Below are 140,490 nucleotides of genomic sequence, written 5' to 3'. Positions count from 1 at the left end.
TAGGTTGGAGTCATTAAAACTAGTTTACATTCACTTAGGTTGGAGTCATTAAAACTAGTTTACATTCACTTAGGTTGGAGTCATTAAAACTAGTTGACATACTCTTAGGTTGGAGTCATTAAAACTAGTTGACATACACTTAGGTTGTAGTCATTAAAACTAGTTTACATACACTTAGGTTGGAGTCATTAAAACTAGTTTACATTCACTGAGGTTGGAGTCATTAAACTAGTTTTTCAACCACTCCACACATTTCTTGTTAACAAACTATGTTTTTGGCAAGTCGGTTAGGACATCTACTTTGTGCATGACGCAAGTCATTTTACCAACAACTGTTTAGACAGACTATTTCACTTCTAATTCACTGTATCACAATTCCAGTTGGTCAGACGTTTACATACACTAAGTTGACTGTGGCTTTTAACAGCTTGGAAAATTCCAGAAAATGATGTCATGGCTTTAGAAGCTTCTGATGGGCTATTTGACATCATTTGAGTCAATTGGAGGTGTACCTGTGGATATATTTCAAGGCCTACCTTCAAACTCAGTGCCTCTTTGCTTGACATAGTGGGAAAATCAAAAGAAATCAGCCCAGAACTCAGAAAATAAATTGTAGACCTCTACAAGTCTGCTTCATCCTTGGCAGCAATTTCCAAATGCCTGAAGGTACCACGTTCATCTGTACAAACAATAGTACGTAAGTATAAACACCATGGGACCACGCAGCAGTCATACTGCTCAGAAAGGAGATTGCGTTCTGTCTCCTAGAGATGAATGTACATTGGTGCAAAAATGCAAATCAATCCCAGAACAGCAGCAAAGGACCTTGTGAAAATGCTGGAGGAAACGGGTACAAGAGTATCTATATCCACAGTAAAACTAGTCCTATATCGACATAACATGAGACTGCTCCGCAAGGAGCAAGCCACTGCTCCAAAACCTCCATAAAAAAGCCAGACTACGGTTTGCAACTGCACATGGGGACAAAGATCATACTTTTTGTCCTCTGATCTGATGAAACAAAAATAGAACTGTTTGGCCATAATGATCATTGTTATGTTTGGAGGAAAAAGGGGGAGGCTTGCAAGCCGAAGAACACCATCCCAAACGTGAAGCACGTGGGTGGCAGCATCATGTTGTGGGTGTGCTTTGCTGCAGGAGGAATTGGTGCACTTCACAGAATAGAAGGCATCATGAGGATGGAAAATTATGTGGATATATTGAAGCAACATCTCAAGACATCAGTCAGGAAGTTAAAGCTTGGTCACAAATTGGTCTTCCAAATGGACAATGACCCCAAGCATACTTCCAAAGTTGTGTCAACATGGCTTAAGGACAACAAAGTCAAGGTATTGGAGTGGCCATCACAAAGCCCTGACCCCAATCCTATAGAAAATTTGTGGGCATAACTGAAGAAGCGCATGTGAGCAAGGAGGCCTACAAACCTGACTCAGTTACACCAGCTCTGTCAGGAGGAATGGGCCAACATTCACCCAGCTTATTGTGGGAAGCTTGTGGAAGGCTACCCAAAACGTTTGACGCAAGTTGAGCAATTTAAGGCAATGCTACCAAATACTAATTGAGTGTATGTAAACTTCTGACCCACTGGGTATGTGATGAAGGAAATAAAAGGTGAAATAAATAATTCTGTCTGCTATTGTTCTGACATTTCACAGTGGTGATCCTAACTGACCTAAGACAGGGAATTTTTACTAGGATTAAATGTCAGTAATTGTCCATCCGGGTTTTCTATTTGCCATATCTTTCAAACTGTGCTCTTTCACAAATATACGTTTTACAGCTCTGGTTCTTACCAGTTGGTGTGGTAACCAGGTGCTGCTGGTTCTTACCAGTTTGTGTGGTACCCCAGCCCTGAGCCCATGTGCTCTTTCTAAACAGATTTGTAACAGATCAACAGGTCCCATTGCTCAGTGCTACACTGCTGCCTTTGACAATAGAACCAGAATTTTCTGGTACTGACATTTACAGTGTAGGGAACCCTTGGCCTCAAAATGCGGTTTGTTGGAGGTGTCTGGACTGACACTGCTGTGTGTTTATTGACAGACAGGCATTTATGATGTGTCCAACAGTGCCTGTTGTTGATTAACATACGGTTTATCAACAGGCCACTGATACTCCAGAGGACCGTAACAACCCAGTCCTCCTCTACAACAACATGGAGCTGAGTGTTCTCAATGCTAACTTCAGCCTGGAGGTCGACACACAAGTAAGTGACTGTGTGTGGATGTGCGCGTGCTCTGCGTGAGTTTTCTGCTCTGTTAACTATGTCTGATGATGAACCCCTCCTCTCAGGTGTTTGACTGGAGTTACTTCACCAGGAAGATCATGGGGACGGTCGGCATCACTGTGCCTGACACGGAGCTTGTCATCAACTACGCACCTAACTACTTCAGACGACTCAACCCTGTCCTGGCCAAGTACACCAAGAGGTGAGCACATTCACTCAGCCTTGTCCTGGCCAAGTACACCAAGAGGTGAGCACATTGACTCAGCCTTGTCCTGGCCAAGTACACCAAGAGGTGAGCACATTGACTCAGCCTTGTCCTGGCCAAGTACACCAAGAGGTGAGCACATTCACTCAGCCTTGTCCTGGCCAAGTACACCAAGAGGTGAGCACATTGACTCAGCCTTGTCCTGGCCAAGTACACCAAGAGGTGAGCACATTGACTCAGCCTTGTCCTGGCCAAGTACACCAAGAGGTGAGCACATTGACTCAGCCTTGTCCTGGCCAAGTACACCAAAAGGTGAGCACATTGACTCAGCCTTGTCCTGGCCAAGTACACCAAGAGGTGAGCACATTGACTCAGCCTTGTCCTAGCCAAGTACACCAAGAGGTGAGCACATTGACTCAGCCTTGTCCTGGCCAAGTACACTGAGGTGAGCACATTGACTCAGCCTTGTCCTGGCCAAGTACACCAAGAGGTGAACACATTGACTCAGCCTTGTCCTGGCCAAGTACACCAAGAGGTGAGCACATTGACTCAGCCTTGTCCTGGCCAAGTACACCAAGAGGTGAACACATTGACTCAGCCTTGTCCTGGCCAATTACACTGAGGTGAGCACATTGACTCAGCCTTGTCCTGGCCAAGTACACCAAGAGGTGAACACATTGACTCAGCCTTGTCCTGGCCAAGTACACCAAGAGGTGAGCACATTGACTCAGCCTTGTCCTGGCCAAGTACACCAAGAGGTGAGCACATTGACTCAGCCTTGTCCTGGCCAATTACACTGAGGTGAGCACATTGACTCAGCCTTGTCCTGGCCAAGTACACCAAGAGGTGAGCACATTGACTCAGCCTTGTCCTGGCCAAGTACCCCAAGAGGTGAACACATTGACTCAGCCTTGTCCTGGCCAAGTACACCAAGAGGTGAACACATTGACTCAGCCTTGTCCTGGCAAAGTACACCAAGAGGTGAGCACATTGACTCAGCCTTGTCCTGGCCAAGTACACCAAGAGGTGAACACATTGACTCAGCCTTGTCCTGGCCAAGTACACTGAGGTGAGCACATTGACTCAGCCTTGTCCTGGCCAAGTACACCAAGAGGTGAACACATTGACTCAGCCTTGTCCTGGCCAAGTACACCAAGAGGTGAGCACATTGACTCAGCCTTGTCCTGGCCAAGTACACCAAGAGGTGAACACATTGACTCAGCCTTGTCCTGGCCAATTACACTGAGGTGAGCACATTGACTCAGCCTTGTCCTGGCCAAGTACACCAAGAGGTGAACACATTGACTCAGCCTTGTCCTGGCCAAGTACCCCAAGAGGTGAACACATTGACTCAGCCTTGTCCTGGCCAAGTACACCAAGAGGTGAACACATTGACTCAGCCTTGTCCTGGCCAAGTACACCAAGAGGTGAACACATTGACTCAGCCTTGTCCTGGCCAAGTACACCAAGAGGTGAGCACATTGACTCAGCCTTGTCCTGGCCAAGTACACCAAGAGGTGAGCACATTGACTCAGCCTTGTCCTGGCCAAGTACACCAAGAGGTGAACACATTGACTCAGCCTTGTCCTGGCCAAGTACACCAAGAGGTGAGCACATTGACTCAGCCTTGTCCTGGCCAAGTACACCAAGAGGTGAACACATTGACTCAGCCTTGTCCTGGCCAAGTACACTGAGGTGAACACATTGACTCAGCCTTGTCCTGGCCAATTACACTGAGGTGAGCACATTGACTCAGCCTTGTCCTAGCCAAGTACACCAAGAGGTGAGCACATTGACTCAGCCTTGTCCTGGCCAAGTACACCAAGAGGTGAACACATTGACTCAGCCTTGTCCTGGCCAAGTACACCAAGAGGTGAGCACATTGACTCAGCCTTGTCCTGGCCAAGTACACCAAGAGGTGAACACATTGACTCAGCCTTGTCCTGGCCAAGTACACCAAGAGGTGAACACATTGACTCAGCCTTGTCCTGGCCAAGTACACTGAGGTGAACACATTGACTCAGCCTTGTCCTGGCCAAGTACACTGAGGTGAACACATTGACTCAGCCTTGTCCTGGCCAAGTACACCAAGAGGTGAACACATTGACTCAGCCTTGTCCTGGCCAAGTACACTGAGGTGAACACATTGACTCAGCCTTGTCCTGGCCAAGTACACTGAGGTGAACACATTGACTCAGCCTTGTCCTGGCCAAGTACACCAAGAGGTGAGCACATTGACTCAGCCTTGTCCTGGCCAAGTACACCAAGAGGTGAGCACATTGACTCAGCCTTGTCCTGGCCAAGTACACTGAGGTGAACACATTGACTCAGCCTTGTCCTGGCCAAGTACACTGAGGTGAACACATTGACTCAGCCTTGTCCTGGCCAAGTACACCAAGAGGTGAACACATTGACTCAGCCTTGTCCTGGCCAATTACACTGAGGTGAGCACATTGACTCAGCCTTGTCCTGGCCAAGTACACCAAGAGGTGAACACATTGACTCAGCCTTGTCCTGGCCAATTACACCAAGAGGTGAACACATTGACTCAGCCTTGTCCTGGCCAAGTACACCAAGAGGTGAACACATTGACTCAGCCTTGTCCTGGCCAAGTACACTGAGGTGAACACATTGACTCAGCCTTGTCCTGGCCAAGTACACTGAGGTGAACACATTGACTCAGCCTTGTCCTGGCCAAGTACACTGAGGTGAACACATTGACTCAGCCTTGTCCTGGCCAAGTACACTGAGGTGAACACATTGACTCAGCCTTGTCCTGGCCAAGTACACTGAGGTGAACACATTGACTCAGCCTTGTCCTGGCCAAGTACACTGAGGTGAACACATTGACTCAGCCTTGTCCTGGCCAAGTACACTGAGGTGAACACATTGACTCAGCCTTGTCCTGGCCAAGTACACTGAGGTGAACACATTGACTCAGCTTTGTCCTAGCCAATTACACTGAGGTGAGCACGTTGAAAAAGACACAGAATTGTGAAGTGATGATAAGCATCAGTTATTCAAACATCTAGTCTTGTGCATTGTAGCTAGTTGCTGGTGTAGTACATCCATGTTGTTGTTTCCAGAGACCTGCAGAACTACATGGTGTGGCGTTTTGTCATGAACATGGTGGTGGGTTTGAGCAGGCAGTACAGAGACACCAGGAAGCCTTCCGCAAGGTACAGACGCACCATCTCCTCCATTTACTCTCCCCTCCTGCCTTTCTCTCTACTCCGTCTTGTCTTCCTACATCTCACTATCTCTCTGTGTGTGTGATGTCATCAGTGTGAGCCATGCTGCGTTGTCCCCCTGCAGGCGTTGTACGGTACCACGTCGGAGGCGGCGGTGTGGCGGCAGTGTGCCATCTACGTCAACAACAATATGGACAACGCTGTTGGAAGGCTGTACGTAGAGGAGGCCTTCTCTGGGGAGAGCAAAGAACTGGTGAGGTTAACGAGGGGGTGGGGGGAGTGTGTGTGTGTACCCCAGCCCTGTATGTTTTACGATACAGCAGCAGTGGGGTAGTGAATCTTTGTGTGTGTGTGCTGAGCAGTGGATATTACTCATCTGTTCTGGTGCTGAGCTCCTCACACACTGCCCACTAATACCTGGATCCCCTGTAACACCTGTAGCCACTGTCCACTGTAACACCTGGAGCCACTGTAACACCTGGAGCCACTGTAACACCTGGAGCCACTGTAACACCTGGAGCCACTGTAACACCTGGAGCCACTGTAACACCTGGAGCCACTGTAACACCTGGAGCCACTGTAACACCTGGAGCCACTGTAACACCTGGAGCCACTGTAACACCTGGAGCCACTGTAACACCTGGAGCCACTGTAACACCTGGAGCCACTGTAACACCTGGAGCCACTGTAACACCTGGAGCCACTGTAACACCTGGAGCCACTGTAACACCTGGAGCCACTGTAACACCGTAACACCTGGAGCCACTAACACCTGGAGCCACTGGCCACTGGAACACCTGGAGTCACTGGCCACTGGAACACCTGGAGCCACTGTAACACCTGGAGCCACTGTAACACCTGGAGCCCCTGGCCACTGTAACACCTGGAGCCCCTGGCCACTGTAACACCTGGAGCCACTGGCCACTGTAACACCTGGAGCCACTGTAACACCTGGAGCCCCTGGCCACTGTAACACCTGGAGCCACTGTAACACCTGGAGCCCCTGGCCACTGTAACACCTGGAGCCCCTGGCCACTAACACCTGGAGCCCCTGGCCACTGTAACACTTGGAGCCCCTGGCCACTGTAACACCTGGAGCCCCTGGCCACTGTAACACTTGGAGCCCCTGGCCACTGTAACACCTGGAGCCACTGTAACACCTGGAGCCCCTGGCCACTGTAACACCTGGAGCCCCTGGCCACTGTAACACCTGGAGCCCCTGGCCACTGTAACACTTGGAGCCCCTGGCCACTGTAACACCTGGAGCCACTGGCCACTGTAACACCTGGAGCCACTGTAACACCTGGAGCCCCTGGCCACTGTAACACCTGGAGCCACTGTAACACCTGGAGCCCCTGGCCACTGTAACACCTGGAGCCCCTGGCCACTGTAACACTTGGAGCCCCTGGCCACTGTAACACCTGGAGCCACTGGCCACTGTAACACCTGGATCAACTGTAACACCTGGAGCCACTGTAACACCTGGAGCCACTGTAACACCTGTAACACCTGGAGCCACTGGCCACTAACACCTGGAGCCACTAACACCTGGAGCCACTGGCCACTGTAACACCTGGAGCCACTGGCCACTGTAACACCTGGAGCCACTGGCCACTGTAACACCTGGAGCCACTAACACCTGGAGTCACTGTAACACCTGGAGCCACTGTAACACCTGGAGCCACTGTAACACCTGGAGCCACTGTAACACCTGGAGCCACTGTAACACCTGGAGCCCCTGGCCACTGTAACACCTGGAGCCCCTGGCCACTGTAACACTTGGAGCGCCTGGCCACTGTAACACTTGGAGCCCCTGGCCACTGTAACACCTGTAGCCACTGGCCACTAACACCTGGAGCCACTGTAACACCTGGAGCCACTAACACCTGGAGCCCCTGGCCACTGTAACACCTGGAGCCACTAACACCTGGAGCCACTGGCCACTGTAACACCTGGAGCCACTGGCCACATGTGGCATGTCACATGAGTGTGTGTGTTTTCAATACCACCTGTGTGTAGAGGTATCTGATTGCATGGCTGCCCTTTTTAAATGTGTGCCACACTGCCTATTTCCCCTCTTCTGTGTCTTAACTGTCCTGTATGTCCGAATGATTCCCTGTGTGTGTGTTTACATGCATAATCCTGTTCTGATCACTTGTTTTGCTGACACAATAAGGTCTCATACCATTGAGTTTACTCTTACACAAATCATAATCCAAACACGCATATTAGCAATCAAAGGTTCAGTCAGCCTCCTCAGACATACCCAGCTATTTTAAACTCACGATGACAACCATAACATTTCAATGCTCACTCTAAAGCATCTCTTTCTTTAACATTCTGTAAGGAGACATCTATCACGTTCTGTTTCAGAGGAACCTGGTCTGAGATCCACTGGTGAAATGGTCAGTACATGCTGATCTGTGTGTGTGTGTGTGTGTGTGTGTGTGTGTGTTAGATGGAAGAGATGATCTCTGTGATCCGCGAGGTGTTCATCAGTAACTTAGACCACCTAAGATGGATGGATGTCGAGACCAAGAAGGCTGCTGAGGAGAAGGTGAGACTCACCTGCCGATGATTACCAACTGTTGACCTCGAGCGGATCTTTTCACCTGTCTCTGTATTACCTGTCTCTCTCTTCTACCTGTCTCTGTATTACCTGTCGGTCTCTCTTCTACCTGTCTCTGTATTACCTGTCTCTCTCTTCTACCTGTCTCTGTATTACCTATTGGTCTCTCTTCTACCTGTCTCTGTATTACCTGTTGGTCTCTCTTCTACCTGTCTCTGTATTACCTGTTGGTCTCTCTTCTACCTGTCTCTGTATTACCTGTTGGTCTCTCTCTTCTACCTGTCTCTGTATTACCTGTTGGTCTCTCTTCTACCTGTCTCTGTATTACCTGTCGGTCTCTCTTCTACCTGTCTGCCTCTTCTACTCTGTGTCATTATCACCCTCAAACTCTCCAATCCTCTATAGGCACAAGCTATCCGAGAGCGGATTGGCTACTCCAACAACATCAAGAATGACACCTACCTGAATAACGAGTATAGAAATGTGAGTGTTGAAAGATCATAATGCATTACATCAGTGGATGTGATACAGTGGACACAGGGTTCAAACTATCATATTTGCCATTGACAGCAATGTGTTTGTGTTGGTGTTAGTTGAGCTACAGTGCAGAGGAGTACTTTGAGAATATCCTTCAGAACCTGAACTACGTACAGAAGAAACGTCTGAGGAAGCTACGGGTCAAAGTCAACAAAGAAGAGTAAGATCCTCCCTTCCCAAAACCCATTGTCAGCACTGGCTAAAATAGCAGCCACGGCGCTAAGATTAGAGTAGTTATTAACTTCTGTTTGAAAATTCATGGAAGAGTTCATAATTAATGTGAAACATCTTCCCGTCTCATCACCAGATGGGTAACGGGAGCAGCCATTGTCAATGCTTTCTACTCTTCAAGCAAAAACCAAATAGGTAACAGAGTCCTCTCTACCGTCCTCTCTACCGTCACCTCTACTGTCACCTCCCGCAACCTCTACTGTCACCTCCCGTCACCTCTACTGTCGCCTCTACTGTCACCTCCCGTCGCCTCTACTGTCACCTCTCGCCGCCTCTACTGTCTCCTCCCGTCTCCTCCCGCCGCCTCTACTGTCTCCTCCCGCCGCCTCTACTGTCTCCTCCCGCCGCCTCTACTGTCACCTCTACTGTGTCCTCCCGTCTCCTCCCGTCTCCTCTACTGTCTCCTCTACTGTCTCCTCCCGTCTCCTCTACTGTCTCCTCCCGCCACCTCTACTGTCTCCTCCCGCCACCTCTACTGTCTCCTCCCGCCGCCTCTACTGTCTCCTCCCGCCGCCTCTACTGTCTCCTCCCGCCGCCTCTGTCTCCTCCCGCCGCCTCTGTCTCCTCCCGCCGCCTCTACTGTCTCCTCCCGCCGCCTCTACTGTCTCCTCCCGCCGCCTCTACTGTCTCCTCCCGCAGCCTCTACTGTCTCCTCCCGTCGCCTCTACTGTCTCCTCCCGTCGCCTCTACTCTCTCCTCCCGTCGCCTCTACTCTCTCCTCCCGTCGCCTCTACTCTCTCCTCCCATCATCTCTACTGTCATGTCACCTCCACTGTCTCTTCCTGTCACCTACTGTCTCTTCCCGTCACCTCTACTGTCTCCTCACATCATTTCTGAAATGTGAGCTCCTTCCTGTCTCTCTCTCCTCCTATGCTCTCAGTGTTTCCAGCAGGCATCCTCCAGCCTCCATTCTTCGGTAAAGGCCAGACCAAGTCTCTGAATTTTGGAGGTATCGGCATGGTGATCGGACACGAGATCACTCACGGGTTCGATGACAACGGTAAGAGACTGTGCACATACAGTTAGCTTCATAAGAATTGAATCCAATTTGAAAGTGTTGTTTTATGACATGTGGACTAGCTGGTCAGCTGTCCGTAACAGTTTGTTTGTCCGGTTGCCAGGTCGTAACTATGATAAAGATGGTGACCTGAAGGAATGGTGGACGCCAAGCTCCACCCAGAACTTTGTGAATCTGTCCAAGTGCATTGTGGACCAGTATGGAAGCTTCTCCTGGGACCTGGCCAACGGACTGAATGTATGTTGTCCTCTCCTGTCCCTTTTCTCTGCATCTGTTTTCTCTTTTCTCCTCTCTTTCCCAGGAAATGTGCACTGGGTTCACATCAAATTGTATTTGTCACATGCGCCGAATACAACCTTACCATGAAATGCTTACTTACAAGCCCTTAACCAACAATGCAGTTCATGAAGTAGTTAAGACAATTTTTACTAAATAATCTAAAGTTAAAAAGTAACACACAATAAAATAACAATAACGAGGCTATATACAGTGTGGAGGCTATATACAGGGGGTACCGGTACTGAGTCAATGTGGAGGCTATATACAGGGGGTACCGGTACCGAGTCAATGTGGAGGCTATATACAGAGGGTACCGGTACCGAGTCAATGTGCGGTGGCGCATGTGTGTCAATGTACATAGTCTGGGTGGTCATAGTCAATTTTGCTGCTACTCGCTGTTCATTATCTATGCATAGTCACTTCACCCCTACCTACATGCACAAATGACCTCAACTAGCCTGTACCCCTGCACACTGACTCTGTACCGGTACCCCTGTATATAGCCTCCACATTGACTCTGTACCGGTACCCCCTGTATATAGCCTCCACATTGACTCTGTACCGGTACCCCCTGTATATAGCCTCCACATTGACTCTGTACCGGTACGCCCTGTATATAGCCTCCACATTGACTCTGTACCGGTACGCCCTGTATATAGCCTCCACATTGACTCAGTACCGGTACCCCCTGTATATAGCCTCCACATTGACTCAGTACCGGTACCCCCTGTATATAGCCTCCACATTGACTCTGTACTGGTACCCCTGTATATAGCCTCCACATTGACTCAGTACCGGTACCCCCTGTATATAGCCTCCACATTGACTCTGTACTGGTACCCCCTGTATATAGCCTCCACATTGACTCTGTACTGGTACCCCCTGTATATAGCCTCCACATTGACTCTGTACCGGTACCCCCCTGTATATAGCCTCCACATTGACTCAGTACCGGTACCCCCTGTATATAGCCTCCACATTGACTCTGTACTGGTACCCCCTGTATATAGCCTCCACATTGACTCAGTACCGGTACCCCCTGTATATAGCCTCCACATTGACTCAGTACCGGTACCCCCTGTATATAGCCTCCACATTGACTCTGTACTGGTACCCCCTGTATATAGCCTCCACATTGACTCTGTACCGGTACCCCCTGTATATAGCCTCCACATTGACTCAGTACCGGTACCCCCTGTATATAGCCTCCACATTGACTCAGTACCGGTACCCCCTGTATATAGCCTCCACATTGACTCAGTACCGGTACCCCCTGTATATAGCCTCCACATTGACTCAGTACCGGTACCCCCTGTATATAGCCTCCACATTGACTCAGTACCGGTACCCCTGTATATAGCCTCCACATTGACTCAGTACCGGTACCCCCTGTATATAGCCTCCACATTGACTCAGTACCGGTACCCCCTGTATATAGCCTCCACATTGACTCAGTACCGGTACCCCTGTATATAGCCTCCACACTGACTCAGTACCGGTACCCCCTGTATATAGCCTCCACATTGACTCTGTACTGGTACCCCCTGTATATAGCCTCCACATTGACTCTGTACTGGTACCCCCTGTATATAGCCTCCACATTGACTCAGTACCGGTACCCCCTGTATATAGCCTCCACATTGACTCAGTACCGGTACCCCCTGTATATAGCCTCCACATTGACTCAGTACCGGTACCCCCTGTATATAGCCTCATGTTATTGTATTATTATTTTTCTGTAGTTTATTTGGTAAATATTTTCTTAACTCTTGAACTGCACTGTTGGTTAAGGGCTTGTAAGTAAAGCATTTCACTTGTTGTATTCAGCACATGTGACAAAGTTTGATTTGATACCCTCTAAAAAAAAATGCATGTCTTTGGGGTATGAGTTTTGGGGTATGAGTTTTGGGTGTCTACTTTTGCCCTGCTCCCCTAAAATGGCAGAACTATGTAAAAAATTATAGCACGTTCTGTAACGGTTTACCCCGATAATGGATGAAAATAGCCTCAAATTAAAGCTGACAGTCTGCATTTAGTCATTATATCGTTTACAATCCAAAGTGCTGGAGTACAGAGCCAAAACAACAAATGTTTAAGACTGTATTGATCTTGATGTTTTTGTTTTCTGTAAGCAGCTCAATGGAAATAACACTCTGGGAGAGAACATTGCGGACAACGGCGGGATTCGCCAGTCGTACCAGGTAGGAATGCAGAAAGACAAAGATTTTACACAAGGGGGAAAAAAACACAATCTGTGGAAAACAAATCAAGGAGTTTGAATACTGTCTGAAGGCACCGTAGACAGGTACTTCAATAGCCTTTAGTACATTACATAGACAGGTACTTCAATAGCCTTTAGTACATTACATTAGATAGACAGGTACTTCAATAGCCTTTAGTACATTACATTAGATAGACAGGTACTTCAATAGCCTTTAGTACATTACATTAGATAGACAGGTACTTCAATAGCCTTTAGTACATTACATTAGATAGACAGGTACTTCAATAGCCTTTAGTACATTACATTAGATAGACAGGTACTTCAATAGCCTTTAGTACATTACATTAGATAGACAGGTACTTCAATAGCCTTTAGTACATTACATTAGATAGACAGGTACTTCAATAGCCTTTAGTACATTACATTTGATAGACAGGTACTTCAATAGCCTTTAGTACATTACATTTGATAGACAGGTACTTCAATAGCCTTTAGTACATTACATTAGATAGACAGGTACTTCAATAGCCTTTAGTACATTACATTAGATAGACAGGTACTTCAATAGCCTTTAGTACATTACATTAGATAGACAGGTACTTCAATAGCCTTTAGTACATTACATTTGATAGACAGGTACTTCAATAGCCTTTAGTACATTACATTAGATAGACAGGTACTTCAATAGCCTTTAGTACATTACATTTGATAGACAGGTACTTCAATAGCCTTTAGTACATTACATTAGATAGACAGGTACTTCAATAGCCTTTAGTACATTACATTAGATAGACAGGTACTTCAATAGCCTTTAGTACATTAGTACCGGTACCGAGTCAATGTCGTTTTTTTGGAATTGTTAGTTAGATTACTTGTTCGTTATTACTGCATTGTCGGAACTAGAAGCACAAGCATTTCGCTACACTCGCATTAACATCTGCTAACCATGTGTATGTGACAAATAAAATTTGATTTGATTTGAAAAAGATAGACAGGTACTTCAATAGCCTTTAGTACTTTACATTAGATAGACAGGTACTTCAATAGCCTTTAGTACATTACATTAGATAGACAGGTACTTCAATAGCCTTTAGTACATTACATTAGATAGACAGGTACTTTATTGGGCTTTAATACTTAGTTTTATTAGATTTTACTTTACGATAGATGCGCACTGTCAACAGTTTTTATTCAACACTATTATAAAACATCAAATGTGCTTCTCTCTACTTCCACTGCAGCTGCAATGAATGAGTAACCAAGTGTATCGATGCCCTGCGTTTATATTATTATTATTAGCAACTCGTTGTCTATTTTTATATCAAGGAATATTTCACTTTCGCTGGTAATAGGAACAACATGAATTTGTGCATGAAGCTGATGCGGTTTGACTTGAGTTTCACCATCAGGTGTAAGACGGTGCCCCCTCTCTCTCTGGTCAGTCTCACCGTAGGAAAGGAAGGATAGAACAGGGACCATGAAAGGCTGACCCTCTGCTGCTCTCTCCCTCCGCTGAGACTAATGTCGTGTTCAGAACAAACAAAAAAAGAAAATGAGATCCGAGTGCGGAATTTTTTTTCTTCTCCAATGGTCATTCAACTCGGAAATGTGGGTGTCTTTCTAGAGCTACGACTTTCCGATCAGAAGATCACTGACGTCATGATCTGACCTCGAAAGCATTATGACCTTGACACTCAAGAATGATCAGGGATGTGCAACTATAGTTTTCCTTCACAGAAAATACATGATGACAACAGAAGCGCTATTTGTCTGGGGGGAACACAAATAAATGAGCTTACAGTGAAAAGGCGAGTGTCGCAGTGGTCTAAGGCACTGCATCTCAGTGAAAGATGCATCACTACAGTCCCTGGTTCGATTCCAGGCTGCATCACATCCAGCCGTGATTGGGAATCCCACAGGGCGGCGCACAATTGGCCCAGCTTTGTCCGGGTTTGGCCGAGGTAGGCCATCATTGTAAAGAATTTGTTCTTAACTGATTTGCCTAGTTAAATAAAACAATTTTAAATTCAGCGATGCATGGCCAACCTATTTCTAATGGTTATTATAGAAAGAATAGTGGTGTTGTCGATTTCAGGCCTATTGTACCCAGTAATACTGTATGTGCGGAAGCTCAGAGAGGATGAGTGTAAAATAAGTCTCTGTTATATACACAGATGGAAGTGGGGTTGGAATGATTTCAGGCCAGAGCAAGGATGGAATGATTTCAGTCCAGAAAGAGGACGGAATTATTTCAGGCCAGAGAGAGGATGGAGTGATTTAGGCCAGAGAGAGGATGGAATGATTTCAGGCCAGAGAGAGGATGTAAGTGGTGGTGTTATGATTACAGGCCTACCTGAACTATGTGGAGAAGAATGGGAATGAGCCTCTCCTGCCTGGAATAAACCTCAACCATCAACAACTCTTCTTTCTCAACTTCGCTCAGGTCAGACTGGATGGATGGATAAGTGGATGGATGGATAAGTGGATGGATGGATAAGTGGATGGATGGATAAGTGGATGGATGGATGGATAAGTGCATGGATGGATGGATGGATAAGTGCATGGATGGATGGATGGATAAGTGCATGGATGGATGGATGGATAAGTGCATGGATGGATGGATGGATAAGTGCATGGATGGATGGATGGATAAGTGCATGGATGGATGGATGGATAAGTGCATGGATGGATGGATGGATGGATAAGTGCATGGATGGATGGATGGATGGATAAGTGCATGGATGGATGGATGGATGGATAAGTGCATGGATGGATGGATGGATAAGTGCATGGATGGATGGATGGATAAGTGCATGGATGGATGGATGGATAAGTGCATGGATGGATGGATGGATAAGTGCATGGATGGATGGATAAGTGCATGGATGGATGGATGGATAAGTGCATGATGGATGGATGGATAAGTGCATGGATGGATGGATAAGTGCATGGATGGATGGATGGATAAGTGCATGGATGGATGGTTAAGTGGATGGATGGATGGATAAGTGCATGGATGGATGGATGGATGGATGGATGGATGGATAAGTGCATGGATGGATGGATAAGTGCATGGATGGATGGATGGATAAGTGCATGGATGGATGGATAAATGGATGGATGGATAAGTGCATGGATGGATGGATAAGTGCATGGATGGATGGATAAATGGATGGATGGATAAGTGCATGGATGGATGGATAAGTGCATGGATGGATGGATGAGTGCATGGATGGATGGATGAGTGCATGGATGGATGATACGTGCATGGATGGATGGTTAAGTGCATGGATGGATGGTTAAGTGCATGGATGGATGGATGGATAAGTGCATGGATGGATGGATGGATAAGTGCATGGATGGATAAGTGCATGGATGGATGGATGGATAAGTGCATGGATGGATGGATGGATAAGTGCATGGATGGATGGATAAGTGCATGGATGGATGGATGGATGGATAAGTGCATGGATGGATGGTTAAGTGGATGGATAAGTGCATGGATGGATGGATAAGTGCATGGATGGATGGATGGATTGGATGGATAAGTGCATGGATGGATGGATAAGTGCATGGATGGATGGATAAGTGCATGGATGGATGGATAAGTGCATGGATGGATGGATAAGTGCATGGATGGTTAAGTGCATGGATGGATAAGTGCATGGATGGATGGTTAAGTGCATGGATGGATAAGTGCATGGATGGATAAGTGCATGGATGGATGGATAAGTGCATGGATGGATGGATAAGTGCATGGATGGATGGATAAGTGCATGGATGGTTAAGTGCATGGATGGATAAGTGCATGGATGGATGGATAAGTGCATGGATGGATGGTTTAAGTGCATGGATGGATGGTTAAGTGCATGGATGGATGGTTAAGTGCATGGATGGATGGTTAAGTGCATGGATGGATGGTTAAGTGCATGGATGGATAAGTGCATGGATGGATGGATAAGTGCATGGATGGATGGATAAGTGCATGGATGGATGGTTAAGTGCATGGATGGATGGTTAAGTGCATGGATGGATGGTTAAGTGCATGGATGGATGGTTAAGTGCATGGATGGATGGTTAAGTGCATGGATGGATGGATGGATAAGTGCATGGATGGATGGATGGATGGATAAGTGCATGGATGGATGGTTAAGTGCATGGATGGATGGTTAAGTGCATGGATGGATGGTTAAGTGCATGGATGGATGGTTAAGTGCATGGATGGATGGATGGATAAGTGCATGGATGGATGGATGGATGGATAAGTGCATGGATGGATAAGTGCATGGATGGATGGATGGATGGATAAGTGCATGGATGGATGGATGGTTAAGTGCATGGATGGATGGATAAGTGCATGGATGGATGGATGGATAAGTGCATGGATGGATGGATGGTTAATGGATGGTTAAGTACATGGATGGATGGATGGATGGATAAGTGCATGGATGGATGGATAAGTGCATGGATGGATGGATGGATAAGTGCATGGATGGATGGTTAAGTGCATGGATGGATGGTTAAGTGCATGGATGGTTGGATAAGTGCATGGATGGATGGATAAGTGCATGGATGGATGGACAAGTGCATGGATGGATGGATGGTTAAGTGCATGGATGGATGGATAAGTGCATGGATGGATGGTTAAGTGCATGGATGGATGGTTAAGTGCATGGATGGTTGGATAAGTGCATGGATGGATGGATAAGTGCATGGATGGATGGACAAGTGCATGGATGGATGGATGGTTAAGTGCATGGATGGATGGTTAAGTGCATGGATGGATGGTTAAGTGCATGGATGGATGGTTAAGTGCATGGATGGATGGTTAAGTGCATGGATGGATGGTTAAGTGCATGGATGGATGGTTAAGTGCATGGATGGATGGTTAAGTGCATGGATGGATGGTTAAGTGCATGGATGGATGGATAAGTGCATGGATGGATGGATAAGTGCATGGATGGATAAGTGCATGGATGGATGGTTAAGTGCATGGATGGATAGTTAAGGGGAATAATGGATGTCACTCCCTATCACAATCCTGTCTCTTCCTCCAGGTGTGGTGTGGAACACATCGGCCACAACAAGCTGTCAACTCCATCAAAGTAGATGTACACAGTCCAGGGAAGTTCAGGTACGATCTCTCATTCCTCTCCTGTATCACTTCCTCTTCCACTAACCCCATCTCTCATCATATTAACTCTTTGTGGCCCTCCGTGTCTCTGGTTGACCTTATTTCTCTGGTTTACCTTAGTGTGATTTAGACCTGGGACACCAGGTGTGGGGGTTGCCTTGTCATTCTGGCCACTGATGACAATTTCCTGTTTCCTGTTCAGGGTCCTGGGGTCCCTCCAGAACTTCCCTGAGTTTGCCAAGGCCTTCAACTGTCCCAAGAACAGCTACATGGTGCCTGACAGTATCTGCCGAGTCTGGTGATACGGTAGTTTGACACTAGCCTACCCTGAGGCTGGTAGGGGGTGAGAGGTGGGCTTGTGTCCTCTTTCCCTTCCTAACCACCTCACCTTTCCCCCTGACTGTTAGAGCACTAGTCTGGAACAGGGGTATGTTCTATGTTCCCTGCAGGGTGGACCAGGACTGCTACACTGACTGTACAGAACAAACATATTCAATGGACTACAGAGTGCTGTTCATAGCCAGCTCCCAGACTCTTCACCAGATCAGCAGGGTCACTGCTTTCCACAGGATACAGTCACGTCAATTCAATCTTTTTTTTGTGTTTGAAAATGTACTTTTCAATTCTACTTTTTTCCCCCGCTGCATTTCAATCATGACAAAATCGTTTTTTTTTGTATACAAAATGTGAGACTAATTTGAGCATCTTGAACAACAGACAAATATCCACTTATTCTAAACTGCAGCTCTGTTTGTCCAAAATGCTATTTGTTTTACACTGAGGTGGGCCCCAATATAAACCAAACATATACTGTATAATCAATACATTATAGATGAATATAAATTGACAGTAATCAGTAGTCACACTTGGGGGGGGATTCTATTTGATTGTATATTTAAGAAAACCACATTTTATTTTACTGAATATACACCAATGAGTATAACAATAATTTCATGTTTTTTCTGTATATGTTAATGTCTCTAAATGGATGCCAACTATGTCTATAAGCACCAAACTCTTACGTTGTTGCCTTGGAAACAGTTGGGCGACTTAGCTGGTCAGGAAATGACATACATCAAACATATTGCTATTTTTATTTTACAGCAAGAATGTGACCTTGATTCAAACTGCTCTGTCCAGCAGAGGAGGCTGGTGGGAGGAGCTATAGCAGGACGGGCTCATTACAGTGGCTGGAATGGAACCAATGGAATGGTACCAAACAAATGGAACCAATGGAATGGTACCAAACAAATGGAACCAATGGAATGGTACCAAACAAATGGAACCAATGGAATGGTACCAAACAAATGGAACCAATGGAATGGTACCAAACAAATGGAACCAATGGAATGGTACCAAACAAATGGAACCAACGCGTTTCACTCAGTTTCTTTGAATTCCATTCCAACCGTTACAATGAGCCCGTCCTCTTAGAGGTACTTCCACCAGCCTCCTCTGGTGTTCAGTGTGTGTTTGTCTTTTTGATGTGTGTTTTTAAATTTATCCGAGTGTAACCACTACATTTTTCAACAAACTGATGAAGCCTTGCATGAACCATGGTGCTACTGCTGTTTTGTGTGTGTGTGTGTGTGTGTGGGGGGGGGGGCCTGAGGAAGTCAGGTTTGTAGCTGGACCCCCCCCCCCCCCACACACACTGTTTACGCCAAAGATTTTTAAGTCTGAAATATTTTCCTGACTTAAAAATGTGCCACAAATAACCTCTTCTTTCTCCTGCTCTTTATAATTGTTTTCACACACACACGGGAAACACAATATGTTGTCCTTGTTGATGTTCAGCATTATCACGGTGTGTTTAAGGTACAGAAGTAACTAAGTGTTACGTTTTGGTCTCTTTTATTCCTTTCTGGGAGAAGCAGATTTAATATTTGCACCTGTTAAGGTGTTTGGTAAGTCCTGGTTTGAAACACACTATCCTTTTAGATCCTCCTATGTAAGGGGGAAAGGAGGATCAGTCCACAATGTGTCATGGGACTCAAAACATACCATTTCTCAAAAATGCCACCTGTTTATGTTGCCAGGTTTTCTGTGTGTATGTTTTCCCTCCTACACATATACACACAACCATCTCACCTGTAGAAGGATAGACGGATATACCTCAGTTGCCTGTATTTACATACTTTGTAATAAAAGAAATCCTTAAAGAGAACGTGGTATGTGTCAGACGTATTCTTTGTGTAGGTAGAGTACATGCTAGAGATATGGAGGGAGGGGGTGTGTCATTGTGACTCCAGGGTCTATCTGAGATGACAACCAGTGGATGGATGTGTGCAGCCAGGCAACAGAGTTTTCCTTGGCTTTTTCCTAATTGCTGAGACAACCCAGCTCTGTGAGATCCAACAATGCTCTTTTCTATATGTCAATGTGCTACTACCTCATGTGTTTGTTTGAGGAGGTCCTATATGATTTAAAGCAGAGCTACTTCTTCCTTCCCTGGGGCGGGCTGGCTCTCATCCACCTCTTCTGGTTGGTTTTGAGCTGGCAAACCAGGTGTGTACAGAGCCCTTAGCCAATCAGTGACATTAGTTCAGAAACCAAACATGTCAGGAAGGGACAAACAGAATCCAGCAGGACTGTGACTTCAAGAAGTCATTCCTCAACTGAACACACAAACTGTTATACCATCCCATTTTGCCAACAGTCACAATAAGAGCGACGTGTTATACCATCCCATTTTGCCAACAGTCACAATAAGAGCGACGTGTTATACCATCCCATTTTGCCAACAGTCACAATAAGAGTGATGTGTTATACCATTGACCTAAGTCATTGGTTTTGGCTTGAATGTGACTTAAGTTGATCATTTAAGTCCCAGGGAGAGTAATGACTCTAGGACGGTGTCTCTCCACAACTCAAGTTGTTCCCCATTGACACTAGGTGAGTGTTTTCAGGGTGTTTTGGCTACGTTGATGGACCTGGGTCATGTCCCCTGCTCAGACGTGGCACACATCAACCAATGGTTGCATGACATGTCATCGACTGACAGATTGCTGTAACTTTCTGATGTGGTTAGCTGCAGTTACAATACCTATCCAGGCGTGGTAAGATCTGGCATGCGTCAGCAGCACCTGGGCAGAGGAACGCGCCCTCCCTCCCCTGAGCCTGGTTGGTGGAGAGAGTATCTGCGGTATCTTAATGGCCGCCCCGGGGACATGTTAAATATACCCCACACTGTCCTGCACCTGATTAGAAGCACATTTGTTGGCACTCAGGAGACAGCCTGCAGAGAGAGATACTGACACATGAGAGGGAGAGAGAGGCTTACTGAGAGGGAGAGAGAGAGGCTTACTGAGAGGGAGAGAGAGAGGCTTACTGAGAGGGAGAGAGGCTTACTGAGAGGGAGAGAGAGAGGCTTACTGAGAGAGAGGCTTACTGAGAGGGAGAGAGAGAGGCTTACTGAGAGGGAGAGAGAGAGGCTTACTGAGAGAGAGGCTTACTGAGAGAGAGGCTTACTGAGAGAGAGGCTTACTGAGAGGGAGAGAGAGAGGCTTACTGAGAGGGAGAGAGAGAGGCTTACTGAGAGGGAGAGAGAGAGGCTTACTGAGAGGGAGAGAGAGAGGCTTACTGAGAGGGAGAGAGAGAGGCTTACTGAGAGGGAGAGAGAGAGGCTTACTGAGAGGGAGAGAGGCTTACTGAGAAGGAGAGAGAGAGAGAGGCTTACTGAGAGGGAGAGAGAGGGGCTTACTGAGAGGGAGAGAGAGGCTTACTGAGAGGGAGAGAGAGAGGCTTACTGAGAGGGAGAGAGAGAGGCTTACTGAGAGGGAGAGAGAGGCTTACTGAGAGGGAGAGAGAGAGGCTTACTGAGAGGGAGAGAGAGAGGCTTACTGAGAGGGAGAGAGAGGCTTGCTGAGAGGAAGAGCGAGGCTTACTGAGAGGGAGAGCGAGGCTTACTGAGAGGAGGGAGAGTGGCTTACTGAGAGGAGGGAGAGCGGCTTACTGAGAGGAGGGAGAGCGGCTTACTGAGAGGAGGGAGAGCGGCTTACTGAGAGGAGGGAGAGAGGCTTACTGAGAGGAGGGAGAGAGGCTTACTGAGAGGAGGGAGAGAGGCTTGCTGAGAGGAGGGAGAGAGGCTTGCTGAGAGGAGGGAGAGAGGCTTGCTGAGAGGAGGGAGAGAGGCTTGCTGAGAGGAGGGAGAGAGGCTTGCTGAGAGGAGGGAGAGAGGCTTACTGAGAGGAGGGAGAGAGGCTTACTGAGAGGAGGGAGAGAGGCTTACTGAGAGGAGGGAGAGAGGCTTACTGAGAGGAGGGAGAGAGGCTTACTGAGAGGAGGGAGAGAGGCTTACTGAGAGGAGGGAGAGAGGCTTACTGAGAGGAGGGAGAGAGGCTTACTGAGAGGAGGGAGAGAGGCTTACTGAGAGGAGGGAGAGAGGCTTACTGAGAGGAGGGAGAGAGGCTTACTGAGAGGAGGGAGAGAGGCTTACTGAGAGGAGAGAGAGAGGCTTACTGAGAGGAGGGAGAGAGGCTTATTGAGAGGAGGGAGAGAGAAGAGGCTTACTGAGAGGAGGGAGAGAGAAGAGGCTTACTGAGAGGAGGGAGAGAGAAGAGGCTTACTGAGAGGAGGGAGAGAGAATAGGCTTACTGATAGGAGAGGGGAGAGTGAGGCTTACTGAGAGGAGAGGGGGAGCGAGGCTTACTGAGAGGAGTGGGGGAGAGCGAGGCTTACTGAGAGGAGAGGGGGAGAGCGAGGCTTACTGAGCGGAGAGGGGGAGAGCGAGGCTTACTGAGAGGAGAGGGGGAGAGCGAGGCTTACTGGGAGGAGAGGGGGAGAGCGAGGCTTACTGGGAGGAGAGGGGGAGAGCGAGGCTTACTGAGAGGAGAGGGGGAGAGCGAGGCTTACTGAGAGGAGAGAGGGAGAGCGAGGCTTACTGAGAGGAGAGGGAGAGAGAGAGGCTAACTGAGAGGAGAGGGGGAGAGAGGCTTACTGAGAGGAGAAGAAGAGAGAGAGGCTTACTGAGAGGAGAAGAAGAGAGAGAGGCTTACTGAAAGGAGAAGAAGAGAGAGAGGCTTACTGAGAGGAGAGCGGGGAGTGAGGCTTACTGAGAGGAGAGCGGGAGAGAGAGGCTTACTGAGAGGAGAGCGGGAGAGAGAGGCTTACTGAGAGGAGAGCGGGAGAGAGAGGCTTACTGAGAGGAGGGAGGGAGAGAGGCTTACTGAGAGGAGGGAGGGAGAGAGAGAGGCTTACTGAGAGGAGAAGAAGAGAGAGAGGCTTACTGAGAGGAGAGCGGGAGAGAGAGGCTTACTGAGAGGAGAGCGGGAGAGAGAGGCTTACTGAGAGGAGAGCGGAAGAGTGAGGCTTACTGAGAGGAGGGAGGGAGAGAGAGAGGCTTACTGAGAGGAGAGCGGGAGAGAGGCTTACTGAGAGGAGAAGAAGAGAGAGGCTTACTGAGAGGAGAGGGGGAGAGAGAGGCTTACTGAGAGGAGAGCGGGAGAGTGAGGCTTACTGAGAGGAGGGAGGGAGAGAGAGAGGCTAACTGAGAGGAGAGGGGGAGAGAGAGGCTTACTGAGAGGAGAAGAAGAGAGAGAGAGGCTTACTGAAAGGAGAAGAAGAGAGAGAGGCTTACTGAGAGGAGAGCGGGAGAGTGAGGCTTACTGAGAGGAGGGAGGGAGAGAGAGAGGCTTACTGAGAGGAGAGCGGTAGAGAGGCTTACTGAGAGGAGAGCGGGAGAGAGAGGCTTACTGAGAGGAGAGCGGGAGAGAGAGGCTTACTGAGAGGAGAGCGGGAGAGAGAGGCTTACTGAGAGGAGAAGAAGAGAGAGAGGCTTACTGAGAGGAGAGCGGGAGAGAGAGGCTTACTGAGAGGAGAGCGGGAGAGAGAGGCTTACTGAGAGGAGAAGAAGAGAGAGGCTTACTGAGAGGAGAGCGGGAGAGAGAGGCTTACTGAGAGGAGAGCGGGAGAGAGAGGCTTACTGAGAGGAGGGAGGGAGAGAGATGCATGAAAAGAGGTAGATAAAGGGAGAAATGCAAAGAGAAAAATATAGTAGCGTAAAGAGAGGGAGGGAGTGATGGAGGGACTGAGGTCGAGACATGTAGAGATATGCTGAAGTTCACTGATTGCTGACCTGGGTGTGAAGGAAGGCTGGAGGTTCATATTTCATTCTCTTTCTGCTGGCTGTCAAAACTGTGCCAATAAATGCCTTGTTATGCCTGCCATCTCCACGTCCCTTTCTGTATCTCTCACTCTTTATTTCTGTCTCTCTCTCTTTTTTTGTGTGTGTATATATGTATATGTGTGTGTGTAGCTCTCTCTGTCTCTCTCTCTCTCTCTCTCTCTCTCTCTCTCTCTCTCTCTCTCTCTCTCTCTCTCACTGCTTGACAGCTTGCTGTAGGTTAACACCACCCACTACCCTATGGTAGCAGCAGCAGTGTTTCCACACCATTCCCACTCACACCTTCAGTGCTATTAGTGGCTACGCTACCTAGCGTCACAGCTAGCATTACAACACCTCAGCATGTTCCCGGTAACCTGCCTGCCATTTGGCTTGCTGGGTCACTGTGACCAAGTCAGAGTAGTTTGGTGGGGGCTGGTAGACATAGTCACAGTCCCTTTTCATGTTTGCAACTCAGAGTGTTGAGTTTGACAATTTCAAGTCACCAAGACCTGTACAACTTGATAATAATAGGCCCATTCAGTGGTAGTATTCAGGGGTAGTATTCAGGGGTAGTATTCAGGGGTAGTATTCAGTGGTAGTATTCAGAGGTAGTATTCAAGGGACTTTACACTGGACTGAACAGAGGGAGTGAGAGAGGTATAGATAATTTGTCCAAATCTGACTATCACAGTGTCTGACATGTACTGCACTGTATTCAGCCCTGTGATCAGCCATGTAGTCAGCCCTGTGGTCAGCACTGTGGTCAGCCATGTGGTCAGCACTGTAGTCAGCCATGTGGTCAGCCCTGTGGTCAGCCCTGTGGTCAGCCCTGTGGTCAGCACTGTGGTCAGCACTGTAGTCAGCCCTGTGTGGTCAGCCATTTGGTCAGCCCTGTGGTCAGCCATGTAGTCAGCCCTGTGGTCAGCCCTGTGGTCAGCCCTGTGGTCAGCCCTGTGGTCAGCACTGTGGTCAGCACTGTAGTCAGCCCTGTGTGGTCAGCCATTTGGTCAGCCCTGTGGTCAGCCATGTAGTCAGCCCTGTGGTCAGCCATGTGGTCAGCCATGTGGGCAGCCCTGTGGTCAGCACTGTAGTCAGCCATGTGGTCAGCCCTGTGGTCAGCCCTGTGGTCAGCCATGTAGTCAGCCCTGTAGTCAGACCTGTGGTCAGCACTGTGGTCAGCCCTGTGGTCAGCACTGTAGTCAATGAAATAGATGACCAGTGTAATGTCCAGTTTAGGGGACGAGAGGAAGACAGGTGGTCAAGCAGCAGGTTCAACCATGACGGTTGGTAACTTTCCAGTCACTGATACAATGTCCATATCTCCCCTGCCTCCACCTTCTTCCAAATTCTTCCAAAGGGCAGAGTTGGGAGGTGACCTACCTCATGTTTCTATGCCCCCTTGCCCATACCCTCCCTCTTCTCTTCATCATTCCAGCCGATGTGTGTTCCTCACCAGTGGTGGTTGTTTTGATGTCTTTCCCCGTTAGCCTCTAGGTGGCCCTCAGTGGGTGCTGTGGTCTGTGTGTTGGTCCTATAGCCTCTAGGTGGCCCTCAGTGGGTGCTGTGGTCTGTGTGTTGGTCCTGGAGCCTCTAGGTGGCCCTCAGTGGGTGCTGTGGTCTGTGTGTTTCCCCTGTAGCCTCTAGATGGCCCTCAGAGTGGGTGCTGTGGTCTGTGTGTTTCCCCTGTAGCCTCTAGATGGCCCTCAGTGGGTGCTGTGGTCTGTGTGTTGGTCCTGTAGTCTCTAGGTGGCCCTCAGAGGGTGCTGTGGTCTGTGTGTTGGTCCTGTAGCCTCTAGGTGGCCCTCAGTGTGGGTGTCGTGGTCTGTGTGTTTGTCCTGTAGCCTCTAGGTGGCCCTCAGTGGGTGCTGTGGTCTGTTTGTTGGTCCTGTAGCCTCTAGATGGCCCTCAGTGTGGGTGTCGTGGTCTGTGTGTTGGTCCTGTAGCCTCTAGGGGGCCTTCAGTGGGTGCTGTGGTCTGTGTGTTTCCCCTGTAGCCTCTAGATGGCCCTCAGAGTGAGTGCTGTGGTCTGTGTGTTGACGCTGTAGCCTCTGATAGCCCTAAGAGTGGGTGCTGTGGTCTGTGTGTTGAAGCTGTAGCCTCTAGATAGCCCTCCGAGTGGGTGCTGTGGTCTGTGTGTTGGTCCTGTAGCCTCTAGATGGCCCTCAGAGTGGGTGCTGTGGTCTGTGTGTTGGTCCTGTAGCCTCTAGATGGCCCTCAGAGTGGGTACTGTGGTCTGTGTGTTGGTCCTGTAGCCTCTAGATAGCCCTCAGAGTGGGGGGGGGGGGGGGTCTGTGTGTTGATGCTGTAGCCTCTAGATGGCCCTCAGAGTGGGTGCTGTGGTCTGTGTGTTGATGCTGTAGCCTCTAGATGGCCCTCAGAGTGGGTACTGCGGTCTGTGTGTTGGTCCTGTAGCCTCTAGATAGCCCTCAGAGTGGGGGGGGGGGGGTCTGTGTGTTGATGCTGTAGCCTCTAGATAGCCCTCAGAGTGGGGGGGGGGGTCTGTGTGTTGATGCTGTAGCCTCTAGATGGCCCTCAGAGTGGTGCTGTGGTCTGTGTGTTGAAGCTGTAGCCTCTAGATAGCCCTCTGAGTGGGTGCTGTGGTCTGTGTGTTGGTCCTGTAGCCTCTAGATGGCCCTCAGAGTGGGTGCTGTGGTCTGTGTGTTGGTCCTGTAGCCTCTAGATGGCCCTCAGAGTGGGTACTGTGGTCTGTGTGTTGGTCCTGTAGCCTCTAGATAGCCCTCAGAGTGGGGGGGGGGGGGGTCTGTGTGTTGATGCTGTAGCCTCTAGATGGCCCTCAGAGTGGGTGCTGTGGTCTGTGTGTTGATGCTGTAGCCTCTAGATGGCCCTCAGAGTGGGTACTGCGGTCTGTGTGTTGGTCCTGTAGCCTCTAGATAGCCCTCAGAGTGGGGGGGGGGGTCTGTGTGTTGATGCTGTAGCCTCTAGATAGCCCTCAGAGTGGGGGGGGGGGGGGTCTGTGTGTTGATGCTGTAGCCTCTAGATGGCCCTCAGAGTGGTGCTGTGGTCTGTGTGTTGATGCTGTAGCCTCTAGATGGCCCTCAGAGTGGTGCTGTGGTCTGTGTGTTGATGCTGTAGCCTCTAGATGGCCCTCAGAGTGGTGCTGTGGTCTGTATGTTGGTCCTGTAGCCTCTAGATGGCCCTCAGATGGTGCTGTGGTCTGTGTGTTGGTCCTGTAGCCTCTAGATGGCCCTCAGAGTGGTGCTGTGGTCTGTGTGTTGGTCCTGTAGCCTCTAGATGGCCCTCAGAGTGGTGATGTGGTCTGTGTGTTGATGCTGTAGCCTCTAGATGGCCCTCAGAGTGGTGCTGTGGTCTGTGTGTTGGTCCTGTAGCCTCTAGATGGCCCTCAGAGTGGTGCTGTGGTCTGTGTGTTGGTCCTGTAGCCTCTAGATGGCCCTCAGAGTGGTGATGTGGTCTGTGTGTTGGTCCTGTAGCCTCTAGATGGGCCTCAGAGTGGTGATGTGGTCTGTGTGTTGGTCCTGTAGCCTCTAGATGGCCCTCAGAGTGGTGCTGTGGTCTGTGTGTTGGTCCTGTAGCCTCTAGATGGCCCTCAGAGTGGTGCTGTGGTCTGTGTGTTGGTCCTGTAGCCTCTAGATGGCCCTCAGAGTGGTGCTGTGGTCTGTGTGTTGGTCCTGTAGCCTCTAGATGGCCCTCAGAGTGGTGCTGTGGTCTGTGTGTTGGTCCTGTAGCCTCTAGATGGCCCTCAGAGTGGTGCTGTGGTCTGTGTGTTGGTCCTGTAGCCTCTAGATGGCCCTCAGAGTGGGTACTGCGGTCTGTGTGTTGGTCCTGTAGCCTCTAGATAGCCCTCAGAGTGGGGGGGGGGGGTCTGTGTGTTGATGCTGTAGCCTCTAGATAGCCCTCAGAGTGGGGGGGGGGTCTGTGTGTTGATGCTGTAGCCTCTAGATGGCCCTCAGAGTGGTGCTGTGGTCTGTGTGTTGATGCTGTAGCCTCTAGATGGCCCTCAGAGTGGTGCTGTGGTCTGTATGTTGGTCCTGTAGCCTCTAGATGGCCCTCAGATGGTGCTGTGGTCTGTGTGTTGGTCCTGTAGCCTCTAGATGGCCCTCAGAGTGGTGCTGTGGTCTGTGTGTTGGTCCTGTAGCCTCTAGATGGCCCTCAGAGTGGTGATGTGGTCTGTGTGTTGATGCTGTAGCCTCTAGATGGCCCTCAGAGTGGTGCTGTGGTCTGTGTGTTGGTCCTGTAGCCTCTAGATGGCCCTCAGAGTGGTGCTGTGGTCTGTGTGTTGGTCCTGTAGCCTCTAGATGGCCCTCAGAGTGGTGATGTGGTCTGTGTGTTGGTCCTGTAGCCTCTAGATGGGCCTCAGAGTGGTGATGTGGTCTGTGTGTTGGTCCTGTAGCCTCTAGATGGCCCTCAGAGTGGTGCTGTGGTCTGTGTGTTGGTCCTGTAGCCTCTAGATGGCCCTCAGAGTGGTGCTGTGGTCTGTGTGTTGGTCCTGTAGCCTCTGGATGGCCCTCAGAGTGGTGCTGTGGTCTGTGTGTTGGTCCTGTAGCCTCTAGATGGCCCTCAGAGTGGTGCTGTGGTCTGTGTGTTGGTCCTGTAGCCTCTAGATGGCCCTCAGAGTGGTGCTGTGGTCTGTGTGTTGGTGCTGTAGCCTCTAGATGGCCCTCAGAGTGGTGCTGTGGTCTGTGTGTTGGTGCTGTAGCCTCTAGATGGCCCTGAGAGTGGTGCTGTGGTCTGTGTGTTGGTCCTGTAGCCTCTAGGTGGCCCTCAGAGTGGGGGGGGGGGGGGGTCTGTGTGTTGGTCCTGTAGCCTCTAGATGGCCCTCAGAGTGGGGGGGGGGGGGGGTCTGTGTGTTGGTCCTGTAGCCTCTAGATGGCCCTCAGAGTGGTGCTGTGGTCTGTGTGTTGGTCCTGTAGCCTCTAGATGGCCCTCAGAGTGGGGGGGGGGTCTGTGTGTTGGTCCTGTAGCCTCTAGATGGCCCTCAGAGTGGGGGGGGGGTCTGTGTGTTGGTCCTGTAGCCTCTAGATGGCCCTCAGAGTGGGGGGGGGGGGTCTGTATGTTGGTCTTGTAGCCTCTAGATGGCCCTCAGAGTGGGGGGGGGGTCTGTGTGTTGGTCCTGTAGCCTCTAGATGGCCCTCAGAGTGGGGGGGGGGGTCTGTGTGTTGGTCCTGTAGCCTCTAGATGGCCCTCAGAGTGGGGGGGGGGGTCTGTGTGTTTCCCCTGTAGCCTCTAGATGGCCCTCAGAGTGGGGGTAGGGTCTGTGTGTTGGTCCTGTAGCCTCTAGATAGCCCTCAGAGTGGGGGGGGGGTCTGTGTGTTGGTCCTGTAGCCTCTAGATGGCCCTCAGAGTGGGGGGGGGGGTCTGTGTGTTGGTCCTGTAGCCTCTAGATGGCCCTCGAGTGGGGGGGGGGGGGGGTCTGTGTGTTGGTCCTGTAGCCTCTAGATGGCCCTCAGAGTGGTGCTGTGGTCTGTGTGTTGGTCCTGTAGCCTCTAGATGGCCCTCAGAGTTGTGCTGTGGTCTGTGTGTTGGTGCTGTAGCCTCTAGATGGCCCTGAGAGTGGTGCTGTGGTCTGTGTGTTGGTGCTGTAGCCTCTAGATGGCCCTGAGAGTGGTGCTGTGGTCTGTGTGTTGGTCCTGTAGCCTCTAGGTGGCCCTCAGAGTGGTGCTGTGGTCTGTGTGTTGGTCCTGTAGCCTCTAGATGGCCCTCAGAGTGGGGGGGGGGGTCTGTGTGTTGGTCCTGTAGCCTCTAGATGGCCCTCAGAGTGGTGCTGTGGTCTGTGTGTTGGTCCTGTAGCCTCTAGATGGCCCTCAGAGTGGGGGGGGGTCTGTGTGTTGGTCCTGTAGCCTCTAGATGGCCCTCAGAGTGGTGGGGGGGGGGGTCTGTGTGTTGGTCCTGTAGCCTCTAGATGGCCCTCAGAGTGGGGGGGGGGGTCTGTGTGTTGGTCCTGTAGCCTCTAGATGGCCCTCAGAGTGGTGGGGGGGGGGGTCTGTGTGTTGGTCATGTAGCCTCTAGATGGCCCTCAGAGTGGGGGGGGGTCTGTGTGTTGGTCCTGTAGCCTCTAGATGGCCCTCAGAGTGGGGGTGGGGGGGTCTGTGTGTTGGTCCTGTAGCCTCTAGATGGCCCTCAGAGTGGGGGGGGGTGTCTGTGTGTTGGTCCTGTAGCCTCTAGATGGCCCTCAGAGTGGTGGGGGGGGGGTCTGTGTGTTGGTCCTGTAGCCTCTAGATGGCCCTCAGAGTGGTGGGGGGGGGGGTCTGTGTGTTAGTCCTGTAGCCTCTAGATGGCCCTCAGAGTGGGGGGGGGGTCTGTGTGTTGGTCCTGTAGCCTCTAGATGGCCCTCAGAGTGGGGGGGGGGGGGTCTGTGTGTTGGTCCTGTAGCCTCTAGATGGCCCTCAGAGTGGGGGGGGGGGGTCTGTGTGTTGGTCCTGTAGCCTCTAGATGGCCCTCAGAGTGGGGGGGGGGGGTCTGTGTGTTGATGCTCACAGAGTGTTTGGAATGCCCTGGCAGACGTCATGTGACTCCTGGTGTTTTAGACATCACACTGGGATGGGAGAGGGAACTGACGCAGGCACACACATACTGGTACACACACACACACACACACATACACATACTGGCCCAGGCACACACACACCCATACACATACTGGCCCAGGCACACACACATACTGGTACACACACACACACATACACATACTGGCCCAGGCACACACACACATACACATACTGGCCCAGGCACACACACACACACACACATACTGGCCCAGGCACACACACACATACACATACTGGCCCAGGCACACACACACACACACACATACTGGCCCAGACACACACCCATACACATACTGGTACACACACACACATACACATACTGGCCCAGGCACACACACACACACACATACTGGCCCAGACACACACACCCACACACACTGACATGTTTTCACTGCGTGGGAGGTGGTGAACATTTACTGTTGGGTGTGAAGTTTGTGTTAACTTCAGCAGGAATATTTACTCTTTGGAGTAGAGCCCACAGTGAAGTGTACACTTATTTTGGAGTACCAATTTGCTTGGAAAGAGACACTTTACTCTACACTTGTTGTGGAGAACCTACTTACGTTGAAGTGTGCATACCTACTTTGAAGTGCACTAAGTATTATGTAAGGCCAAGCATAATCACCTAGCGTAACCTTGGTCTAAATTAAGGTCTCGCAGTAGGACACTGGGCCTCTCACTGGGCAGTCTGTCTTTCAGCTGGGGATGCTGTCTTCACAGGAAGTGGGGGGAAACGTCCTCTCATTTATAGTGGACCAGTAGGGTTCAAATGACTAATGAGAGAAAGGTGCCGTTTGCAGCACAGACAGACAGGCTGTAGGAACAGATGTCAGAAGAGAGAGAGAGAGAGACTGTGGAGAGGGCCATGATCTCAACCATTACTGTGAGGTAAACACTGTGATCACACTGACAGACACACAGCACTTTGGAATCAGACGAGGAGGGATTGTAGCCAGGAGGAGCCATCAGTACGACTGTTATGATGATTTCCAGCATTGATCAAAGTAAGAAATTAAATGGGGGACAATCTCTCTGCACATTTGTGTCATTTGTCACGTAACGATGTCATGTTTCTTACTGTAGACACAGATCATTGACAATGTATGTGACTGAAAACGGACATCTGTGGCTGGGTGCTGTGTCGTTGATGCTACGGTAACCATGACAACAGACAGCAGAATACTGCAGGTCACAGACACTCCACAATGGTGACATATCTCCCCGGGAATTATTACAAACCTCATGTTAAATGACTGACATGGATTCAGTCCAAGACACATTGTAGAGCAGTGCACTAGACAGCCTACAATACGCCTTTTAAAGACATTTTCTCTGATGTTTGCAGAGATCGCATCCACGGTAAACACTACCGTCAGCTAAAGTATAAATTCATTTTAAAAGCCTGATATAGTAGCCTGCTCTATAACGAGCCTTTGATTGAATCCTGGCCTGTTGCCTGACACAGAACAAAAAGCTTTCCTCTTGGTCTAACTAGGCAAAACAGTGACACCATGTGGCTAGTTTATAATACTGCACGCAGAGTTAAGTTTAAATGAACAGTATGTGAGAGAATTGAGTTTTAGTGCAACTAGTAAGCCTATCCAGGATCCACAATGCCTTCTAACCATTGGATCAGGAATGAACTTGTTAAAGCTTTTTTCTTGTTTTATCACTGATTTTGCCTCTGCAGATTGTGTTTGCAGAATATCACTGTAAGCAACACTGCGTTTCATTGTCCCGCGTATTCTAACACATCTGAAGACTGTTGCCACTTCCTAAATTCCCCCGAGGGGTTCAAATCTATGCAGTGTTATCTCACGACTGTTTGAGAAGTGAGTTGGTAATACCTATTAATGGGGGACTAAAGATCCAGCCAAGATTCTTTATGGAAACAGACCATAGAACACCCGACAGACCTGACATCAGTTTATGTTCTTGAGTCAGTGTAGTTTACATTACTTTAAGTGATGATCTCATCTGATTCTTGATCAGCACGCCGGGGTACTTTCCACCCTGGTTACAGGGAGGAACAGTACACTTAACCTCGATCGAGGTGCCTAACACCAACATGGTGTTTATGACCACATACTGTACATTGTGTTTGGAAGGAACAGCTTTGGCCTGAGGCTACAGGGGAAACACACCTATTTTCCCAACGACGTGCGCATTCCTGTGTGTAAAAAAAAATTAAAATCCAAGGTAAAAAAAAACACATGAATAAACACATTAAATTCAATGTGGGTGTTGAGTTAATGCCCTGCACCTGGAAGTCATTTCATTACACAATAACATTTGGTGTACTCAGGGCCGACCCCAAGGCATCAGTGACATAAGTGGTTACATAGAACCACGGCCAAATGTATTCAAATTTATGAACTCAGTCAGGATTTCAACTTACTGTTGAGAGTTTGAATAACATAATTCACAAGGTTTAGTTTCAAATGTGGTTGTCAATTTGGTTGTCCATCAGTAGTTTTCCTCTTATGTCAGTCACTCACAGACACTCAATTAGCCCATGTCAGCAAACGTTTTTTTGTTTGTTGGTAAAATAGTCTAATGGCCAGCTATCTAAACTTGTAGTAATCATGGCCAAATTACCGACCAGGCATGAAGGGCACGTGCCCAGGGGCCCTGACCTGACCCATTGGTTATGATTAATTAATGGGATAACAGAAAGGTGTCACATTAGTTTTTTCTCACAAACATCCTTTCTGAATTTAAAAGTAATCCAAGAGGTAATCATCTAGTTTTTTTCCAAAGTATCTGTAATCTGATTACAATATTTTTTGCTGGTGCTTTTAAAGGCCAGACATCAACGTTCATTCTTCTCTTCCCTCTTCCTCCTCAACCTCCTTCACGAGAAGTGTTCGCACTCTCACTTAGGGGGGGGGGGGGGGTAACCATGGCAACCACATCATCACATCTGATGTTTTTGATAGGTATTACCCAAAGTGTGACACACACACACACACAGACACACAGGTAACAAGAGGAACTGATAATGGATAGCTGAAGGTTCATCTCCACTCAAGGACATTACATCACCACAGCTGAACCAGGGTGAGTTCATCAACACTCAAGGACATTACATCACCGCAGCTGAACCAGGGTGAGTTCATCAACACTCAAGGACATTACATCACCGCAGCTGAACCAGGGTGAGTTCATCAACACTCAAGGACATTACATCACCACAGCTGAACCAGGGTGAGTTCATCAACACTCAAGGACATTACATCACCGCAGCTGAACCAGGGTGAGTTCATCAACACTCAAGGACATTACATCACCGCAGCTGAACCAGGGTGAGTTCATCAACACTCAAGGACATTACATCACCACAGCTGAACCAGGGTGAGTTCATCAACACTCAAGGACATTACATCACCACAGCTGAACCAGGGTGAGTTCATCAACACTCAAGGACATTACATCACCACAGCTGAACCAGGGTGAGTTCATCAACACTCAAGGACATTACATCACCACAGCTGAACCAGGGTGAGTTCAACACTCAAGGACATTACATCACCACAGCTGAACCAGGGTGAGTTCATCAACACTCAAGGACATTACATCACCACAGCTGAACCAGGGTGAGTTCATCAACACTCAAGGACATTACATCACCGCAGCTGAACCAGGGTGAGTTCATCAACACTCAAGGACATTACATCACCACAGCTGCTCACACTGAGAATTTCACAAGACAGTGGGTCATTTAGGGTCACAGGCATCTGGTCCAGAAGGGTTGTTTTACTGTATGGCATCACAGCCTTACATGCAGACTAGACCGGGTGTGTTCATGCGTCCGCGTGCGTCATGGCTCGCATGTTGATTTTGTCCTCCCACACCAGACGCAATTGAAATATCAAAACGAACTCGGAACCAACTATATTAAATTGGGGACAGGTCAAAAAGCATAAAACATTTATGTCAATTAAGCTAGTTAGCTTGCTGTTGCTAGCTAATTTGTCCTGGGATATAAATATTGGGTTGTTATTTTACCTTAAATGCACAAGGTCCTCTACTCCGACAATCCTCTACTCCGACAATTAATCCACAGATAAATGGGTAAACCGAGTAAGTAATTAATTTGCATTTTATTGCATGACACAAGTATTTGATACATCAGAAAAGCAGAACTTTATATTTGGCACAGAAATAATTACAGAGATCATACGTTTCCTGTAGTTCTTGACCAGGTTTGCACACACTGCGGCAGGGATTTTGGCCCACTCCTCCATACAGACCTTCTCCTGATCCTTCAAGTTTCGGGGCTGTCGCTGGGCAATACAGACTTTCAGCTCCCTCCAAAGACTTTCTATTGGGTTCAGGTCTGGAGACTGGCTAGGCCACTCCAGGACCTTGAGATGCTTCTTACGGAGCCACTCCTTAGTTGCCCTGGCTGTATGTTTCGGGTCGTTGTTATGCTGGAAGACCCAGCCACGACCCATCTTCAATGCTCTTACTGAGGGAAGGAGGTTGTTGGCCAAGATCTCGTGGTACATGGCCCCATCCTTCCACCCCTCAATACGGTGCACTCGTCCTGTCCCCCTTTGCATAAAAGCATCCCCAAAGAATGATGTTTCCACCTCCATGCTTCACGGTTGGGATGGTGTTCTTGGGGTTGTACTCATCCTTCTTCTTCCTCCAAACACGGCGAGTGGAGTTTAGACTAAAAAGCTCTATTTTTGTCTCATCAGACCACATGACCTTCTCCCATTCCTCCTCTGGATCATCCAGATGGCCATTGGCAAACTTCAGACGGGCCTGGCCATGTGCTGGCTTGAGCAGGGGGACCTTGTGTGCGCTGCAGGATTTTAATCCATGACAGCGTAGTGTGTTACTAATGGTTTTCTTTGATACTGTGGTATCAAACCAGCTCTCTTCAGGTCATTGACCAGGTCCTGCCGTGTAGTTCTGGGCTGATCCCTCACCTTCCGTATGATCATTGATGCCCCACGAGGTGAGATCTTGCATGGAGCCCCAGACAGAGGGTGATTGACCGTCATCTTGAACTTCTTCCATTTTCTAATAATTTCGGCAACAGTTGTTGCCTTCTCACCAAGCTGCTTGCCTATTGTCCTGTAGCCCATCCCAGCCTTGTGCAGGTCTACAATTTAGCCCTGATGTCCTTACACAGCTCTCTGGTCTTGGCCATTGTGGAGAGGTTGGAGTCTGTTTGATTGAATGTGTGGACAGGTGTCTTTTACACAGGTAACGAGTTCAAACAGGTGCAGTTAATACAGGTAATGAGTGGAGAACAGGAGGGCTTCTTAAAGGAAAACTAACAGGTCTGTGAGAGCCGGAATTTTGTTGTCCTTAAGCCATTTTGACATAACTTTGGAAGTATGCTTGGGGTCATTGTCCTTTTTCCTCCAACCATAATGATGGTCATTATGGCCAAACAGTTATATGATTGTTTCATCAGACCAGAGGACATTTCCCCAAAAAGTTTGATCTTTGTCCCCATGTGCAGTTGCAAACCGTAGTCTGGCTTTTTTATGGCAGTTTTGGAGTAGTGGCTTCTTCCTTGCTGAGCAGTCTCATGTTATGTCGATATAGGACTCATTTTACTGTGGATATAGATACTTTGTACCTGTTTCCTCCAGCATCTTCACAAGGTCCTTTGCTGTTTTTCTGGGATTGTTCATGGTATCTTCAGATGTTTGGAAATTGCTCCCAAGGATGAAACAGATTTGTGGTGGTCCACAATTTTTTTCTGAGGTCTTGGCTGATTTCTTTTGATTCATGATGTTACGCCCCTGAAAACAGGGGAGAAATAATCACGAGAGTGATACGGTGTTGTATTCTCAATTTAACGTTTAGTTGAATCAATTTCACAAAAGTAACACATTACAAAACAACAGAAAAACCATTATACAAATAAACACAGCAAAATATCTTATTAACAACGTACATGTTCATTCACAATCGACATAAAATGGCAGCTACTCTCAGTACGATTTCATGATGTCAAGCGAAGCAGCACTGAGTTTGAAGGTGGGCCTTAAAAATACATCCACAGGTACACCTCCAATTGACTCAAATTATGTCAAATAGCCTATCAGAAGCTTCTAAAGCCATGACATCGTCTGGAATGTTCCAAGCTGTTTCCAAGCCACAGTCAACTTAGTGTATGTAAACTTCTGACCCACTGGAATTGTGATACAGTGAATTAATCTGATTGTTGAACAAATGACTTGTGTCATGCACAAAGTAGATGTCCTAACCGACTAGCCAAAACTATAGTTTGTTAACAATAATTTTGTGGAGTGGTTGAAAAACGAGGTTTAATGACTCCAACCTCAGTGTATGTAAACTTCTGACTTCAACTGTATATGCTCCTAAAAACCAATGAGGAGATGGGAGAGGCGGGATTTGCAGCACGTCAAGCATCACAAATAGAACCAAGTTCCATTTCAGTGCCTGGCTACGCAGACGCTCGTTGACGTGCGAGAGCAGTGTGGATGCAATGATTGAATAACATGTATGTGCACATTTATTTATTGAATTTTTTGTGTTTTGGTTTGTTAAACTAGATAAACATCCATCTCTATGTACAGATTGAGTACAGACAAATCCTTTATGAAACGTCATGTATGAGTCACAGATAGAAAGGCAGTATAAGATCACACATTGACACTGACATAAGGACTAGATTATATCAGATCCATGCTAGCCGGCGGTGTCTGATGTGGAACTGTGCTAGAGCTGTCAAATCCGCAAGCGACTCCCATCTTTGTACCAAAAGAGGGACAATGCCATTGGCTGCAAGGAGATGCGTTGATAAGCCAAATTAACAAGTTGGAACACTGGAATGTGTGATGTCATCTACACCTCCATTATGCTGATAGAAATCATGGTTTTCTATTTGAGCTTCATTAGTTCTATATAACCTACACAGTCTTGTTCTGAACTGCTACCGTGAGTGGGTGTGGCTTCATGACAATGATCACAAGAGCTGCTGCTCACTGATTTAACAACTCCAATGTACAAAACATGATCAAACATGATCAAACGCGTGATCTGATTGAATGTAGGCCTAAGAGTAATTTGGGCGTGCCGGTAGATTCTGCACAACGTACATAAAGACAGAAAAACACATTCTTCTTGGTGCTTTGCTTTGTCTTCTATTCAGCTTCCTGTCGTCAGGAGGTGAGTTCCAACATGAAGCACAAGGACTAGACGTCTCTTCTGTTGGGAGAGAGGGCAGGTGTTCATACTCAACTTCATTATATCCATACTGTAAAATGTGTTTTCTCACACACACACACACACACACACACACACACACACACACACACACACACACACACACACACACCGTACCTAGGCGAAGACAAAATAGACTACCACCATGCAGCCAACGATCCATGCCGCCATCAGTAGAGCAGGAAACAGCCTGCAGGACGACGCCACCTGACCTGAGGCTGCATGATATAACACATCAGAACACCTCAACACACACACACATGGTCCTCCCTAAACACAATTCATTGTTAAAAGTCTTAGCCGTTGTAAGCTAACATATTGAATCATTTTAAGACGGTCATAGTGTGGATCATTTAGCTGTTTGATTTGGAATTTGAGGACCCCTATATGTGTAAAAAAAAAGTATATAAAAAATTATTTAAAATATCTATTTTGGCCATCACCACTATAGTCCTGAGAAACACATTGGATAACACATCCATAAATGGCAAAAAATAATTACAAACAAGGTTTTGAAGTGGTTGTTCTATATCTAGGAGATATAAGTATCATGACACAAGGTGAGACCCAGATGCAGACACAGGATGCAGATGGTTGGAGTCTTACAATGTTTATTAATCCAAAGGGGTGGGCAAGAGAATGGTTGTGGACAGGCAAAAAGTTCAAAACCAGATCAGAGTCCAGGAGATACAAAGTGGCAGACAGGCTAGTGGTCAAGGCAGAGATAAATACACTGGCAGAGAGCGACAGGAAACACAGGGATAAATACACTGGTACAGAGAGACAGGAAACACAGGGATAAATACACTGGTACAGAGAGACAGGAAACACAGGGATAAATACACTGGTACAGAGAGACAGGAAACACAGGGATAAATATACTGGTACAGAGAGACAGGAAACACAGGGATAAATACATTGGGGAAAACAAGCGACTCCTGGAGGGGGTGGAGACAACAACGAGGACAGGTGAAACAGATCAGGGCGTGACAATAAGAAAGCTCAGGAAATATATATATTTTTTTTTACACATATTCAACCTTTTTTTTGGGTAGGCACAAAACTACTTTCATAATTCCATTAATTTTTTAAAACCAGTACCGGTTACCTTTAGACAAGTCATGTGACAATTGTGGGGGTCATAGAGCAAAATGAGAGTCGCCCCTTTCCATACAGTGGTCATAATAGTTTGTAGGTCAAACTGTTTGGACGCTACAGACATTTTCGTGAGAAGACCGATATTCTGGATGTCTCCCGGTCTGACAAACATCGTTCTGGCTCTGCCACCGTTCACCGTAGATGTCTCACTGCTCTAGCTCTGCAAACTTTCAACGTAGATGTCTCATGTCTCACTGCTCTAGCTCTGCCACCTTTTACTGCAGATGTCTCATGTCTCACAGCTCTAGCTCTGCCACCTTTTACTGCAGATGTCTCATGTCTTACTGCTCTAGCTCTGCCACCTTTTACTGCAGATGTCTCATGTCTTACTGCTCTAGCTCTGCCACCTTTTACTGCAGATGTCTCATGTCTCACTGCTCTGGCTCTGCAACCTTTTACTGCAGATGTCTCATGTCTCACTGCTCTGGCTCTGCCACCTTTCACTGCAGATGTCTCATGTCTTACTGCTCTGGCTCTGCCACCTTTTACTGCAGATGTCTCATGTCTTACTGCTCTGGCTCTGCCACCTTTTACTGCAGATGTCTCATGTCTCACTGCTCTAGCTCTGCCACCTTTTACTGCAGATGTCTCATGTCTTACTGCTCTGGCTCTGCCACCTTTTACTGCAGATGTCTCATGTCTTACTGCTCTGGCTCTGCAACCTTTCACTGCAGATGTCTGATGTCTTACTGCTCTGGCTCTGCCACCTTTTACTGCAGATGTCTCATGTCTTACTGCTCTGGCTCTGCAACCTTTCACTGCAGATGAGGAAGTTCAACATCGCCAGATGCGGTGGATTAAGATTCATCCGATGCAAAAATGGATCTCTCTATCTTAAACTGACAGATAAAAAAAAAATATGTTACTTAGATCGACCCTAGAGGGTTAAACCATGCTAAAACACATCCCACAAATCCTCAAAGTTGCTAAATGCCTGTGGAATATGCAGCCAAGTCACCCGTGATACAAGTCAGTGTTCGACGTCCATCCATCTCTGAGGACGTTGGGAGATGAGGTGGAAACCGGCCACTAGGGGCAACAGTGAGCGCTGTTACTTTCAAATCGTTTTCAGATTAGCTAAAGTGTTGTGGATGGGGATGGTGGATGGGTGTAAGCATTTGTTTTGTTTTGAATAGTTTTAAGCCTATCCCCAACCTTGAACCTTTTACCTTTAACCATTCAGAGTTCATTCTAGATGTTGGAGTGAATGCCTAAACTTAAACTTAAACTGAAACTCTTAAAAATGTGACGTTTTAAAATAGCTTTGGAAATTTGACGTTCGGTAAACATAGATGAATGTCTTATTCTGATTAGTGAAAGTGTTTGGAATGACCAAACTATAATCATATTTCTCATAAAGATAACCCTTTAGTAATGTATTTCTATTATGCTTTTTAACTAAGAACAAATTCTTATTTACAATGATGACCTACCCTGGCCAAACCCTAACCCAGGCAAAGCTGGGCCAATTGTCTGCTGCCCTATGGGACTCCCAATCACAGCTGATTATAATACAGCCTGGAAACGAACCAGGGTCTGTAGTGACGCCTCTAGCACTGAGATGCAGCTTCTTAGACTGCTGTGCCATTCGGGAGCCCCTTGCATACAGATGCTTGGTAAGCATACAAGTATTTATCAGAGCCAAAGAAATCACTAATTTACTCGCTCACTCACTCACTACACAGTTTTGAAGAGACAGTATTGAAGAGGTTTCTTACCTCTTGGCTCCATGGTTCCTCTTCACTAACCTTCTGGTCACCTTGGATCCGACTGTGTAAGAGCAGTGGTGACTTGATGTTTACCTCTGCCTAGGCAGCTATGGACTGAACAGGGGGGTGAACACACACTCAGTCCCCCCCGGAAACAGCTTCTAAAATGATTCACACACTCAGACAGAAAAACACACACACACACACGCACACACACACACACACACACACACACACACACACACACACACACACACACACACACACACAGATTGACACATGGAGAGTACACACACGTCCCCATTGGCCTCATTTTCTAAACTCAAAAGGTCCTTACGCCTCTAGAGAATACTATCTCCAGAAAAACACACAAACGATTACATCACACACCAACACACATGAAGGCCTACAGTGGGAGACCATGTGAAAAGACAAGAAAATGTATGGCAGAAAGCCAGAACTTAGAGTGTTTGTCTGAGTGTATCAGGGGTCACATCAAAACATAGAGACCCCACGTTTTGGGAAATCTAAAGGGAGGATAGCTGTTTCCATAACAACCATTTCTCTGTGGGCCTGGTCCCAGCTGTGAAAGACCCAGGTCTCCTCTTCAGATCTCCCCCAGGAGCAGCACCTCCAGCTGGGGTGCACTCCCCCTCTCTGTCCCCAGAGAGGCGTGGAGCTCCAACCCTAGCCCCAGTGAGGCCACAGACAAGCAGTAAGGCAGGTGAAGAGGAACATGGAGATCATTAACTATCATGGAAATGAACTTCACAAGATGAGCAATACAAGCTCCTCGAGTGACTTTACAACTTTGTGACTATTGACAGGTTATATTAGGTTGAATACCATCACACTTTATTTCTCTATCCATCCCTCCAGTCTACCACTCGTCAGACTGGGGGAGCACAGAGGCAGTAAAGCCAGTCACACACAGTCTGTAGAATATGAGGGTATAGGGGAGAGGGGGATGAGAAGAGGAGAAGAGGAGGACATAGGGGAGAGGGGGTGTGCAGAGGAGAAGAGGAGGACATACCGGAGAGGGGGTGTGAAGAGGAGGACATAGGGGAGAGGGGGTGAGAAGAGGAGAAGAGGAGGACATAGGGGAGAGGGGGTGTGAAGAGGAGAAGAGGAGTACATAGGGGAGAGGGGGTGAGAAGAGGAGGACATAGGGGAGAGGGGGATGAGAAGAGGAGAAGAGGAGTACATAGGGGAGAGGGGGTGAGAAGAGGAGGACATAGGGGAGAGGGGGATGAGAAGAGGAGAAGAGGAGGACATAGGGGAGAGGGGGTGTGAAGAGGAGGGCATAGGGGAGAGGGGGTGAGAAGAGGAGGACATAGGGGAGAGGGGGATGAGAAGAGGAGAAGAGGAGGTCATAGGGGAGAGGGTGTGTGAAGAGGAGAAGAGGAGTACATAGGGGAGAGGGGGTGAGAAGAGGAGGACATAGGGGAGAGGGGGTGTGAAAGGGATGGCATAGGGGAGAGTGGGTGTGAAGAGGAGAAGAGGAGGAGATAGGGGGGGTGAGAAGAGGAGAAGAGGAGGACATAGGGGAGAGGGGGTGTGCAGAGGAGAAGAGGAGGACATGGGGAGAGGGGGTGTGAAGAGGAGGACATAGGGGAGAGGGGGTGAGAAGAGGAGAAGATGAGGACATAGGGGAGAGGGGGTGAGAAGAGGAGAAGATGAGGACATAGGGGAGAGGGGGTGTGAAGAGGAGGACATAGGGGAGAGGGGGTGTGAAGAGGAGAAGAGGAGGACATAGGGGAGAGGGGGTGTGCAGAGGAGAAGAGGAGAAGAGGAGGACATAGGGGAGAGGGGGTGTGAAGAGGAGAAGAGGAGGACATAGGGGAGAGGGGGTGTGAAGAGGAGGGCATAGGGGAGAGGGGGTGAGAAGAGGAGGACATAGGGGAGAGGGGGTGAGAAGAGGAGGACATAGGGGAGAGGGTGATGAGAAGAGGAGAAGAGGAGGACATAGGGGAGAGGGTGTGTGAAGAGGAGAAGAGGAGTACATAGGGGAGAGGGGGTGAGAAGAGGAGGACATAGGGGAGAGGGGGTGTGAAGGGGAGGGCATAGGGGAGAGGGGGTGTGAAGAGGAGAAGAGGAGGACATAGGGGAGAGGGGGTGTGAAGAGGAGAAGAGGAGGACATAGGGGAGAGGGGGTGTGAAGAGGAGGGCATAGGGGAGAGGGGGTGAGAAGAGGAGGACATAGGGGAGAGGGGGTGTTCAGAGGAGAAGAGGAGGACAGCGGAGAGGGGGTGTGCAGAGGAGAAGAGGAGGACATAGGGGAGAGGGGGTGAGAAGAGGAGGGCATAGGGGAGAGGGGGTGAGAAGAGGAGAAGAGGAGGACATAGGGGAGAGGGGGTGTGAAGAGGAGGGCATAGGGGAGAGGGGGTGAGAAGAGGAGGACATAGGGGAGAGGGGGTGTGCAGAGGAGAAGAGGAGGACATAGGGGAGAGGGGGTGTGCAGAGGAGAAGAGGAGGACATAGGGGAGAGGGGGTGTGAAGAGGAGGACATATGGGAGAGGGGGTAGGAAGAGGAGAAGAGGAGGGCATAGGGGAGAGGAGGTGAGAAGAGGAGAAGAGGAGGACATAGGGGAGAGGGGGTGTGCAGAGGAGAAGATGAGGACATAGGGAAGAGGGGGTGGGTGTGCAGAGGAGAAGAGGAGGACATTGGGGAGAGGGGGTGAGAAGAGGAGAAGAGGAGGACATAGGGGAGAGGGGGTGTGCAGAGGAGAAGAGGAGGACATACGGGAGAGGGGGTGTGCAGAGGATAAGAGGAGGACATATGGGAGAGGGGGTGGGTGTGAAGAGGAGAAGAGGAGGACATAGGGGAGAGGGGGTGTGAAGAGGAGAAGAGGAGGACATAGGGGAGTTGGGGTGTGGAGAGGAGAAGAGGAGGACATAGAGGAGAGGGGGTGTGAAGAGGAGATGAGTAGGGCATACGGGAGAGGGGGATGAGAAGAGGAGGATGAGAGGAGAAGGGCATGGGGGAATGACCCCTGCCTTTCACAATTCACCTTTCCAACACCCCAATCCTTTTGGTGCAGTACAAGACTTCTACACACACACGCACGCACGCACGCACACACACACACACACACACACACACACACACACACACACACACACACACACACACACACACACACACACACACACACAAGCGAAATATTTAACTAAATATACAGTATACAGTCACAGTAAAACGTTTGGACACCTGCTCATTCAAGAGTTTTTCTTATTTCTTTTGACTATTTTCTACATTGTAGAATAATAGTGAAGAAATGAAACCATGAAATAACACATATGGAGTCATAACACATATGGAGTCATGTAGTAACCACAAAAGTGTTAAACACATCAAAACATTTTAGATTTTAGATTCTTCAAAGTAGCCACCCTTTGCCTTTGCACACTCTTGGCATTCTCTCAACCAGCTTCACCTGAAATGCTTTCCAACAGTCTTGAAGGAGTTCCCACATATGCTGAGCACTTGTTGGCTGCTTTTCCTTCACTTTGCAGTCCAACTCATCCCAAAGCAGCTCAATTGGGTTGAGGTTAGGTGATTGTGCAGTTCAGGTCATCTGATGCAGCATTCCATTACCCTCCTTCTTGGTTAAATAGCCCTTACACAGCCTGAAGGTGTGTTGAGTCATTGTTCTGTTGAAAAACCAATGATAGTCCCACTAAGAGTAAACCAGATAGGATGTCATTTGGTTGCAAAATACAAGCATTTCGTTACACTGGCATTAACATTGGCTAACCATGTGTATGTGACAAATAAAATTGGATTTGATTTGCTCTGGTAGCCATGCTGGTTAAGTGTGCCTTGAATTGTAAATAAATTACAGACAGTGTCACCAGCAAAGCACCCCACACCATCCACCTCCTCCATACTTCACCGTGGGAACCACACATGCGGAGGTCATCCGTTCACCTACGCTGCGTCTCACAAAGACACCGCGGTTGGAACCAAAAATCTCAAATTTGGTCTCATCAGACAAAAGGACAGATTTCCACTGGTCTAATGTCCATTGCTTGTGTTCCTTTGCCTAAGCAAGTCTCTTCTTATTATTGGTGTCAATTAGTAGTGGTTTCTTCGTAATTCGACAGTGAATTGCCTGATTCACACAGTCTCCTCTAAACACTTGATGTTGAGATTCGTCTGTAACAAACTCTGTGAAGCATTTATTTGGCTGCAATTTCTGAGGCTGGTAACTCTAATGAACTTACCCTCTGCAGCAGAGGTAACTCTGAGTCTTCCTGTCCTGTGGCAGTTCTCATGCGATCCAGTTTCATCATAGTGCTTGATGGTTTTTGCAACTGCACTTGAAGACCTTCATGTTTTAAATGATTTGTGATAGGAGGCGGTATTTTGACGTCCGGATGAAAAGCATGCCCAAAGTAAACTGCCTGCTACTCAGGCCCAGAAGCTAGGATATGCATATAATTGATAGATTTGGATAGAAAACCCTCTAATGTTTCCAAAACTGTTAAGATAATGTCTGTGAGTATAACAGAACTGAAATGGCAGGCGAAACTCTGAGGACAAACCACCCACCCCCAAAAAATCATCTGACCACTGATTTCAATGGCTGGCACTTTTATAATATGGCGAAATCATGCCCCATTGCAGTTCCTAGGGCTTCCACTAGATGTCAACAGTCTTTAGAAAGAGTTTTAGGCTGGTTTTTGGAAAAAGGTGGCTCCCATTTTGGCTGTAGTGTTTCCAAGCGTGTGAATGAGAGCGTGTTCTTTGGTATTTTTCTCCGTTAAAGACAATAACGATTCTCCGTCTTAAATTTTAGCGTTTATTTGCGTATTAGGGTACCTATTGTTTGATTATAAACGTTGATTGACTTGTTTGGATAAGTTTATTGGTAACATTTGGGATTCATTTTGTATGCATTTTGAAGGAGGGAAACTGTGATGATTATTGACTGAAGCGCGCTAGCTAAACTGAGTTTTTATGGATATAAAGAAGGACATTATCGAACAAGGACCATTTGTAATGTAACTGGGGATTTTAACAAGGCTAATCTGAAAACAAGACTCCCTAAATTTTATCAGCATATCGATTGCGCAACCAGGGGTGGAAAGACCTTGGATCATTGTTACTCTAACTTCCGCGACGCATATAAGGCCCTGCCCCGCCCCCCTTTCGGAAAAGCTGACCACGACTCCATTTTGTTGATCCCTGCCTACAGACAGAAACTAAAACAAGAGGCTCCCACGCTGAGGTCTGTCCAACGCTGGTCCGACCAAGCTGACTCCACACTCCAAGACTGCTTCCATCACGTGGACTGGGACATGTTTCGTATTGCGTCAGATAACAACATTGACGAATACGCTGATTCGGTGTGCGAGTTCATTAGAACGTGCGTTGAAGATGTCGTTCCCATAGCAACGATTAAAACATTCCCTAACCAGAAACCGTGGATTGATGGCAGCATTCGTGTGAAACTGAAAGCACGAACCACTGCTTTTAATCAGTGCAAGGTGTCTGGTAACATGACCGAATACAAACAGTGCAGCTATTCCCTCCGCAAGGCTATCAAACAAGCTAAGCGCCAGTACAGAGACAAAGTAGAATCTCAATTCAACGGCTCAGACACAAGAGGCATGTGGCAGGGTCTACAGTCAATCTCGGACTACAGGAAGAAATCCAGCCCAGTCACGGACCAGGATGTCTTGCTCCCAGGCAGACTAATAACTTTTTTGCCCGCCATGAGGACAATACTGTGCCACTGACACGGCCTGCAACGAAAACATGCGGTCTCTCCTTCACTGCAGCCGAGGTGAGTAAGACATTTAAACGTGTTAACCCTCGCAAGGCTGCAGGCCCAGATGGCATCCCCAGCCGCGCCCTCAGAGCATGCGCAGACCAGCTGGCCGGTGTGTTTACGGACATATTCAATCAATCCCTATACCAGTCTGCTGTTCCCACATGCTTCAAGAGGGCCACCATTGTTCCTGTTCCCAAGAAAGCTAAGGTAACTGAGCTAAACGACTACCGCCCCGTAGCACTCACATCCGTCATCATGAAGTGCTTTGAGAGACTAGTCAAGGACCATATCACCTCCACCCTACCTGACACCCTAGACCCACTCCAATTTGCTTACCGCCCAAATAGATCCACAGACGATGCAATCTCAACCACACTGCACACTGCCCTAACCCATCTGGACAAGAGGAATACCTATGTGAGAATGCTGTTCATCGACTACAGCTCGGCATTCAACACCATAATACCCTCCAAGCTCGTCATCAAGCTCGAGACCCTGGGTCTCGACCCCGCCCTGTGCAACTGGGTACTGGACTTCCTGACGGGCCGCCCCCAGGTGGTGAGGGTAGGCAACAACATCTCCTCCCCGCTGATCCTCAACACTGGGGCCCCACAAGGGTGCGTTCTGAGCCCTCTCCTGTACTCCCTGTTCACCCACGACTGCGTGGCCACGCACGCCTCCAACTCAATCATCAAGTTTGCGGACGACACAACAGTGGTAGGCTTGATTACCAACAACGACGAGACGGCCTACAGGGAGGAGGTGAGGGCCCTCGGAGTGTGGTGTCAGGAAAATAACCTCACACTCAACGTCAACAAAACTAAGGAGATGATTGTGGACTTCAGGAAACAGCAGAGGGAACACCCCCCTATCCACATCGATGGAACAGTAGTGGAGAGGGTAGCAAGTTTTAAGTTCCTCGGCATACACATCACAGACAAACTGAATTGGTCCACTCACACAGACAGCATCGTGAAGCAGGTGCAGCAGCGCCTCTTCAACCTCAGGAGGCTTAAGAAATTCGGCTTGTCACCAAAAGCACTCACAAACTTCTACAGATGCACAATCGAGAGCATCCTGGCGGGCTGTATCACCGCCTGGTATGGCAACTGCACCGCCCTCAACCGTAAGGCTCTCCAGAGGGTAGTGAGGTCTGCACAACGCATCACCGGGGGCAAACTACCTGCCCTCCAGGACACCTACACCACCGATGCTACAGGAAGGCCATAAAGATCATCAAGGACAACAACCACCCGAGCCACTGCCTGTTCACCCCGCTGTCATCCAGAAGGCGAGGTCAGTACAGGTGCATCAAAGCTGGGACCGAGAGACTGAAAAACAGCTTCTATCTCAAGGCCATCAGACTGTTAAACAGCCACCACTAACATTGAGTGGCTGCTGCCAACACACTGTCAATGACACTGACTCAACTCCAGCCACTTTAATAATGGGAATTGATGGGAAATTATGTAAATATATCACTAGCCACTTTAAACAATGCTACCTTATATAATGTTACTTACCCTACATTATTCATCTCATATGCATATGTATATACTGTACTCTATATCATCGACTGCATCCTTATGTAATACATGTATCACTAGCCACTTTAACTATGCCACTTTGTTTACATACTCATCTCATATGTTATACTATACTCGATACCATCTACTGTATCTTGCCTATGCTGCTCTGTACCATCACTCATTCATATATCCTTATGTACATGTTCTTTATCCCCTTACACTGTGTATAAGACAGTAGTTTTGGGGAATTGTTAGTTTGATTACTTGTTGGTTATTACTGCATTGTCGGAACTAGAAGCACAAGCATTTCGCTACACTCGCATTAACATCTGCTAACCATGTGTATGTGACAAATACAATTTGATTTGATTTGATTTTGGAGTGCCAACTTCTGACTTTCGTGTCGCAACTCCCTGGTTGAAAATGATTTGTTATGCATTTGTGTGCAGGGCGTTGTCCTCAGATAATCGCATGGTTTGCTTCCACCGTAAAGCCTTTTTGAAATCTGACACGGCGGCTGGATTAACAAGAAGTTAAGCTTTATTTTGATGTATTGCACTTGTGATGTCATGAAATGACATGAGTAATTTAATTTTAATTTGGTGCTCTGCAATTTCACTCGAAATTGTCGAAATGAGATAGTAGCGTGATGGACTGTCGTTTCTCTTTGCTTATTTGAGCTGTTCTTGCCATTATATGGACTTATTCTTTTACCAAATAGGGCTATCTTCTGTATACCACCCCTCCCTTGTCACAACACAACTGATTGGCTCAAGCGCTTTAAGAAGAAAAGACATTTAAAAAGGCACACCTTTTAATTGAAATGCATTCCAGGTGACTACCTCATGAAGCTGGTTGAGAGAATGCCAAGAGTGTGCAAAGCTGTCATCAAGGCTTGTTGCCTAGCTAGCTCTCCCAATCAACACCTGTGATTGCTTTATACCTCACTTTATGTCTCTCTCAAATGTTAATATGCCTTGTATACTGTTGTTTAGGGTAATTATCATTGTTTTAGTTTACCGCGGAGCCCCTAGTCCCACTGTACATGCCGTAGATACATCCTTTGGACCACCTCCCACACATGCGGTGACCTCACCCAGTATAATCAGTGTGTCCAGAGATGCAACCTCTCTTATCATCACTCAGTGCCCGGGCTTACCTCCACTGTACCCACACCCCACCATTCCCCTGTACATTATGCCCTGAATCTATTCTACCACACCAGAAATCTGCTCCTTTTTTTCTCTGTTCTCAATGCACTAGACGACCAGTTTTGCTAGCCTTTAGCTATACCCTCATCCTACTCCTCCTCTGTTCCTCGGGTGATGTGGAGGCTAACCCAGGCCCTGTGTGTCCCCAGGCACTTTCATTTGTTGACTTCTGTAATCAAAAAAGCCTTGTTTCATGCATGTTAACATCAGAAGCCTCCTCCCTAAGTTTGTTTTACTCACTGCTTTAGCACACTCCGCCAACCCTGATGTCCTAGCCGTGTCTGAATCCTGGCTTAGGAAGGCCACCAAAAATTCAGAGATTTCCATAACCAACTACAACATTTTCCATCAAGATAGAACTGCAAAAGGGGGAGGAGTTGCAATCTACTGCAGAGATAGCTTGCAAAGTTCTGTCATACTTTCCAGGTCTATGCCCAAACAGTTCGAGCGTCTAATTAAAAAAACGAATCTCTCCAGAAATAAGTCTCTCACTGTTGCTGCCTGTTATAGACCCCCACTCAGCTCTCAGCTGTGCCCTGGACACCATATGTGAATTGATTGCTCCCCATCTATCTTCAGAGTTCGTTCTATTAGGTGACCTCAACAGGGATATGCTTAACACCCCAGCAGTCCTACAATCTAAGCTAGATGCCCTCAATCTCACACAAATTATCAAGGAAACCACCAGGTACAACCTTAAATCTGTAAACATGGGCACCCTCATAGATATTATTCTGACCAACTTGCCCTCCAAATACACCTCTGCTGTTTTCAATCAGGATCTCAGTGATCACTGCCTCATTGCCTGCATCCGTGGTCAAATGACCACCCCTCATCACTGTCAAACGCTCCCTAAAACACTTCTGCGAGCAGGCCTTTCTAATTGACCTGGCCCAGGTATCCTGGAAGGATATTGACCTCATCTGTTACTGTAATTTAATTATGCCAATGTGTTTTCATTAATTAACAACCCTGAATCTATTTCATGAGATTTTGTAAGATTCTTGTTTGCATAAAATAGAAGGAGACCAGCCATTTCAATAATAGGTAACAGAATTTATTCTCGGAGCGCGCTACCACGTTACCATGAGCAACAGTTTATATACAATAACATGACGTGATTCATTGCTTAACAGAATCCCCTCCTCTCGACCGGGATAAAGTGAGGTTAATAGTTAATTCTAACTTACTAACACACTCCCAGCTCACACAACATAATTGAATTAACTTTTGACCCCTCAACATTATCGATCACCACTTAGCTGACAGTTCTAATTAACAGAAAACCTAGGAATGCACTCACTTCCTTATCTAAAACACCCCAGAGCTCAGTTTCGTCGGTTCAACCATAGGTTAACTACCTTATCTGTTTACTTAATCCACAACCCATTTGTTTCTTCCTAGTTGTAATGGTGTTCATTAACTTTAATTACTCCTTGTCCGTGTCACACAATCCCTTCTTATGACCTCATATTGTTAATCAGATATAATATAACAGTTACAGTCAGTTACAGTTCTATTTGAAATGGGGATATTGTTTATTCATTTATTCATAATAATTCTAACAATCCACCCTAAAAATGACTAAACAATTCATACCATCATTAAACACTAAAAGGAAACTAAGAATAAGACAACCCAATACATGTATGTACACACAATCAACTTCAGTGACTGTTCTAACCTACATCAGAATCTTAACTCTTCTTATCAGGATTTTCCGTTACAATCTTCATGAAAAAACAGTCTATACATTGAAACAAGAAAACATCTAAATTCCCAAAACATCAAATATGGTCTCCTCGCAAGTGAAAGGATCCGGAATCTTCTATTACGTCCAGAGCCATGTATTTTGTATTCCACTGGTCAGAGCTTAGGATTGGTCCATATATCACCATTTGAAGTGTCATTGATTTCTCCAAAGTCCTGGAAATGATAACTTTCATACACGCAATCAACCACGTCCGCACAAAACTAACACAGTCACACAGGTGAAGGTAGCCCATAACACAGTAACCATAACATTTTTCCATCTTCCAAACACACTGTCAACCCAATTAGTCAGAGAAGTATTCACCCCTGAGTTCACTGCCAACTCGTGAGCTAGGGTGTGTAAACCAGCCAAGGCCTTGGTCACTGATCCATCCGGCGCTGTGTCATCGGTGTCCAAACTACCTCCATACACTCCCACCCTTTTCAGCCAGCAAATATATCCAAGACTATTCTATTCTGCCAAGCCATTCATTACATCTCTGATATAATTGGTGAAGCGCTGTGGATTTTTAATAGATATAATAGATCCAATCCACATTCTCATTGAGAGTGGACCACCAAAAAAATACTTGACTCTAATCCTGCCAGGATCTAATTTATAGCTTTGATCTCATCTGCCACCCTTGGATCCACAATGTTATTAATACAAACTCTATCATCAAAAGACCCAGTCGGAGTACTTCTTTTCTCTCATTTAGTCAACATCATGTCATGGTGTTGAAGGAGTATGAAAGGCATTTTCAAAAGTACCACTACACATATCCCTGTCCAATTAGCCAGTAATAATCGGCCATAACGTCATTCCCCCACACAACCACCACCAGATGTGAGCCCTGGGCCTCCTTATCTTACTGAAATCCCCAGATCTCAACCAGCCTGCCAAATCACTCATTTGTCGCATCAGAAGTAACATTATCTGTCCCATTGCATTATCTGTCCCTTTTCCCAGAAGTACTATACTGAATCAAACAGTAAACAGTCTCCCTTGCCTCTGTGAAAGGAGGAGGCTTAGATTTCAGAGGAACATGTGGATATAAATAGTGCAAATCCATACAACTGTTATTATCTGGCATTCCTGCTTCCATGAATAGCTTTACCATACAGGCCATTCCCTTAGGTGAATTAATTCCATTTAATGGAAAAGTGTTATGGTTTTCTTCTGGTGAAGGAGAGGCGGACCAAAACGCAGCGTGGTTGTTTATAAACATCTTTAATAAAGATGATAACGTGAACAATATACAAAACAAGAAACCGTGGCAAACCGAAAACAGTCCTAACTGGTGCAAAACACAGAGACAAGAACAATCACCCACGAAATAGCCAAAGAATATGGCTGCCTAAATATGGTTCCCAATCAGAGACAACGATAAACACCTGCCTCTGATTGAGAACCACTCTAGGCAACCATAGACTTTCCTAGACAACTCTACTTAAATCTAATAAACCCCTAGACAAGACAAGACACATAAATCCCCCATGTCACACCCTGGCCTGACCAAAATAATAAAGAAAACCCAAAATACTAAGTCCAGGGCGTGACAAAAAGGGATGGTTGTCAACTGAGGTTTGCTGTGGCACAAACATAGCATTCTTCTTTAGCTAGTCGGCTGGCCCTCGCTACATATTCGTCGCCAGACCCACTGGTTCCAGGTCATCTACAAGTCCATGCTAGGTAAAGCTCCGCCTTATCTCAGCTCACTGGTCACGATGGCAACACCCATCCGTAGCACGCGCTCCAGCAGGTGTATCTCACTGATCATCCCTAAAGCCAACACCTCATTTGGCCGCCTTTCGTTCCAGTACTCTGCTGCCTGTGACTGGAACGAATTGCAAAAATCGCTGAAGTTGGAGACTTTTATCTCCTTCACCAACTTCAAACATCAGCTATCTGAGCAGCTAACCGATCACTGCAGCTGTACATAGTCTATTGGTAAATAGCCCACCCTTTTTCACCTACCTCATCCCCATACTGTTTTTATTTATTTACTTTTCTGCTCTTTTGCACACCAATATCTCTACCTGTACATGACCATCTGATCATTCATCACTCCAGTGTTAATCTGCAAAATTGTAATTATTCGCCTACCTCCTCATGCCTTTTCCACACATTGTATATAGACTCCCCCTTTGGTTTCTACTGTGTTATTGACTTGTTAATTGTTTACTCCATGTGTAACTCCATGTGTAACTCTGTTGTCTGCTCACACTGCTATGCTTTATCTTGGCCAGGTCGCAGTTGCAAATGAGAACTTGTTCTCAACTAGCCTACCTGGTTAAATAAAGGTGTTCTCAACTAGCCTACCTGGTTAAATAAAGGTGTTCTCAACTAGCCTACCTGGTTAAATAAAGGTGTTCTCAACTAGCCTACCTGGTTAAATAAAGGTGTTCTCAACTAGCCTACCTGGTTAAATAAAGGTGTTCTCAACTAGCCTACCTGGTTAAATAAAGGTGTTCTCAACTAGCCTACCTGGTTAAATAAAGGTGTTCTCAACTAGCCTACCTGGTTAAATAAAGGTGAAATAAAAAATAAATAAATAAATAAATAAAAGCTATTGATCCGTATATTGAATCCACTCTATCCAGAGGTTAGAATCCTCATAACCAGTTTCGTTTTCCTTAAGATCTTTCATCTGAACTATCCACACCGGCTCTTGGCTCTGGACAACTCCACAGTCAGTATCTGCTTTGTCAGGGGGACTCTGCTTGTATTCTGCTGTCTATAGAGCAATTCCAGGAATGGAGAACGGGCAGAGTCCGGGACAACCATAGCAGGGATATACAGGCGTGAGAGCAAATCAGATTTGACATTCTTGGGGCGGTAAGATATGGTGAAATTAAAATAAGTGAATAACAGGGCCCATCAAGCCTGCTTTAAGATGAGGCGCTTGGCGGTGCGGAGATATTGCAGGATTTTTATGGTCATTCCACACTAAGAATGGATGTTCCGCCACCTCTAACCAGTGCCTCCACTTCTCCAACAACATCTTAACCACATGTAGCTGTTGATTTCCCACCTCATACTTCCTCTCAGCTGGGTTTTGACAATGGGAAAGGAAGGCGAGGGGATACCGTTTTTGGTCTTGGGCAGAACACTGGGACAGGATCTCCCCCACTCCGACATCTGAGGCATCGACCTCCAACACAAACTGATGGGACGGGTATAAATGGATTATGATGGGAGCTGTAGTGAATCGATGCTTGAGGTCAGAGAACGCCGGACAGCTGCTGGAGAACACGTGAAAGGAACCTTGTGAGAGGTGAGTGCTGAGAGGGGGGAAGCCAGGGTGCTGTAACCCCAGACGAAGCCCCGGGAAATTAGCAAACCCCAGAAAACGTTGCAGCAGCACTCTGAATTTGAGTAGACTATTCATTTGAATAGTTCCTGCAGTGATGATGTATCCTAGGAAGGAGATGGTGGAGTGATGTAATTCACTGGAGGACCTGTCGGACGTGGAGGACTTGCTCTTGTGCTGACCAGGAAAAAATGTGGATGTTGTCGATGTAGACAAACACGAATCGGTTCAACTTGTAATGGAGCACATCCTTAACCAGGGCCTGGAACACTGTGAGAGCGTTGGTCAGTCGGAATGACATCACCAGTTAATCGCAGCGCACGCTCGCTTGGTCTACGGACCTGACAGGGAACAAATTTGCCCCCAAGGTGGTGTTGTGCCCGGGAAAAGGTCAATTGCGCAGAGCATTGTTGAAAACCTCCTGGAGGTCTTGGAATTCCGCGGGAACGACAGAGAGATCCGAGGCTTTTCCATAGCCTGCAGAAAGATTTTCAGTCAATTATCTGCCACTCGCAGGTTTATAGGAACCATATTGCTGTTAACTCTGGCAATAGAGCACCCATCCAGCTTCAGTGACGTCCATGGGAATGAAAAGGGGTTGTGTGGAGATACCCAGCTCTGACACCAGGGTAGAGTCCATAAAACTATCGTCGGCCCCAGAGTCAATGAGCACCCGGAGAGATTTGGAGCGGTCCCCCAACAGCAGGATGGCATGAAGAGGGGTACGAGTAAGGGGATATTGGATATTTCCCGTACAGCTCACCAGCGTACTCGTACCTACTGATGAGCCTGGTCTTTTAATAGACAGATAGATATGTAGTGTTCTGTAGTACCACAATACAGACAGCTCTTGGTGCTCAGTCTGCGCAAGTTTTCAACAGGAGACAATCTAGCCCTTCCAAGTTGCATGGGCTCCAGAGGAGATGAGTTGACTGCCCTCTGTGATTCCCGAGGGAACTCAGGTGACTTTGGATCTTCCCGGCAATGTAGACTTCAGGAACTTCCGGTATTCCTCGGAGGCGAGGTGGGAATCGTGGACGAGCGAGTGGGACCGGGAACAGACCTCCTCTCCCGCCTACGTTCCTGTGGCCACCCTAAGTCTGCTCTGCATAAAGGGCAGCAGGTTCTATTAGTGATTCATGTCTATTTTGCCAGATCCTAAGTGGTATGTTGAATTTGATGTTCCTTTTAATGGTTTAGAAGGCCCTTCTTGCCTTCACAGCTTTGCAGAAGTTACCTGTGACAGTGATGTTTAGGCCAAGGTATGTATAGTTTTTTGTGTGCTTTGGGGCAACGGTGTCTAGATGGAATTCGTATTTGTGGTCCTGGAAAGTTAACCTTTTTTGGAACACCATTATTTTTGTCTTACTGAGATTTACCGTCAGGGCCCAGGTCTCATAGAATATTTGCAGAAGATTTAGGTGCAGCTGTAGGCCCTTCTTGGTTGGGGACAGAAGCACCAGATCATTAGCAAACAGTAGACATTTGACATCAGATTCTAGTAGGGTGAGTCCGGATGCTGCAGACTGTTCTAGTGCCCTTGCCAATTCGTTGATATACCGTGCATTCGAAAATTATTCAGACCCTTTGAATTTTGTTACAATACAAACTTATTCTAAAATAGTTTCCCCCCCTAATCAGTCTACACAAAATACCCAAAATGACAAAGCAAAACAGGTTCTTCGAAATTTTTGCAAATTCATTTAAAAAAAATCCCTGGCAATATCACATTTACGTAAGTAATCAGACCCTTAAGACCCTTAACTCCGTACTCTATTGAAGCACCTTTGTCAGCGATTACAGCCTGGAGTCTTCTTGGTCATGACGCTACAAGCGTGTCACACCTGTATTTGGGGAGTTTCTCCCATTCTTCTCTGCAGATCCCCTCAAGCTCAGACAGGCTGGATGGGGAAGGTCGCTGCACAGCTTTTTTCAGGTCTCTCAGGAGATGTTCGACCGGGTTCAAGTCCAGGGTCTAGCTGGGCCACTCAAGGACATTCAGACACTTGGGCCCAAGCCACTCCTGCGTGGTCTTGGCTGTGTTCTTAGGGTTGTTGTCCTGTTGGATGGTAAACCTTTGCCCCAATCTGAGGTCCTGAGCGGTCTGGAGCAGGTTTTCATTAAGGATCTCTCTGTACTTTGCTCCGTTCATCTTTCACTCAATCCTGACTAGTCTCCCAGTCCCCGCCGCTAAAAAACAACTCCACAGCACGATGCTGCCAACACCATTCTTCACCCTACGGATGGTGCCAGATTTTGACACATGGCATTCACCCTAAATAGTTCAATCTTTATTTCATCAGACCAGATAATCTTGCTTCTCATGGTCTGAGAGTCCTTTAGATGCCTTTTGTCAAACTCCATGCGGTGCGGTTGTGTAGCCTTTTACTTAGGAGTGGCTTCCATCTGGCCACTCTACCATAAAGGCCTGATTGGCGGTGCTGCAGAGATGGTTGTCCTTTTGGAAGGTTCTCCCATCTCCACAGAGGAACGCCAGAATTCTGTCAGAGTGACCATTGGGTTCTTGATCACCTCCCTGGCCAAGGCCCTTCTCCCCCGATTTCTCAGTTTGGCTGGGTGGCCAGCTCTAGCAAGAGTATTGACAGTTCCAAACTGCTTTCATTTATGGATGATGGAGGCCACTGTGTTCCTGGGGAATTTCAATGCTGCAGAAATATTTTGGTACCCTTTCCCAGATCTGTGCCTCGACACAATCCTGTCTCGGAGCTTTACAGACGATTCCTTTGACCTCATGGTTTGGTTTTTGCTCTGACATACACTGTCAACTGTGGGACCTTATATAGATAGGTGTGTGCTTTTCCAATTCACATTAAATTAATTGATTTTACCACAAGTGAACTGCAATCAAAATGTAGGAACATCTCAAAGATGATCAATGGAAACAGGATGCACCTTAGCTGGTTTATCTATACATCTCCATTTTGGATAGATAACTCTGTGTTGTTGTTCGTTTTGTGTGTTCCAATTTTCACAGAAGTGGTCTCTCTCTCTCTCTCTCTCTCTCTCTCTCTCTCTCTCTCTCTCTTTCTCTCATCTCTAATCCATTTAGTCAGAATTTCACTTTTTACTTAATAAAGTAATTTATAGTACAGTATGATGTAATATTGTCTGAATGGATCCATCAGATGTTGTTGAAGAACAGATACTGTATCTCCTGTACTACACATTACCTTCAATAACATCACCCTCACAGGCTTTCTCCAATTACCCCCAATTACCTGCTCCCCAAGTTATCCTCCAATAACAAGTCCCAATTAACCCCCTCCTGCCCCGTCCTCCCTACAAGCACCCCCTGGTAGCTGTGTGCTTGTTTTTTAGCCGGGGGCTCATTTCTCCCTATATCAGCAGCTCCCCTTCTATCCTCTTCCTCTCCCTCTTTAACTCTCACACTCTCTGCAGGAGAAACCAGACTGACAGACACTCATCCCCTCTCTCTCTCTCTTTCTGTCTGTCTGTTTGTCTGTCTATCTGTCTGTCTCACCAGGATAAGGTTTTCTGTTGCCAGGTAGGGCAGAGGTAGAACAAGGTGTTGTGTGTCTATCACTGTTGTTTCACATGTCTGGTTACTCTGAAACAACAGGTGTCTGTGTTGTATGATGTATCGCTTCATTGAAAGCACTTTTTGAGCACTTCATGTCTTTATGTCTACAGAGTGTTCTGTCTGCAAGTTCTTGGTTTGGTCTCTCTCCAACAGGTGACGGAACTCTCCCAGTCTTCGGCCTTGTCTCTCTCCAGGTGATGAGCCTCTGGGGCTGGCTGTGGCTGCTCTACTGTCTCCATGTTCCTGGGTCTGTCTGGGGTCTGGATGGAGGTGGAGAGGGGGCGTGTCGGCTAACAGCTAAGCCCGTCTCAGGCAGTGTTTATCGGGCAGGAGATGTGGTCATTGGGGGCTTGTTCCCCATCCATGTGGAAGCCCCTCTACCAGAGCAGGAGTTCAGGAGCATTAAGGAAGATTCTACCTGTACAATGTACGCAGCTTGTGTGATAACAGCTTTTTGTCATTGTGTTTTCTCCTGAAGGTAATGTGTATTCAGCTACCTCATATCTCTCCGTTTCTTCCTTTCTTCTGTCTGTCAGTTTTAAACAGCGTGCTTACCGCTGGCTCCAGACTATGATCTTTGCTGTGGAGGAGATTAACCGTGACCAAGCCCTCCTGCCTAACCTCACCCTGGGGTTCCTGGCTGCTGACACATGCCGGACAGAGGGCATCACCCTGGGGGCAGCCCTAGCCATGGTGAGCGGCAAGGAGGCCTCCGTGGTGGGCACAGAGTGTGGCACTACCCCTGAGGTTCCCGTCATCATCGGGGATGCCCACTCCTCAGCCTCCATGGTCGTGGCACAGACCCTCGGGCCGTTTGATTTACCCATGGTGAGGCAGGGGTTGCATTACAGGTTGGGATGAGATTACATTTCAATCTCTATCTAGATTTCTCTCTCTCTAAAGTTTACTTTCCTTCTCCCTCTGCACCTTACAAATTATAATTATCCATGACTATCACTCTCTCTCTGTCTCTCACTGTCTCTTTCATGCCCTCTCTCTCTCACTCTTTTCTCTCCCAGGTGAGTTACTTTGCCACCTGTGCGTGTTTGAGTGACACCTGGAGGTACCCCTCATTCTTCCGTACTGTACCCAGCGACGCCTTCCAGGCTCGGGGCATGGCCAAGCTTCTGCGTCAGCTGGGCTGGGTGTGGGTAGGGCTAGTGTCAGAGGATGATGATTATGGCAAGTTTGGGGTTCAGCTGCTTCTCCAAGAGCTCCAGGGATCTGGGGTGTGTGTCGCTTACTCCGAGGTCCTCCCCAAAGTACGACCTCAATCTGATGATCTGACAGTATACTCTCTCTTTTACTCAATTTTTCTCTCTCTCTTTCACTCTGACTCCCTCTCTCTTCTAATCTAATAGAAACACTCTCTCTGATTTTCTCTGACACTCTTCCCTTTCTCTCACTGATGGTCATCCCCAAGTTACCGTCTAAGAGAAAGATCAGGCACATTGCAGACATCATCAGAGGATCTACTGCCAGAGTGGTGGTGGCATTTGTAGGATTCACGGGTCATTCAGGGGTGAGCAGTTACCAGTCAGAGTATTGTTAATGATTTGTAACCCTGCTGTAGCAGTGTCCTTGTGTCTTGATTCACTTTATAGACACAATAATTTCCAAATTGATAATCATGCTTTTCATCTTGACTATCTTGATCTTTTTAACGATTTCATTCTCCAGGCCCTGATGGAAGAGGTTGTCCGTCAGAACATTACAGATAAGCAGTGGATTGCCTCAGAGTCCTGGGTCACCTACTCTACTATCGCCTCCCCGAAAAACCTGCCCTCTCTTGCCGGGACAATCGGTTTTGCCCTGAAGAAAGCTGATATTCCCGGCCTGGGGCCTTTCCTAACACGCCTCCATCCAGACGGGGACTACCAAAAGTCCGACCCATTCCTGAGAGATTTGTGGGAAGAGATGTTTGGGTGTTCTCTGGGAGTTGACCTCAGCGTGACACTGCCGTCCCGGCAACAGTGTACGGGGTCAGAGGTCATACGTGAGGGAGACCTTACACCTACATTTCTGTTTTTGTCCAAATTCCCAATGTTATCTCAGTAAAATGAAGTGTCAATCCTAGGTGAGGGGGAGAGCCAGTATGCTGACGTGTCTCAGCTGAGAGCCAGCTACAATGTGTACAAGGCTGTGTACGCCATCGCCTACGCCATACAGGATATGATGGCCTGTCGACCAGGGGACGGAGTCTTTAATGGTGGGCAGTGCCCTGATATCAGGAAGCTTCAGCCCAGCCAGGTGAGAATAACATGTGGATCTGTTTTCAAGTTAAGAACACTAATGTTTCCAGTCAGGATACAGTGAAAACACTTTGTAAGGTTTGAGTTCTAAAGAACAAAAGCCACAACTGGTTCTAACTCTTAATCCTGTTACAATGCCCTTTTCTATTTGAGATTGTTCATTATCTGAAGGGAGTGAACTTCAGTACTCCTGTGGGGGAATCTTTCCACTTCGACATGAATGGTGATCCGCCTGCCTCTTATGACATCATCAACTGGCATGTGACCCCCGAGGGGACGGCAGAGTTTGTCCAGGTCGGACATTTTCTGTCCTCTGAGGGATCGGACGACCAGTTTCACATCGACATGGATAAAGTGGTGTGGGGTGGGGGCAGCGGAGATGAGGTGAGAACTGTTCAGTTTGGTGTCATTGAGGCAGAGTGGAGTGTTTGTGTGAATCACGGCCGAATTTGATACAGCTTGGATTCGAACCAGGGACTGTAGTGATGCCTCTTGCACTGATATGTAGTGCCTTAGAATGCTGAGCCACTCAGGGGGAGCATAATACAGAATGTGAGATATTTGTGTGTTCATATTCCTGACATAGTCACCAGAGGGGACCAGCAAGCCTGCCTGTCTGTGAAATAATTATGATAATTGCAATGATAATGATGATGATGATAACTTCTTCCTCTCCCCCCTCTGGTAGGTCCTTGTGTCTGTATGCAGTGCTGACTGTCCCCCTGGTACCAGGCATGCGGTACAGAAGGGGAGGCCTGTGTGCTGCTTTGACTGTCTGTCCTGTGCTGAGGGAGAGATCAGCAACACAACAGGTAGTCTATCAACAGTTCTGATTCCAATTAATATTTTTCCTCAATCCTGATTGCTCCTGATTTGGGCTCCTCATTCTTCTTCCTTCTATATCAGGGTCAGTTGAGTGTATTAGGTGTCCAGAGCGGTTCTGGTCCAACCCTGATCGTACGGCCTGCATCCCCCAGCTGGTGGACTTCCTCTCCTACAGCGACACCATGGGCGTCATCCTGTCTGTCATCTCAGTTTCCGGGGCAACACTCACAGCCGGTGCCCTGGCCACCTTCCTCTACCACCGTCACACGGCCCTGGTGAGTTGAATCATATGATCATGTATAGAGGTACTGGACAGAGTTGAGATTGTGTCATTTGATTTCTGACATCACTCAGTCTAATATATCTTTCTCTGTCTCGTTCCAGGTGAAAGCCAACAACTCTGAGCTCAGCTTCCTGCTCCTTCTGTCGCTCAAGCTCTGCTTCCTGTGTGCGCTGGTTTTCATTGGCCAGCCAAACCCGTGGACGTGCATGCTGAGACACACCCTGTTTGGTATAAGCTTTGTGTTCTGCATCTCCTGTCTGCTCAGCAGGACTGTGGTGGTGCTGGTGGCCTTCAGGGCCACTCTGCCTGGAGAGAACCTGATGAGATACTTCAGCCCCACCCAGCAGAGGATGGGTATCTCACTCTGCACACTCATCCAGGTGAACATCTAGTTTTTACTGTATTCTATGGGAATGTAGTTGTTTCCTTCATTGACCATATTATTTGTTTACTAGATACCTAGTTTTCCATCCACCTCCGTTCCCTTAAACAGGTGCTGATCTGTGTATTGTGGCTGGCCTTAGCTCCACCCCGACCTGCTGAGAGGAGGGGAAGAGAGGGTCGGGGCCCGAGGGTCATCCTGGAGTGTGAGGTGGGCTCTGTGATCGGCTTCTCTCTGGTGCTGGGCTACATTGGCCTGCTGGCCTCCCTCTGTCTCCTCTTAGCCTTCCTGGCCAGGAAACTCCCAGACAACTTCAACGAGGCCAAGTTCATCACCTTCAGCATGCTGATCTTCTGTGCCGTGTGGATCTCCTTCATCCCTGCCTACGTCAGCTCTCCTGGGAAGTACACAGTAGCTGTAGAGATCTTTGCCATCCTGGCCTCCAGCTTTGGGCTGCTGTTCTGTCTGTTTGCTCCAAAGTGTTACATCATCCTTCTGAGACCAGAGAGAAACACCAAGAAACACATGATGTCCAAATAGAAACCACCAAGAAACACATGATGTCCAATTAGAAAACACCAAGAAACACATGATGTCCAATTAGAAACCACCAAGAAACACATGATGTCCAATTAGAAACCACCGAGTAATGCATGATGTCCAAATATTAACTTAAACATACTCACATCATGATTTAGGGCTTGTTGACATTCATTTCAACATGGGAATGTCCATTCTATTTGTAAACATGAATTTCCTGCTATACCTTCACTATATTACTTTGTTAATATTAGTATGTGTTCTTATAAAGTGTCGTAATGAAACACGTCTATATGAACAATAAAGTTTACGTAGTGTCTACACATGCTGTAAGAGTTAGTATTGAGTCTGTCACACAGAACCTACAGACCCCCTACACATGATTCCTTCGTCACCCAGTCAGTGTGTCAGGGAGTGTGATTGTGTGTGTGCATATGAGTGTGTGTCCCTCTTCATATACCAAAATGAAAACAGGCACATTCCACTGTCTGTTTACCCACTGTGGGACCCTCTCCACTCCCCATCACTCTCTCTTCACACCCAGAAGACTCAAGGCTGTAATCGCTGCCAATGGTGCTTCGACAAAATACTCAGTAAAGGGTCTGAATACTTGTAAAGGTGATATTTGCTTTTTTAATTTAGTTTAAATTAGAATTCTACATATATACATTCTACATACATACATTCTACATATATACATTCTACATACATACATTCTACATATATACATTCTACATACATACATTCTACATATATACATTCTACATACATACATTCTACATATATACATTCTACATACATACATTCTACATACATACATTCTACATACATACATTCTACATACATACATTCTACATATATACATTCTACATACATACATTCTACATATATACATTCTACATACATACATTCTACATATATACATTCTACATACATACATTCTACATATATACATTCTACATACATACATTCTACATATATACATTCTAAAAAACGATTTTTGCTTTGTCATTATGGGGTATTGTGTGTAGATTTACGAGGGGGAAAAACGATTTACTCATGTTAGAATATGGCTGGAATGCGACAAAACGTTGAAAAAGTCAAGGGGCCTGAATACTTTCCGAATGCACTGTATGTTCTCATATTTCCAGAGTTGCTGGAGGGCTTTGGAAACCCATGTATGTATTTGTGCCACCACATATTCTACATTTTGTGGAGGAACATGAACTGCTTTAGAGGCACATACAGTACAATGTGTGCAAATGAGGTAGGATAAGGGAGGTAAGGCAATAAATCGGCAGTAGTGATGAAATAATTACAATATTGCAATTAAACATTGGAGTGATAGATTTGGCTTTGGGGGTGACTAGTGAAATATACCTGCTGGAGCGCTTGCTATGACTAGGTGCTGCTATGGTGACCAGTGAGCTGAGATAAGGCGGGGCTTTACCTAGCGAAGACTTATAGATGAACTGGAGCCAGTGGGTTTGGCGACGAATATAAAGCGAGGGCCAGCCAACGAGAGCATACAGGTCGCAGTGGTGGGTAGTATATGTGGGTTTGGTAAAAAAACGGATGGCACTGTGATAGACTGCATCAAATTTGCTGAGTCAAGTTTTGGAGGTTATTTTGTAAATGACATCACCGAAGTCAAGGATCGGTTGGATAGTCCGTTTTACGAGGGTATGTTTTGCATCATGAGTGAAGGATGCTTTTTTTGCGAAATAGGAAGCTGATTCTAGATTTAATTTTGGATTAGAGATGCTTAATGTGAGTCTGGAAGGAGAGTTTACAGTCTAACCAGACACCTAGGTATTTGTAGTTGTCCACATATTCTAAGTCAGAACCGTCCAGAGCGGTGATGCTGGATGGGCGGGCAGGTGTGGGCAGCAATCGGTTGAAGAGCATGCATTTAGTTAAACTTGTATTTAAGAGCAGCTGGAAGTCTTGGAAGGAGAGTTGTATGTCATTGAAGCTCGTCTGGAGGTTAGTTAATTAAAACGTGTTATTGCTGGGGGGCAGTATTGAGTAGCTTGGATGAATAAGGTGCCCAGAGTAAACTGCCTGCTAGTCAGGCCCAGTTGCTAATATATATGCATATAATTAGTAGATTTGGATAGACAATACTCTGAAGTTTCTAAAACTGTTTGAATGATGTCTGTGAGTATAACAGAACTCATATGGCAGGCAAAAACCTGCGAAAAAATCCAACCAGGAAGAGGGAAATCTGAGGTTTGTAGTTTTCAACTCTTTGCCTATCGAGTATACAGTGTCTCTGGGGTCGAAATGCACTTCCTAAGATTCCACTAGATGTGAACATTCTTTCAAACCTTGTTTGGTGCTTCTACTGTGAACGAGGGGGGAATGGGAGCTGAATGAGTCAGTGGTCTGAGAGAGAGAGAGAGAGAGAGAAGTCATGCCAAGAAAGTTATAAAAAATCAGGAGCTGTTCCTCTCTCGCTCTCTATCCATCTCTCTCTCTCTCTCTATCCATCTCTCTCTCTCTCTATCCCCCTCCTCTCTACTTTCTCTCTCTGTATCTCACTCTCTCTCTCTCTCTGTCTCTCTCTGTCTCTCAATTCAATTCAAGGGGCTTTATTGGCATGGGAAACGTGTTATCATTGCCAAAGCAAGTGAGGTTGATAATATACAAAAGTGAAATAAACAAACTATATAAAATGAACAGTAAACATTACACATACAGAAGTTTCAAAACAATAAAGACATTACAAATGTCATATTATATATATATATATATATATATATATATATAACTATTTGTACATTGTTACAATGTACAAATAGTTAAAGTACACAAGAGAAAATAAATAATAAATATGGGTTGTATTAACAATGGTGTTTGTTCTTCACTGGTTGCCCTTTTCTTGTGGCAACAGGTCACAAATCTTGCTGCTGTGATGGCACACTGTGGAATTTCACCCAGTAGATATGGGAGTTTATCAAAATTGGATTTGTTTTCGAATTCCTTCTGGATCTGTGTTATCTGAGGGAAATATGTCTCTCTAATATGGTCATACATTGGGCAGGAGGTTAGGAAGTGCAGCTCAGTTTCCACCTAATTTTGTGGGCAGTGAGCACATAGCCTGTCTTCTCTTGAGAGCCATGCCTTTTTTTTTTTTTTTTTTTTTTTTTTTTTTTTTTTAACCTTTATTTAACCAGGCAAGTCAGTTAAGAACAAATTCTTATTTTCAATGACGGCCTGGGAACAGTGGGTTAACTGCCTGTTCAGGGGCAGAACGACAGATTTGTACCTTGTCAGCTCGGGGATTCGAACTTGCAACCTTTCGGTTACTAGTCCAACGCTCTAACCACTAGGCTACCCTGCCGCTACTATGTTCACTGAGTCTGTACATAGTCAAAGCTTTCCTTAAGTTTGCGTCAGTCACAGTGCGTCAGTCACAGTGGTCAGGTATTCTGCCACTGTATACTCTCTGTTTAAGGCCAAATAGCATTCAAGTTTGCTCTGTTTTTTTGTTAATTCTTTCCAATGTGTCAAGTAATTTTCTTTTTTGTTTTCTCATGATTTGGTTGGCTCTAATTGTGCTGTTGTCCTGGGGCTCTGTGGGGTGTGTTTGTGTTTGTGAACAGAGCCCCAGGACCAGCTTGCTTAGGGGACTCATCTCCAGGTTAATCTCTCTGTAGGTGATGGCTTTGTTATGGAAGGTTTGGGAATCGCTTCCTTTTAGGTGGTTGTAGAATTTAACGTCTCTTTTCTGGATTTTGATAATTAGTAGGTATCGGCCTAATTCTTCTCTGCATGCATTATTTGGTGTTCTACGTTGTACACGGAGGATATTTTTTGCAGAATTCTGCATGCAGAATCTCAATTTGGTGTTTGTCCCATTTTGTGAAGTCTTGGTTGGTGAGTGGACCCCAGACCTCACAACCATAAAGGGCAATGGGCTCTGTGACTGATTCAAATATTTTTTTGCCAGATCCTAATTGGTATGTTGAAATGTATGTTTCTTTTGATGGGATAGAATGCCTTGTCTCTCAGATCGTTCACAGCTTTGTGGAAGTTACCTGTGGCGCTGATGTTTAGGCCAAGGTATGTATAGTTTTTTGTGTGCTCTAGGGCAACAGTGTCTAGATGGAATTTGTATTTGTGGTCCTGGTGACTGGACCTTTTTTGGAACACCATTATTTTGGTCTTACTGAGATTTACTGTCAGGGCCCAGGTCTGACAGAATATGTGCAGACGATCTAGGTGCTGCTGTAGGCCCTCCTTGGTTGGTGACAGAATCAGCAAACAGTAGACATTTGACTTCAAATTCTAGTAGGGTGAGGCCGCGTGCTGCAGACTTTTCTAGTGCCGCGCCAATTCGTTGATATATATGTTGAAGAGGGTGGGGCTTAAGCTGCATCCCTGTCTCACCCCACAACCTTGTGTGAAGAAATGTGTGTGTTTTTGCAATTTTGGAGATGTTGTTTGTTAAGTGTTTTCCAATTTTCCCAGAAGTGGTTAGAGTCTATGGATTCTTCAATTACATTGAGCTGATTTCTGACGTGCTGTTCCTTATTTTTCCGTAGTGTATTTCTGTATTGTTTTAGTGATTCACCATAGTGAAGGCGTAGACTCAGGTTTTCCGAGTCTCTATGTTTTTGGTTGGACAGGTTTCTCAATTTCTTTCTTAGATTTTTGCATTCTTTCATCAAAGCATTTGTCATTGTTGTTCATTTTCTTCGGTTTTCTATTTGAGATTTTTAGATTTGATAGGGAAGCTGAGAGTTCAAATATACTGTTAAGATTTTCTATTGCCAAGTTTACACCTTCACAGTGGAATGTTTTACCCAGGAAATTGTCTAAAAGAGTGTCATGACGTTGGCCTGGGGGTTGGTTTATGACTGTCATAAATACCTCTTCCCCCATTTTTCCTCTCTCTACCCTACTAAGATTGCATTTGCAAAACCCCTTGATTAACATAGAGATTCTGGGAACGTCAGAATGTGGGGGGAAATTAACTATATTCTGGTAATCCGAACAATTGAAGATATGCAGTGGTACTGAATGAATATGATGTCAGTTCGGTTGTCATCTGAGACATTCTCATCAATGATAAGATGACATAAACTCCACAGTGGAAAGTCTATACATCAGAGTTATCAGATTCACATGGAATTGTTGTTCAATTTAAATGTTTGAATATGAAATTATTTGTGATGGGATGAAATGAGATTTTAGCTTCTAAAATGTGAGATGTGGGTTTTCATAAGTTAGGGCTGCTCACTCAGTGGCCCGCCCACGTGAAGAGACAAAGGCTGTAAAACTTCAAACACACTCTCCTCTTCCTTCCTATATAAGCTCTTGACTACAACATAACTTTCTGTTCCAATGAGGTAGGATGACGATCCTATGTCAGAATGATTCAGATAAAACTACAGAACGAAGCCAACATCAGCATGAGCTTTGGTTGCGAATGGTATGAACTTTGAACTCTTATTCACGACAGAAGTGATATCTCCTAGCCGTTGAGTTAGCGACCGCAGCTGCAAACGCAGGTTAGGAAGGAACAGACAGAGTATCCCATCTACCAAACAACGACATTACTACAACTTATTCAAGTGACCACCAGAGACATTCTTCAAACGACAGAGGACTCGGTTTGGCAACACGGCCTTCCATCTACCACCAACCTACTGAAGCGCAGCTCAGAGTAAATATTTATTGCATTTTCCTTTTTCCAAATGGGCGGTAATTTAGAATGCATAAGATACTGTATTTACGATAGCACAGCTTCGCCCTTTGTTCCTCAGTCTTCCCGCTCTTTCACTCAAACCACGCCCCTTTTCTTTTGTGTAACAAGCTGTCATATCTGTTCCGCCCGCTAGGGACGTTTCCTATGACGTAAAGAATTATCCCGGTATAATTAATTATTTGTATATGTTATTCTGTGTGATTAGTTAGGTATTTAGTAAATAGATAATTAAACCCAATTTTGTATTGCTGATTCAACTTGTTAGCCAGGATTCTTGCAGATAACCAAGAATTTACAACTTTCAGAATATGAGACTGAAGTAAGATGACGATTAATGTTGACTGCTATTGATGTAAAATATTGCTAAATCTTTAAGAGTTTATTCGGAAGATAACAGCTCTATAAATATTATTTTGTGGTGCCCAACTCTCTAGTTAATTACATTTACCTGATTAGCTCAATCAGGTAATATTAATTATGGAGAAAGTATTTTATAGAATAGCCTGTCATAGCAATTCATCCGGCATAGCCAAAGACACGACAAGACATTGAATTTGTTGTTGCCGAATTGTTTTTTTGGTAGGTTTCCGAACTGCAATCCTTCCATCTATAGCATTTCTTAATGTTACTCAGTTCCTTTGGCTTTGATGCCTCATGATTGAGTATTGCTCTGTTCAAGTAGACTGTGATTTTGCTGTGGTCTGATAGGGGTGTCAGTGGGCTGACTGTGAACACACTGAGAAACTCTGGGTTGAGGTCAGTGATAAAGTTGTCTACAGTACTACTGCCAAGAGATGAGCTATAGGTGTACCTACCATAGGAGTCCCCTCAAAGCCTACCATTGATTATGTACATACCCAGCATGCGACAGAGCTGCAGGAGTTGTGACCTGTTTTTATTGGTTATGTTGTCATAGTTGTGCCTAGGGGGGCATGTATGGGAGGGAATGCTGTCACCTGCAGGCAGGTGTTTGTCCCCCTGTGTGCTGAGGGTGACAGGTTCTTGTCCGGTTCTGGCATTTAGGTCACCACAGACTAGTACATGTCCCTGGGCCTGGAAATTATTGATTTCCCCCTTCAGGATGGAGAAGCTGTCTTCATTAAAGTATGGGGATTCTAGTGGGGGGATATAGGTAGCACACAGGAGGACATTTTTCTCTGTTAAGATAATTTCCTTTAGAATTTCTAGCCAAATGTAAAATGTTCCTGTTTTGATTAATTTAATGGAGTTAGTTAGGTCTGCTCTATACCAAATTAGCATACCCCCTGAGTCCCTTCCCTGTTTCACACCTGGTAGTTTGGTGTTATGGGACTACCAGCTCTCTGTAACCTAGAGGGCAACCAGTGGGTCTGTCTCCTCTACACCAGGTTTATTGCAGGATGACAATGTCTGTATTACCAATTTCTTTGGTGAAGTCCGCATTCCTGCTCTTTAGGCCAAAGGCAGATGACCTCAGGCCTTGGATATTCCAGGATGATATAGTGAAGGCCTTTTGTTCCATAAAGTGTCCAATGTTGTTGGTCGTGGTTTGGCCTCAGGCCAGTAAGTGTGAGCAGAGCCTGCTGAGCATCTGATACATGCCATTGGCTTGGGCGAGTGTAAGAGTGGGGGTTGGGCCTGTTTGCCCGGTCACTCCCTGGGCATATGTGTGACTTCCATGTTGAGGCCCTCTTTGCGGGGGTGGGGTGCATGGGGTGGGCAGGAGTGGCATAGGTCTGATCTGAGGGGGCCTAAATGGGGTGTGGGCATGGTTGACGTGGGGGGGGTGTTGATTGGTTGGGGTGGGGTTGTGGATGTGTCTGGGGGTGCTGTGGTCTGGATGGAAGTCCTCTTGGCGTGGGTCCTCTATGTGGAGGTCCAGGGGGGGTCCTGCAGTTCTTGGAGGGTATCTCGCTGGTCTGGGTGGGGTGTCTACTGATCTGTTGCTCCTGTGTGAAGTGTTGGGGATACGTTTGAGTGCGATGTCCTTTAGAGTCCGGGCAAAGGCGGGCACTGCTGCCTTGTAGAGGTGGACCTGGTCATAGAGGCTGTTCAAGTCCAGGGTGGAGTGGTGAGCCAGGAAAACATTTGATTTTGAGGCACAGTCACGGGAAATACTTGCGTTTACCCGCTGTATTGAGGCAGGGTGGAAGTCTTTTCGTGGTAGCAGGGTGGAGATAACCACTTGTGCGTTGGGGAAAGTAGAATAAGTATTTTCAATCACTCCCTTCAGTGCAGTGGCCACCCTTTCCTGCTGTGCTCTCAGATCGTTTGTGCCTGTGTGTATTATTATGTGGATGGGTGAAGCTAGTTGGTCCTCAGACAGAAGGTCTAGGGCGCTTGGTGTTTGGACACCAGAGTTTAGACACACTGTGTTTGGGAAAACGTTTTTTTTCTTCTATATATTTCCCATTTGAGTCCATAAGGAGAACAATCTGTGTCTTATGTTTGTCCTCAGTGGGTGTGGGGGGGTTGTCAGAAGGGCTATCAGGGTGGCTGACAGGGGGGGTGCTCAGAGGGGGTGAGAGCCGCTGGGCTTGGGGATTTTCTTTTGTCTGTTCTGCTGTGATGCCGACTCTATGGTCAGGGTCTGGTGTGGACTGTTCTGCTGTGGTGTCGAGACTTTTGTCGGGGGCTGAGGTGGGCTGTTCTGCTGGCTTCTCTGTGGGGGTGGCCACCTCTCTAGTGAGTTGTTCTCTGTCACACGCCATCCCCCTCAACCTCTACTCCAGCAGTCTGATCCTCTACTCTAGTGCTCTGTTCTGCTCCTGCTCTTTCTCCTGTTGAAGTTGTCTCACCACTGTCCAGAGTGCAGATATGTCTCTCTCCACCTCTGGTTAAGGGGGTGTTGTTGTGATGGACTGTTGTCTGGGTCAGTGCTGACTGGAGTGTAATCACCTGCTGTTCCAGCTCCACCTGCCATACCTCCAGCTGGGTGAATTTATCCTTCATTTCAATTAGGGAGTAGTAATCTGTGCTTATTTTCCACCATCATTTGCAAATAAATTCATAAAAAATCCTACAATGTGATTTTCTGGATTTTTTTTCTAATTTTGTCTGTCATAGTTGAAGTGTACCTATGATGAACATTACAGGCCTCTCTCATATTTTTAAGTGGGAGAACTTGCACAATTGGTGGCTGACTAAATACTTTTTTGCCCCATTGTATAATGAAGAGGTCTGGTCTGACCAGCTTGGGGTGGGGGTATCTTTATCAAGGGAGTTTTTCCTTGCTGGGCTAATTCTTTAATTTTGTGAAAGTCCAGCTGAAATTGTTTGGGGTTACCCTGTACCATTACTGTTCCGGACTTACAGAGGTTTATATTAGCTGACTCAGAGTCCTCGTTGTCAAGTATCCTGAGTTTCCACCCCTCGCTACCCCCCCCCCCCGCCTCTCTTAACAAAGGGGTAGTGTGCTAATATAGCACTATGCCATGCCAGGGGATGGTTTGTGTGGAAGATAAGGTTTGCGATGTTCCCATTTTTGTAATAGTCAGCAAAAAGTGTCTCTTGATTTTCCATAAGGAGCTTCATTTTGTAATATTTTCTTGCCTTAACATTCTTTACATACACAGGGTACTATATTTTAATTACCTCTGAACAGCAGGAGGCAGCTTCTAAGGCCTCTCAATTTAGTTGGGGTAGACTGTTTGACTCTCCTCACTTGACACGTCAGTGCTAGTTGAAGCTATATCAAGCCTGGCAGAATTATGTTAGCATTCAGTTCTTATAAAGTAATGTCATGCATTTTTCTTCTTGTCTCTCTCTCTCTCTCTTCCTCTCTTCCTCTCTTCCTCTCTCTCTCTCTCTCTCTCTCTCTCTGCATGCTGGGAGTGTTTGGTGCATGCCGGGAATTGTTTGAGTGAAGGAGTGCACATGTTGTGGAGATTTAGTTATTCACAACTTTCTTTCGGTTTTCTATTTCTTGGTGGCATTCTTTTCTTCTGTGCATGATCAAGGTTATTATTTTTGTTGTGGTAGTAATTAAGTATTTTGTTTTTCGTATCGAAATTACCCTGATTTTGGCGGGTTGGCAGCCCGAATGGGGATGCTGTCCCTGTCACTTCGGCACGGCTTTAGGTGTGTTACTGAAGCTACTGGTAGCCGTAGGAGAGAAGGTAGGCTATGAGAATATTGCTTATGCATCCCGGATGAATAAAGCAGTGGTGGTATTTCTTAAAGAAGAGTGTCTTGTTGATCGGACGGTTGAGCATGGTGTACTTCTTAAAGAAGAGTGTCTTGTTGATCTGATGGTTGAGCATGGTGTACTCCTTAAAGAAGAGTGTCTGGTTGATCGTATGGTTGAGCATGGTGTACATCTTAAAGGAATGTTTATTCAAGTTACGCCGCTTTTTTCTCCGTCAACAAGGGTAACGATTTCAAATGTACCGCCGTTTATTCCAAATAAGCTATTGGAGCACGAGTTATTGCGCTTTGGGAAGTTCGCCAGTTCAATTAAGGTTGTCCCGTTGGGTTGCAAACACCCAGCGTTGAAACAGGTTATGCCATTTCGGCGACAGGTGTTTATGTTTTTGCTCTCACCGGAGCAGACTTTAGAGTTATCGTTTAAAATCAAGTATGACAATAGAATATTGTCTATGGCTTATGCTAGTACGGGTAGTCAACAGTGTTTTGAGTGTGGGGATGTTGGTCATAATCGACATGCTTGCCCTAAAAGGGAGAAAGCCGAGGGAGGGGCGCAGGTGGTCCTCGTAATGCCTGGGCCCTCTGATGTAGGGAGAGGTGGACCGACAGTGGTAGAGCAGCCAAAAGCACCTGTTGCTGAGGAACAAGTTATCCGTGTTGAGGGCACGGAGTTGCAACTTGTATTAGAGGGAAATGTTATGCTGCAGGAAAGTATTGTTGTAGAAGGTAAGGATGTATCTGAAGAGCCAGTTCCTCAGACTGGTGAGCAGGTGCCCAGTACGAGTGCTGGGGTAAAGGAGGGGGTTCATGTGGAGCTAGGCTCCCAGGTAGTGGAGGAGGTGCCCAGTACGAGTGCTGGGGTAAAGGAGGGGGTTCATGTGGAGCTAGGCTCCCAGGTAGTGGAGGAGAGGTGCCCAGTACGAGTGCTGGGGTAAAGGAGGGGGTTCATGTGGAGCTAGGCTCCCAGGTAGTGGAGGAGATACTCACTACAAGTGCTGCGGTTCATGTGGAGCTAGGCTCCCAGGTAGTGGAGGAGATGCCTGGTACGAGTGATGAGGTGCAAGTGGGGAGTGTTGAAAGGGATGTGGTAGAGGGGAGTCAGTTGTCTGTGGTCTCAGCTGAGGATCAGGAGAAGGATATGGATATCTCTTTTGACATGATAGCTGCTGGTGAGGACTCAATTTATGATCTAGAGGAGGTAAATTAGTTTCTGGATCAGACTTTTGGGAAATCTGTCAAATTGGCAGATTATTTTGATGTTGATAAGTTTGTGAGGTCAGCTGTGATATTACAGAAGACGGTGGGGTAAGACCAATTGAGTGAGAAGAAGCGGTTTCGCTTGAGGAAATGTATTACTGCTGTTGCAGCAGCAAAAGGTGGTGGGAAACATGGTCAGGTTAATTAAGAGAATATTTAAATAATGATGATGATCATGCTTCATAGGGTGTCTTTTTTCTCTTTGGTTTCTCTGTGGTTTCTTCTGCTTTCTTTTCTCTTTTCTATATGGAGGTACTAAGGGTAGGTTCTCTCAGTATTAATGGGGGAGGGACAGGAATAAGAGGGCTTGGGTATTAGAAGTAATAAAACAGAAAAGGCTTAATGTAGTTTTCCTATAGGAGACACATAGTGATGAGGAAAATGAGGTTGACTGGGGTATGTGGTGGGAGGGGCAGCATGTACTCAGTCATGGTACTAATTTCAGTGCTGGGGTGGCAATCTTGTTTTCCTCAGGTTTAGGGGTGACTGTGGTATCTACAACAGAGATTGTCAAGGGTCAGGTTTTTATTGGTCAAGGTGGATGTTATGTTTTAATATTTTTTATTTTTTTTATGTTTATGCTCCTAATGAGGGTACAGAGCGTATTGCTATATTTGATCAAGTAAAGGAAACCTTAAGACAGTGTGATCAAGAGGGGTGTATGATTTTAGGGGGGGACTGGAACTGTACAGTGGATTTTACTGTTTATCGCACCGCTGAAGAACCTCACCTGTGATCAGCCACTTGCCTGTCTGGCCTATTAACTGAGTTTGAGCTTTCTGATGTGTGGAGAGTAAGGAATGCAAAAGTTAGGCAGTACACATGGCTAAAAATGAATGAAGGTCGTGTCAGTGCAGTAAGGTTAGACAGGTTGTATGTATCTGAGCAATACTGTAGTAGAGTTGGAAAGTGTGCCATTACTCCTGTGGGTTTCTCTGATCATCATATTGTACCTGTTTATATTCACTTGTCCTGTCCACGAAGGTCATCACCTTACTGGTATTTTAATGTTAAATTGTTACATGATGTCATGTTTTGTGGCAGGTTTTTGTTGTTTTGGGAAAAATGAAGGGTTATAAAAGGGAATTTTGAGTCCTTGAGACATTGGTGGGAGGTTGGGAAGGCCCACATACAAGTGTTTTGTCAACAGTATACTGCTCTGTCTCAAATTGAAGTTAACCTCTAGCGACGAGCAATCCCGTATCCGGGAGCGTAATCATAGCCTCAAGCTCATTACTATAACGCAACGTTTCCTATTCATGAAAATCGCAAATGAAATGAAATAAATATATTGAAACACAAGCTTAGCCTTTTGTTAACAACACTGTCCTCTCAGATTTTCAAAATATGCTTCTCAACCAAAGCTACACAAGCATTTGTGTAAGAGTATTGATAGCCTAGCATAGCATTAAGCCTATCATTCAGCAGGCAACATTTTCACAAAAACAAGAAAAGCATTCAAATAAAATCATTTACCTTTGAAGAACATCGGATGTGTTAAATGACGAGACTCTTAGTTAGATAGCAAATGTTCATTTTTTCCAAAAAGATTATTTGTGCAGACGAAATAGCTCTGTTTTGTTCATCACGTTTGGCTAAGAAAAATACCGGAAAATGCAGTCACTTACAACGGCAAACTTTTTTCCAAATTAGCTCCATAATATTGACAGAAACATGGCAAACTTTGTTTAGAATCAATCCTCAAGGTGTTTTTCACATATCTATTCGATAATCTATCAGTGGTGGCAGTTGGCTTCTCATCAGAAGCAAACGGAAAAATACTGCAGCTGAGATTACGCAATAATTGCAACGGAGGACACCAAGCGACCACCTGGTAGATGTAGTCTCTTATGGTCAATCTTCCAATGATATACCTACAAATACGTCACAATGCTGTAGACACCTTCGGGAATACGTGGAAAACGTAAGCTGACTCCTAGCTCCTTCACAGCCATATAAGGAGTCATTGGAATGAGGCGGTTTCAAAAAATGCGGCACTTCCTGATTGGATTTTTATCTGGGTTTCGCCTGTAACATCAGTTCTGTGGCACTCACAGACAATTTCTTTGCAGTTTTGGAAACGTCAGAGTGTTTTCTTTCCACAGCTGTCAATTATATGCATAGTCGAGCATCTTTTCGTGACAAAATATCTTGTTTAAAACGGGAACGTTTTTCATCCAAAAATTAAAAGAGCGCCCCCTATATCGAATAAGTTAAAGAGACTATCAAGGCCCTTGAACAGGACATCAAATCTATTGAATTGAAGCTGCTCACTCAGAACGACCCTGGACTAGTCATGAACTTACAGGACAAGAGACATGAACTGAGGTCGTTTCTGCATGAAAGAGTGAAGGGTGCCTTGATTAGGTCTCGTTTCACTTCCCTCAAGGATATGGATGCTCCTAGCACTTATAGGACAGTCGACATTGCAACGTAAAAAGGTCTGCCTTCGTCTCCCTGATGGGAATGTGACCACGGATGACATTGAAATGCATCAACATGCCGTGGATCTATTGGGGGTCTATTGGAGAAGATTTTTATGAAGTGGTGTTGTGAATCTTTTCATGAGGGTTCTCTTCCTGTATCCTGTCAACATGCTGTGCTTTCACTGTTGGCCAAAAGAATTGGAAACCTTTTGCTTTGCGGTGCGCGGAATACAAAATTGTTTCTAAATGTCTCTCAAGCAGGTTGAAAGAGTATCTGGGATTGTTGATCCACAAGGACCAGTCCTACTATGTACCTGATCGCTCTATTGTTGACAACTTGTTTCTGATAAGAGATGTTTTAGACATTTGTAAACTGTCTGATGTAAATGTGGGTTTACTTTCTTTGGATCAGGAGAAGGCTTTTGATCATGTGGACCACCAGTACTTGTTTAAAACAATGACATTCTTTGGGTTTGGGGATATTTTTTTGTCTTGGATGAATTTACTGTATGCTGGGGCCTCGTGTATGGTGAAGGTGGGTGGTGGTTTGAGTTGCCCTATCCCTGTCCAAAGGGGCATCAGGCATGGATGCCCAATTTCAGGGCAGTTATATAGTCTGGCGATTGAACCAATGCTTTTTTTTTGAAGAGCGAAGCTTAATGGTTTCTCTGTGCCAGGTGTAATGAAGGGTCCCACAATAGCACTGTCTGCGTATGCAGATGATTTGGCAGTTTTTATTACAGGGGGTGAAGATGTTAAGGTTCTCTCAAATGCTTTGAAGGTGTATGAGGGGACCTCCTCAGCTAGAGTCAATTGGGGAAAGAGTGAAGCGCTGTGGGCAGGTCAGCTTCAAACGGGGTCCGCTCCACGGTTACCAGGGGGGCTTCAGTTGGGCAGAGATGGGATGAAGACTTTTTATTTATTTTCTAGGCTCCGATGCCTTTCAGAAAAATAACTGGGAGGGTTTATTGGAGAAAGTGTGTGCCAGACTGTTAAGATGGAAATGGGTGCTGCCTCAGCTGTCTTATAGGGGAAGGGTCCTGGTAGCTAATAATCTTGCTGCCTCTACCCTGTGGCACAGACTAATGATTTTGCAGCCACCAAAAGGTCTGATACAAGAGCTTCAGAGGACCCTTGTCAAATTCTTCTGGTCTGGACAACACTGGATTAAAGCTGCAGCCATGTACCTTCCACTGCACGAGGGTGGGCAAGGCCTGGTGGACATTCCCTCTAGAATCATGGCTTTCCGGCTCCAAGCAGCCCAGAGATTGTTGTACAGAGACGGTTCTAGCTGGGTCGAAACAGCCTACATATTGATGAAAAGAGCGGGCTGTTTGGGCTTAGACAAGCACCTTTTCCTCTTTTTTTGATTTGCCTGGCCTGACTCCATTTTATGAGTCTGTTATACAGGCTTGGAGGGTTCTTGTCAAGTCCCGTAAGGCCTGCACGCCACCAGGGATGTGGCTTTTTGAAGAGCCTCTTTTCCACAACACTGCCATCCAGTCCTGTGTTCTGGGTTCAGCCAGCCTACGTTCATGCCTGTTAGGCGTGGGGTGTACCAAGCTGGGTCATCTGATGCGGAGGAGGAGCAGATCGTTGGAGGAGCTGGGAGAAAGAGCGGGGATCCGATCATCTCGCCTACTGAGGAAGGTCGTCGCTGAGGTCTGCGACTCCTTGCCAGTGCTTCATCTGCAGTATATGACTGACACTTCCAATTCTGATCGGTGGAAGGAGGGTCTGGATTATGTGTTCCCTGCACTGATTGTTAGTGCTGCGATGGAGGCATTCGAGGAGGATGTGGGGATGCTGCTTTCCTTCGATACCCCGGAGGTCCAGGTGCCTCTCCAAAAGGCTGTTGGCGATCATTATACAAACTGCCTATTGATAAGAGGACAGCTGACCTCCAATGGAGTATAATACATGGAGCTATAGCCACCAACATGCATCTGGTACACCTGGACCCTACTGTTGGGGAGGGGTGTCCATTCTGTGCTGAGTCTGAATCTCTGGCACATCTTTTTTTACTGTGTCCCAGGTTGGTCGGGATGATTGAACTGATCACTGATTGGTTCTCAACGTTGGGAGAGGTTTTCTCTTCCCAACTGTATATATTTGGGCCAAAGTACAGGTTCAGTCAAAAGGATGTAGTTGTGTTGTTTATTTTGTGTTAAGGGCAGCAAAATTAGCGATATGGAAGACCTGAAAGAACAGTATTCGGGGACAGGGGTCTGTGGATGTGGTGGGAATGCTGGAGGGAATGTTGGCAGCGAGACTAAGGGTTTAGTTTTCCTATTATAAACTTGTCAACAATATTGATCTGTTTCTGAGTATATGGGGTATTCCGAGGCTGTTGTGTTTAGTTACTGTGGAGGAGGAATTAGAATTGTGTTTTTAATTGATGTTTAACTGTGGTTTTGTATGAGTATTTATTGTGTGGTGGGCCCCCAGACCCAATTTTTATTTATTTATTTTACCTTTATTTAACCAGGTAGGCAAGTTGAGAACAAGTTCTCATTTACAATTGCGACCTGGCGAATAAAGATGATTTAAAACTCAAACTCTCTCTCTCTCTCTCTCTCTCTCTCTCTCTCTCTGTCTCTCATGCTCTCTCTATCTCTATCTCGCTCTCTCTGTCTCTCTCTCACTGTCTCTCACTCTCTAATCCATTTAACCACAATCAATAAAATAATTTATAGTACAGTATAATGTAACATCTGTCTGAATGGGTACATCAGATGTTGTTGAAGAACAGATACTATATCTCTTGTGCTACACATTACCTTTAATAACATCACCCTGACAGGCTTTCTCCAATTACCCTCAATTACCTGCTCCCCAAGTTATCCTCCAATAACAAGTCCCCAATTAACCCCCTCCTGCCCCGTCCTCCCTACAAGCACCCCCTGGTGGCCGTGTGCTTGTTTTTTAGCCGGGGGCTCATTTCTCCCTATATCAGCAGCTCCCCTTCTCTCCTCTTCCTCTCCCTCTTTCACTCTCACACTCTGCAGGAGATGCGAGACTGACAGAAACTCATCCTCCCTCTCTCTCTGTCGGTCTCACCAGGATAAGGCTTGCTGTTGCCAAGTAGGGCAGAGGTAGAACAAGGTGTTGTGTGTCAATCGCTGTTTTTTCACATCTGGTTACAGGTGTCTATGGTGTATATCTTCACTGATGGCACTTTTTGTTAATATCATTCTGTCTACAGAGTGTTCTGTCTGCAAGTTCTTGGTTTGGTCTCTCTCCAACAGGTGACGGAACTCTCCCAGTCTTCGGCCTTGTCTCTCTCCAGGTGATGAGCCTGTGTGGTTGGCTGTGGCTGCTCTACTGTCTCCATGTCCCTGATTCTGTCTGGGGTCTGGATGGCGGTGGAGAGGGGGCTTGTAGGCTGATAGCTAAGCCCGTCTCGGGCAGTGTTTATCGGGCAGGAGATGTGGTCATTGGGGGCCTGTTCCCCATCCATGTGGAAGCCCCTCTACCAGAGCAGGAGTTCAGGAGCATTAAGGGAAATTCTACCTGTACAATGTATGCAGCTTGTGTGATAACAGCTTTTTGTCATTGTGTTTTCTCCTGAAGGTAATGTGTATTCAGGTACCTCATATATCTCCGTTTCTTCCTTTCTTCTGTCTGTCAGTTTTAAACAGCGTGCTTACCGCTGGCTCCAGACTATGATCTTTGCTGTGGAGGAGATTAACCGTGACCCAGCCCTCCTGCCTAACCTCACCCTGGGGTTCCTGGCTGCTGACACATGCCGGTCAGATGGCACCACCCTGGGGGCAGCCCTAGCCATGGTGAGCGGCAAGGAGGCCTCCGTGGTGGGCACAGAGTGTGGCACTACCCCTGAGGTTCCCGTCATCATCGGGGATGCCCACTCCTCAGCTTCCATGGTCGTGGCACAGACCCTCGGGCCGTTTGATTTACCCATGGTGAGGCAGGGGTTGGATTACAGGTTGGGATGAGATGAGGACTCTTCTCACATTACATTTCCATCTCTATCTAGATTTCTCTGTGAGCAACTTTTACTTTCCTTCTCCCTCTGCTCTCCTTCTCTTACAAATTATAATTATCCTTGACTCTCGCTCTCTCTCTCTCTCTGTCTCTCACTGTCGAACTTACTCTCTGTCTCTCCCTCTCACTTTGTTCTCTCCCAGGTGAGTTACTTTGCCACCTGTGCGTGTTTGAGTGACACCTGGAGGTACCCCTCATTCTTCCGTACGGTACCCAGCGATGCCTTCCAGGCTCGGGGCATGGCCAAGCTGCTGCGTCAGATGGGCTGGGTGTGGGTGGGACTGGTGTCAGAGGATGATGACTATGGCAAGTTTGGGGTTCAGCTGCTTCTCCAAGAGCTCCAGGGATCTGGGGTGTGTGTCGCCTACTCTGAGGTCCTCCCCAAGGTACGACCTCACTCTGATGATCTGACAATGAACACTCTCTCTTTTGCTCTATCTTTCTCTCTCTCTTTCACTCTGACTCCCCCTCTCTTCTAATCTAACATATACGCTCTCTCTGATATTCTCTGACTCTCTTCCCTTTCTCTCACTGATGGTCATCCCCAAGTTACCGTCTAAGAGAAAGATCAGGCACATTGCGGACACCATCAGAGGATCTACTGCCAGAGTGGTGGTGGCGTTTGTAGGATTCACGGGTCATGCAGAGGTGAGCAGTTACCAATCAGAGTATTGTTAATGATTTGTAACACAGCTGTAGCAGTGTCCTTGTGTCTTACCGTGTCTTGATGCCCTTTACAGACACAATCATTTCCTAATTGATAATCTTGCATTTCATCTTGACTATCTTGATCTTTTTAACGATTTCATTCTCCAGGGCCTGATGGAAGAGGTTGTCCGTCAGAACATTACAGATAAGCAGTGGATTGCCTCAGAGGCCTGGGTCACCTACTCTACTATCGCCGCCCCGACAAACCTGCCCTCTTTTGCCGGGACAATCGGTTTTGCCCTGAAGAAAGCTGACATTCCCGGCCTGGGGCCTTTCCTAACACGCCTCCATCCAGACGGGGACTACCAAAAGTCTGACCCATTCCTGAGAGATTTGTGGGAGGAGATGTTTGTGTGTTCTCTGGGGGTAGACCTCAGCGTGACGCTGTCGTCCAGGCGACTGTGTACTGGGTCAGAGGTCATACGTGAGGGAGACTTTACACCTAAATCTCTGTTTTTTGTCCTGATTCCCAATGTTATCTCAGTAAAATAAAGTGTCAATCCTAGGTGAGGGGGAGAGCCAGTATGCTGATGTGTCTCAACTGAGAGGCAGCTATAATGTGTACAAGGCTGTGTACGCCATCGCCTACGCCATACAGGATATGATGGCCTGTCGACCAGGGGATGGAGTCTTTAATGGTGGACAGTGCCCTGATATCAGGAAGCTTCAGCCCAGCCAGGTGAGAATAACATGTGGATCTGTTTTCAAGTAAAGAACACTAATGTTTCCAGTCAGGATACAGTGAAAACACTTTGTAAGGTTTAAGTACTGAAGAACAAAAGCCACAACTGGTTCTAACTCTTAATCCTGTTCAAATGCCCTTTTCTATTTGAGATTGTTCATTATCTGAGGGGAGTGAACTTCAGTACTCCTGTGGGGGAATCTTTCCACTTCGACATGAATGGTGATCCGCCTGCCTCTTATGACATCATCAACTGGCATGTGACCCCCGAGGGGACGGCAGAGTTTGTCCAGGTCGGACATTTTCTGTCCTCTGAGGGATCAGACGACCAGTTTCACATCGACATGGATAAAGTGGTGTGGGGTGGGGGCAGCGGAGATGAGGTGAGAACTGTTCAGTTTAGTTTCATTGTGTGTGTGTGCGTGTGCGTGTGTGTGTGCTTGAGTGATAGAGAGAGATTTATTGAGTTTTTCACCCTGAAGCAGACATTCAGAAAAAAGAAAGACATTAAGAAGACCAAATAAATAACAGGGGAATGGTATCTCAGCCAGAAAGTCAACATGACACTGAACATATTCTCATATAAAATGACAGCCTACCCCATCCAAACCCTGAAGACGCTCTGAATCATGGCCAAATGTGAACTTGTTTGGATTTGAACCAGGGACTGTAGTGGTGCCTCTTGCACTGATATGCAGTGCCTTAGAATGCTGAGCCACTCAGGGGGAACATGATACTGAACTTGAGATGTTTGTATGGTCATATTCCTGACATAGTCTCCTGAGGGGCCCAGCAAGCCTGCCTGTCTGTGTAATAATAATGACAATAGCGCAGATGATGATAATAACTTCATCCTCTCCCCCCTCTAATAGGTCCCTGTGTCTGTATGCAGTGCTGACTGTCCCCCTGGTACCAGGCATGCGGTACAGAAGGGGAGGCCTGTGTGCTGCTTTGACTGTCTGTCCTGTGCTGAGGGAGAGATCAGCAACACAACAGGTAGTCTATCAACGGTTCTGATTCCAATTCATATTTTTCCTCAAGCCTGGTTGGTCCTTATTTGGACTCCTCATTCTTCTTCCTTCTCTATCAGGGTCAGTTGAGTGTATTCGGTGTCCAGAGCGGTTCTGGTCCAACCCTGATCGTACGGCCTGCATCCCACAGCTGGTGGACTTCCTCTCCTACAGCGACACCATGGGCGTCATCCTGTCTGTCATCTCAGTTTCCGGGGCAACACTCACAGCCGGTGCCCTGGCCACCTTCCTTTACCACCGTCACACGGCCCTGGTGAGTTGAATCATATGATCATTTATAGAGGTACTGGACAGAGATGAGATTGTGTCATTTGATTTCTGACATCACTCAGTCTAATTTATCTTTCTCTGTCTCGTTCCAGGTGAAAGCCAACAACTCTGAGGTCAGCTTCCTGCTCCTTCTGTCGCTCAAGCTCTGCTTCCTGTGTGCTCTCGTTTTCATTGGCCAGCCGAACCCGTGGACGTGCATGCTGAGACACACCCTGTTTGGTATAAGTTTTGTGTTCTGCATCTCCTGTCTGCTCAGCAGGACTGTGGTGGTGCTGGTGGCCTTCAGGGCCACTCTGCCTGGAGAGAACCTGATGAGATACTTCAGCCCCACCCAGCAGAGGATGGGTATCTCACTCTGCACACTCATCCAGGTGCACATCTAGTTTTTACTGTATTCTATGGGAATGTAGTTGTTTCCTTCATTGACCATATTATTTGTTTACTAGATACCTAGTTTTCCATCCACCTCCATTCCCTTACACAGGTGCTGATCTGTGTGCTGTGGCTGGCCTTAGCTCCACCCCGACCTGCTGAGAGGAGGGGCAGAGAGGGTCGGGGCCCGAGGGTCGTCCTGGAGTGTGAAGTGGGCTCTGTGGTCGGCTTCTCTCTGGTGCTGGGCTACATCGGCCTTCTGGCCTCCCTCTGTCTCCTTTTAGCCTTCCTGGCCAGGAAACTCCCAGACAACTTCAACGAGGCCAAGTTCATCACCTTCAGCATGCTGATCTTCTGTGCCGTGTGGATCTCCTTCATCCCTGCCTACGTCAGCTCTCCTGGGAAGTACACAGTAGCTGTAGAGATCTTTGCCATCCTGGCCTCCAGCTTTGGGCTGCTGTTCTGTCTGTTTGCTCCAAAGTGTTACATCATCCTTCTGAGACCAGAGAGAAACACCAAGAAATATATGATGTCCAAATAGAAACCACCAAGAAACACATGATGTCCAATTAGAAACCACCAAGAAACACATGATGTCCAATTAGAAACACCAAGAAACACATGATGTCCAATTAGAAACCATTAAGAAACACATGATGTCCAATTAGAAACACCAAGAAACACATTATGTCCAATTAGAAACACCAAGAAACACACGATGGACAAATATTAACTTACACTTACTCAAATCGTGATTTAGGGCTTGTTGACATTCATTTCAACAGGGATGTCCATTCTATTTTGAAACATTAATTTCCTGCTATACCTTCACTATATTACTTTGTTAATAAGTATGTGCTCCTATAATGTGTCAGAATGAAATACGTCTATATGAACAATACCAATAAAGATGACGTAGTGTCTACTCATGCTGGAAGAGTTAGTATTGAGTTTGTCACAAAGAACCTACAGACCCCCTACACATGATTCCTTCATCACCCAGTCAGTGTGTGAGTGTGTGTGTGCATATGAGTGTGTCTGTCCCTCATCGTATAACAAAATGAAAACAGGCAAATTCCACTGTCTGCTTACCCACTGTGGCAACCTCTCCACTCACTCTTTATACCCAAGAAGACTCAAGGCTGTAATCACTGCCAAAAGTGCTTCAACAAAGTACTGAGTTAAGGGTCTGAAAATGATGTATATGTGAGAGTTCAGTTTTTTTTAATATAAATTTGCATTCATTTCTAACAACCTCTTTTTGCTTTGTCATTGTGGGGTTTTGTGTGTAGATTTACGACGTGAAAATAACTATTTAGTCATTTTTAGAATAAAGCTGGAAAGGAACAAAATGTTGAAAAAGTCAAGGGGCCTGAATACTTTCCGAATGCACTGTATGTTCTCATATTTCCAGAGTTGCTGGAGGGCTTTGGAAACCCATGTATGTATTTGTGACACCACATATTCTACATTTTGTGGAGGAACATGAACTGCTTTGGAGGCACATAGTTGCAGTGAATGACAAACACATTTAATGTAGACCTTATTCGGATTGTGTTCTTGAAGTTTTGTCAGGACGGAGCTGTTTTTGCTGCACATTGTGTTGCAGCCATCTGTGGCCAGACCGATGCAGTTTATTGTCATCAAGAAACCTGAACAAGGCATTGGCAAAGGTCAGTGAATCAGCAGCTGGAATGATTATTACATCCCAAGTTATCTACAGTTGCAATGCTGGATTGGCATTTGGATGCGTGTCCATCACATCTGCCAGTGTCACACTTCCGCATCTGCGGTGAAAGGTGGCAGAGCTAGAGTGGTGTTTGTCAGAACATGAGACCATGAGACATTCCAAAAATCTTTATTAGTCCAGTCAGGCTAGTTGAGAACAAGTTCTCTATGAGGTGAAAGGTGGCAGAGCTAGAGTGGTGTGTGCCAGGCTTGAGACATCCCAAATATCTGTCTTCTCAGGTAAACATCTGTAGCATCCGATTGGTTTGACCTACAAACTATAACTTCTTGGAAAGAGGAGACTCTCACGAACACGTTGGTGTTCTCCGTGTTGCTCCACGACCCCCACAAGTATCAGGAGACTCTCACGAACACGTTGGTGTTCTCCGTGTTGCTCCACGACACCCACAAGTATCAGGAGACTCTCACGAACACGTTTGTGTTCTCCGTGTTGCTCCACGACCCCGACAAGTATCAGGAGACTCTCACGAACACGTTGGTGTTCTCCGTTTTGCTCTACGACCCCCACAAGTATCAGGAGACTCATCTGAAGCCGATACCATCGACGTGCCAACTTCTGCTTCTTATGATACATTTTTTTGACTGTCCCTTTTGTTATTTATGAATGTGTTATTCAATGTGTTTCTATGGGCTATAGTAGTAAAGGCCAAAATCAATATTTTATTAAATACATTTGTTATATATTTGTTTTATAAATAAAGGGGTCCTACATTTTTTTTTATCAAATAGGTAAATGACCAATAGTATGATTATCTTTTAAAAAATGTATGTCAGTTTAGAAGCGAGAATTAACGGAGTTATTCCCATATGTAGTTCCTGTGTCAAACGATGTCCTGGCATTAGAAAACAAAGCAGCATTTCTCTTGTGTTTCTCCATTTGTGAATGAGAAATAAGATCTAGTGGTGGTGGACTTGGATTTCTGATTTGCCTACAGGAAGCTTTTCTGTCAGCTCCTGGGATGCTCTGAATTAATTCCATTATACCGTGTTCTCTTTCCCAGTCTTTGCTCTTTTTTCAGCCATATTTTTCCCATTTACCTGGCATTCTGATGGTAGAACTGTGTCTAGCATTTACCTGGCATTCTGACGGTAGAACTGTGTCTAGCCAGTAAGCGAGCGTATCCAATCGGTTCCTCTGGCCTCAACTCTGGCACCACTGCTCATAGCTCTCTCTCTCTCTCTCTCCTTTGACTTCAACTTTCTGGCAAATGTTAGCTAGCTGGCTACATAACCAGAGAGTATCTCTGAAACTGTTGGATTATAATTTCTCAGTTTCTCTCCCTTGCTGTGTTGGCTGTAGTGATTGGTAGGACTGGGGGCATTGAGGAAACAGAGAAAAGAGGCAACAAACATTTTTGAGGGAGGAGTATGTAGCTAGCTAGTGTCGTTGGTTGAATCTCATGTCACTTGTCACGAAGTGCTGGCCTCCTCACACTGACGTGACTCATCTGCCTGCATCAGCTGCAGCTCTCTCTGTCTCAGCAATACACACACACGTCGCTCTGTACCATCCCAATGACTGTATATGAAACTCCCCTCGCACCACTCAACATGGAAGTTGCCCACAAACCCACAAGCCGTGACCAATACATTGTCAACCGTGATATACATGCGTAATTTTCAAAAGTAGCACAATTTAACGGTAAAACCGAGAACATCGCAACCCTGGCATTTAACCCTGGAGTGCAACCCTGGCATGTTGTATTAAAAAATATATATTTCACCTTTATTTAACCAGGTAGGCTAGTTGAGAACAAGTTCTCATTTACAACTGCGACCTGGTCAAGATAAAGCAAACAGTGCGACAGAAAAAACAACACAGAGTTACACACAGAATACACAAACATACAGACAATAATACAATAGAAAAAGTCTAACAATGTGTTCAAATGAGGTAGGATAAGGGAGGTAAGGCAATAAATAGGTAGTAGTGGCAAAAAAAATTACAATATGGCAATTAAACATTGGGGTGATAGATGTGCAGAAAAGAAAAAATAACAGTATGGGGATAAGGTAGTTGGATGGGCTGTTTACAGATGAGCTATGTACAGGTGCAGTGATCTGTCAGCTGTTCTGACAGCTGGTGCTTATAGCTAGTGAGGGAGATGTGAGTCTCCAGCTTCAGTGACTTTTGCAGTTCGTTCTAGTCATTGGCAGCAAAGAACTGGAAGGAAAGGTGGCCGAAGGAGGAATTGGCTTTGGGGGTGACCAGTGAAATATACCTGCTGGAGCGCGTGCTACGAGTGGGTGCTGCTATGGTGACCAGTAAGCTGAGATAAAGCGGGGCTTTACCTAGCAGAGACTTGTAGATAACCTGTAGCCAGTGGGTTTGGCGACGAGTATGAAGCGATGGCCAACCAACAAGAGCGTACAGGTCGCAATGGTGGGTAGTGTATGGGGCTTTCGTGACAAAACGGATGGCACTGTGATAGACTACATCCAGTTTTTTGAGTAGAGTGTTGGAGGATGACATCACCGAAGTCGAGGATCGGTAGGATGGTCAGTTTTACGAGGGTATGTTTGGCAGCATGAGTGAAGGATGCTTTGTTGCGATATAGGAAGCCGATTCTAGATTTAATTTTGGATTGGAGATGCTTAATGTGAGTCTGGAAGGAGAGTTTACAGTCTAACCAGACACCCAGGTATTTGTAGTTGTCCACGTATTCTAAGTCAGAGCCGTCCAGAGTAGTGATGCTGGACAGGCGAGCAGGTGCGGGCAGTGATCGATTGAATAGCATGCATTTTGTTTTAATTTGACACACTGAACTCTGTCTAAGAAGTAGTTGGTGAACCAGGTGAGGCAGACATTTGAGAAACCAAGGCTGTTGAGTCTGCCGATAAGAATGTGGTGATTGACAGAGTCGAAAGCCTTGGCCAGGTCGATGAATACAGCTGCACAGTATGGTCTCATATCGATGGCGGTTATGATATCATTTAGGATATTGAGCGTGGCTCAGGTGCACCCATGACCAGCTCTGAAACCAGATTGCATAGCGGAGAAGGTACAGTTGGATTCGAAATGGTCAGTGATCTGTTTGTTAACATGGCTTCGAAGACGTTAGAAAGGCAGGGTAGGAGAGATATAGGTCTGAGCAGTTTGGGTCTAGATTGTCTCCCCCATTGAAGAGGGGGATGACCTCGGCAGCTTTCCAATCATTGGGGATCTCAGACGATACGAAAGAGAGGTTGAACAAGCTAGTAATAGGGGTTGCAACAATTTCGGCGGATAATATTAGAAAGAGAGGGTCCAGATTGTCTAGCCCGGCTGATTTGTGCTGGGTCCAGATTTTGCAGTTCTTTCAGAACATCAGCTATCTGCATTTGGGTGAAGGAGAAATGGGGAGACTTGGGCAAGTTGCTGTGGAGTTTGTGCTACAGGATGCAAATTTCTGTTTGAAAAAGCTAGCCTTTACTTTCCTAACTGCCTGGTTCCTAAATACCCTGAAAAGTTGCATATCGCGGGGGCTATTCGCACAAGATGTTTTTTTTTGTGCTGGTCAAGGGCAGTCAGGTCTGGAGTGAACCAAGGGCTATATCTGTTCCTAATTCTACATTTTTTTATTCGGACATGCTTATTTAAGATGTTGAGGAAAGCACTTTTAAAGAATAACAAGGCATCCTCTACTGACGGAATGAGGGCAACATCCTTCCAGGATACCCGGGCCAGGTCGATTAGAAAGGCCTGCTCGCTGAATTATTTTAGGGAGCGTTTGACAGTGATTAAATCAAATCAAAAATCAAATCAAATGTATTTATATAGCCCTTCGTACATCAGCTGATATCTCAAAGTGCTGTACAGAAACCCAGCCTAAATCCCGAAACAGCAAGCAATGCAGGTGTAGAAGCACGGTGGCTAGGAAAAACTCCCTAGAAAGGCCAAAACCTAGGAAGAAACCTAGAGAGGAATCAGGGTATGTGGGGTGGCCAGTCCTCTTCTGGCTGTGCCGGGTGGAGATTATAGCAGAACATGGCCAAGATGTTCAAATGTTCATAAATGACCAGCATGGTCGAATAATAATAAGGCAGAACAGTTGAACAGAACAGTTGAAACTGGAGCAGCAGAGCTGTGTTTCTGTGACGGCACCATTATCTCTCTGTAGCCTGTGGGACAGTGAGTGACAATGTCTGCCTTACACCATGTCTCCTACAGAATGATTACCTCTCTGTAGCCTGTGGGACAGTGACCTCTCTGTAGCCTGTGGGACAGTGACCTCTCTGTAGCCTGTGGGACAGTGAGTGACAACATCAGCCTTACACCGTGTCTCCTGCAGAATGATGACGTCAACATCTTTAAGATTTTTGTTGAACTCCAGTGCTAAACTCTTCAGTCCAAAGGTTGTTGAGTTTAGGATCTGAATGTTCCACATGCTAAGTGATAGGTTGATGAGTTTAGACCCTGAATGTTCCACATGCTGACTGATGGGTTGATGAGTTTAGACCCTGAATGTTACACATGCTGACTGATAGGTTGATGAGTTTAGACCCTGAATGTTCCACATGCTAACTGATAGGTTGATGAGTTTAGACCCTGAATGTTCCACATGCTGACTGATAGGTTGATGAGTTTAGGCCCTGAATGTTCCACATGCTGACTGATGTTGGTGTTCAAATACAGGAGAGTGAGACCAAATCATGGACGCTGGACAGAGTGGATTTCAGTTGTCCTGCAGTTTTAGAGTGCACGGACCGAGTCATATGACTCAGTAAGGAGTCAGCTGAAAAATGGCTTAGACAAAGGTTACAGCAAATTTTATACATGGAATAATGTAGGTGGAGTCTTGTCGTCTCGTCTTCTGAATGGTCCCGAAGGGTTGGAGGCGGACCTGCTCTAGCCAGAGCAGGTCCCCATTGGTGCACAGCAGAGTCCTCTGCTCTTGGCACCCGACCAATAGCGAGGGGAGTGAGGTGTGTGTGTTCGTGCGATGAAATGTCTGTGTGTCAAGGAATCGTGAGATAAGGGGAAATGAGAGGGGCAGTTTATGGCTGGGGCTAGGTTGGTTCCTGTTTTGGCAGGGGTACGTGCAATGACTTGAGTCAGGCGGATTAGTTTGGCGCTCTATAACTGTTTGTGCGGTTAGCATCCTGGTGACAATGGGGAACCATGTTTTGTGCAACAGCAGTCTTGTGTCTCAGTCATGGGGTGTGTTGTGCAAGCTTTAGGCTCTGTTATATAAATAATTCTAATATCGAGCACTACTAGCAGACCAACACTCTGGTTAAACCGGATGCCCTCAGATAACTCTGAGCCCAGTGTCCTCAGTCAAGTTTAGAGCCTACGTGCAATAACATGATTATCCTGACTACAAGAACAAGTTCCATTGGATGTTTCTGAAAAGGAAGGATTCACCTCATCCGTCCTATTCCAGAAACAAGAGGGGAAGAGAAGGGTCTTGATGTACTACTCTTCCAAACTTGACCACATTGAGGTAGGACAGACAACATGCTCCAGATACGTTACTGCAGTAGCAAAAGCTATTGAAAAAACAGCTCACCTCATGATGTCACCCTTCAATCAGGCATCATCCCTCAACCAGTACCTGCTCAATTAGCTGAAATCATCGGATTGACGCAGGCCCTCATCAGAGGAAAAGGAAAGACTGTGAATATCTATACAGACAGCCTATGCCCATGGAGCAGTCCACACTGATGGACCCAGAACCTTTACGAGAAGCACATGGCCCCACACACGAAGGCAAACTAAAGACCCTCCAAAAGGCCTCGCACATCTGGTGGCACCCTCACATGAAAAATATGACTGACAAATGCAATATTTGTGACAGCCACAACCCAAAGAAACCATATCAAACACCGATGGGCTAATACCCAGTACCTAATGCATGTTTTCAGGACATTAGTATAGATTACACCGACATGGGCCCCGACAATGTAAAGATAAACGCTATCTCCTAGTTATAATAGATAGGTTCTCCAAATGGGTAGAGGCAATACCAACAGCAGGGGAGGATGCTAGGTCAGTCATTAAAGTGGCTAAAAACCAAACTAATACCCAGGTATGGCATCCAAAGAAAAATCTAATTTGACAAATGGCTCACATTTCAATAACTAACACCTAAGACAGGTGGAAGAAAGATTTGGCATAACCCACAGATTTGGATCCGTGTACAGGCCCCAATCTCAAGGTCTGGTGGAACGTTAAACCAAAAGCTGAAAGAAGATAGCAAAAGTGCCTGGAAGAGTCATGCCTGGTCCACCAAGGGAGGGAGGTCATATGCCCGCCCTTGATGTACAACAAATTGTAATGTCTGATTATGTGAAAAAACTGACGGTTCTCCCTGCAGCACTCTCTACCCAGGTTCACAAGGTCCAGGAAGGGGAGCTGCCGGGGGACACGCCACCACTGAAGGTAAAGGTTGGTGACTGGGTGAGGGTTAAAGTCCACAAGATAAAGTGGCTGGAACCCAGGTGGACTGGACCGTACGAAGTGAAGGAGGTTACTTCACACTCAGTCCAGGTCAAAGGTAAATCAGGCGCACCTTGGCACCACCTTACACATTGCACCCTAGCCCCAACTCCTTCCAGAACACTGACCGAAGTCAGAGCTGATTTGAGCGGCCTAAATTCGATTCCAAATGAAGACACTGCTTCCTCAGGTGATGCGGCATCAAACTCCGCCTCCCCTGAAAAAGGAACCTCGCCCAGTTAGAGGGACATTTCTCCCTCCCTGGGTGAGGCTGGGGATATCTGGCCCTTTGTTTGTGATATTCCTACTGATCTTTGGGGTGTCCTTAGGCACTCTCACGTGGTTAATAGAACAACAAACACATACTAAAGCATCAACCCTTCTCACCCCAACCCATATCCCTGATAACATTCCTAGCACCACTCCCTTCAATCTCACACGCACCAAACGTAGCACTACACCTACAGACCCACCATGCACACCAGACAAGGTTAGAAGCACCACCTTATGTATACCCACGAATGGAACCACCACCTTTCTGCTATAGTTTTCACGTCTTAAAAGATGTGAAGAGGGGGACTCAAAAATGTGATTCCTACCAAATTGTTTGGTTGCTTCATATTTTATTTCTATTATTCACGTCTAATAAGATGTGAAGAGGGGGATTTGTTATGTAAATAATTCTAATATCGAGCACTACTAGCAGGCCAACACTTGGTTAAACCGGATGCCCTCAGATAACTCTGAGCCCAGTGTCCTCAGTCAAGTTTAGAGCCTACGTGCAATAACATGATTATCCGAAGGACACACAGCTGCCATCACTCCCCTGTAAAACTACAAAGAGCAGCCTGCAACACTAACGAGCTTAGAAGTGCCAAGCTATCTCACTGACATTGAACCCTACATGCACTCCTGCATAAACAGGAAACACCTGAGACTAAAGCAGACATTACCAGTCCCTAAAATCCACGCTTCCTTGACACACATACATTTCATGAGCATCTGTACACTCACACTCTACCCCCCCCTACTGGTCGAGTGCCAAGAGCAAAGGACTTTGCTGTGCACCAATGGGGCCCGCTCTGGCTAGAGCAAAGCCCGCCTCCAACCCTTTGGGTCCAGTCAGAAGACCAACACGACAAGACTCCACCTACATATTCCATGTATAAAATCTGCTGTGACCAATGTCTAGGTCTCTTTTTCACCTGACTCCTTACCGAGTTAAATGAACTAGATCCGTGCACGTAAAACTGCGGGACAAGATATCTTTTAACTCATTAAAACTGCCTTTTGTTACAACTGAAATCCACTCTGTCCAGCGCCCGTGATTTGGTCTCGACTCTCCAGTATTTAAACACTAACACCTCTAAAGCAGCCTGAGGGCACTAAGGCCACCTAAATATATGTGCTTGATATATGACCTATGTATAGGAATATATGTATATATGACACTGATAGGTTGATGAGTTTAGACCCTGAATGTTCCACATGCTGACTGATAGGTTGATGAGTTTAGACCCGGAATGTTCCACATGCTGACTGATAGGTTGATGAGTTTAGACCCTGAATGTTCCACATGCTGACTGATAGGTTGATGAGTTTAGGCCCTGAATGTTCCACATGCTGACTGATAGGTTGATGAGTTTAGACCCTGAATGTTCCACATGCTGACTGATAGGTTGATGAGTTTAGGCCCTGAATGTTCCACATGCTAACTAATAGTGATTTCATGTTGCAAAAAGAAAGAATAGCACAGTCAGAAATACAACTACAAATGTTTTAAATGTTAAGAAGTTGAGATGAATAGGATAAAAGCAAAAAAAAACATGTTATGTATTATATTATATTTTACACTACCGTTCAAAAGTTTGGGGTAACTTAGACATTTCCTTGTTTTTGAAAGAAAAGCACATTTTTTGTCCATTGAAATAACATAAAATTGATCAGAAATACAGTGTAGACATTGTTCATGTTGTAAAGGACTATTGTAGCTGGAAACGGCAGATTTTTTATGGAATATCTACACAGGCGCACAAAGGCCCATTTATCAGCAACCATCACTACTGTGTTCCAATGGCACGTGGTGTTAGCTATTCCAAGTTTATCATTTTAAAATGCTAATTGATCATTAGAAAACTCTGTTTGCAATTATGTTAGCACAGCTGAAATCTGTTGTTTTGATTTAAGAAGCAATAAAACTTGCCTTCTTTAGACTAGTTGAGTATCTGGAGTATCAGCATTTGTTGGTTCGATTACAGGCTCAAAATGTCCAGAAACAAAGACCTTTCTTCTGAAACTCATCTGTCTATTCTTGTCCTGAGAAATGAAGGCTATGGGAGAAATTGCCAAAACACTGAAGATCTGGTACAATACTGTGTACTACTCCCTTCACTACTCCCTTCACAGAACAGCGCAAACTGGCTCTAACCTCAATAGAAAGAGGGATGGGAGGCCCCGGTGCACAACTGAGCAAGAGGACAAGTACATTAGAGTGTCTAGTTTGAGAAACAGACACCTCACAAGTCCTCAACTGGTACCCGCAAAACACCAGTTCCTCTGTCCAGTGTCAGTGTTCTTTTACCCATCTTAATCTTTTCTTTTTATTAGCCAGTCTGAGATATGGCTTTTTCTTTGCAACTCTGCCTAGAAGCAGAGTACAATAGGTGTGTGTGTGTGTGTGTGTTTGTGTGTGCTTGTGTCCATGTTTTGGAACTACTGAACGTAACGCGCCAATGTATACTGAGATTTTTTTATATAAATATGATCTTTATCAAACAAAACATACATCTATTGTGTAACATGAAGTCCTATGAGTGTCATATATGAAGAGGGTAGAGGTGGGTGAGTGGGGGTGTTAGGGGTGGTGAGGGGCTGCAGTTTCTCTCTAGGAGTCTCTACAGTCTGCTCTATCTGTTGTAGCACCCTCTTGATGACAGACAACTCCTTTAACATCTCCTTCTTTACCTGCACCAGCTCTCTCCTCATGGTGGCTTTTACCTCCTCAAGCGCTGTGGTAAGGCTCTCTCTCAGCTCCTAGACAGAGTTATTCAGCTGGGACCTGCACTGGTTGATCCTGTCCTGTAGAAGCTCTGTGTCTGGGCTGTAGGTGGTGTAGCTGAGGGGCTGCTCCAGGATAGACCTGTTGTGTGGTTGTAGGTCTGGGCCTGGGCTCGTGCTGTTGGGGTGCCTGAGGAGAGAGGTCAGGGGGCTGTCCTTGTCTTTTTTGGATTCCGCTATCTTCCTTAGGGTGGGGAAGTCCTGCACAAAAGAGCTTAGTGCAGCGTCACTGCCCTGGACCATGATAGTGCCGTTCTGGTGCAGGAACCTGTTTTCCTGGTCCTTCTCGCTGTCCTCAAAACTGTGTATTTGCCTTCCCTTGCAGATGCCATTCTTTGTGGTACAGCTGAAATGCCTGGTTCCAGCTGTAGTGTGGTCTGTGTGGTCTGTGTAAAATAACAGGTTTGTAACAGTCCTGTTGTGTGAACAGTCTGCAAAGAAAGTATCCCGGTTCTCCCTCAGAATTCTGTGTTTAAAATGGATTCTTCCCTTCTCTGATTTGATTTCTGCTTGAAATTCAAAAAAAGGGGGGAAAGTCTCTCAGTCTGCTGCTGCTGGTGTTGCCATGGTTACCACCAGTCAACAGTTGGAGTAAACAGTTGGCACATTTGATTTTGGCTAGCTAGCAAGGTTAAGATTGGTCTTTTAATTCACTTTCTGTCAATCTTGTCCTCCTGTGTTGATCTTCAGTTGTACAATTTGGTTACCTATACATGTATTGCTAATTTAAATGTGTTAATCTCACTCTTAACAACCAGAAAGTTATAAAAAGTCAGGAGCTGTTATTCTGCATGACTTCTCTCTCTCTCTCTCTCTCTCTCTCTCTCTCTCTCTCTCTCCCTCTCTCTCCATCTCTCTCTCTCTCTCTCTCCATCTCTCTCTCTCTCTCTCTCTCTCCATCTCACTCTCTCTCTCTCTACTCTCTCTCTCTCTGTATCTCTCTCTCTCTCTCTGTATCTCACTCTCTCTCTCTGTCTCTCTCTCGCTCTCTCTCAATCACTCGCTATCCTTCTCCCTAATCCATTTAGCCACAATTAATAAAATAATTTAAAGTACAGTATGATGTAATATCTGTCTGAATGGATCCATCAGATGTTGTTGAAGAACAGATACTGTATCTCCTGTACTACACATTACCTTCAATAACATCACCCTCACAGGCTTTCTCCAATTACCCCCAATTACCTGCTCCCCAAGTTATCCTCCAATAACAAGTCTCAATTAACCCCCTCCTGCCCCGTCCTCCCTACAAGCACCCCCTGGTAGCTGTGTGCTTGTTTTTTAGCCGGGGGCTCATTTCTCCCTATATCAGCAGCTCCCCGTCTCTCCTCTTCCTCTACCTCTTTCACTCTCTCACTCTCTGCAGGAGATGCCAGACTGACAGACACTCATCCTCTCTCTCTCTCTCTCTGTCTGCCTGTCTCATCAGGATAAGATTTACTGTTGCTAGGTAGGGAGGAGGTAGAACAAGGTTTTGTGTGTCTATCGCTGTTTTTTCATGTCTGGTTAAAGGTGTCTGTGTTGTATGGTGTATATCTTCGTTGAAAGCACTTTTTGATCATGTCTTTATGTCTACAGAGTGTTCTGTCTACAAGTTCTTGGTTTGGTCTCTCTCCAACAGGTGACAGAACTCTCCCAGTCTTCGGCCTTGTCTCTCTCCAGGTGATGAGCCTCTGGGGCTGGCTGTGGCTGCTCTACTGTCTCCATGTCCCTGGGTCTGTCTGGGGTCTGGATGGAGGTGGAGAGGGGGCTTGTCGGCTGATAGCTAAGCCCGTCTCGGGCAGTGTTTATCGGGCAGGAGATGTGGTCATTGGGGGCCTGTTCCCCATCCATGTGGAAGCCCCTCTACCAGAGCAGGAGTTCAGGAGCATTAAGGGAAATTCTACCTGTACAATGTACGCAGCTTGTGTGATAACAGCTTTTTGTCATTGTGTTTCCACCTGAAGGTAATGTGTATTCAGTTTAACTCTTATCTCTCTGTTTCTTCCTTTCTTCCGTTTGTCAGTTTCAAACAGCGTGCTTACCGCTGGCTCCAGACTATGATCTTTGCTGTGGAGGAGATTAACCGTGACCCAGCCCTCCTGACTAACCTCACCCTGGGGTTCCTGGCTTCTGACACGTGCCGGTCAGAGGGCACCACCCTGGGGGCAGCCCTTGCCATGGTGACCGGCAAGGAGACCTCCGTGGTGGAAACAGATTGTGGCACAACCCCCGAGGTTCCCGTCATCATCGGGGATGCCCGCTCCACAGCTTCCATCGTGGTGGCACAGACCCTCGGGCCGTTTGATTTACCCATGGTGAGGCAGGGGTTGGATAACAGGTTGGGATGAGATGATGACTCTTTTCACGTTACATTTCAATCTCTTTCTAGATTTCACTCTCTCTAAAGTTTAATTCCTTCTCCATCTGCTCTCTGACTTTTACAAATTATAATTATCCTTGACTCTCTCTCTCTCTCTGTTCTCTCCCAGGTGAGTTACTTAGCCACCTGTACGTGTTTGAGTGACAACTGGAAGTACCCCTCATTCTTCCGTACTGTACCCAGCGATGCCTTCCAGGCTCGGGGCATGGCCACGCTTCTGCGTCTGCAGAGATGGGTGTGGGTAGGGCTAGTATCAGAGGATGATGACTATGGCAAGTTTGGGGTTCAGCTGCTTCTCCAAGAGCTCCAGGGATCTGGGGTGTGTGTCGCCTACTCTGAGGTCCTCCCGAAGGTACGACCTCACACTTATGATCTGACAATAAACTCTCTCTTTTGCTCTGACTCCTTCTCTCTTCTAATCTAATAGAAACACTCTCTCTGATTTTCTCTGACTCTCTTACCTTTCTCTCACTTATGGTCATCTCCAAGGTACCGTCTAAGAGAAAGATCAGGCACATTGTGGACACCATCAGAGGATCCACTGCCAGAGTGGTGGTGGCATTTGTAGGATTCACAGGTCATTCAGGGGTGAGCAATTACCAGTCAGAGTATTGTTAATGATTTGTAACACAGATTTGTCTTACCGTGTCTTGATTCCCTTTATAGACACCATCATTTCCTAATTGATAATCTTGCATTTCATCTTGACTATCTTGATCTTTTTAACAATTTCATTCTCCAGGCCCTGATGGAAGAGGTTGTCCGTCAGAACATTACAGATAAGCAGTGGATTGCCTCAGAGGCCTGGGTCACCTACTCTACTATTGCCTCCCCGAAAAACATGCCCTCTCTTGCCGGGACAATTGGTTTTGCCCTGAAGAAAGCTGACATTCCCGGCCTGGGGCCTTTCCTAACACGCCTCCATCCAGACGGGGACTACCAGAATTCCGACCCCTTCCTGAGGGAATTGTGGGAGGAGATGTTTGGGTGTTCTCTGGGGGTTGACCTCAGTGTGACGCTGCCGTCCAGGCGACAGTGTACTGGGTCAGAGGTCATACGTGAGGGAGACTTTACACCTAAATCTCAGTTTTTTGTCCTGATTCCCAATGTTATCTCAGTAAAATGAAGTGTCAATCCTAGGTGAGGGGGAGAGCCAGTATGCTGATGTGTCTCAACTGAGAGCCAGCTACAATGTGTACAAGGCTGTGTACGCCATCGCCTACGCCATACAGGATATGATGGCCTGTCGACCAGGGGATGGAGTCTTTAATGGTGGACAGTGCCCTGATATCAGGAAGCTTCAGCCCAGCCAGGTGAGAATAACATGTGGATCTGTTTTAAAGTTAAGAACACTAATGTTTCCAGTGATACAGTGAAAACACTTTGTAAGGTTTAAGTACTGATGAACAAAAGCCACAACTGGTTCTAACTCTTAATCCTGTTACAATGCCCTTTTCTATTTGAGATTGTTCATTATCTGAGGGGAGTGAACTTCAGTACTCCTGTGGGGGAATCTTTCCACTTCGACATGAATGGTGATCCGCCTGCCTCTTATGATATCATCAACTGGCATGTGACCCCCGAGGGGACGGCAGAGTTTGTCCAGGTCGGACATTTTCTGTCCTCTGAGGGATCGGACGACCAGTTTCACATCGACATGGATAAAGTGGTGTGGGGTGGGGGCAGCGGAGATGAGGTTAGAACTGTTCAGTTTAGTTTCACTGTGTGTGTGTGTGTGTGTGTGTTTGCGTTTATAAGCGTGTGCATGTGCATGTGTGTTTGTGTGTGTGAGTGAGTGAGTGATAGAGATTTATTGAGTTTATTACCCTGAGGCAGGCATTCAGAAAAGAGAAAGACATAAAGAAGACCAAATAAATAACAGGGGAATGGTATCTCAGACAGAAAGTCCACATGAACGCTGTCTGAACAGTATCTTTTTTTAACAAGTCAGTTAAGAACATCTTCTCATTTAAAATGATGGCCTACCCCAGCCAAACCCGGAAGACATTCCCAATCACAGCCAAATGTAATACAGCTTGGATTCAAACCAGGGACTGTAGTGACACCTCTTGATGATTGATATGCAGTGCCTTAGAACGCTGAGCCACTCAGGGGTACTGAATTTGAGATATTTGTGTGGTCATATTCCTGACATAGTCTCCAGAGGGGCCCAGCAGCCTGCCTGTCTGTGTAATAATGATTATAATAGCAATGATGATTATGATGATGATGATCTTCCTCTCCCCCCTCTGGTAGGTCCCTGTGTCTGTATGCAGTGCTGACTGTTCCCCTGGTACCAGGCATGCGGTACAGAAGGGGAGGCCTGTGTGCTGCTTTGACTGTCTGTCCTGTGCTGAGGGAGAGATCAGCAACACAACAGGTAGTCTATCAACTGTTCTGATTCCAATTCATATTTTTCCTCAACCCTGATTGGTCCTGATTTGGACTCCTCATTCTTCTTCCTTCTCTATCAGGGTCAGTTGAGTGTATTAGGTGTCCAGAGCGGTTCTGGTCCAACCCTGATCGTACGGCCTGCATCCCCCAGCTGGTGGACTTCCTCTCCTACAGCGACACCATGGGCGTCATCCTGTCTGTCATCTCAGTTTCCGGGGCAACACTCACAGCCGGTGCCCTGGCCACCTTCCTCTACCACCGTCACACAGCCCTGGTGAGTTGAATCATACGATCATTTATAGAGGTACAGAGATTCGATTGTGTCATATGATTTCTGACATCACTCAGTCTAATTTATCTTTCTCTGTCTCGTTCCAGGTGAAAGCCAACAACTCTGAGCTCAGCTTCCTGCTCCTTCTGTCCCTCAAGCTCTGCTTCCTGTGTGCTCTGGTTTTCATTGGCCAGCCGAAGCCGTGGACGTGCATGCTGAGACACACCCTGTTTGGTATAAGCTTTGTGTTCTGCATCTCCTGTCTGCTCAGCAGGACTGTGGTGGTGCTGGTGGCCTTCAGGGCCACTCTGCCTGGAGAGAACCTGATGAGATACTTCAGCCCCACCCAGCAGAGGATGGGTATCTCACTCTGCACACTCATCCAGGTGAACATCTAGTTTTTACTATATTCTATGGGAATATAGTTGTTTCCTTCATTGACCATATTATTTTTTGTTGTGATAACTGTGCTTGCGTTTTCCTTCCACCTCCGTTCCCTTCCACAGGTGCTGATCTGTGTATTGTGGCTGGCCTTAGCTCCACCCCGACCTGCTGAGAGGGGGGACAGAGAGGGTCGGGGGCCGAGGGTCGTCCTGGAGTGTGAGGTGGGCTCTGTGGTCGGCTTCTCTCTGGTGCTGGGCTACATCGGCCTGCTGGCCTCCCTATGTCTACTGTTAGCCTTCCTGGCCAGGAAACTCCCAGACAACTTCAACGAGGCCAAGTTCATCACGTTCAGCATGCTGATCTTCTGTGCCGTGTGGATCTCCTTCATCCCTGCCTACGTCAGCTCTCCTGGGAAGTACACAGTAGCTGTAGAGATCTTTGCCATCCTGGCCTCCAGCTTTGGGCTGCTGTTCTGTCTGTTTGCTCCAAAGTGTTACATCATCCTTCTGAGACCAGAGAGAAACACCAAGAAACACATTATGTCCAAATAGAAACCACCAAGAAACACATGATGTCCAATTAGAAACCACCAAGAAACACATGATGTCCAATTAGAAACCATTAAGAAACATGATGGACAAATATGAACTTACACTTACTCAAATCGTGATTTCAACATGGGAATGTCCATTCTGTTTTGAAACATGAATTTCCTGCTATTCCTTCACTATATTACTTTGTTAATATTAGTGTTCTTATAATGTGTCAGGATGAAATACGTCTGTATGAACAATCCAATAAAGTTTACGTAGTGTCTACTCATGCTGGAAGAGTTAGTATTGAGTCTGTCTGACAGAACTTAGACCCCCTACACATGATTCCTTCATCATCCAGTCAGTGTGTAAGTGAGTGTGTGTGTCCCACATCGTATACCAAAATGAAAACAGGCACATTCCACTGTCTGTTTACCCACTGTGGGACCCTCTCCACTCCCCATCACTCTCTCTTCACACCCAGAAGAGTCAAGGCTGTAATCGCTGCCAATGGTGCTTCGACAAAGTACTCAGTAAAGGGTCTGAATACTTGTAAAGGTGATATTAGCTTTTTTTATTTAGTTTAAATTTGAATTCTACATACATACATTCTACATACATACATTCTACATACATACATTCTACATATATACATTCTACATACATACATTCTACATACATACATTCTACATATATACATTCTACATACATACATTCTACATATATACATTCTACATACATACATTCTACATACATACATTCTACATACATACATTCTACATATATACATTCTACATACATACATTCTACATACATACATTCTACATACATACATTCTACATACATACATTCTACATATATACATTCTACATACATACATTCTACATACATACATTCTACATACATACATTCTACATACATACATTCTACATACATACATTCTACATACATACATTCTACATATATACATTCTACATACATACATTCTACATACATACATTCTACATATATACATTCTACATACATACATTCTACATACATACATTCTACATACATACATTCTACATATATACATTCTACATACATACATTCTACATACATACATTCTACATATATACATTCTACATACATACATTCTACATACATACATTCTACATATATACATTCTACATATATACATTCTACATACATACATTCTACATATATACATTCTACATACATACATTCTACATACATACATTCTACATACATACATTCTACATACATACATTCTACATACATACATTCTACATACATACATTCTACATACATACATTCTACATATATACATTCTACATACATACATTCTACATATATACATTCTACATACATACATTCTACATACATACATTCTACATACATACATTCTACATACATACATTCTACATACATACATTCTACATACATACATTACATTCTACATATATACATTCTACATACATACATTCTACATACATACATTCTACATACATACATTCTACATACATACATTCTACATACATACATTCTACATATATACATTCTACATACATACATTCTACATACATACATTCTACATACATACATTCTACATACATACATTCTACATACATACATTCTACATATATACATTCTACATACATACATTCTACATACATACATTCTACATACATACATTCTACATATATACATTCTACATATATACATTCTACATATATACATTCTACATATATACATTCTACATACATACATTCTACATATATACATTCTACATACATACATTCTACATACATACATTCTACATACATACATTCTACATACATACATTCTACATACATACATTCTACATATATACATTCTACATATATACATTCTACATATATACATTCTACATATATACATTCTACATATATACATTCTACATATATACATTCTACATATATACATAATAAAAAATAAATACTTCCCGAATGCACTGTATGTTCTCATATTTCCAGAGTTGCTGGAGGGCTTTGGAAACCCATGTATGTATTTGTGACACCATATATTCTACATTTTGTCCGGCGCCGACAGAGATGGCCGCCTCGCTTCGCGGCTAGGAAACTATGCAGTTTTTTGTTTTTTTACGTGTTATTTCTTACACTAGTACCCCAGGTCATCTTAGGTTTCATCACATACAGCCGAGAAGAACTACTGAATATAAGATCAGCGTCAACTCACCACCAGTACGACCAAGAATATGTTTTTCGCGATGCGGATCCTGTGTTCTGCCTTACAACCAGCGCCACGGGATGGTTCCCATGCAGCGACCCAAAAAAACGACTCAGAAAAAGAGGGAAACGAAGCGGTCTTCTGGTCAGACTCCGGAGACGGGCACATCGTGCACCACTCCCTAGCATTCTTCTTGCCAATGTCCAGTCTCTTGACAACAAGGTTGATGAAATCCGAGCAAGGGTAGCATTCCAGAGGGACATCAGAGACTGTAACGTTCTCTGTTTCACGGAAACGTGGCTCACTGGAGAGAAGCAATCCGAAGCGGTGCAGCCAGCGGGTTTCTCCACGCATCGCGCGGACAGAAACGAACATCTTTCTGGTAAGAAGAGGGGCGGGGGCGTATGCCTTATGGCCAACGTGACATGGTGTGATGAAAGAAACATACAGGAACTCAAATCCTTCTGTTCACCTGATTTAGAATTCCTCACAATCAAATGTAGACCGCATTATCTACCAAGAGAATTCTCTTCGATTATAATCACAGCCGTATATATCCCCCCCCAAGCAGACACATCGATGGCTCTGAACGAACTTTATTTAACTCTCTGCAAACTGGAAACGATTTATCCGGAGGCTGCATTCATTGTAGCTGGGGATTTTAACAAGGCTAATCTGAAAACAAGACTCCCTAAATTTTATCAGCATATCGATTGCGCAACCAGGGGTGGAAAGACCCTGGATCATTGTTACTCTAACTTCCGCGACGCATATAAGGCCCTGCCCCGCCCCCCTTTCGGAAAAGCTGACCACGACTCCATTTTGTTGATCCCTGCCTACAGACAGAAACTAAAACAAGAAGCTCCCACGCTGAGGTCTGTCCAACGCTGGTCCGACCAAGCTGACTCCACACTCCAAGACTGCTTCCATCACGTGGACTGGGAGATGTTTCGTATTGCGTCAGCCAACAACATTGACGAATACGCTGATTCGGTGTGCGAGTTCATTAGAACGTGCGTTGAAGATGTCGTTCCCATAGCAACGATTAAAACATTCCCCAACCAGAAACCGTGGATTGATGGCAGCATTCGTGTGGAACTGAAGGCGCGAACCACTGCTTTTAATCAGGGCAAGGTGTCTGGTAACATGACTGAATACAAACAGTGCAGCTATTCCCTCCGCAAGGCTATCAAACAAGCTAAGCGCCAGTACAGAGACAAAGTAGAATCTCAATTCAACGGCTCAGACACAAGAGGCATGTGGCAGGGTCTACAGTCAATCACGGACTACAGGAAGAAACCCAGCCCAGTCACGGACCAGGATGTCTTGCTCCCAGGCAGACTAAACAACTTTTTTGCCCGCTTTGAGGACAATACAGTGCCACTGACACGGCCTGCAACGAAAACATGCGGTCTCTCCTTCACTGCAGCCGAAGTGAGTAAGACATTTAAACGTGTTAACCCTCGCAAGGCTGCAGGCCCAGACGGCATCCCCAGCCGCGCCCTCAGAGCATGCGCAGACCAGCTGGCCGGTGTGTTTACGGACATATTCAACCAATCCCTATACCAGTCTGCTGTTCCCACATGCTTCAAGAGGGCCACCATTGTTCCTGTTCCCAAGAAAGCTAAGGTAACTGAGCTAAACGACTACCGCCCCGTAGCACTCACATCCGTCATCATGAAGTGCTTTGAGAGACTAGTCAAGGACCATATCACCTCCACCCTACCTGACACCCTTGACCCACTCCAATTTGCTTACCGCCCAAATAGGTCCACAGACGATGCAATCTCAACCACACTGCACACTGCCCTAACCCATCTGGACAAGAGGAATACCTATGTGAGAATGCTGTTCATCGACTATAGCTCGGCATTCAACACCATAGTACCCTCCAAGCTCGTCATCAAGCTCGAGACCCTGGGTCTCGACCCCGCCCTGTGCAACTGGGTACTGGACTTCCTGACGGGCCGCCCCCAGGTGGTGAGGGTAGGCAACAACATCGCCTCCCCGCTGATCCTCAACACTGGGGCCCCACAAGGGTGCGTTCTGAGCCCTCTCCTGTACTCCCTGTTCACCCACGACTGCGTGGCCACGCACGCCTCCAACTCAATCATCAAGTTTGCGGACGACACAACAGTGGTAGGCTTGATTACCAACAACGACGAGACGGCCTACAGGGAGGAGGTGAGGGCCCTCGGAGTGTGGTGTCAGGAAAATAACCTCACACTCAACGTCAACAAAACTAAGGAGATGATTGTGGACTTCAGGAAACAGCAGAGGGAACACCCCCCCCATACACATCGATGGAACAGTAGTGGAGAGGGTAGCAAGTTTTAAGTTCCTCGGCATACACATCACAGACAAACTGAATTGGTCCACTCACACAGACAGCATCGTGAAGAAGGCGCAGCAGCGCCTCTTCAACCTCAGGAGGCTGAAGAAATTCGGCTTGTCACCAAAAGCACTCACAAACTTCTACAGATGCACAATCGAGAGCATCCTGGCGGGCTGTATCACCGCCTGGTATGGCAACTGCACCGCCCTCAACCGTAAGGCTCTCCAGAGGGTAGTGAGGTCTGCACAACGCATCACCGGGGGCAAACTACCTGCCCTCCAGGACACCTACACCACCCGATGCTACAGGAAGGCCATAAAGATCATCAAGGACATCAACCACCCGAGCCACTGCCTGTTCACCCCGCTGTCATCCAGAAGGCGAGGTCAGTACAGGTGCATCAAAGCAGGGTACCGAGAGACTGAAAAACAGCTTCTATCTCAAGGCCATCAGACTGTTAAACAGCCACCACTAACATTGAGTGGCTACTGCCAACACACTGTCAATGCCACTGACTCTACTCCAGCCACTTTAATCATGGGAATTGATGGGAAATTATGTAAATATATCACTAGCCACTTTAAACAATGCTACCTTATATAATGTTACTTACCCTACATTATTCATCTCATATGCATACGTAGATACTGTACTCTATATCATCGACTGCATCCTTATGTAATACATGTATCACTAGCCACTTTAACTATGCCACTTGGTTTACATACTCATCTCACATGTATATACTGTACTCGATATCATCTACTGTATCTTGCCTATGCTGCTCTGTACCATCACTCATTCATATATCCTTATGTACATATTCTTTATCCCCTTACACTGTGTATAAGACAGTAGTTTTTTTGGAATTGTTAGTTAGATTACTTGTTCGTTATTACTGCATTGTCGGAACTAGAAGCACAAGCATTTCGCTACACTCGCATTAACATCTGCTAACCATGTGTATGTGACAAATAAATTTGATTTGATTTGATTTGCTTTGGAGGCACATAGTTGCAGGGAATGTCAAACACATTTAATGTAGCCATTATACGGATTGTGTTCTTGAAGTTTTGTCAGGACGGAGCTGTTTTTGCTGCACATTGTGTTGCAGCCATCTATGGCCAGACCGATGCAGTTTATTGTCATCAAGAAACTTGAACAAGGCATTGGCCAAGGTCAGTGAATCAGCAGCTGGAATGATTATTATTCCTCCAAATGTGCTTATGATTTGAAATAGTTTATTGCTGTGTTGTTTTACCAGAACACCCAGCTGCTTCTTAGTAGTGACATCAGTACTTTCATCAGTAATCAATAAGTAAGACACATTCCCAATGTCCTTTATTGGTTCCTAATGCACTGCAGGCCCTGTAACTGCATTTAGGAGTGCTGTGCATTTTTTTTCTGTGAATATTGATTCCTTTCTTTGCAATGTCTTCAACAAAACATCCCAAGTGATCTACAGTTGCAATGCTGGAGTGGCATTGGATGCGTGTCAATCACATCCACCATTGTCACACCTCCGCATATGAGGTGAAAGGTGGCAGAGCTAGAGTGGTGTGTGCCAGACCATGAGACATCCCGAAAATCTGTCTTCTCAGGTAAACATCTGTAGCATCCGATTGGTTTGACCTACAAACTATAACTCCTTGGAAAGAGGAGACTTTCTCGAACACGTTGGTGTTCTCCGTTTTGCTCTACGACCCCCACAAGTATCAGGAGACTCTCACGAACACGTTGGTGTTCTCCATGTTGCTCCACGACCCCCACAAGTATCAGGAGACCCGTCTGAATTCCGTACCATCGACGTGCCAACTTCTGCTTCTTATGATACATTTTTTTGACTGTCCCTTTTGTTATTTATGAATGTGTTATTCAATGTGTTTCTATGGGCTATAGTAGTAAAGGCCACAATCAATATTTTATTAAATACATTTGTTATATATTTGTTTTATAAATAAAGGGGTCCTATATTTTTTTAAATCAAATAGGTAAATGACCAATAGTATGATTATCTTTTAAAAAATTTATGTCAGTTTAGAAGCGCCTTAGATTCGGAAGAATTAACGGAGTTATTCCCATATGTAGTTCCTGTGTCAAACGATGTCCTGGCATTAGAAAACAAAGCAGCATTTCTCTTGTGTTTCTCCATTTGTGAATGAGAAATAAGATCTAGTGGTGGTGGGCTTGGATTTCTGATTTGCCTACAGGAAGCTTTTCTGTCAGCTCCTGGGATGCTCTGAATTAATTCCATTATACCGTGTTCTCTTTCCCAGTCTTTGCTCTTTCCCAGTCTTTGCTCTTTTTTCAGCCATATTTTACCCATTTACCTGGCATTCTGACGGTAGAATTGTGTCTAGCGTTTACCTGCCATTCTGACGGTAGAATTGTGTCTAGCATTTACCTGGCATTCTGACGGTAGAATTGTGTCTAGCGTTTACCTGCCATTCTGACGGTAGAATTGTGTCTAGCATTTACCTGGCATTCTGACGGCAGAATTGTGTCTAGCTTTTACCTGGCATTCTGAGGGTAGAATTCTGTCTAGCATTTACCTGGCATTCTGACGGTAGAATTGTGTCTAGCGTTTACCTGGCATTCTGGCGGTAGAACTGCGAGCGTATCCAACCGGTTCCTCTGGCCTCAACTCTGCACCACTGTTCATAGCTCTCTCTCTCTCTCTCTCTCTCTCTCTCCTCTGACTTCAACTTTCTGGCAAATGTTAGCTAGCTAGCTACATAACCAGAGAGTATCTCTGAAACTGTTGGATTACAATTTCTCAGTTTCTCTTCCTTGCTTTGTTGGCTGTAGTGATTCGTAGGACTGGGGGCATTGAGGAAACAGAAAAGAGGCAACAACATTTTTTGAGGGAGGAGTATGTAGCTAGCTAGTGTCGTTGGTTGAATCTCACGTCACTTGTCACGACGTGCTGGCCTCCTCACACTGACGTGACTCATCTGCCTGCATCAGCTGCAGCGCTCTCTGTCTCAGCAGTACACACACACACGCCGCTCTGTACCATCCCAATACAAAACTCCCTTTGCACCACTCAACTTGGAAGTTGCCCACAAGCCGCGACCAATACATTGTCAACCGTGACATAATTTTCAAAAGTAGCTCAATTTAGCAGTAAAACCGAGGACATGGCAACCCTGGCATGCAACCCTGGCTTGTTACCCTGGCATGCAACCCTGGCATGCAACCCTGGCATGTAACCCTGGCTTGTAACCCTGGCATGCAACCCAGGCATTTAACCCTGGCTTGTAACCCTGGCATGTAACCCTGGCATGTAACCCTGGCATTTAACCCTGGCTTGTAACCCTGGCATGTAACCCTGGCATGTAACCCTGGCATGTAACCCTGGCATGTAACCCTGGCATGTAACCCTGGCATGTAACCCTGGCATGTAACCCTGGCATGTAACCCTGGCATGCAACCCTGGCATGTAACCCTGGCATGTAACCCTGGCATGTAACCCTGGCATGTAACCCTGGCATGTAACCCTGGCATGTAACCCTGGCATGTAACCCTGGCATGTAACCCTGGCATGTAACCCTGGCATGTAACCCTGGCATGTAACCCTGGCATGTAACCCTGGCATGTAACCCTGGCATGCAACCCTGGCATGTAACCCTGGCATGTAACCCTGGCATGTAACCCTGGCATGTAACCCTGGCATGTAACCCTGGCATGTAACCCTGGCATGTAACCCTGGCATGTAACCCTGGCATGTAACCCTGGCATGTAACCCTGGCATGTAACCCTGGCATGTAACCCTGGCATGTAACCCTGGCATGTAACCCTGGCATGTAACCCTGGCATGTAACCCTGGCATGTAACCCTGGCATGTAACCCTGGCATGTAACCCTGGCATGTAACCCTGGCATGTAACCCTGGCTTGTAACCCTGGCATGTAACCCTGGCATGTAACCCTGGCATGTAACCCTGGCATGTAACCCTGGCATGTAACCCTGGCATGTTTTATTTATTTTAGTTTTCCCGATGGCTGGATTTTTTATTTATTTAATTTCAACTTTATTTAACCAGTTAGGCTAGTTGAGAACAAGTTCTCATTCACAACTGCGACCTGGCCAAAATAAAGAAAAGCAGTGCGATACAATTAACATCCCAGAGTTACACATGGAATAAACAAACATACAGTCAATAATGCAATAGAAAAAGTCTATACAATGTGTGCAAATGAGGTAGGAGAAGGGAGGTAATGCAATACATAGGTAGTAGTGGCGAAATAATTACAATATTGCAATTAAACATTGGGGTGATAGATGTGCAGAATATGCATGTGCAAGTAGAGATACTAGGGTGCAAAGGAGCAAAATAAATAAAATAAATAACAATATGGGGATGAGGTAGTTGGATGGGCTATTTACAGATGAGCTATGTTGTAACGATTGTCGTTGGTGGAAGAAGGAGTAGACCAAAGCGCAGCGTGGTACGTGTTCCTGATTCCTTTAATGAACTGAACACTGAATACAAAACGAACAAGAGAATAAAGGAAAACCTGAAACAGCCCCGTATGGTGAAAACACTGAAACGGAAAATAACCACCCACAAACAAAAGTGAGAAAACAGGCTACCTAAGTATGGTTCTCAATCAGACAACGATCGACAGCTGCCTCTGATTGGGAACCATACCAGGCCAAACACAGAAATATAAACACAAGAACAAAACATAGAATGCCCACCCCAACTCACGCCCTGACCAAACTAAAATGGAGACATAATAAAGGAACTAAGGTCAGGACGTGATATGTAGGCTGTTTACAGATGAGCTATGTACAGGTGCAGTGATCTGTGAGCTGTTCTGACAGCTGGTGCTTAAAGGTAGTGAGGGAGATATGAGTCTCCAGCTTCAGTGATTTTTGCAGTTCGTTCAAGTCATTGGCAGCAGAGAACAGGAAGGAAAGGCGGCCGAAGTAGGAATTGGCTTCGGGGGTGACCGGTGAAATATACCTGCTGGAGCGCGTGCTAAGGGTGGGTGCTGCTATAGAGACCAGTGAGCTGAGATAAGGCGGGGCTTTACCTAGCAAAGACTTATAGATGACCTGGAGCCAGTGGGTTTGGCGATGAATATGAAGCGAGGGCCAGCCAACGAGAGCATACAGGTCGCAGTGGTGGGTAGTATATGGGGCTTTGGTGACAAAACGGATGGCACTGTGATAGACTGCATCCAATTTGCTGAGCAGAGTGTTGGAGGCTATTTTGTAAATGACATCACCGAAGTAAAGGATCGGTTCCTTTGATTCTAGATTTAATTTTGGATTGGAGATGCTTAATGTGAGTCTGGAAGGAGAGTTTACAGTCTAACCAGACACCTAGGTATTTGTAGTTGTCCACATATTCTAAGTCAGAACCATCCAGAGTGGTGATGCTGGATGGGCGGGCAGGTGTGGGCAGCAATCGGTTGAAGAGCATGCATTTAGTTTAACTTGCGTTTAAGAGCAGTTGGAAGCCACGGAAGGAGGGTTGTATGTCATTGAAGCTCGTCTGGAGGTTAGTTAAAACTTGTTATTGCTGGGGGGCCGTATTGAGTAGCTTGGATGAATAAGGTGCCCATAGTAAACTGCCTGCTACTCAGGCTCAGTTGCTAATATAGATGCATATAATTAGTAGATTTGGATAGAAAACACTCAGTTTCTAAAACTGTTTGAATGATGTCTTTGAGTATGTTAAAGGCATTAATTTGCTCTATGTTTTAATACCCAATTAAAATTAAACACTCTGTCAATTCATAAGGATTTGTAATTCCCTTATTCTATAATGATAGACAGAGCCCAGTCTTAAAATCAGACAGCAGAGTTTATTCAAGAGAGTACTCAGTACTTACACATTTTACCACAGGTTATAAACTGAAAATGACGTCAGCGTTTTCTAAATGTTCCGTCTCTTCTTGACACTGGTAGAAAGGCTCTATAGTTCTCAAGCCTTCCCTCTTCGCCTAGAGCCAAGGTCAGCCAGTGTAGATAAGCATTCTAATCAGTCTGGAGATATAGTTAATTCATTTGTACCAAGGAACAGACCGTCATTGTTCTAAACTCTTGGCCACATTCACCACATTATATTCAGTACTGGGATCAAGCAAGAATGTACAGTAACATAATAGTATTCTGATTAGTACTTATACAGTAACATAATAGTATTCTGATTAGTACATCCTGATTGAAATGTATACATAATTAGTCATTATAGATAAAAAAAATCCCTTAACAGAGTATAACAGAACTCATATGGCAGGCAAAAACCTGCATAAAAATCCAGCCAGGAAGTGGGAAATCTGAGGTTTGTAGTTTTTCAACTCTTTGTCTATCGAATATGCAGTGTCTTTGGGGTCAAATTGCACTTCCTAAGGATTCCACTAGATGTCAACATTCTTTAGAACCTTGTTTGATGCTTCTACTGTGGTCTGGCAGAGTGGCAGGAGCTGACCACGCCCATTCACGTGATAGTTAGCATGAGTTCCATTGCATTTCTGAAGACAAAGGAATTCTCCGGTTGGAACATTATTGAAGATTTATGATAAAAACCTCCTAAAGATTGATGCTATACATCATTTGACATTCTACGAACATTCTACATTCTACGAACTGTAATATAACTTTTTTGACTCTTCGTCTGAACTAAGCAATCGTGCATTGAGCATTTGGAGCATTGGATTACAGGGCTAAATGTGCAAACAAAAAGGAGTCATTTTGGACAAAAATGATGGACATTATCGAACAAAACAAACATTTATTGTGGAACTGGGATTCCTGGCAGAGCATTCTGATGAAGATCATCAAAGGTAAGTGAATAATTATAATGCTATTTCTGACTTCTGTTGACTACACAACATGGTGGATATCTGTTTGGGTTGTTTTGGTCTTTGGCAAAGCTTTTTTTAAATATGACACAGCGGTTGCATTAATGAGAAGTTTATCTAAAGTTCCATGCATAACAGTTGTATCTTTTTGCAATGTTTATTATGAGTATTTCTGTAAATTGGCTCTCTGCAAAATCACCGGATGTTTTGGAACTACTGAACGTAACGCATACTGAGATTTTTTAAAATATAAATATGATCTTTATCGAACAAAACATACATTGTGTAACATGAAGTCCTATGAGTGTCATATATGAAGATCATCAGATGTTAGTGATTCATTTATCTCTATTTCTGCTTTTTGTGAATCCACTCTTTGGCTGGAAAAATGGCCTTGTTTTTCTGCACCTAGGCACTCACCTAACATAATCGTTTGGTGTGCTTTCGTCGTAAAGCCTTTTTGAAATCTGATACTAGGGTGGGACTAACAACAAGATTACCGTTAAAATGGTATAAGATACTTGTATGTTTGAGGAATTTTAATTCAGAGATTTCTGTTGTTTTGAATTTGGCACCCTGCACTTTCACTGGCTGTTGTCATATCGATCCCGTTAGCGGGATCTCAGCCCAAAGAGGTTTTAAATCTCACTACGTGGCCTGGTGTGTCAATGTCAGGCTGGGACAGGATGTGGAGTGCATCCTGCATTTTTGGGCACCATATTTTGGACACCTTGTTGTCGGGGAAGAGTTTATCCTCTTTGATTAATTTCCCATTTGGGTCAATGAGGATGGCCACCTCAGTGGGTTTTACCAGAGTAGTTGGTTTACGGTCTGGGGCTGGGGTACACAGGGTCTGTGTAGAAGGAGGGGTGTGTGTGGGGGACCGGAGAACTTCTCTCTTTAGGAGGTGTCCCCATATGAGCCTCCTTGCTCCTTGCTGGGGGTGTGGGTGAAGGGTTGGTAAGGGGCTGCAGTTTCTCTCTAGGAGTCTCTACAGTCTGCTCTATCTGTTGTAGCACCCTCTTGATGACAGACAACTCCTTTAACATCTCCTTCTTTACCTGCACCAGCTCTCTCCTCATGGTGGCTTTTACCTCCTCAAGCGCTGTGGTAAGGCTCTCTCTCAGCTCCTAGACAGAGTTCTTCAGCTGGGACCTGCACTGGTTGATCCTTTCCTGTAGAAGCTCTGTGTCTGGGCTGTAGGTGGTGTAGCTGAGGGGCTGCTCCTTTAGGTCAGTAACCCATACCTCTAACTCTAACAGAGAGAGTCTGTATCTCAGCAGGCTGATGGTGGTCTTGACTATGTTGGTTGTAGGCAGGTAGGGGGCAGGATAGACCTGTTGTGTGGGTATAGGTGGGGAAGTCCTGCACAAAAGAGCTGAGTGCAGCGTCACTGCCCTGGACCATGACAGTGCCGTTCTGGTGCATGTTTACCCTCAGAAACCTGTTTTCCTGGTCCTTCTCGCTGTCCTCAAAACTGTGTATTTGCCTTCCCTTGCAGATGCCATTCTTTGTGGTACAGCTGAAATGCCTGGTTCCAGCTGTAGTGTGGTCTGTGTGGTCTGTGTAAAATAACAGGTTTGTAACAGTCCTGTTGTGTGAGCAGTCTGCAAAGAAAGTATCCCGGTTCTCCATCAGAATTCTGTGTTTAAAATGGATTCTTCCCTTCTCTGATTTGATTTCTGCTTGAAATTCAAAAAAATGGGTGGAAAGTCTCTCTGTCTGCTGCTGCTGGTGTTGCCATGGTTACCACCAGTAAACAGTTGGAGTTAGATGGTAAGCTAGCTGGCACATTTGACACACATGTGTTAAACTCACTCTTGACAACCAGAAAGTTATAAAAAGTCAGGAGCTGTTCTTCTGCATGACTCTCTCTCTCTCTCTCTCTCTTTCTCTGTCTCTCACGCTCTCTCTGTCTCTATCTCGCTCTCTCGTTCTCCCTCACTCTCTCTCTCTCTCACTCTCTACCCATCTCGCCAATCCATTTAGCCACAATTAATAAAATAATTTATTGTACAGTATGATGTAATATTGTCTGAATGGATCCATCAGATGTTGTTGAAGAACAGATACTGTATCTCCTGTACTACACATTACCTTCAATAACATCACCCTCACAGGCTTTCTCCAATTACCCCCAATTACCTGCTCCCCAAGTTATCCTCCAATAACAAGTCTCAATTAACCCCCTCCTGCCCCGTCCTCCCTACAAGCACCCCCTGGTAGCTGTGTGCTTGTTTTTTAGCCGGGGGCTCATTTCTCCCTATATCAGCAGCTCCCCTTCTCTCCTCTCCCTCTTTCACTCTCACACTCTCTGCAGGAGATGCCAGACTGACAGACACTCATCCTCTCTCTCTCTCTGTCTGTCTGTCTCACCAGGATAAGGCTTGCTGTTTCCAGATAGGGCAGAGGTAGAACAAGATTTTGTGCGTCAATCGCTGTTTTTTCACATCTAGTTACAGGTGTCTGTGGTGTATATCTTCACTGATGGCACTTTTTGTTAATATCGTTCTGTTTACAGAGTGTTCTGTCTGCAAGTTCTTGGTTTGGTCTCTCTCCAACAGGTGACGCAACTCTCCCAGTCTTCAGACTTGTCTTTCTTCAGGTGATGAGCCTTTGTGGTTGGCTGTGGCTGCTCTACTGTCTCCATGTCCCTGGGTCTGTCTGGGGTCTGGATGGAGGTGGAGAGGGGGCTTGTCGGCTGGAAGCTAAGCCCGTCTCCGGCAGTGTTTATCGGGCAGGAGATGTGGTCATTGGGGGCCTGTTCCCTATCCATGTAGAAGCCCCTCTACCAGAGCAGGAGTTCAGGAGCATTAAGGGAAATCCGACCTGTACAATGTATGCAGCTTGTGTGATAACATCTTTTTGTCATTGTGTTTTCACCTGAAGGTAATGTGTATTCAGTTACCTCATCTCTCTGTTTCTTCCTTTCTTCCGTCTGTCAGGTTCAACCAGCGTGCTTACCGCTGGCTCCAGACTATGATCTTTGCTGTGGAGGAGATTAACCGTGACCCAGCCCTCCTGCCTAACCTCACCCTGGGGTTCCTGGCATCTGACACATGCCTGTCAGAGGGCACCACCCTGGGGGCGGCCCTAGCCATGGTGACCGGCAAGGAGGCCTCTGTGGTGGGCACAGAATGTGGCACAACCCCTGAGGTTCCCGTCATCATCGGGGATGCCCGTTCCTCAGCTTCCATCGTGGTGGCACAGACCCTCGGGCCGTTTGATTTACCCATGGTGAGTCAGGGGTTGGATTACAGGTTGGGATGAGATGATGACTGTTTTCACATTACATTTCAATCTCTATCTAGATTTCTCTCTCTCTAACGTTTACTTTCCTTCTCCCTCTGCTCTCTGTCATTTACAAATTATAATTATCCTTAACTCTCGCTCTCTCTCTCTCTCTCTCTCTTTCTCTCTCTCTCTCTCTCTCTCTCACTCTCTTCTCTCCCAGGTGAGTTACTTTGCCACCTGTGCGTGTTTGAGTGACACCTGGAGGTACCCCTCATTCTTCCGTACGGTACCCAGCGATGCCTTCCAGGCTCGGGGCATGGCCAAACTGCTGCGTCAGCTGGGCTGGGTGTGGGTGGGGCTGTTGTCAGGGGATGGTGACTATGGCAAGTTTGGGGTTCAGCTGCTTCTCCAAGAGCTCCAGGGATCTGGGGTGTGTGTCGCTTACTCTGAGGTCATTCCCAAGGTACGACCTCACTCTGATGATCTGACAAACTCTCTCTCTTGCTCTATCTTTCTCTCTCTTTCACTCCCCGTCTCTTCTAATCTAACATATACCCTTTCTCTGATATTCTCTGACTCTCTTCCCTTTCTCTCACTGATGGTCATCCCCAAGGTACCGTCTAAGAGACAGATCAGGCACATAGTGGACACCATCAAAGGATCTACTGCCAGAGTGGTGGTGGCATTTGTAGGATTCCTAGGTCATTCAGGGGTGAGCAGTTACCAGTCAGAGTATTGGTAATAATTTGTAACACAGCTGTAGCAGTGTCCTTGTGTCTTACCGTATCTTGATGACCTTTACAGACACAATCATTTCCTAATTGATAATCTTGCATTTCATCTTGACTATCTTGATCTTTTTAACAATTTCATTCTCCAGGCCCTGATGGAAGAGGTTGTCCGTCAGAACATTACAGATAAGCAGTGGATCGCCTCAGATGCCTGGGTCACCTACTCTACTATCGCCTCCCCGAAAAACATGCCCTCTCTTGCCGGGACAATCGGTTTTGCACTGAAGAAAGCTGACATTCCCGGCCTGGGGACTTTCCTAACACGCCTCCATCCAGACGGGGACTACCAGAAGTTCGACCCCTTTCTGACAGAATTGTGGGAGGAGATGTTTGGGTGTTCTCTGGGGGTTGACCCCAGCGTGACACTGCCGTCCAGGCGACAGTGTACTGGGTCAGAGGTCATACGTGAGGGAGACTTTACACCTAAATCTCTGTTTTTTGTCCTGGTTCCCAATGTTATTTCAGTAAAATAAAGTGTCAATCCTAGGTGAGGGGGAGAGCCAGTATGCTGACGTGTCTCAGCTGAGAGCCAGCTATAATGTGTACAAGGCTGTGTACGCCATCGCCTACGCCATACAGGATATGATGGCCTGTCGACCAGGGGATGGAGTCTTTAATGGTGGACAGTGCCCTGATATCAGGAAGCTTCAGCCCAGCCAGGTGAGAATAACATGTGGATCTGTTTTCAAGTTAAGAACACTAATGTTTCCAGTCAGGATACAGTGAAAACACTTTGTAAGGTTTGAATACTGAAGAACAAAAGCCACAACTGGTTCTAACTCTTAATCCTGTTACAATGCCCTTTTCTATTTGAGATTGTTCATTATCTGAGGGGAGTGAACTTCAGTACTCCTGTGGGGGAATCTTTCCACTTCGACATGAAAGGTGATCCGCCTGCCTCTTATGACTTCATCAACTGGCATGTGACCCCCGAGGGGACGGCAGAATTTGTCCAGGTCGGACATTTTCTGTCCTCTGAGGGATCAGACGACCAGTTTCACATCGACATGGATAAAGTGGTGTGGGGTGGGGGCAGCGGAGATGAGGTGAGAACTGTTCAGTTTAGTTTCATTGTGTGTGTGTGTGCGTGTGCGTGTGTGTGTGTGTGCGTGTGCGTGTGTGTGTGCTTGAGTGATAGAGAGAGATTTATTGAGTTTTTCACCCTGAAGCAGACATTCAGAAAAAAAGAAAGACATTAAGAAGACCAAATAAATAACAGGGGAATGGTATCTCAGCCAGAAAGTCAACATGACACTGAACGATATCTTTTTTAACTAGGCAAGTCAGTTAAGAACATATTCTCATTTAAAATGACGGCCTACCCCAGCCAAACCCTGAAGACGCTCTGAATCATAGCCAAATGTGAAATAGTTTGGATTTGAACCAGGGACTGTAGTGGTGCCTCTTGCACTGATATGCAGTGCCTTAGAATGCTGAGCCACTCAGGGGGAACAAGATACTGAATTTGAGATGTTTCTATGGTCATATTCCTGACATAGTCTCCAGAGGGGCCCAGCAAGCCTGCCCGTCTGTGTAATAATGATGATAATAGCGATGATGATGATAATAACTTCTTTCTCTCCCCCCTCTGGTAGGTCCTTGTGTCTGTATGCAGTGCTGACTGTCCCCCTGGTACCAGGCATGCGGTACAGAAGGGGAGGCCTGTGTGCTGCTTTGACTGTCTGTCCTGTGCTGAGGGAGAGATCAGCAACACAACAGGTAGTCTATCAATGGTTCTGATTCCAATTCATATTTTTCCTCAAGCCTGGTTGGTCCTTATTTGGACTCCTCATTCTTCTTCCTTCTCTATCAGGGTCAGTTGAGTGTATTCGGTGTCCAGAGCGGTTCTGGTCCAACCCTGATCGTACGGCCTGCATCCCCCAGCTGGTGGACTTCCTCTCCTTCAGCGACACCATGGGCGTCATCCTGTCTGTCATCTCAGTTTCCGGGGCAACACTCACAGCCGGTGCCCTAGCCACCTTCCTCTACCACCGTCACACGGCCCTGGTGAGTAGAATCATATGATCATATGATCATATGATCATTTATAGAAATTTACAGAAATGAGATTGTGTCATTTGATTTCTGACATCACTCAGTCTAATTTATCTTCCTCTGTCTCGTTCCAGGTGAAAGCCAACAACTCTGAGCTCAGCTTCCTGCTCCTTCTGTCGCTCAAGCTCTGCTTCCTGTGTGCTCTCGTTTTCATTGGCCAGCCGAACCCGTGGACGTGCATGCTGAGACACACCCTGTTTGGTATAAGTTTTGTGTTCTGCATCTCCTGTCTGCTCAGCAGGACTGTGGTGGTTCTGGTGGCCTTCAGGGCCACTCTGCCTGGAGAGAACCTGATGAGATACTTCAGCCCCACCCAGCAGAGGATGGGTATCTCACTCTGCACACTCATCCAGGTGAACATCTAGTTTTTACTGTATTCTATGGGAATGTAGTTGTTTCCTTCATTGACCATATTATTTGTTTACTAGATACCTAGTTTTCCATCCACCTCCGTTCTCTTACACAGGTGCTGATCTGTGTGCTGTGGCTGGCCTTAGCTCCACCCCGACCTGCTGAGAGGAGGGGCAGAGAGGGTCGGGGCCCGAGGGTCGTCCTGGAGTGTGAAGTGGGCTCTGTGGTCGGCTTCTCTCTGGTGCTGTGCTACATCGGCCTTCTGGCCTCCCTCTGTCTCCTTTTAGCCTTCCTGGCCAGGAAACTCCCAGACAACTTCAACGAGGCCAAGTTCATCACCTTCAGCATGCTGATCTTCTGTGCCGTGTGGATCTCCTTCATCCCTGCCTACGTCAGCTCTCCTGGGAAGTACACAGTAGCTGTAGAGATCTTTGCCATCCTGGCCTCCAGCTTTGGGCTGCTGTTCTGTCTGTTTGCTCCAAAGTGTTACATCATCCTTCTGAGACCAGAGAGAAACACCAAGAAATATATGATGTCCAAATAGAAACCACCAAGAAACACATGATGTCCAATTAGAAACCACCAAGAAACACATGATGTCCAATTAGAAACCACCAAGAAACACATGATGTCCAATTAGAAACCACCAAGAAACACATGATGTCCAATTAGAAACCATTAAGAAACACATGATGGACAAAAATTAACTTACACATGCTCATATCGTGATTTAGGGCTCGTCGATAATCAACAGGGGAATGTCCATTCTGTTTGGAAACATAATTTTCCTGCTATTCCTTCACTTCACTTTGTTAATATTAGTATGTGTTCTTATAATGTGTCAGAAATAAACACGTCTTATTGAACAATGCCAATAAAGTTTACGTAGTGTCTACTCATGCTGGAAGAGTTAGTATTGAGTCTGTCACACAGAACCTACAGACCCCCTACACATGATTCCTTCGTCACCCAGTCAGTGTGTCAGGGAGTGTGATTGTGTGTGTGCGTATGAGTGTGTGTCCCTCTTCATATACCAAAATGAAAACAGGCACATTCCACTGTCTGTTTACCCACTGTGGGACCCTCTCCACTCCCCATCACTCTCTCTTCACACCCAGAAGACTCAAGGCTGTAATCGCTGCCAATGGTGCTTCAACAAAATACTCAGTAAAGGGTCTGAATACTTATGTAAAGGTGATATATATTAGTTTTTTTATTTTGTTTAAATTTGCATTCTACATACATACATTCTACATATATACATTCTACATATATACATTCTACATACATACATTCTACATATATACATTCTACATACATACATTCTACATACATACATTCTACATATATACATTCTACATATATACATTCTACATACATACATTCTACATATATACATTCTACATACATACATTCTACATACATACATTCTACATATATACATTCTACATATATACATTCTACATATATACATTCTACATACATACATTCTACATACATACATTCTACATATATACATTCTACATATATACATTCTACATATATACATTCTACATATATACATTCTACATATATACATTCTACATACATACATTCTACATACATACATTCTACATATATACATTCTACATACATACATTCTACATATATACATTCTACATATATACATTCTACATATATACATTCTACATATATACATTCTACATACATACATTCTACATATATACATTCTACATATATACATTCTACATATATACATTCTACATATATACATTCTACATACATACATTCTACATACATACATTCTACATACATACATTCTACATATATACATTCTACATACATACATTCTACATATATACATTCTACATACATACATTCTACATACATACATTCTACATACATACATTCTACATACATACATTCTACATACATACATTCTACATACATACATTCTACATATATACATTCTACATACATACATTCTACATATATACATTCTACATACATACATTCTACATACATACATTCTACATATATACATTCTACATACATACATTCTACATATATACATTCTACATACATACATTCTACATATATACATTCTACATACATACATTCTACATATATACATTCTACATATATACATTCTACATACATACATTCTACATATATACATTCTACATACATACATTCTACATACATACATTCTACATATATACATTCTACATACATACATTCTACATATATACATTCTACATATATACATTCTACATACATACATTCTACATATATACATTCTACATACATACATTCTACATACATACATTCTACATATATACATTCTACATACATACATTCTACATATATACATTCTACATACATACATTCTACATATATACATTCTACATACATACATTCTACATACATACATTCTACATATATACATTCTACATACATACATTCTACATACATACATTCTACATATATACATTCTACATACATACATTCTACATATATACATTCTACATACATACATTCTACATACATACATTCTACATATATACATTCTACATATATACATTCTACATACATACATTCTACATATATACATTCTACATATATACATTCTACATATATACATTCTACATACATACATTCTACATACATACATTCTACATATATACATTCAAAAAAACAATTTTTGCTTTGTCATTATGGGGTATTGTGTGTAGATTTACGAGGGGGAAAAAACTATTTACTCATGTTAGAATATGGCTGGAATGCGACAAAACTTTGAAAAAGTCAAGGGACCTGAATACTTTCCGAATACACTGTATGTTCTCATATTTCCAGAGTTGCTGGAGGGCTTTGGAAACTGTAATGAAGTGCTATTTCCTATGCAAATGACCAGCTTACTGCTATTGCATTGCTATAACTGTGACAACACATAGCAACGTATTTTCACAGTAAAACATGGAAGGGCCATACAGAATCTCTCACACACGCACTCACTGAAAAGACACACAGACTTGCCAAGACAGGAACGCACACACACGCAGCCCCTCCCCTTCTGGATGGGCTCCAAAGACAAAGAACTCTGTCGAGAACCAATGGGATACTGACACCAGGCTGGAGGAGACTGTCTATCATCTGCAAACAACCTATCAGAAAGCCAGGACTACTAGAATCTACCTACGTCATTTCAATGTATAAAATTAACTGTACGATTGTGACCGGCCTCTTTCTTTTTCCAATGGTTCGCATGAGAACTTGACGAAAGGAGCCGTGCACGTAATTGCCAAATATCATTACTCTTGAACAAACGGCCTTTACTATACCGTATCCGCCTTGTCCAGCGTCTCGACTTGGTCTCGTTTCTCATATACCTATTCATCAACAAAACCCATGTATGTATTTGTGACACCATATATTCTACATTTTGTGAAGGAACATGAACTGCTTTGGAGGCACATAGTTGCGGGGAATGACAAACACATTTAATGTAGACCTAATTACGGATTGTGTTCTTGAAGTTTTGTCAGGACGGAGCTGTTTTTGCTGCACATTGTGTTGCAGCCATCTATGGCCAGACCGATGCAGTTTATTGTCATCAAGAAACTTGAACAAGGCATTGGCCAAGGTCAGTGAATCAGCAGCCGGAATGATTATTATTCCTCCAAATGTGCTTATGATTTGAAAGAGTTTATTGCTGTGTTGTTTTACCAGAACACTCAGCTGCTTCTTAGTTGTGACATCAGTAATTTCATCAGTAATCCATGAGTAAGACACATTCCCAATGTCCTTTATTGGTTCCCCATGCACTGCAGGCCCTGTAACTACATTTAGGAGTGCTGTGCATATTTTTTTCTGTGAATATTGATTCCTTTCTTTGCAATGTCTTCAACAAAACATCCCAAGTGATCTACAGTTGCAATGCTGGAGTGGCATTGGATGCGTGTCCATCACATCCGCCATTGTCACACCTCCGCATATGAGGTGAAAGGTGGCAGAGCTAGAGTGGTGTGTGCCAGACCATGAGACATCCCGAAAATCTGTCTTCTCAGGTAAACATCTGTAGCATCTGATTGGTTTGACCTACAAACTATAACTCCTTGGAAAGAGGAGACTTTCTCGAACACGTTGGTGTTCTCCGTTTTGCTCTACGACCCCCACAAGTATCAGAAGACTCTCACGAACACATTGGTGTTCTCCGTTTTGCTCTACGACCCCACAAGTATCAGGAGACCCGTCTGAATCCGGTACCATCGACGTGCCAACTTCTGCTTCTTATGATACATTTTTTTGACTGTCCCTTTTGTTATTTATGAATGTGTTATTCAATGTGTTTAGAAGAATTGTGTCTAGCGTTTACCTGGCATTCTGGCGGTAGAATTTTGTCTAGCGTTTACCTGGCATTCTGACGGTAGAATTGTGTCTAGCTTTTACCTGGCAATCTGACGGTAGAACTGTGTCTAGCCAGTATGCGAGCGTATCCAATCGGTTCCTCTGGCCTCAACTCTGCACCACTGCTCATAGCTCTCTCTCTCTCTCTCTCCTCTGACTTCAACTTTCTGGCAAATGTTAGCTAGCTAGCTACATAACCAGAGAGTTTCTCTGAAACTGTTGGATTACAATTTCTCAAATTCTCTCCCTTGCTTTGTTGGCTGTAGTGATTCGTAGGACTGGGGGCATTGAGGGAACAGAAAAGAGGCAACAACATTTTTTGAGGGTGGAGTATGTAGCTAGCTAGTGTCGTTGGTTGAATCTCACGTCACTTGTCACGACGTGCTGGTCTCCTCGCACTGATGTGACTCATCTGCCTGCATCAGCTGCAGCGCTCTCTGTCTCAGCAGTACACACACACACGCCGCTCTGTACCATCCCAATACAAAACTCCCTTTGCACCACTCAACTTGGAAGTTGCCCACAAACCCACAAGCCGCAACCAATACATTGTCAACTGTGACATAATTTTCAAAAGTAGCCCAATTTAGCAGTAAAACCGAGGACATGGCAACCCTGGCATGGAAACATGTCATGCAACCCTGGCTTGTTACCCTGGCATGCAACCCTGGCTTGTAACCCTGGCTGGCAACCCTGGCATTTAACCCTGGCTTGTAACCCTGTCATGCAACCCTGGCATGTAACCCTGGCTTGTAACCCTGGCATGCAACCCTGGCATGTAACCCTGGCTTGTAACCCTGGCATGCAACCCTGGCATGTAACCCTGGCTTGTAACCCTGGCATGCAACCCTGGCATGTAACCCTGGCATGTAACCCTGGCATGTAACCCTGGCATGTAACCCTGGCATGTAACCCTGGCTTGTAACCCTGGCATGCAACCCTGGCATGTAACCCTGGCATGTAACCCTGGCATGTAACCCTGGCTTGTAACCCTGGCATGCAACCCTGGCATGTAACCCTGGCATGTAACCCTGGCATGTAACCCTGGCTTGTAACCCTGGCATGCAACCCTGGCATGTAACCCTGGCATGTAACCCTGGCATGTAACCCTGGCATGTAACCCTGGCATGTAACCCTGGCTTGTAACCCTGGCATGCAACCCTGGCATGTAACCCTGGCATGTAACCCTGGCATGTAACCCTGGCTTGTAACCCTGGCATGCAACCCTGGCATGTAACCCTGGCATGTAACCCTGGCATGTAACCCTGGCATGTAACCCTGGCTTGTAACCCTGGCATGCAACCCTGGCATGTAACCCTGGCATGTAACCCTGGCATGTAACCCTGGCATGCAACCCTGGCATGTAACCCTGGCATGTAACCCTGGCATGCAACCCTGGCATGTAACCCTGGCATGTAACCCTGGCATGTAACCCTGGCTTGTAACCCTGGCATGTAACCCTGGCATGTAACCCTGGCTTGTAACCCTGGCATGCAACCCTGGCATGTAACCCTGGTATGTAACCCTGGCATGTAACCCTGGCATGCAACCCTGGCATGTAACCCTGGCATGTAACCCTGGCATGTAACCCTGGCATGTAACCCTGGCATGCAACCCTGGCATGTAACCCTGGCATGTAACCCTGGCATGCAACCCAGGCATGTAACCCTGGCATGTAACCCTGGCATGTAACCCTGGCATGTAACCCTGGCATGTAACCCTGGCATGTAACCCTGGCATGCAACCCTGGCATGTAACCCTGGCTTGTAACCCTGGCATGCAACCCTGGCATGTAACCCTGGCATGTAACCCTGGCATGTAACCCTGGCATGTAACCCTGGCATGTAACCCTGGCTTGTAACCCTGGCATGCAACCCTGGCATGTAACCCTGGCATGTAACCCTGGCATGTAACCCTGGCTTGTAACCCTGGCATGCAACCCTGGCATGTAACCCTGGCATGTAACCCTGGCATGTAACCCTGGCTTGTAACCCTGGCATGTAACCCTGGCATGTAACCCTGGCTTGTAACCCTGGCATGCAACCCTGGCATGTAACCCTGGCATGTAACCCTGGCATGTAACCCTGGCATGCAACCCTGGCATGTAACCCTGGCTTGTAACCCTGGCATGTAACCCTGGCATGTAACCCTGGCATGTAACCCTGGCATGTAACCCTGGCATGTAACCCTGGCATGTAACCCTGGCTTGTAACCCTGGCATGCAACCCTGGCATGTAACCCTGGCATGTAACCCTGGCATGTAACCCTGGCTTGTAACCCTGGCATGTAACCCTGGCATGTAACCCTGGCTTGTAACCCTGGCATGCAACCCTGGCATGTAACCCTGGCATGTAACCCTGGCATGTAACCCTGGCATGCAACCCTGGCATGTAACCCTGGCTTGTAACCCTGGCATGTAACCCTGGCATGTAACCCTGGCATGTAACCCTGGCATGTAACCCTGGCATGTAACCCTGGCATGTAACCCTGGCATGCAACCCAGGCATGTAACCCTGGCATGTAACCCTGGCATGTAACCCAGGCATGTAACCCTGGCATGCAACCCTGGCATGTAACCCTGGCTTGTAACCCTGGCATGCAACCCTGGCATGTAACCCTGGCATGTAACCCTGGCATGTAACCCAGGCATGTAACCCTGGCATGTAACCCTGGCATGTAACCCTGGCATGTAACCCTGGCATGTAACCCTGGCATGTAACCCTGGCATGTAACCCTGGCATGTAACCCTGGCATGTAACCCTGGCATGTAACCCTGGCATGTAACCCTGGCATGTAACCCTGCATGTAACCCTGGCATGTAACCCTGGCATGTAACCCTGGCATGTAACCCTGGCATGTAACCCAGGCATGTAACCCTGGCATGTAACCCTGGCATGTAACCCAGGCATGTAACCCTGGCATGCAACCCTGGCATGTAACCCTGGCATGTAACCCTGGCATGCAACCCTGGCATGTAACCCTGGCATGTAACCCTGGCATGTAACCCAGGCATGTAACCCTGGCATGTAACCCTGGCATGTAACCCTGGCATGTAACCCTGGCATGTAACCCTGGCATGTAACCCTGGCATGTAACCCTGGCTTGTAACCCTGGCATGTAACCCTGGCATGTAACCCTGGCATGTAACCCTGGCATGTAACCCTGGCATGTAACCCTGGCATGTAACCCAGGCATGTAACCCTGGCATGTAACCCTGGCATGTCTAACCCTGGCTGTAACCCTGGCTGTAACCCTGGCATGTAACCCTGGCATGTAACCCTGGCATGTAACCCTGGCATGTAACCCTGGCATGTAACCCTGGCATGTAACCCTGGCTTGTAACCCTGGCATGTAACCCTGGCATGTAAACCCTGGCATGTAACCCTGGCATGTAACCCTGGCATGTAACCCTGGCATGTAACCCTGGCATGTAACCCTGGCATGTAACCCTGGCTGTAACCCTGGCTGTAACCCTGGCATGTAACCCTGGCATGTAACCCTGGCTTGTAACCCTGGCATGTAACCCTGGCATGTAACCCTGGCATGTAACCCTGGCATGTAACCCTGGCATGTAACCCTGGCATGTAACCCTGGCATGTAACCCTGGCATGTAACCCTGGCATTGTAACCCTGGCATGGCATGTAACCCTGGCATGTAACCCTGGCATGTAACCCTGGCATGTAACCCTGGCATGTAACCCTGGCATGTAACCCTGGCATGTAACCCTGGCATGTAACCCTGGCATGTAACCCTGGCATGTAACCCTGGCATGTAACCCTGGCATGTAACCCTGGCATGTAACCCTGGCATGTAACCCTGGCATGTAACCCTGGCATGTAACCCTGGCATGTAACCCTGGCATGTAACCCTGGCATGTAACCCTGGCATGTAACCCTGGCATGTAACCCTGGCATGTAACCCTGGCATGTAACCCTGGCATGTAACCCTGGCATGTAACCCTGGCATGTAACCCTGGCATGTAACCCTGGCATGTAACCCTGGCATGTAACCCTGGCATGTAACCCTGGCATGTAACCCTGGCATGTAACCCTGGCATGTAACCCTGGCATGTAACCCTGCATGTAACCCTGGCATGTAACCCTGCATGTAACCCTGGCATGTAACCCTGGCATGTAACCCTGGCATGTAACCCTGGCATGTAACCCTGGCATGTAACCCTGGCATGTAACCCTGGCATGTAACCCTGGCATGTAACCCTGGCATGTAACCCTGGCATGTAACCCTGGCTTGTAACCCTGGCATGTAACCCTGGCATGTAACCCTGGCATGTAACCCTGGCATGTAACCCTGGCATGTAACCCTGGCATGTAACCCTGGCATGTAACCCTGGCATGTAACCCTGGCTTGTAACCCTGGCATGTAACCCTGGCATGTAACCCTGGCATGTAACCCTGGCATGTAACCCTGGCATGTAACCCTGGCATGTAACCCTGGCATGTAACCCTGGCATGTAACCCTGGCATGTAACCCTGGCATGTAACCCTGGCTTGTAACCCTGGCATGTAACCCTGGCTTGTAACCCTGGCATGTAACCCTGGCATGTAACCCTGGCATGTTTTATTTATTTTAGTTTTCCCGATGGCTGGATTTTTTATTTATTTAATTTCAACTTTATTTAACCAGTTAGGCTAGTTGAGAACAAGTTTTCATTCACAACTGCGACCTGGCCAAAATAAAGAAAAGCAGTGCGATACAATTAACATCCCAGAGTTACACATGGAATAAACAAACATACAGTCAATAATGCAATAGAAAAAGTCTATACAATGTGTGCAAATGAGGTAGGATAAGGGCCTACATCAGAATCATAACTCTTCTTATCAGGATTTTTGTTACAATCTTCATAAAAAACAGTCTAATATTGAAACGGGATACAACCTAGCCTCCCTAAACATCAAAAATGGTCTCGTCAACCATAAATTCCATGCAGATGAAGGATCCAGATTCGTCCACTTGTTCTGTAGACATACATTCAGCACTCCACGGGTCAGAACCTGGAATCCACTGGTACCTCACCATCTATTGTCTGCGATTTCTCCAGAGTCCTGGAAATAAGGCCTCGTACACAGGGAATTAGACAACAGCCCCATAAAACTAAAACAGTCACACAGGTGAATGCAGCCCATAATACAGTGATCATAATATTTTTCCCATTTTCCGAACATACTATCAAACCAATTAGTCAGAGAAGTATCCAGACCGTGAGCCAGGGTGGTCAAACCAGCTGAGGCTTCGGGCACTGATTCGTCCGGAGCTGTGTTATTTGGAATGTAAGCACAAACATGGTCCCGATAATCACGCATACTTCTCCCTTTTCAGCCAATAACATATCTAATGCAATTCTATTCTGCCAAGCCATCAGGCTGGTAGCTTCAGTATGTTCCGCAAAACCTTTAATAGCATCTCTGGTATAATTATTAAACCGCTGTTGATTATAATAAATATAATGAATCCAGTCCACATTCTTATTGAGAGTAGACCACCAGAAAATGCTTGACTCTAATACTGCTAGGATCTGATTTCTTGCCTTGAACTCATCTGGCACCCCTTGTGGAACCCCAATGTTATCAATATATACCCTGTCATCAAAAGACCCGGATGGAGTACCTCTTTTCTCCCATTTGACTAACTTCATGTCTTGGTGTTGAATGAGTGTGAAAGGCATTCCCAAATGTACAAGGGAGCATAATCCTGTCCAATCTGCCTGGTAAAACCTCGCCCTGACATCATTTCCCAAGAGTACTGTACCGGGCGAAACGGTAATATTCTCCTCCGGTCACTGTAAAGGGAGGAACCTGTGGATATGAATAGTGCAAGTCAATGCAACTGCCATTATCTGGCATTCCTGCTTTCGTGAACAGCTTTACCATACTGGCATAACCTCCTCTACCCGGAACCGTACTAAGGTGTCGACCAAGAACTGGTCATATCCATCATACCACAACCCTAGATCCTCCTTCATTACTGTTTAAAGGGTTAGGCGTATCTTTATGCTATACATCCCTCTCTCCGGATTACAATCAAAAACTCTCACCTTCACTATACTCCACCTCCTTCCATATTAGGTAAGTGGATTCATATAGCCCTCTCTCTCCAAATGAGCTATGACCTGTGTCCACGATCAATATGGGAACCTGCACCGATATATGCCATAATGGCTCAGAGTCCTAGACTGCCATGTAGTTAGAGACCCCATTTGGTCTACATAAAACCCCATTGAGAGATCCTTCCCAACCTCTACACTAACTTCCTGTTTACCCAGATCTAGGCATCTCTTATGCTTGTTTTGGAAGAAAATCCTCATCGTCTAAACCATGGGTCAAATTACCACTCTCCGCATACTCAGGTAGGACGTGCTGTATCAGGAATATGGCACCCACGATAAGACAGCTCAGACGAACAGCTTCCATGTGAAGCCCCACCCTCTCCCCGAGAACACATCACTAGCAAGAGCCAGAGACACCCTCACTTCTATGAACAAAACAGGGGTGATAGGACAGGGAGGATTACTTCATTCGAGAGATGGCCCCCGGAATTATGTTAATTCCAGTTCTCCTCTCGAACACTGTTTATTGTTCGACAGTGTCAGGTGTCTTACCCTCCCACTGTGCGATATGAATCTGGGTAGCTCTTTCAGCTAGCTGTCACCAGGAGTCCTTGGTATGGTCCCTCCAACAAGCCTCAGGGACTGGATTGAGTGACTTCACCTGTAGTTCACCTGTAATGCATAAAATCCTGGACATACAAGCTTGGTTAACAAACAGTTTCTCATATCTTTTATCTGATTATATCTTTAACTTCTATGCCTATTCGTTAGCTACATTTTTTGAAATTATTAGTTTCTTATCCAATAGGCCACTAACTTACCCACCCCCCTTTTGATAACTGGCTCTGCCCAGGTAACAACCTTATATACCCTAAATAATGACTTAGGTAGAATTAGTAAATTATCCTTCTTTTCTGACATTATCATGTATGTCCAATTCTCCCTTGGGCATCCATTCATCTCAATCCTGTATCAATTCTCTGTCAAGTGTCTTATCTAGTTTAAGAAGTATCTGTGCTATTTATATATGCTCTCAAATATATATATTTACCAATTTAAACAGTAATTCCTTTCTCTCCTATCTCTCAAAATGCCACTAAGCGTCTCACTGTTTGACTATCTAAAATCATTGATTTTAGAAAAAACATGTCTATAAGTGGCAATCTATCTATCAATCTATCTTAATCCTTACAATAATCCTAAATCACCAAAGATGTCCTATATTCCTGTTAAATTTAATAATATTAAAAGAAAAACTCATAATAGTTAACCAGAGCCTAATCAAACGCTAACCATATCGAAATCCTTCATACACTTTAAAAGCTCTTTCCTTCGGGGATCCTCAGTATTCTATCTGACAATGACATGAATTTAATATATGTTGCATAGTGTGGAATACCTTATCTACAGTAATTTATCACCCCTATTTATTCTCAATGATAAATATAACTATTTTCTGTTGTAATATCAAATCCATAATAGCCAATTCAAAAACTAATATTGTAAATTAGAATTCTGAAACACTTTCTCTTCAGTGATTCAAACAATAATTCTAAACCCCAAACTAAAACACCATTATAACTAATTGTCCTGAAAATTTGTAACCCAACTGACCACAATTCATTGTACAAATGTCTCTCCCCTGAGGCTGATCAGACCCTAAAAGATAGCCATGATAAGGTCAATAGGTCATACCACCCTTTTATAGTCATGTCCCATACTACATTAGACATATTAAAGAACCCTTTATCCTTAAAATAAAAAAAATCACTTTTGTAATTAAAACTCATAAAATAAAAACTCATAAAGTTCCATATGTGAGCGTGCCTCTTTAAAATACCTTTGCACTAAAACAAATAGTCCTAACAAATGTTTTATGTCTATATATTTGCAAACCTTAATGGATAATCAAAACTTCCAGGCCTTTTTCAATTTGGTCGTTTATGGCCGCCATCTCCCCCACTCTCCCCAAGATTATAATCTCAGGAAACTTCTGAAAGTGAGACACAACATGCCTAACTAGCATTCACTATGCTACTTCGATTCAGAAACTCAAAAGTGAACTATAAACTAAACCTAATGATAATTCCCCTTTGACTCAAATCATTAATCATAAGTTTTAAACATTGTCTATGTATATGTTTACTTAAATGAACATGCTACCCTTAGATACAATTAACCTGATAACATTATTATCCAATGTATTACTTTTTCCCTCTTACACTGAGAAATGTCGTACATTTCTCAGTGTAAGAAATCCGTAATTTAATCCCAGATATGTAATAAAAATGCAATCGCATTCTCCCATGGCTCCTTCAAATGACATATTTTAGATAACTTCCATCCGTCCCGGAATAAGGAATCGTACTTAAACACACCAGAATACAATGTTTAACTAAGTTAAATCAAACCCTAAAATTGACCATAACCATTAACCAAATAAACAAACCACTTTTATCAGCAAAAAAAACTATACTAAAAGCTCACCACTATAATGCTTCAGATGACAAAATTATTCAGAGACTCATGTCTAGTTCCTCAAGAAAAAAAACAACTTGCCCCTGTTACAGATGTCTACGTATTAGGGGAAAAGCTCAAATAACCAAATTCAAACTAGCTAATTTCCTGAAACATATGCAATTATGTTTTTCTATAGAGGTTGCTTGGGGAAGTCCTGCACAAAAGAGCTTAGTGCAGCGTCACTGCCCTGGACCATGATAGTGCCGTTCTGGTGCAGGAACCTGTTTTCCTGGTCCTTCTCACTGCCCTCAAAAATGTGTATTTCCCTTCCCGTGCAGATGCCTTTCTTTGTGGTACAGCTGAAATGCCTGGTTCCAGCTGTAGTGTGGTCTGTGTGGTCTGTGTAAAATAACAGGTCTGTAACAGTCCTGTTGTGTGACCAGTCTGCAAAGAAAGTATCCCGGTTCTCCCTCAGAATTCTGTGTTTAAAATGGATTCTTCCCTTCTCTGATTTGATTTCTGCTTGAAATTCAAAAAAAGGGGGAAAGTCTCTCAGTCTGCTGCTGCTGGTGTTGCCATGGTTACCACCAGTAAACAGTTGGAGTTAGATGGTAAGCTAGCTGGCACATTTGACACACGTGTTAAACTCACTCTTGACAACCAGAAAGTTATAAAAAGTCAGGAAATGTTCTTCTGCATGACTCTCCCTCTCTATCTCGCTCTCTCTTTCTATGTCTCTCACGCTCTCTCTGTCTCTATCTCGCTCTCTCGTTCTCCCTCACTCTCTCTCTCTCGCTCTCTACCCATCTCGGCAATCCATTTAGCCACAATTAATAAAGTAATTTATTGTACAGTATGATGTAATATTGTCTGAATGGATCCATCAGATGTTGTTGAAGAACAGATACTGTATCTCCTGTACTACACATTACCTTCAATAACATCACCCTCACAGGCTTTCTCCAATTACCCCCAATTACCTGCTCCCCAAGTTATCCTCCAATAACAAGTCCCAACCCCCTCCTGCCCCGTCCTCCATACAAGCACCCCCTGGTGGCTGTGTGCTTGTTTTTTAGCCGCGGGCTCATTTCTCCCTATATCAGCAGCTCCCCTTCTCTCCTCTTCCTCTCCCTCTTTCACTCTCAAACTCTGAAGGAGATGCCAGACTGACAGACACTCATCCTCTCTCTCTCTCTCTGTCTGTCTGTCTCACCAGGATAAGGCTTGCTGTTTCCAGATAGGGCAGAGGTAGAACAAAATTTTGTGTGTCAATCGCTGTTTTTTCACATCTGGTTAAAGGTGTCTGTGGTGTATATCTTCACTGATGGCACTTTTTGTTAATATCGTTCTGTTTACAGAGTGTTCTGTCTACAAGGTCTTGGTTTGGTCTCTCTCCAACAGGTGACAGAACTCTCCCAGTTTTCAGACGTATCTCTCTCCAGGTGATGAGCCTGTGTGGCTGGCTGTGGCTGCTCTACTGTCTCCATGTCCCTGGGTGTGTCTGGGGTCTGGATGGAGGTGGAGAGGGGGCTTGTCGGCTGGAAGCTAAGCCCGTCTCCGGCAGTGTTTATCGGGCAGGAGATGTGGTCATTGGGGGCCTGTTCCCCATCCATGTGGAAGCCCCTCCGCCAGAGCAGGAGTTCAGGAGCATTAAGGGAAATTCTACCTGTACAATGTATGCAGCTTGTGTGATAACAGCATTTTGTCATTGTGTTTTCTCCTGAAGGTAATGTGTATTCAGCTACCTCATATCTCTCTGTTTCTTCCTTTCTTCCGTCTGTCAGGTTCAACCAGCGTGCTTACCGCTGGCTCCAGACTATGATCTTTGCTGTGGAGGAGATTAACCGTGACCCAGCCCTCCTGCCTAACCTCACCCTGGGGTTCCTGGCATCTGACACATGCCTGTCAGAGGGCACCACCCTGGGGGCGGCCCTAGCTATGGTGACCGGCAAGGAGGCCTCTGTGGTGGGCACAGAATGTGGCACAACCCCCGAGGTTCCCGTCATCATCGGGGATGCACGCTCCTCAGCTTCCATCGTGGTGGCACAGACCCTCGGGCCGTTTGATTTACCCATGGTGAGGCAGGGGTTGGATTGCAGGTTGGGATGAGATGATGACTCTTTTCACATTACATTTCAATCTCTATCTAGATTTCTCTCTCTCTAATATTTACTTTCCTTCTCCCTCTGCTCTCTGTCATTTACAAATTATAATTATCCTCAAATCTCACTCTCTCTCTCTCTCTCTCTCTCACTCTCTCTCTGTCTCTCTCACGATCTGTCTCTCTCTCTCTCTCTCTCTCTCTCACTCTTTTCTCTCCCAGGTGAGTTACTTTGCCACCTGTGCGTGTTTGAGTGACACCTGGAGGTACCCCTCATTCTTCCGTACGGTACCCAGCGATGCCTTCCAGGCTCGGGGCATGGCCAAGCTGCTGCGTCAGCTGGGCTGGGTGTGGGTGGGGCTGTTGTCAGGGGATGGTGACTATGGCAAGTTTGGGGTTCAGCTGCTTCTCCAAGAGCTCCAGGGATCTGGGGTGTGTGTCGCTTACTCTGAGGTCATTCCCAAGGTACGACCTCACTCTGATGATCTGACAAACTCTCTCTTTTGCTCTATCTTTCTCTCTCTTTCACTCTGACTCCCCCTCTCTTCTAATCTAACATATACGCTTTCTCTGATTTTCTCTGACTCTCTTCCCTTTCTCTCACTGATGGTCATCCCCAAGGTACCGTCTAAGAGACAGATCAGGCACATAGTGGACACCATCAAAGGATCTACTGCCAGAGTGGTGGTGGCATTTGTAGGATTCACAGGTCATTCAGGGGTGAGCAGTTACCAGTCAGAGTATTGTTAATGATTTGTAACACAGCTGTAGCAGTGTCCTTGTGTCTTACCGTGTCTTGATGCCCTTTACAGACACAATCATTTCCATATTGATAATCTTGCATTTCATCTTGACTATCTTGATCTTTTTAACAATTTCATTCTCCAGGCCCTGATGGAAGAGGTTGTCCGCCAGAACATTACAGATAAGCAGTGGATTGCCTCAGAGGCCTGGGTCACCTACTCTACTATCGCCTCCCCGAAAAACCTGCCCTCTCTTGCCGGGACACTCGGTTTTGCCCTGAAGAAAGCTGACATTCCCGGCCTGGGGCCTTTCCTAACACGCCTACATCCAGACGGGGACTACCAGAATTCCGACCCCTTCCTGAGAGAATTGTGGGAGGAGATGTTTGGGTGTTCTCTGGGGGTTGACCCCAGCGTGACACTGCCGTCCAGGCGACAGTGTACTGGGTCAGAGGTCATACGTGAGGGAGACTTTACACCTAAATCTCAGTTTTTTTTGTCCTGATTCCCAATGTTATTTCAGTAAAATAAAGTGTCAATCCTAGGTGAGGGGGAGAGCCAGTATGCTGACGTGTCTCAGCTGAGAGCCAGCTACAATGTGTACAAGGCTGTGTACGCCATCGCCTACGCCATACAGGATATGATGGCCTGTCGACCAGGGGATGGAGTCTTTAATGGTGGACAGTGTCCTGATATCAGGAAGCTTCAGCCCAGCCAGGTGAGAATAACATGTTGATCTGTTTTCAAGTTAAGAACACTAATGTTTCCAGTCAGGATACAGTGAAAACACTTTGTAAGGTTTGAATACTGAAGAACAAAAGCCACAACTGGTTCTAACTCTTAATCCTGTTACAATGCCCTTTTCTATTTGAGATTGTTCATTATCTGAGGGGAGTGAACTTCAGTACTCCTGTGGGGGAATCTTTCCACTTCGACATGAATGGTGATCCGCCTGCCTCTTATGACATCATCAACTGGCATGTGACCCCCGAGGGGACAGCAGAGTTTGTCCAGGTCGGACATTTTCTGTCCTCTGAGGGATCTGACGACCAGTTTCACATCGACATGGATAAAGTGGTGTGGGGTGGGGGCAGCGGAGATGAGGTGAGAACTGTTCAGTTTGGTGTGTGTGTGTGTGTGTGTGTGTGTGTGTGTGTGTGTGTGTGTGTGTGTGTGTGTGTGTGTGTGTGTGTGTGTGTGTGTGTGTGTGTGTGTGTGTGTGTGTGTGTGTGTGTGTGTGTGTGTGTGTGTGTGTGTGCATGATAATTTTTTATTTTATCACCCTGAGGCAACCATACAGAAAAGAGAAAGACATAAAGTAGACCAAATGGAGGAATTTACCTCAGAGTGAAAGCTCTGACATCGACATCTTAATTTAACATTTATTTAATGAGGATAGTCAGTTAAGAACAAATGTTATATACAATGACGGACAACCCCAGCATGATGCTGGGCCAATTGTGCATCGCCATATGGGATTCAGAATCACCGCCTAATGTGATACAGCCTGGATTCGAACCAGGGACAGTAGTTGCACCTCTTGCACTCATATACGCCTTAGACTGCAGCGCAACTCTGGAGTTAAATTACACTGAATTTGAGATATTTGTGTGGTCATTTTACTGACATAATCCCCAGAGGGGTCCAGCAAGCCTGCCTGTGTGAAATAATTATGATTATAGCAATGATTTTGAAAATGATGGCTTCATCCTCTCCCCCCTCTAATAGGTCCCTGTGTCTGTATGCAGTGCTGACTGTCCCCCTGGTACCAGGCATGCGGTACAGAAGGGGAGGCCTGTGTGCTGCTTTGACTGTCTGTCCTGTGCTGAGGGAGAGATCAGCAACACAACAGGTAGTCTATTAACTGTTCTGATTCCAATTCATATTTTCAATCCTGATTGGTCCTGAATTGGAGTCCTCATTCTTCTTCCTTCTCTATCAGGGTCAGATGACTGTATTAGGTGTCCAGAGCGGTTCTGGTCCAACCCTGATCTTACGGCCTGCATCCCCCAGCTGGTAGACTTCCTCTCCTACAGCGACACCATGGGCGTCATCCTGTCTGTCATCTCAGTTTCCGGGGCAACACTCACAGCCGGTGCCCTGGCCACCTTCCTCTACCACCGTCACACGGCCCTGGTGAGTTGAATCATATGATCATATATAGAGGTAGTGGATAGAGATGAGATTGTGTCATATAAGGAAGGAATTTTTGACATGTCATTGTCTAAATTATCTCCCTCTGTCTCATTCCAGGTGAAAGCCAATAACTCTGAGCTCAGCTTCCTGCTCCTGCTGTCACTCAAGATCTGCTTCCTGTGTGCTCTGGTTTTCATTGGCCAGCCGAACCCGTGGACATGCATGCTGAGACACACCCTGTTTGGTATAAGCTTTGTGTTCTGCATCTCCTGTCTGCTCAGCAGGACTGTGGTGGTGCTGGTGGCCTTCAGGGCCACTCTGCCTGGAGAGAATCTGATGAGATACTTCAGCCCCACCCAGCAGAGGATGGGTATCTCACTCTGCACACTCATCCAGGTGAACATCTAGTTTTTACTATATTCTTTAGGAATGTAGTTGTTTCCTTCATTGATCATATTATTTGTTTTCAAGATAACTCGTTAAGATAACTCAAGAACTAGTTTTCCATCCACTTCCGTTCCCTTACACAGGTGCTGATCTGTGTGCTGTGGCTGGCCTTAGCTCCACCCCGACCTGCTGAGAGGAGGGGAAGAGAGGGTCGGGGCCCGAGGGTCATCCTGGAGTGTGAAGTGGGCTCTGTGGTCGGCTTCTCTCTGGTGCTGGGCTACATCGGCCTGCTGGCCTCCCTCTGTCTTCTCTTAGCCTTCCTGGCCAGGAAACTCCCAGACAACTTCAACGAGGCCAAGTTCATCACCTTCAGCATGCTGATCTTCTGTGCCGTGTGGATCTCCTTCATCCCTGCCTACGTCAGCTCTCCTGGGAAGTACACAGTAGCTGTAGAGATCTTTGCCATCCTGGCCTCCAGCTTTGGGCTGCTGTTCTGTCTGTTTGCTCCAAAGTGTTACATCATCCTTCTGAGACCAGAAAGAAACACCAAGAAACACATAATGTCCAAATAGAAACCACCAAGAAACACATGATGTCCAATTAGAAACCACCAAGAAACACATGATGTCCAATTAGAAACCACCAAGAAACACATGATGTCCAATTAGAAACCACCAAGAAACACATGATGTCCAATTAGAAACCACCAAGAAACACATGATGTCCAAATAGAAACCACCAAGAAAGACATGATGTCCAAATATTAACTTAATAAACATACTCACATCATGATTTAGGGCTCGTTGATATTCATTTCAACAGGGGAATGTCAATTCTGTTTGGACATATTATTTTCCTGCTCTAACTTCACTATATTACTTTGTTAATAATTGTATGTGCTCTTATAAAGTGTCATAATGAAACACGTCTATATGAACAATACCAATAAAGATTACGTAGTGTCTACACATGCTGTAAGAGTTAGTATTGAGTCTGTCTGACAGAACCTACAGACCCCCTACACATGATTCCTTCGTCACCCAGTCAGTGTGAGTGTGTTTTTGTGTGTGTTTGTCTCTCTCTGTGTGTGTGTGTGTGTGTGTGTGTGTGTGTGTGTGTGTGTGTGTGTGTGTGTGTGTGTGTGTGTGTGTGTGTGTGTGTGTGTGTGTGTGTGTGTGTGTGTGTGTGTGTGCGCGTGCGCGTGCGTGCGTGCGTGCGTGCGTGCGTGCGTGCGTGTGTGCGTGCGTGCGTGTGTGTGTGTGTGCGTGCGTGTGTGTGCGTGCGTGTGTGTGTGTGTGCGTGTGTGTGTGTGTGCGTGCGTGTGTGTGTATGTGTGTTCCTCATCATACACTTAAATGAAAACAGAAACATTCCACTGTCTGCTTACCCACTGTGGGAACCTCTCATCTCCCCATCACTCCCTCTTCACACTGTCTGCTTACCCACTGTGGGAACCTCTCCTCTCCCCATCACTCCCTCTTCAAACTGTCTGCTTACTCACTGTGGGATCCTCTCCAACCCCAATCACTCCCTCTTAACACTGTCTGCTTACCCACATTGGGAGTCTCTCCTCTCTCCATCTCTCCCTCCTCTCCCCATCTCTCCCTCCTCTCCCCATCTCTCCCTCCTCCATCCACCCTTTCCTCCTCTCTCCATCTCTCCCCTGCCTTTCAACCACAGAGTCCCCCGGATTCACAAGTACTCCCCTTGTCCCACTACCTCGTTTCACATTCACACCACATTCTACATCAGGTTGAAAGCGCTACCCGGCAGCACCACCACAACGGGTAGAGTTACTACCCAATAGCACCACCACAACGTGTAGAGTTACTACCCAATAGCACCACCACAATGGGTAGAGTTACTACACAGTAGCACCACCACAATGGGTAGAATTACTACCCAATAGCACCACCACAACGGGTAGAATTACTACCCAATAGCACAACAACAACGTGTAGAGTTACTACCCAATAGCACCACCACAACGGGTAGAGTTACTACCCAATAGCACCACCACGATGGGTAGAATTACTACCCAGTAGCACCACCACAACAGGTAGAGTTACTACCCAATAGCACCACCACAATGGGTAGAATTACTACCCAGTAGCACCACCACAGCGGGTAGAATTACTACCCAATAGCACCACCACAATGGGTAGAATTACTACCCAGTAGCACCACCACAACAGGTAGAGTTACTACCCAATAGCACAACAACAACACAACAGCAAGGGCTGATTTCAAGGTTTTACTGCTAACCTACAAAGCATTACATGGGCTTGCTCCTACCTATCTCTCTGATTTGGTCCTGCCGTACATACCTACACGTACGCTACGGTCACAAGACGCAGGCCTCCTAATTGTCCCTAGAATTTCTAAGCAAACAGCTGGAGGCAGGGCTTTCTCCTATAGAGCTCCATTTTTATGGAACGGTCTGCCTACCCATGTCAGAGACGCAAACTCGGTCTCAACCTTTAAGTCCTTACTGAAGACTCATCTCTTCAGTGGGTCATATGATTGAGTGTAGTCTGGCCCAGGAGTGAGAAGGTGAACGGAAAGGCTCTGGAGCAACGAACCGCCCTTGCTGTCTCTGCCTGGCCGGTTCCCCTCTTTCCACTAGGATTCTCTGCCTCTGACCCTATTACAGGGGCTGAGTCACTGGCTTACTGGGGCTCTCTCATGCCGTCCCTGGAAGGGGTGCGTCACCTGAGTGGGTTGATTCACTGATGTGGTCATCCTGTCTGGGTTGGCGCCCCACTTGGGTTGTGCCGTGGCGGAGATCTTTGTGGGCTATACTCAGCCTTGTCTCAGGATGGTAAGTTGGTGGTTGAAGATATCCCTCTAGTGGTGTGGGGGCTGTGCTTTGGCAAAGTGGGTGGGGTTATATCCTTCCTGTTTGGCCCTGTCCAGGGGTGTCCTCAGATGGGGCCACAGTGTCTCCCCCTCCTGTCTCAGCCTCCAGTATTTATGCTGCAGTAGTTTATGTGTCAGTTTGTTATATCTGGAGTACCTCTCCTGTCCTATTCGGTGTGCTGTGTGAATCTAAGTGTGCGTTCTCTAATTCTCTCTTTCTCTCTCTCTCTCTCCGAGGACCTGAGCCCCAGGACCATGCCCCAGGTCTACCTGACATGATGACTCCTTGCTGTCCCCAGTCCACCTGGCCGTGCTGCTGCTCCAGTTTCCACTGTTCTGCCTTATTATTATTCGACCATGCTGGTTATTTATGAACATTTGAACATCTTGGCCATGTTCTGTTATAATCTCCACCTGGCACAGCCAGAAGAGGACTGGCCACCCCACATATGCTCTCTCTAATTCTTTCTTTCTCTCGGAGGAGGACCTGAACCCTAGGACCATGCCCCAGGACTACCTGACATGATGACTCCTTGCTGTCCCCAGTCCACCTGACCGTGCTGCTGCTCCAGTTTCAACTGTTCTGCCTTATTATTATTCGACCATGCTGGTCATTTATGAACATTTGAACATCTTGGCCATGTTCTGTTATAATCTCCACCCGGCACAGCCAGAAGAGGACTGGCCACCCCACATAGCCTGGTTCCTCTCTAGGTTTCTTCCTAGGTTTTGGCCTTTCTAGGGAGTTTTTCCTAGCCACCGTGCTTCTACACCTGCATTGCTTGCTGTTTGGGGTTTTAGGCTGGGTTTCTGTACAGCACTTTGAGATATCAGCTGATGTACGAAGGGCTATATAAATAAATTAGATTTTTTAATTTTTTATTAGAGTTACTACCCAATAGCACCACCACAACGTGTAGAGTTACTACCCAATAGCACCACCACAACAGGTAGAGTTACTACCCAGTAGCACCACCACAACGGGTAGAGATACTACCCAGTAGCACCACCACAACGGGTAGAGTTACTACCCAATAGCACAACAACAACATGTAGAGTTACTACACAATAGCACCACCACAACGTGTAGAGTTACTACCCAAACGCACCACCACAACGTGTAGAGTTACTACCCAATAGCACCACCACAACGTGTAGAGTTACTACCCAATAGCACCACCACAACGTGTAGAGTTACTACCCAATAGAACCACCACAACATGTAGAGTTACTACCCAATAGCACAACAACAACGTGTAGAGTTACTACACAATAGCACCACCACAACGGGAAGAATTACCACCACAGTCCAGTAAGCTATCTGGGCCTCATTAGCAGCATTCTGGGTCCAGTAAGCTATCAGGGCCTCAGATCATTATCAAGGAATTCTCCCTATGCCACCAGAAGATCATCAGTGACCCAATTAGAGTCCCATCAGAGGCCCAATTAGAGGCCCATCAGAGTCCCAATTATAGGCCACATTTGATGCCCCATCAGAGGTCCAATTAGAGGCACCAATAGAGGGACAATTAGAGGTTCCATCAGAGGCACAATTAGATAACAAATTAGAGGCCTCATCAGAGGCCCAATTAGAGTTCACATTAGAGGCCCCATTAGCGGCCCCATCCGAGTCCCCATTAGAGTCCCCATTAGATACCCATTAGAGGTTCAAATAGAGGTCCCATTAGAGGCCCCATTAGATGCCCAATTAGAGTCCCCATTAGAGGCCCAGTTAGAGTCCTCATTAGAGGCCCCACTAGAATCCCAATTAGAGGACCAATTAGAGGCCCCATCAGAGGCCCAATTAGAGTCCCCATTAGAGTCCCAATTAGAGTCCCCATTAGAGTGGGGGCGGCAGGGTAGCCTAGTGGTTAGAGTGTTGACTAGTATCCGGAAGGTTGTGAGTTCAAACCCCCGAGCTGACAGGGTACAAATCTGTTGTTCTGCCCCTGAACAGGCAGTTAACCCTAGGT

General features: G+C 46.1%; 6 protein-coding genes and 1 long non-coding RNA gene across 7 annotated transcripts in view; 6 read left to right on the top strand and 1 right to left on the bottom strand.

Moving 5' to 3' along the window:
- Positions 1 to 19,803, top strand: part of LOC109904928 (neprilysin) — a 68,164-nt gene extending 48,361 nt beyond the window's left edge. The window contains 15 exon segments of the mRNA XM_031791230.1: positions 2,126 to 2,227; positions 2,314 to 2,450; positions 5,540 to 5,616; positions 5,619 to 5,632; positions 5,769 to 5,897; positions 8,103 to 8,201; positions 8,619 to 8,696; positions 8,807 to 8,910; positions 9,058 to 9,116; positions 9,862 to 9,981; positions 10,103 to 10,236; positions 12,414 to 12,479; positions 14,850 to 14,945; positions 17,560 to 17,636; positions 17,839 to 19,803. Of these exon segments, the coding sequence (XP_031647090.1) occupies positions 2,126 to 2,227; positions 2,314 to 2,450; positions 5,540 to 5,616; positions 5,619 to 5,632; positions 5,769 to 5,897; positions 8,103 to 8,201; positions 8,619 to 8,696; positions 8,807 to 8,910; positions 9,058 to 9,116; positions 9,862 to 9,981; positions 10,103 to 10,236; positions 12,414 to 12,479; positions 14,850 to 14,945; positions 17,560 to 17,636; positions 17,839 to 17,938 (1,392 nt within the window). The 3' untranslated portion in view covers positions 17,939 to 19,803.
- Positions 19,804 to 30,983: 11,180 nt separating this feature from the next.
- LOC109905886 (extracellular calcium-sensing receptor-like) lies at positions 30,984 to 62,104 on the top strand. Its single transcript, XM_020503539.2, has 12 exons — positions 30,984 to 31,270; positions 57,653 to 57,926; positions 58,036 to 58,327; positions 58,519 to 58,761; positions 58,923 to 59,021; positions 59,180 to 59,495; positions 59,577 to 59,749; positions 59,905 to 60,135; positions 60,440 to 60,563; positions 60,658 to 60,851; positions 60,961 to 61,239; positions 61,353 to 62,104. The coding sequence occupies exons 1-12, from the start codon at positions 31,246 to 31,248 to the stop codon at positions 61,779 to 61,781; spliced, it is 2,679 nt and encodes an 892-aa protein (XP_020359128.2). The 5' UTR covers positions 30,984 to 31,245; the 3' UTR covers positions 61,782 to 62,104.
- LOC109905887 (uncharacterized) lies at positions 36,712 to 40,463 on the bottom strand. The gene is made up of 3 exons (XR_002257330.2): positions 40,361 to 40,463; positions 37,602 to 37,702; positions 36,712 to 37,466 (listed from the first exon to the last, which is right to left on the bottom strand). It is a non-coding gene; the product is annotated as an uncharacterized LOC109905887 (long non-coding RNA).
- Positions 62,105 to 78,572: 16,468 nt separating the features above from the next.
- On the top strand, positions 78,573 to 83,302 carry LOC109887238 (extracellular calcium-sensing receptor-like). The gene is made up of 11 exons (XM_031791229.1): positions 78,573 to 78,827; positions 78,937 to 79,228; positions 79,454 to 79,696; positions 79,860 to 79,958; positions 80,127 to 80,442; positions 80,525 to 80,697; positions 80,853 to 81,083; positions 81,573 to 81,696; positions 81,791 to 81,984; positions 82,094 to 82,372; positions 82,486 to 83,302. The coding sequence occupies exons 1-11, from the start codon at positions 78,598 to 78,600 to the stop codon at positions 82,912 to 82,914; spliced, it is 2,610 nt and encodes an 869-aa protein (XP_031647089.1). The 5' UTR covers positions 78,573 to 78,597; the 3' UTR covers positions 82,915 to 83,302.
- A 12,247-nt stretch (positions 83,303 to 95,549) lies between these two features.
- Positions 95,550 to 99,803, top strand: LOC109887237 (extracellular calcium-sensing receptor-like). The gene is made up of 10 exons (XM_031791450.1): positions 95,550 to 95,897; positions 96,072 to 96,314; positions 96,452 to 96,526; positions 96,705 to 97,020; positions 97,103 to 97,275; positions 97,428 to 97,658; positions 98,219 to 98,342; positions 98,437 to 98,630; positions 98,735 to 99,013; positions 99,134 to 99,803. The coding sequence occupies exons 1-10, from the start codon at positions 95,550 to 95,552 to the stop codon at positions 99,560 to 99,562; spliced, it is 2,412 nt and encodes an 803-aa protein (XP_031647310.1). The 3' UTR covers positions 99,563 to 99,803.
- Positions 99,804 to 113,510: 13,707 nt separating this feature from the next.
- On the top strand, positions 113,511 to 118,136 carry LOC109904942 (extracellular calcium-sensing receptor-like). Its single transcript, XM_031789437.1, has 11 exons — positions 113,511 to 113,763; positions 113,871 to 114,162; positions 114,380 to 114,622; positions 114,773 to 114,871; positions 115,040 to 115,355; positions 115,438 to 115,610; positions 115,766 to 115,996; positions 116,546 to 116,669; positions 116,764 to 116,957; positions 117,080 to 117,358; positions 117,472 to 118,136. The coding sequence occupies exons 1-11, from the start codon at positions 113,534 to 113,536 to the stop codon at positions 117,898 to 117,900; spliced, it is 2,610 nt and encodes an 869-aa protein (XP_031645297.1). The 5' UTR covers positions 113,511 to 113,533; the 3' UTR covers positions 117,901 to 118,136.
- A 13,280-nt stretch (positions 118,137 to 131,416) lies between these two features.
- On the top strand, positions 131,417 to 136,626 carry LOC109887302 (extracellular calcium-sensing receptor-like). The gene is made up of 12 exons (XM_031789436.1): positions 131,417 to 131,539; positions 131,693 to 131,966; positions 132,076 to 132,367; positions 132,615 to 132,857; positions 133,014 to 133,112; positions 133,281 to 133,596; positions 133,681 to 133,853; positions 134,009 to 134,239; positions 134,864 to 134,987; positions 135,078 to 135,271; positions 135,389 to 135,667; positions 135,802 to 136,626. Exons 2-12 carry the CDS (start codon positions 131,737 to 131,739, stop codon positions 136,228 to 136,230), a joined length of 2,610 nt encoding a protein of 869 aa, XP_031645296.1. The 5' UTR covers positions 131,417 to 131,539; positions 131,693 to 131,736; the 3' UTR covers positions 136,231 to 136,626.
- Positions 136,627 to 140,490: the final 3,864 nt, after the last annotated feature.

The sequence above is a fragment of the Oncorhynchus kisutch genome, linkage group LG15 (genome assembly GCF_002021735.2).
Source record: "Oncorhynchus kisutch isolate 150728-3 linkage group LG15, Okis_V2, whole genome shotgun sequence".
Classification (NCBI taxonomy): Eukaryota; Metazoa; Chordata; class Actinopteri; order Salmoniformes; family Salmonidae; genus Oncorhynchus; species Oncorhynchus kisutch.
Note: the sequence above shows the minus strand (reverse complement) of the source record. Positions and strands in the feature narration are given on the sequence as shown.

What these genes read in the sequence shown, in the direction of transcription:
- LOC109904942 (XM_031789437.1), top strand. Translation starts at nt 113,534, where the DNA reads ATGAGCCTTTGTGGTTGGCTGTGGCTGCTCTACTGTCTCCATGTCCCT. An exon ending in ACTCTGAGGTCATTCCCAAG is followed by an intron (nt 114,623 to 114,772) that starts GTACGACCTCAC and finishes GTCATCCCCAAG; the next exon opens with GTACCGTCTAAGAGACAGAT. An exon ending in AGAGATCAGCAACACAACAG is followed by an intron (nt 116,670 to 116,763) that starts GTAGTCTATCAA and finishes CTTCTCTATCAG; the next exon opens with GGTCAGTTGAGTGTATTCGG.
- LOC109887237 (XM_031791450.1), top strand. Translation starts at nt 95,550, where the DNA reads ATGTGTATTCAGTTTAACTCTTATCTCTCTGTTTCTTCCTTTCTTCCG. An exon ending in GGCCGTTTGATTTACCCATG is followed by an intron (nt 95,898 to 96,071) that starts GTGAGGCAGGGG and finishes GTTCTCTCCCAG; the next exon opens with GTGAGTTACTTAGCCACCTG. An exon ending in GGAAGCTTCAGCCCAGCCAG is followed by an intron (nt 97,276 to 97,427) that starts GTGAGAATAACA and finishes TTTCTATTTGAG; the next exon opens with ATTGTTCATTATCTGAGGGG.
- LOC109905886 (XM_020503539.2), top strand. Translation starts at nt 31,246, where the DNA reads ATGATGATTTCCAGCATTGATCAAA. An exon ending in GGCCGTTTGATTTACCCATG is followed by an intron (nt 58,328 to 58,518) that starts GTGAGGCAGGGG and finishes TTTCTCTCCCAG; the next exon opens with GTGAGTTACTTTGCCACCTG. An exon ending in ACCACCGTCACACGGCCCTG is followed by an intron (nt 60,852 to 60,960) that starts GTGAGTTGAATC and finishes GTCTCGTTCCAG; the next exon opens with GTGAAAGCCAACAACTCTGA.
- LOC109887302 (XM_031789436.1), top strand. Translation starts at nt 131,737, where the DNA reads ATGAGCCTGTGTGGCTGGCTGTGGCTGCTCTACTGTCTCCATGTCCCT. An exon ending in TACTGGGTCAGAGGTCATAC is followed by an intron (nt 133,597 to 133,680) that starts GTGAGGGAGACT and finishes TGTCAATCCTAG; the next exon opens with GTGAGGGGGAGAGCCAGTAT. An exon ending in ACCACCGTCACACGGCCCTG is followed by an intron (nt 135,272 to 135,388) that starts GTGAGTTGAATC and finishes GTCTCATTCCAG; the next exon opens with GTGAAAGCCAATAACTCTGA.
- LOC109887238 (XM_031791229.1), top strand. Translation starts at nt 78,598, where the DNA reads ATGAGCCTGTGTGGTTGGCTGTGGCTGCTCTACTGTCTCCATGTCCCT. An exon ending in GGCCGTTTGATTTACCCATG is followed by an intron (nt 79,229 to 79,453) that starts GTGAGGCAGGGG and finishes GTTCTCTCCCAG; the next exon opens with GTGAGTTACTTTGCCACCTG. An exon ending in GATTCACGGGTCATGCAGAG is followed by an intron (nt 79,959 to 80,126) that starts GTGAGCAGTTAC and finishes TTCATTCTCCAG; the next exon opens with GGCCTGATGGAAGAGGTTGT.